This window comes from Limanda limanda, chromosome 3 (assembly GCF_963576545.1).
Source record: "Limanda limanda chromosome 3, fLimLim1.1, whole genome shotgun sequence".
Classification (NCBI taxonomy): domain Eukaryota; kingdom Metazoa; phylum Chordata; class Actinopteri; order Pleuronectiformes; family Pleuronectidae; genus Limanda; species Limanda limanda.
In genome coordinates this window covers 22,787,740-22,931,376 of record NC_083638.1, presented here as the reverse complement: position 1 = coordinate 22,931,376, position 143,637 = coordinate 22,787,740, and the positions used below count along the sequence as shown (strand labels likewise).

General features: G+C 41.2%; 6 protein-coding genes across 12 annotated transcripts in view; 2 read left to right on the top strand and 4 right to left on the bottom strand.

Moving 5' to 3' along the window:
• The window catches only part of mical2a (microtubule associated monooxygenase, calponin and LIM domain containing 2a), a 27,021-nt gene extending 2,141 nt beyond the window's left edge, over nt 1-24,880 (bottom strand). Inside the window, exons 1-22 of one of the 3 annotated variants that reach the window (XM_061067983.1) lie at nt 24,760-24,880; nt 16,959-17,328; nt 12,888-13,095; nt 12,227-12,343; nt 10,651-10,752; nt 9,277-9,432; nt 9,085-9,185; nt 8,592-8,849; nt 8,324-8,439; nt 8,088-8,214; nt 7,884-7,974; nt 6,993-7,140; nt 5,664-5,863; nt 5,268-5,371; nt 5,055-5,123; nt 4,801-4,935; nt 4,565-4,669; nt 3,306-3,572; nt 2,113-2,220; nt 381-561; nt 212-288; nt 1-130 (exon numbers count right to left, since the gene is read on the bottom strand). The exon at nt 1-130 is cut by the window's left edge and continues 2,141 nt beyond it. In XM_061067983.1, coding sequence (XP_060923966.1) covers nt 1-130; nt 212-288; nt 381-561; nt 2,113-2,220; nt 3,306-3,572; nt 4,565-4,669; nt 4,801-4,935; nt 5,055-5,123; nt 5,268-5,371; nt 5,664-5,863; nt 6,993-7,140; nt 7,884-7,974; nt 8,088-8,214; nt 8,324-8,439; nt 8,592-8,849; nt 9,085-9,185; nt 9,277-9,432; nt 10,651-10,752; nt 12,227-12,343; nt 12,888-13,095; nt 16,959-17,219 — 3,061 coding nt within the window. In that variant the 5' untranslated portion in view covers nt 17,220-17,328; nt 24,760-24,880. Of the gene's footprint in view, nt 131-211; nt 289-380; nt 562-2,112; nt 2,221-3,305; nt 3,573-4,564; nt 4,670-4,800; nt 4,936-5,054; nt 5,124-5,267; nt 5,372-5,663; nt 5,864-6,992; nt 7,141-7,883; nt 7,975-8,087; nt 8,215-8,323; nt 8,440-8,591; nt 8,850-9,084; nt 9,186-9,276; nt 9,433-10,650; nt 10,753-11,894; nt 12,344-12,887; nt 13,096-16,958; nt 17,329-24,759 lie in introns of those variants that run through there. The other 2 variants (XM_061067980.1, XM_061067982.1) reach the window with 2 other exon arrangements.
• Nucleotides 24,881-27,055: 2,175 nt separating this feature from the next.
• Nucleotides 27,056-31,837, top strand: dkk3a (dickkopf WNT signaling pathway inhibitor 3a). Its single transcript, XM_061067647.1, has 7 exons — nt 27,056-27,256; nt 27,948-28,064; nt 28,146-28,208; nt 29,259-29,351; nt 30,713-30,857; nt 31,253-31,409; nt 31,551-31,837. Exons 1-7 carry the CDS (start codon nt 27,065-27,067, stop codon nt 31,636-31,638), a joined length of 855 nt encoding a protein of 284 aa, XP_060923630.1. The 5' UTR covers nt 27,056-27,064; the 3' UTR covers nt 31,639-31,837.
• Nucleotides 31,838-33,037: 1,200 nt separating this feature from the next.
• usp47 (ubiquitin specific peptidase 47) lies at nt 33,038-49,358 on the bottom strand. 2 transcript variants are annotated; one of them, XM_061067803.1, is made up of 28 exons: nt 49,091-49,358; nt 45,233-45,427; nt 43,600-43,716; nt 43,307-43,460; nt 43,115-43,211; nt 42,881-43,026; nt 42,706-42,785; nt 41,749-41,898; nt 41,412-41,507; nt 41,161-41,313; nt 40,448-40,606; nt 39,469-39,612; nt 39,291-39,367; nt 38,956-39,011; nt 38,572-38,684; nt 38,337-38,438; nt 37,897-38,104; nt 37,604-37,719; nt 37,344-37,463; nt 36,420-37,215; nt 36,009-36,184; nt 35,842-35,922; nt 35,619-35,734; nt 35,295-35,413; nt 34,992-35,122; nt 34,798-34,845; nt 34,582-34,712; nt 33,038-34,263 (listed from the first exon to the last, which is right to left on the bottom strand). In XM_061067803.1, the coding sequence occupies exons 1-28, from the start codon at nt 49,133-49,135 to the stop codon at nt 34,089-34,091; spliced, it is 4,101 nt and encodes a 1,366-aa protein (XP_060923786.1). In that variant the 5' UTR covers nt 49,136-49,358; the 3' UTR covers nt 33,038-34,088. The 2 variants fall into 2 exon arrangements, with proteins under 2 accessions (XP_060923786.1, XP_060923787.1); XM_061067804.1 differs by having other exon boundaries at nt 39,469-39,600.
• Nucleotides 49,359-50,702: 1,344 nt separating this feature from the next.
• On the bottom strand, nt 50,703-52,118 carry clec3a (C-type lectin domain family 3, member A). The gene is made up of 3 exons (XM_061068863.1): nt 52,007-52,118; nt 51,839-51,925; nt 50,703-51,100 (listed from the first exon to the last, which is right to left on the bottom strand). The coding sequence occupies exons 1-3, from the start codon at nt 52,116-52,118 to the stop codon at nt 50,703-50,705; spliced, it is 597 nt and encodes a 198-aa protein (XP_060924846.1).
• A 4,903-nt stretch (nt 52,119-57,021) lies between these two features.
• znf280d (zinc finger protein 280D) lies at nt 57,022-68,382 on the bottom strand. 4 transcript variants are annotated; one of them, XM_061068794.1, is made up of 19 exons: nt 68,165-68,382; nt 66,938-67,062; nt 66,584-66,789; nt 66,361-66,460; nt 66,227-66,252; nt 66,040-66,136; nt 65,685-65,759; nt 65,479-65,573; nt 65,141-65,328; nt 62,457-62,614; nt 62,267-62,367; nt 62,030-62,176; nt 61,608-61,742; nt 61,247-61,488; nt 60,072-60,212; nt 59,911-59,979; nt 59,700-59,815; nt 59,585-59,609; nt 57,022-58,836 (listed from the first exon to the last, which is right to left on the bottom strand). In XM_061068794.1, exons 2-19 carry the CDS (start codon nt 67,053-67,055, stop codon nt 58,473-58,475), a joined length of 2,403 nt encoding a protein of 800 aa, XP_060924777.1. In that variant the 5' UTR covers nt 67,056-67,062; nt 68,165-68,382; the 3' UTR covers nt 57,022-58,472. The 4 variants fall into 4 exon arrangements, with proteins under 4 accessions (XP_060924777.1, XP_060924775.1, XP_060924776.1 ...); XM_061068792.1 differs by having other exon boundaries at nt 66,040-66,252; XM_061068793.1 differs by having other exon boundaries at nt 59,585-59,606; nt 66,040-66,252.
• A 3,503-nt stretch (nt 68,383-71,885) lies between these two features.
• Nucleotides 71,886-141,300, top strand: tcf12 (transcription factor 12). The gene is made up of 20 exons (XM_061068719.1): nt 71,886-72,002; nt 72,580-72,669; nt 72,893-72,965; nt 81,616-81,689; nt 88,070-88,172; nt 104,509-104,570; nt 107,502-107,634; nt 108,430-108,482; nt 122,895-122,994; nt 123,619-123,758; nt 124,183-124,324; nt 124,490-124,560; nt 127,463-127,607; nt 131,706-131,779; nt 134,286-134,471; nt 137,144-137,258; nt 137,360-137,522; nt 137,904-138,133; nt 138,279-138,432; nt 138,866-141,300. The coding sequence occupies exons 2-19, from the start codon at nt 72,598-72,600 to the stop codon at nt 138,419-138,421; spliced, it is 2,079 nt and encodes a 692-aa protein (XP_060924702.1). The 5' UTR covers nt 71,886-72,002; nt 72,580-72,597; the 3' UTR covers nt 138,422-138,432; nt 138,866-141,300.
• The last annotated feature ends 2,337 nt before the right edge of the window (nt 141,301-143,637 follow it).

Here is a 143,637-nt window from a genome sequence, read left to right as displayed (position 1 = left end):
TCAGCCGTTTCCTAACGAACGAGCTGAAGGTACCTGCTGCAGGTCGGCTCGGCAGGTCTGCTGTGCTGCTGGACGGAGAGCTCGCTCCTTCAGCGGCACGTCGCTCCTGAACTCTAACACCAGTAGGACTCTAAGACAGAGGATGATGGAAAGGAAAGTTAGATGTTTTAGAATAAATGCATTTTAAATCAACAGAATACAAGGTACTCACAGAACGGAGAGAGGAACTCCTGCGTAGATTTGTACCGGTGTTGCGTTGATCGAAATGGAGTTTGCAGTACAATTTCCCTGTAAGATCACAGCACATGTCAGGATCAAAGTCAGAGAAACCACCTTGATGCTGATCTTTATATTTCTAATCTTTATTTGAAGACACGAACCTTGCTCAGAGTCGAAGGCGTGCGCTCCCTGTCGCAGAGCTGAGCTGCAGGTGGAACAGCGAAAACACTCCCTGTGGAAGAACAGCCCCTCGGCACAGACCCGCTCCACCATGTAAACACGCCGCTCGCAGGAGTGACACCTGTCACCCGACTGGGGGAACGAGCGTCGAACGGAGCAGCTCTGCAAACAGATGTAAACAGATACACTTTATATTTAGAATGTAAACATCAGATCACTGAAACAGCTGTCAGATATCAATGGGTTTTAACTGTTGATGACTTAATTTTGCTGCCTGTTTCACTGAAGGCCTTTGTTTATAAGAAACCCTCAGTGAATATTTAATAGGATTGATTAGGACCTTCTCTCTATTTAGCTTTTTCTATCTTTTGATTGTCTCGTTGTTTTACTTGAATTTGCTTTTATTGTCTTATTTTCCCATAGGAAGGCACTTTGAATTTAAAAGTTTATTATCATTTTACTTCTATTATTGCAGCATGGAACCTGAGAATGAAATGGGTCAGGTGACATTACTTTTCCCTAGAATTCTAAACTCTGTTAGTGACTCTTGGAGATGCCGTCATGCTCAGAAACACAGGTGGGTCTTTACATGCAGGGACAGTGGCAGTGTGAGACGAAGCACACACAGACATGTTCATGAGGCTCTTTTCATATTGTGAATCACTGAGGTGAGGGTGAGCTGTATGACATTTTGTATCTGCCGTCATTTTCTGAAACAGTAACCATCTCCCTCACTTTAAAGCCTCAGAGTCGTCACAACATTCATTCGAAAAGCAAGTTACATAATTATAGAAAGAGGATAATCACCAGGCTCCTTGTTCTAAGTAGATTCTCAGTTGCACTTCAGAAATGAAATTTGATCCAAACATGGATCATAATCATGTACCAGGATAATTATGCACTGGGAGTTGTTCCCTTATATGAAACTGGTGTGAGTCCTGCTGTAACATCTGGCTGCTGAGCTGGCGCAGGCTGTTTGGATGGGTGGAACAGTGAAACCCATCAAGTGCCACCACAAGAACACACACTCCAGCTCTGACAACTGCTGCTCATTAAAAACACGAGGGGCAGAAACATCAGTCAAGAGAATAGCTCTCATGTGAAGCACGATTCTTGTGAATGAATTATAATTAAGACGAATTGAGTCAACTGTGTGAACGTTGAGCTAAAACGCCCAAACCCCCAAAGCAAACATCGGGAGAACATGCAAACCACACAGAAAGACCCCGGCCGAACCGGGATTCAAACCAAGAAACCTCTCGTTATTAGGCGACCAATACATCTGGTATAATAAAAATGATCACATTTAGTCCTGGATAGTGACTTAAAATGTGCTAAATCGTGAAAAACCGTCAGGATTGTTCTTTAACCCAACATTTATGTGATTGAAAGAATCCTATATCCAAAGAATAATGTTATAATAATGTCCAACAATTTGACAAAACCCTGGATTTTAATCAATGATGATTTTTGACGTTCATTGCCAACATCTTTTAAATTCTTTACGACAACACCGTGAGTAATTAAAGTTAAATAAAATAACGGAAAAAAGAAAAAAGGCTCCAAATAAAAAATGGTTTTACAACGCACAAAATAATTACCACAAAAAAATGGCTGCATGCAACACACAAACACACAGTGAGGGCTGTGAGTGGCAGGTGTTTGAAAACACACGGCGGGGGTGGGGTCACAGGTCAAGCTCGAGATAGTCACCTTGAGTTCAGCAGAACCGTCTCCTGAGAACATCCCACTAAGATGCATGGCTTTGTCCTTTATACTCTTTGTGTGAAACTCTCTAGTCTGTTGTGTCTGAGCTTTTTTCTGCAGGACGACACGGAGCACAGAGGAACAAAGGAAGAGCCATCAGCCTCGCCTCCTCACCACAGTGAGACACATTCTCCCACCAGCTAATGTGGCGCTCTCTGATATCCACTTAATAAGCTCTCGCCAGTTAAATGATGAAAGGCCTTTCTGTTCTGCTTCCACAATAAGAAGCGGGATTTGACAGGTGAGCGTGTTCTGCCGGGAGCGGAACAATAACGTCATTGTGTGGAGCGAAGGCTGCCTTATTACATTAATATTACACCCCACTTGATGTGGTTACTCATACTACAGGAGAAAAGAAAACTGAGACAGCCACACAGTCGGCGCACCGAGACATCAACAACATCGCGTCGGCCGGAAAATATCTGCGTTATTAAATCACACAGTGAAGTGTTGAGGCCTTGAGGCTAAAGGGAGTCATCTTTAAATTAATCAAGAATTATCATTACATTAAAATGGTGCAAATTGCAGCAACTTTAAGGAAGACTATGGAATATTCATTGAGCAATAGCGCCCTCTGTAAGGAGATCTGATCTGACAACAGTAAAATAACCCATCTTCACTCTTTTTTTTGTCTCTATCCTGTATTTTAAAAAGAAGATAAACTGCATTTGAAACGACACACGACCATTCCTCAACAACAAAGCTGAGTTCTACACTAAATGACCGGATAAGGTGAGCGGTTTTGGCATGCTGATCTGAGCCAGTGCATACAGGCAAGCTCTTGGCAAATCTGAATAATCTAAATATCTTCTATGCAGATGTAATCTTGCTTCTGCAGCCCTGGCCGACCGGCTCCACACGGACTCAGACGGGCCAATAATCCGACTGTGTGTCTGCCTCAGCTTGTGCCAGCTCTGTAGGCCTGCTCTTTCCATTTCTGCCCGGCTGGATAATTAGGGGCTGACTTCACCATCTGACTGCACATTACACAAGCCTAAATGTATAATCAGGCCATAATATATAATCAACATTCACTCAGGGGAATTTTTGGAGATCAGAACGTGCAATCATGACGTTTTACCAAGACGACAGAGAAGAAAACAAGAGAAAGCAGATATGACGGAGGAGATAGTGTTCACCTCAGAGACGTGTTCATCCACCTCCCTGAGGCGCTGGAGGACTCTTGACATGAAATGGATGGCTGAGTGGCAAGAAGAAGAAGAAGAAGAAGCAGGGGGGTCTGCTCTCTCAGGCGGAGGCTGGGCCTTGGTCTCAGCGTGTGTTTGATCAATGTGTCTGAGCTTCACTGTGGAAAATGGATGCTGGGGCTGGAGCTGAGGTTCGGGCAGAGTCTTTGTCGGCAGGCGGACTAACTGCTCGGCAGCTTTTCTGACACTGAATTCAAACTGAAAGGGATCATACACAGCAGTGCACACGTGAGCAGTGGTGTGTTTAGTTGCAGTTTGTAGTTGCTGTAGATCATTTAAAAATAACAATCGGGTGGTTTTGTACGTTTCCGTCCATTAACAATAAATTACATGTACTTTAATATGCTGCCAGCTATTTTCAAACAATAGTGCAAGTTTTTAGATGGATTTCTTAGCCTCCTGGTAGGCGTTAGTCATGCCAGTGCAGCATGAGTATCCACTTGCATAGGTGATCCATTACAGTGGATTCTCACAGTGGCTGCTTTATGATTTACCAAAGTTACGTATCCATCACATGGTAATACAGTTGGGAGCAGGAAGCGTTTTTTGACATTTTCTACTTGGGGCAGTCAAGAACTGAAGGGTCAGTGTGAAATCTGAGACCTGAACAGCCGACAGCCACATTTGTATGTAATTCATATCATCTTTATGCCTCCTGACACTTGTATTTGCCTTTTGTTTGACTTGTGGGTATGACTTCACAAAATGCTCATCTAAGGAATACAATGCTTTGACTTCAGCAATATGAGGAAGGGCTCTTTGTCTGGTTTGGTAAGATTATTGGGGAAAGATTACGTAAGCGTATATTGTATACGTTTCCAATTGCCAGTCCTGGTTCATGCTATATAAAAAAGCATCTGTGGGATGTAAGATGTGAGGCCAGCAATTAAAAAACTCACATTTGTTTCTGGTGATAACTGGAGCAGCACGTAAAGAATGTAAAACCACCAGTTTGGTCTGTTAAATATCCAAACTCCTACTTTAGGTCAATTATATATGAGCTTTACACATGGGAGTTGCATGTATTTGAGGTATTCTCTACATACATATATGCTATGTGATAGAAAATGTGTGTTTATTTTAAGTGAGAGTGTTTTCAAGTACTATGTGTATGGTTGTTGGGACAGAATAAGCCTACAAACACTATATTTTGGACAGTTTGGGTGATTAAGTTGTCGTCTCTTGTCTACCTGTATCTCAGGAGAAGGTTTGGGTGGAACCACAGGCCTGAGTTTTAGGCGCAGACTCTCAGTCAGATCGAGAGTTTGCAGTGAGGAAGACGTCTCACAATCAAACTGAGATGTTGCAGAAAATGTTAGAAGAGAGTTTATAAAAAGGCACAGACATAGAAAAAGCTGAAAAGATTGAAAACAGATGACAGAAGAGTTGTGTAGCATAGGAAAGGTTTCAAGATGTTGGTCTTTACCTGTGTTCTGCGGACTGCGTGGCTGGGTTTGTTTTCAAATTTGGCGAGCAGCAGAGTAGAAATGGAGCGCACTTTATTTTCCTCAGGTTCCTGCCCCTCTCGCACTGAGGAGCCATTACTGGACAGATTGGTGGCCTGAACGGAGACAGAAACAGATCTTAGTAAATATATCAGGTCCTACATATCGGCAACTTTTCAAATTGAAATTTCTTAATAACTTTTCAAAATTTAAAATAATTTTCTTATTAACAAACCTCCTCGAAATAACAGAACTTTCGCCTCCTTTTGTAAGTGGGGTCTGTACCGTCTGACCTCTTTTCATCCTGAAAATAAAACGCGAGGAAAATAATGTAAGATTGAGCATCCAACAGTTCCAAGAGGAGGAGTTTAAAACCAATAAAACACTGAATGTATATAAAATCAATCAAACTTGAACTGGAAACGGAAGGCAGGAAGAGTGGAGTTACCTTTGGAACCCGTTTCCTGGGAACTGCCATATTGAGGACATTATTTTTACTTCTGACTTCTTTAGATGGATATTCTTCATTGTTTTCATCTACTGCTCTGGACCCTGCAGTATAACACATGATTCTGTTTTAGAGTTTCCACATTTCCCACCACACACAGCCATAAATGTCAGATAATATAAATGCATTATGCTCCTATAGACTAGGAGAGACATATGAATGGTGTTGGGGAAAAGAAGGGGGCTGCTACATTTGTGAAGAGGAAGGTTCCAATAAAAATACAGCCCTGAAGACTTTATTGTTCACTTAGCTGGATATCAGAGGAAGGTAAGTTGTTGTCTGAGGTTAAAAATTAGGACAAAAGATAGTTTTAAAGTAAAGAGTCAAATCAAGTACCTGATGCAGGTAGAGGTGTTCCACGGAAGAGCTCGTAGAACTTGGACAGGTATGTGATCATCCGGGTCTTATCCAGCTCCTCACCAGCACTCAGCTCCTTCACAGACGTGAACGAGCGGATCCCGAACTCCCGCTCACTGATGTCGAAAGCCAGCTGGAGGTTTGCAGCATGGTCTTCTTCATTTATTGAATCAAAATCTCTGGTGGAAGAAAAGGGAATGAAAAATGACTGTTAATGGGCCCACCTATATAAGGGTTTCATTGTCTACGATGATTTAGCCTTACATGCAGACTGATACACCAGACGTTAGCACAAAGGGAAGACGTCTCACCGACACTTCTGTCGCTCAATTTTCAACCCTGCACAAGAACTTTTTTCCCCTTAAATTGCAGGAGAAAATGGCTGCAAACTACCTCTAATGGGAGAAAAGAAAAGAGCTCTTACGTATTTGCCTACACTGACAGTGTGCAGTCGCGTTCGGTAATAAGGTGGATGAGAGCGGTAACCTAGCAGCAGCACACACAAACTTTGCTGCTACTCTAGAACTACTCTTTTTTTTCTCTCTCTCTTTCTTTCATTTGTACGAACCTGCTCCCCTCTCCGCAGTCTGACAGGCTTGCATATGGAGGAGGGAAAGCGGAAAATGCCAGTGGTTTTCGGGAACTCAGGACCACATGAAATTGCAGTGGCATGTGGCGAGGTACGAAGGCAATAATTAAAGAGTGAGAGGATATAATTAGATTTGTAAATGCACTAATCGACAGATGCACTGAATAATTCCATGCAGTGCAGGGTAGTCTCAGCCTAAACTGTGGAAACTGAGGTACAGTTTCTGCTCTTTTAGGAGGAATTTGTCCTGAAAGTGCAACATGAGTTGTTTTCATCCACAGATCCAGATCAACACAATTAAGAATTAAACTTTGAAAAAAAAAAAAAAAAATACTTTTTGTACAAGTAGTTGTAAATCTGTTTGTAAAACTCATGGACAAAACTGATATATGTGTAAAATGTAAATGTTTTCACTCTGAAAACATCTATCAACACTCTTGAGAAGGGTCAAGTGCTGTTTAAGTGTGAGGAGGAGGAGGAGGAGGTAGAGAAAGCAGAAAAAAAATTCACATCAAAGACTTACTCTCATGCCAAGCATATTTTTCAAACCCATAAGAAATGAATCTCCTCACAGCTGCTTGTTACAAAGAGGCTACAGTGCTCAACAAAAAACTGGTTTCTCCATGTGAATGTATATATATGTATTGAACTATAAAGAGATAAGACATAGAGACTTTGATCAGAAACTGTTATGATCTAATGGGAGAAAAGTTACGTACATCAGCTGAGGTTTGAACCTGTGGATGAGGGCGCAGAGGGCGAGGCCGCTTTGCCAAGAAGACGTCAGGTCTGTGATCGTCACATTCCTGAAGCCCTCGGTCTGTTTCTGGCACCAGGTAAGAAGCCTTGCTGGTCTGATCTCCGACTCTACAAAAGAAACATTCACAGACATGTTTTTCCATAAAACAATCCCCCAAAAAATATGTTATTGTGTCATGACAAAGAAGGTTTGGGTCCATTGCTGGGATATGTTGTACGTATGTATTGTATGTCTGTGCAAATGAGTCGAGTTACTTCCCTAAAACACACAGCGCAGTTCAACATTCCCACTAAAGATCAAATCAGACTCACTTACTGGGAAGAGCAAGATATTTGTATTTGACATTTTCCTGCCAAAACCCAGTGTTTCCTCCTCCCAGTGAATCCACATGTAAAAACAAACCTCAGGTTGTAACGTATTCCCTCAAAAGAGTTTAATTCTGGTTACCACTTCTGTTTAAAGGAAAGGAAAGGAGTGATGTAAGCCACAGTGTTAATGTGAGGAAGAGAGGAAACCCTATCAACCAGTCAGATCGCTTCTGTGAATAATCTAGAGATGAGTCAGCAGAAGTCTTTACATAGACAGGAAATATGGTCAAAGTCTTTCAATCTGTTCCTGAGTCGAATCATGGCCATAGTGTGTTTGTAGATCATCATAAAATCCCAGAGAAGTTGACCTTTATCCTTTTTGGAAGGAATTTCCCAGGTGTTCCTGAGATAACGTGTTCACGAGAATGAGATGGTAGGAGAAGCCAAAATCAACACGTCTCCGGTCACGTCACCAGTTCAGAGGAATTACAACAGGCACCCACACACAAACACAGGAATCTGTCACTTCCTGTCAAACGTACCTCGCCTGCAGAGATTGACGGGTCGTCGTATGGTGGCAGAACGCTCCAGGGAGCACGTATTCAGCTCTGCACTGATGTACAAGTGACGCACCTGAGGAAGGAATGAACAGATAACAATCAAGAAGTTGTGTACATTTCTTCGGAATGAAGCCATGGCCCCGTCGACAGATTTCTGCTTCTGGCAAAGTGAGCACTCCCCCTCACCTGGTGGGGTCTGACACAGGAGGAGTTGAGGTTGGGGTATCGAGTCGCAGGGTCGATGGTGTACTGGTCAAAGTTTTTGGCAATGTTTCCTTGTGTCGTCTGAGGAAGTAGTCTGTAAATACTCTCTCTACAAAAAAGCATTAAACCAGGCGTTATTTAAAACACAAAGTTTTTAAATGACATATGAACACTGCACATAGACACTGTGAGCATAATACTGAGGTGTGTGTGTGTACCTCTCTGCCAGCACCTCTAGGGCTGTCTGACCCTGAGCCCAGCTCTTTACCATCCACGCCGAGTCAAAGGCAGCCAGGAAGCCTCTGGCACAACCTGTCCCCATCGGCCAGAAGGGCTGCACAAGAACACATAACAAATACATTCATGTAATTGTGAGACTTCAAGGAATTAAAAAAAGCATTGCTGCTTCTGCCAGGTTTTGTAACAGCTCCTTCTCCCCGGCAATCAGGCTCCTTAAAACCCTGCCACCTCCCGAATCACTCTTACCTCTACGAGACTGTCACCAACCAGCGCTTCCAGCAGCTGGTGTCCGAATCGCTCCCTGACCAGAGCAGCGTTCTCTGAGGCGTACATGCTGGTGAAGTCAAACATCGCCACGTCTGGCTGCCCGCAGTGGTTCATGGCAAAATCCAGCGTAGGAAGTTGGTAGTTGGTGCCAAAGTCAGCAGCCTCTCGGGCGTAGCACAGAAGTGCTTCCTGGTTGATATTCTCACTGCTCAGCAGCATTTGGGTGTCTATGTAATCCTGTTGAACACAGACGTGACAGTTATAGAGGAAAAGTTCTCAAAGAGTAAGTCTGAGTTTAGCATTTTTTAACAGGCCTAGATTCCTTTATAGTGAGGATGCACACACGACACACAGAAGCCTTTCTTGATCTTAAAATGTGTCAGATCATACACGTGATTAATACCAACAATGCATACAATAATTCAGATATTTCAAATCTGGATAATTGAATAATATATAATCTTGAGCTCACATTAATGATCACTCCCTTGTCCAGCAGACTCTGTTTCTTGGCAGTCATGACAAAGTAATGCGTGTTGTCCCTGTAGTACACGATGTTCTCCAGATCGATACCTGCAAGAAACCATGTGTTTTCAATATGGCTATAACTGTTAAAACAAGGAGACATCCCGTTTGGTCTCAGTTGCTTCTGACTGTTTCCTACCTGTTTCTTCTTTGAGGTCAAGAAAGAACTTCTGGTTGAAGATGAAAGCCACGCCACTGATCTCCTCGACTTTGGCCTCTGCTGTGGTGTTCCTGTTGATGAAGTTAGCTGTGATGGCGATTGCCAGTTTACCCCTGAACTCCTTCCTTTTGAAACCTGGGACAAAGAAAGACACGTTGAGAGAGAGAATGACACAGACAAACAGTGAAAAAGAAGAGATGTCTCTTTTCCCAAGCAAACCAGTCCTGTTGACTTGTCAAAATCTGGGTTTAAACCAAAATTACAAGGAAGTTATTAGTTAGGTTTAGAGGAGGCTCTCTAAGGTGAGCCGTAATACAGCAAAGAAAACAAAAGAAGGATGCTGACTTCAAAGGTCAAATCAATTTGCTTAATTAACAACCAGAACTGCAAGTGTAGCAGTAAAAGTTTGTAAACGTTAATACCATTAAATCTGAAGCTTAATCCAAACAGATGAAATAGTGAAGTAGCTGAACAGCTCTTTTGATGTTCAGCTATTCTAATTCAAATATTCTCTAAATATTATTTTTATGTCCTAAACAAAACTGAAGCACTAAGATGACACCAAGTAAACTCAAAGTAAAGTTCAACCTTTTACTGGTCCTTTATCATTTCAAAGCACTAAAGAGATTCACTAAAAAGTCAGTCATGGTCATGGAAGACATTTCCCCCTTGTTTTCATTTCAAAGCTCTTTACCAAAGGCAGCAACAGTCAACAAGTGCAAATCTGATTGCATTTAACTCTGTGTTACTGCAGCTATGTCATGAAATTACGCCGACTGCGGGGGGAAAATCATTTCCCCGAGGCGTCTTCATAACTTGAGAATGAGCTCGACGTCTTGTCCAGCCCCAAAAATGCCCTTTTTAGGAATTAGCATCTGAAGTGAATTGGTTGTTAGATGACAACATTTTTAGTGGAGAGCCCGAAACAGTGAGACACAGAGATGGAAAGAGTCCAACACGCATGTTTCAGCTGCTGCGCTGAGCCCCCAGCTCGGCTCTATTTATGTACACTGATTGGTTTCGTGTGTTACCTTTCCCACTGGGAGAGATCAATGGCCTCACGCGTATACATTTACACAAAGTGAGTTTCATTTATGGCTGCACAACAGAGATAAAGCAGCACAAGTTGAGAATCCAGTAAAATGACTGAATGAAGTGATGGATGGAGGGATGGTTACTATAGCTACTGTTCTTTAAAAGCATGTCAAACATACTGACATCATGTTTTAACCCCGTGCGGAGTGAGGGTAACTTTAGCATCAGCCTTGTTCCTTTATTCTTGGACTTTATTATTGGACAGTACATCCTTGAGAGCCCTCTACTGTTCATATCTGTTGTTTGCCGTCGTCTCACCTTCCAGAGTATTCCTGCGTCCGTCAGCCCCCACAATGACATCAAAGTCAAAGCTAGCCACAGGGTGATCAGCAGGTCGTATTGCAGCCCTCCATCCGATCACTGAGAGAGGGGAACAGAGAGAGAGAGAGAGAGTGAGAGGGGCGAAATCCCTCGCCCAACCACCCAACGTGGAATGTGGGGAATGTGGAATGTCAGCAGATAAAGGGTTGGTGTTTAGCTCAAGGACACTTCAATAGTCTCCATCAAAACGTGTCTCCATCCAGGACCACTCAGCCACCTGCCGGGCTCGTGCAGAGCTAAATTTGTCCGTACAGAGATAATAAATGGGAAGAATGAATAAGCACACTTCAGCCCTGTTGCTGTTTTGGGTTGCTACGTTGCTGTTTTCCAGTAGGACTGCTCTTACTGTGACGCCAGTGCAACCGGGACAAATATGGCTATTCATGACATGTTTAAATAAAACCCACCAGAGACTAAGTGTTTGTGATGCATGAAAACAAAATAGAAAAGATTAAGCAACTTTGCTGCTGCTTCATATCTGTAAAAAACCTCTGCGACTGCCTGCAGAGCATCAATGTGTAATTGTTGTCCAAATAAAACTGTATAATTTATTGAACATGAAACAACATCAGCCGTTTTAAGTGTCTGCTGCTGCAGAGGTGTGAGACCAGCACAGTCACCGCCTGGCAGCTTGTTGTGTAATATCACCATGTGGAAAATGCATTCCCTGATGTCAAGGGCTCGGCTAAGCCCGTCACGGCAGAAAGAAGTGTTAAGCCAACGTCTAAATTTAGGCGAAGCACTCGTTGTTATCAGTGTATTGATATAACATAAGGAGAGACGGCGCATGACAACGTTGTCAAATCGTTCTCTTTCTTGAGGGTTTATAGCTCAACGTGGGTCTGGTGGGATCACAGGGTCGTCGGCAGTACAATGTACAAGTAACAAAACATTTTCAAACTAAATGGGATCATTAGAAAGTCATGATATTTTTAAACAAGTTCTCAAATGTCATCAAAGTTGATTTACTGCACACCAGAAAAACGTCATGATTTTAAACAAGGGAAAGAATGTTCAATCACTGGTATTGTTATGATTAATGTAAATATCGACTGACAGGATAAGGTTTATCTTGATATCATTTTTGGCCATACCACCAATCCCCAGGCCTCCATACTGGTTATCTAACCTCCAGGTTGACCTCCTCTAATCTAAGTTTGATAAAAAAACATGCTCAGTGCCAATATTTGTGTTGTGTTTATTGGTTGATGTCAAGGAAATTAAGTACTGCAGGACAAGAAGTCTTTTGCTGCCTGGCGGGCCTGGAGGCACAGCCAGAGCTGCAGGAGCAGGAAGGTAAATATAGATCCTCAGCCACGCACCATCTTTTTTAACAAACTGACAGATGCAGCCTGATGTTTATATCAAGCTTTAAACATTATTACACTTCTCAGCTTTTTCCTACTAAACGTTCCAGTTGTACAGTTTCCGAACTCATAAAACAACTGTCAGTGTAGGTGAATAGTGCTGTTAATCTGTTGTTTGGACATGTAGCTGAAGTGCGGATGGAGACCTTCTTTTTCCTGGTCCTCTGGAGGCTCCAGCAGCTTGACGAACTCCACGTTGACGTGAAACTCCACCGCCACGAGGAGCGCAACTTTCAGGAGCATCAGCTGCAGCTGCTGAATGCCTGGTGGACACACACAGACACTGGTGTTTAGATACATGTGTAAAACGGCTGCCAAACTTTGTGTTTAGTGTTATGTTGTCTTGACACCGTTGAGAACAAACCCCGAGCTCAAAGGCTTTCCCCTGTCTGTGCTCTTTCTCCTGTTATGTCTGACATTTAAAAAAAATCAACGATCAGATCAAATCAGAATGAACATCTGGGTGTAAAACATTTTGCCGAATAATGGAATATATAATAATTATGTACTCATTCTTAATTTAATCTCCACCGAGGAGGTTATGTTTTCACCCCTGTCTGTGTTTTTGTTAGTTAGTTGGTTTGTTTGTAAACAAGATTACACAAAAACAACTAGATGGATTCCACAAAGCTTGTTGGAAGAATGCAGCATAGGTCATTGAAGAACCCATTAAATTCTTGTGTGGATCCAGATTAGGGAGAAAATCAAGGCATTTTTAAACATTTTCTCAGGGAAAAAATAATGTTAGGGGACTTGGTGGAGGTACGCGTCTTTATGTCTTGTGTCTGTAAAGTCATGTTTACTCACTGATGTGGTCAATGGCCCCGGCACAGAATTTGCCATAGAACTTTTTGGCTCCAAGGCCGCGCAGGTCATGGATGGTGTAGGGCCAGAGGTGCAGCACATTGTTCCTGGAGAACGAGTCCCTCTTCTCAATCACCACCACTTTAGCGCCCATCAAAGCGAGCTCGATGGCTGTCCGCAGGCCGCAGGGACCTCCCCCGATGATGAGGCACTGCATAAAAAGGGATGACAGGTTGACCTCAGAGAAATGAGCCGCACTGTGGTGATGAAATAATAACAGAAGGCGGATTTTCTTGCAGAGGAATCTGAGATGATAGATGATTCGCATCCCACTGGTTTATTAACATACAGGGGGGATTTATAACATGAGCATAGATCATGAAAGGGGGGGGGCAGCACTTGACTGCACCACTGGAGCATTTAGAGCCAGAGTGTCTCACTGAAGGACACTTCAGCAGCAGGGACTAACAATCAAGATCTCTTCGGTTTTGAGTTGACTTCTCCAGACCGCCTCGCGTGAGTGAGGATTGTTAGTAAGTCAAACACAAGGAAGAGAGTTTACATGTCCGAACAACTTCCACCAACCTGCACTGTTATTACAGCCATATCAAAGGTGTGATTCATGCAGTGGTCCAAGTGCATCACACAAAAATGCATGAAGTCATTGAGGTTACACTGCCTGTCTGAGAATGTGGGGCTCAAACATGAAGTCATCCTGCTGAGTGATAGATGAAAGAAAAGAACGAATGCCGGTGTGCTGGCAAACTTTTCTCTCTTTTTCTCATCTTAACAGATAGAGCCATTGTGGTGAGTGTGTGTGTGGTCCAGGTATCCTATTCCTAAATTACCCTCTGGATCAATAAAGTATCTATCTATCTATCTATGTATCTATGTATATAACTATCCAGCGTTCCATCTATTTACTCATGTTGACCTAAATCTTTACACTGTCACATTGAGGACCTGTGTTCCTTATGGGGACAAAAATCTAGTCCCCACAACGTAAATCACTACATTTCATGGTTTTAAGGTTCAGGTTAGCTCAAAGCTTAGGTTAAGGTAAAGGTTAAGGGTTAGGCAAGTAATAACTCTGGTCAAGGTTAGTCTCCAAAAACTGAATGGAAGTCATCGTAATGTCCTCTGAAGTCATGGAGACACGGCTGCGTGTGTGTATATGTGTGCGTGCATGTGTGTTGATTCTTTTGAAATCTAATCCTGGACCAAACCACTTCTGAAGGTCGCCCCCGCTGTGCTCAACAAGCTGGACAGTCTCTCGTCTCGATAGCTTCAGCAAATTAGTGCTGAAAAACACTTTTCCTTCCACTTTTCCCGAAAATAACTTGAACGTCTTCCCCTACCATTTATTCAACACGGTGCCCAAATCCCTACAGTAAGCAGACAAGGGTTTTTTCCACATATTTGTACAGGAGGACTCACTTCCTGCCATCCTGCTTATCCACCAATGGTAAAAACACCAAAGCGTGAGGTGGTTTCCCTCATTTTGGTTCTGCGAGACACAGACTGGGTGCTGTTTACAGAGCACCCAGCGTCAGCAAACCAAAATCCCACTTCATTCCCTAAACAAAAAAAAGACGACTGTGCTCTAGTCTTCTGTTCTATATTCTGGCTGTGGTTAAGCTCCCCAGTGGTTACACAGGGCATCAGTGTTTTCATTGTGTGTTGCCTGTTGTTGTCAGGATGAAGGATTCTCAGGTGTGAGGCACACAAGGGTTGTGATGCCAGGAAAAGCCTGCAGGCTTGTTGATTTGTGTCTCTCATCACAGGGTGAGTAAGATTATCAACCAAAGACAGAGATGGCAGGATGTTGAAAACATTGTAATTGAAGTGAATTCAGTTTATACAGATGTATCTTCACTGTGTGCACATGTTTATCTTAAACACCATGTGACTCTTTGCATCCGTCTATCAACCATTAGCACACACGCGTTATTTGTTCAAGCTCTTTGCATTAACTGGTGTATTTTTCCAGATATGAGGCTTTTCCTGAGGTCCCGTTCCACATTTGCTGAATCAGGACACGCGCACTTCCTCTCAGCCTCCCACCTGTGACCTTGTCCTCAGCCAAGCTCCACCCCACCCTGCTCATGTCTGTCCCCTGCTATATTATTGAACCTGTTCAACTCAGTAGAGGAGCTTTTACTGGCCCTGCAATTTGAGGTTCATGCCCAAGGACACATGAAGAATGGAGGAGCCGGGGATCAAACCACAGACCCTCTGGTTAGTGAAAGACCCACTCTATCTCCCGCCCATGTGATGTCCATGTGTTGCAAGTATTGTTCAACCAAGAGTCAAATACTGTATATTTAGTTTTTTATCATATTTTACAGAAAATAGCATCAAACTTTAGATGCACCAAATAACAACATTATATAAATATTAAAAATCTATTCTGAAAACTGATCCAATACAGGTGAAGTTGTCTTCCCTTGAAATGACGTCTAAATCTTAAATAACATTACTGCACTTCTTTTATTGAATTAAAGTGTGTGTTAAAATCTCAGAAGTAAGTGCTCCCTGCCTCACAGAGCTGTGATGACGTGCAGCTGAGAAGGATTCACAACATCATATCAAGAATTGAAATATAAATCCATTTGTAAATTTCAAGCTCGGTAAAAGTTTATGAGAAAAAATAACACCCTGTGGTTCCGTGTCAGTGTCGCTGCAGCCAGATGTTTAAAACCATAAAGCGTGGATGACATCACATCCTTTAAAGACGGCTGCTACATCAGGGATATAAAGCCGAGTGACATCACATCTGTCACTGTTAAAGAGCCGACTCGCCATTAAAATACGAGTCGTCACCCATTGGTTCTCCCAGGGATCGGAGAAATTAGTCATCAAGTAGAAACAGATCGTCTGTGCTGCGAGTGACTAAAACAGTCGTCTGCGTACTGAGCTCATACTGTGCATGTGTGAGCAAGTAACAGAAACAGACAGTGCCATACATCCACTTTAAGTTTATGTTTCAATAATAAATGCAATCCTCTGTTTATGACTTTGGTGCACGGTGCCAGTTTTTATTTTACAAGGCAAACCATGCAGACCGTCAGAATTATGATATTTGACCTAGAATACTTGGCTCGGAAGTTTTGGAGTCACACTTCATTTAGACCATTCACCTTATTTCTCATTTCTTATTTAGGAGTTGGCTTAAATCAGACGGAACCTATAAATTTGAGCTCCAGACTGAAGCATTTAAAACACACTTTAATAACAATCTGGGCCCGTCTCCAAGCCGCTAGGACGAGCCTATAAAAGAGCCGGGCACACCCCCGGTGTAACTGGGGCCAAATAATCAAAGTTGCTGAGTGATGCTGTCTGTTTCTCTGTGCACTGTAACACTCGAACGGGGGGGCGACCAGCTGACGCATTGTGTTTAATTCATTTCATCAATTTTCTGTCCCGTCTGTTCGGAGCTGTTGCAGTGACAGATTGAGTGTTAATGTAGTCGACAGGCGGGACGAGGTTCAAGTGATGACCCTGATAGAGCCGGAACAAAAGCGCTTTGTTTTGTTCAGAGGGAACAAAGTTCAGATGACTTAAAAATGAAATAGGAACCACATGAGGTAAAGTTGGAACAGACACTTCCTAAATAATGACATCAGCTTTTTACGGATGTATGAACAAAGGCTTCCAATATATTGTTACATTTTTTTTATACACGCATATATTAACAGGCTTTACAGACTGTAAAAGTGTTTGAAGTGAACAAACAACTTGGTTCAACATGATTCGAAAATGTTTCTCATGTTTATTATTTAGATTTTACTGTGGTTACAACAAATACTTAGTAAAAGTGTTGCATGTCTAAGATAGAGTATGATGTCAACTCATGAAGTCCGAGATCTTTGAATGAAAGAACAAGCAGATGATTTTAAAACAGCTGCATTACCACACAAAAGTCTTTGAAAAGGTTGTGTAAACTGAGTTGAATTACCTATTTATCATAATTTATTTTAAAAAGTGAATCGTTTCCATGAGCTCTGGCAGGCGTCTGACACCATAACTCTTTGTGGTATAAAGCTGAGCTGCACAAAATAAGATTAAACTCACCTTGGTGCCCACACAGGCTTGGCCTTTCTGGTACTCTTTGTGTGACATCCTCTTGTCCAGCTTAGTCCACAGTGCGTTGGCCTTCCAGGTGGTGACCTTTGCCCTCAGGCTGCTGTAGAAGGTGCTGTTGTCTGCAGGGTCGAGGTCTAGCCGTCTGCAGAGGACGTTGAAGGCTTGCAGGGTTCCTTTACAGGTCGAGGCCTGAACAAAGTTCTCAAACTGCTTCCCCACATTGTCCGTCTCCTCCTTTGTCTCTCCCATCTTGCCGGCTGCAGTGGATGCTTCGGTGTGCTGAGGGCTCCTGCTCGCTTCCGCGCTCGCTGCCAGATGTGGCTACACCCTCAGCTCGGCCCACGCCGTCATGCCCAGTCTGAGGAGGCAAGACACCAGAAATGTGATGTCATCTCATAGCAAAGAATTTTCCACATTCTATAATAAGAAAGATCAAATTGGTTCTGCTTCATTACATCACTCCACCAAAATGGTGCATCGCTTAGAATGTTGAAATAATTTAAATAAAGCTGACAACGCAGCTGTATTTTATCTGCTCTTTGACTCCACTTTACATTACTGAATCCTCCAGAGGGCTTACAGCGCCACTCCTCACCAAGAGTCACTGACTGAAGACTAGCCGCACACACTGGTGAGATAAGATTTCAAGTACAAACAAGGCTGTGAGACAGAAATGTGCGTTTCTGTCGCTGTGAGCATATTTACTGCTTGTGGTGCAAAGAAGAGTTGATTGTGGTTCTTAATAGAACTTTAGAACCGCTTCGGGATTCAGTGACGTCTTTACAAGAGTTTGTTACAAGACTTTCAGTTTTTTATTAAGCTGTCGAATTCTTTGTTTGGAATTCAGTTGTATATTTTTGCACAGTAATGAACTTTAAGCAGTATATTTTTTATAAGGAAGCCGAAGTGTAAACCATAACGACTCCAGGGACTCATATGGACTGGATTTATACTAAACTTTTCTTTGATTTAAAAGCACTTTAGGAAGAGTCAAAGTCACAAACACAATTTTCTATCACACACCATTCATACACTGCCGGCCCTTGGTGGGTTCAGGACACTTCGGCATGCAGACTGGAGGAGCCGAGGATCGAACCAATAACTTTCTGGTTAGTGGACAACCCACTCTTCCTCCTGAGCCACAGCTGCCCACACACGCACCATAGCACACTACATTTGCTGAAGTCTGTCTATGGCAAACATGCATGCATACTTATAAATATAACTAACAATCTCTATATATGTATATATATAGTTACTACTTTGAGTCTTCACTAACTAACAATCCCACATGTTGCAGTTCTATAAAGAGTAAGTAACATTTCTACTATATATACCATCTCCATCATGGGTAAAAGTGGTTTCCCTTTTACAACAAACCAAAAAAACACTGTTTATTTCTCCTTCGCACCTTCCACACATGGAGCGTAACACTCAACACGAATGAGTGGACAGGAAAAGTTTTTGTCTATAGTGGAATATTCACTCCAGCTGAGAACCAGACCCCGTTTTCAGGTCTTTGAAACTGCTCCACTCGCCCAGACAAACACAGATTGATTGGATGTGATTGGGTTTGCATGTGAAATAGTCCAGCATTGTACTTAGGTTAGCACATTCAGTACTTACACATGCGTGCGTGTGAAAGACACTGACATTAAAAACCAACAGAAAACAACGTAGTTCTGTCTTTCAAACATCCAACATTTTGAAAATCCGGAGCCAGAACTCGACATCAAAGCACAACGTGGATCTTTTCTGCATTAAGCGTGTGTGTGATCATCTGGGTGGAGACCGTGGCTTCCGTGAGTTTTGGGAGAAGTCAGCCTTTGATATTTTAATGTCCCATGGAGCGGGATAGGCCTGGTGAGAGCAGGGGTCAGGCGGGACTCAAACAGTCCCCCCCCCACACTAATCCACTATTACTGTCACACCCCTGCAAGAGGGCCTCAGGTGGCAACGTGACTCTGCTATGAAACTGTTTATACAGAGCTTTGGCCAGGGACATATGAATGCAAAAACAACCCACTACATTCAATGGACAATCAGTCGATGGGTCACAACATGTTTGATTGTGATTTGAATGTGGTGAGATTTTGAATGTTGTTCCAACAGCAGCAGGCTAAAATTAGCATTTAAATTTACACAAAATCCTGTTTTGCTGTGCGTGTGCATCCTGTTTTGATGCTGTTGTTTTTCATTTCAGAGACAGATTCAGACATGGAATAAAACACCAGGCCGTCCATGTTAATACAATACACTCAGGTGACCCTCAGTCTGCCTCATACATCTTGTGAGCTCCAAAAAGCTCCTGTGGGTAGATACTAGGGACCCCAAGGCCTTTCACAGCAAACATTCAGGCCCAGACTCGGTGAGTTGACATTCCTGTGCCACGTGGCCCGAGCGGCTCTGAACTGCTCCATCAGCATGAGCCCGACACTGAGTTGGCCCTCTGGCTCCATCAGCCACCTAGTCACAGGACCACCTCCATGATATTGGGAGGAATGTGCTCTCTGCTAAACACACGTAAACGTCCACTTGTTAACTTCAGAGAAGTGGCTCTATTTTCAACAAGGATCACTGAAAATCATTTTATGTCTGTATCATTATATTCTGAGCTATGGCCACTGTTAAACCCTCTAAACTCTAATGCCATCGGTGGAAAGTTCAAGTTAAGACATGTTGACATGCACAATTTTTCACATTTCCGTCCCAATGGCAAAAAAGACACAATCATTGGAACCATCTGTTGTGTGACTCTGCGAGGACGAAGGAAAAGGTACCACGTCCCGTCTCCCTCGCCAAGTCACCGCTCAGCACTCCGTCTCACACTGAGTCCCATGACTTCACCATCTCAGTCTGACAGAGTGGAAAGTCACTTGTGGGCAGACAGATTGAACCCACAGAGCGGCTGTAAAAATACAACTAATGACAGACAAAGCGGAAAGAATACACACTCGCACAGACGCGCACACACACACACACACACATCACATATCACAACCAAACCATATAATACTTGTGAGGATCAGAGTTTAACAGCGTGAAAGTCCCCTGTCCGTTCAGAAAATGATCTGATGGAGGGAAAAACAGCTGCAGCTGATGGAGAAGACCAAAGCAGTGATTTGTTTCTTTATAAACAGAATCATTTATAAAGATATTTATGGTTTATGGGTTTTATTCAACAATATAAGCAGTTCTGTCTACAGACACATTATGTTTAATTTGACTATTATTCATGCAGTCACTTTAATGTACGGAGACACATATGCCCAAAGAGAAAAGTGCATGTACACACAAGCAAGAGATGTAGCAAGATATCCGTTTCCAGTACGAGAGGGGGAATGTAAGGCATGTGAAAAATGTACCTGTAACACCTGGACGGAAGAAAGGAACAAGAACAGAGCCCCCCAACACACACACACACACACACACACACACACACACACACACACACACACACACACACACACACACACACACACACACACACACACACGCACACACACACACACACACACACACACACACACACACACACACACACACACACACACACACACACACACACACACACACACACACACACACACACAGTGTCTATGCTTAATGCCACCTTGCCAACATAGGCAAGATTTATTAGTACAGTCCTTTCATTGTTGGTTTATCTAAAACAACTATACACAATTATAGAATACTGTGATTAGGGATGCAACTAACAATTATCTTTAGTCATCAATTACTCTACTGATTATCTTTGGTATATAAAACGATGAAGACCTACCTGATGTCTTAGATTTGGACTAACAGTCTAAAACCCACATACAGTAAGCCTATGTTTTAAATTGACATGTACAGTTAACAGTCCCATTTCAATAATTCAGCTCAACTCGGACACTGACAAAACTGTAAAGACACTGAACTGAAGTCAAACTGGTGACGTAACGCTCTTCATTTGTTTCTGTAGAGCACATAGCTGCAGGCTATCAGAACACAATGGGAAGCTGACAACACAAGGAAAACATTGGGAGTGCTGGGAAATGCACATACTGCAGCGAAGCCAGCCAGCGACAGTAATTACAGACTGGACCCAAGGAAACCAGGAAGGAACCCTCTGTGGGCCTGATAAGGAGGCAGCATGTCTCAGAAAACAGTGCATTCATGTGGACTTCAGCCTACGGGCTTCTGCCCTCCTCCAGGCCCCAGAACGCTATTATCTCAACTCTCTGACATCTGGCTGTGTGTTCGGGCAGCGGTGCCAAGATAAAAGAAGATCTGCCAGGAGCCAGGCAGAAAAAAATGTCGACGTCCGTCAACTTCAGAGGGGAAAACGGTAAATTTACACAAACAGGAGCTGCCGCCTGCAGGAGCATCTGGCCCATGAAGTGTGTTCACCACACCACATGACTCATTTTAAAAAGGTGTTTAGACACTCGGACACAACACCGAACAATGTCTGAACAGCTACTGACACAAAGTATTCACTTGAACAATTATTCGGAATAGTAAACAATTAACATATTAAATCAATTTACAAGTAAAAATCTATACGTAAACTAGGCGCTGAGAGAGCACAGACCTCCGCCAAGGTCTAGCAGTCCATTTCAATTCAATCAGGCCACACCGAATTGTACACACGCATAGATATCATTCCACTGAGTAGACCTGATTTTTTTCCAAAACATGTTTTGTGAGCCCATCGAGACCTTGTTGTGTTTAAATGTGTTTTGTGAGGTCACAGCAACCTTCACCTTCAGCCACCAAAATGTAATCCCCTCATCCGTGAGTCCAGCTGAACGTTTGAACCGTATCTGAAGAAATTCCCTCAACGTGCTGCAGAGATATCGCGTTCACAAGAAAGGGACGGACAGACAACCTGATAACATAAAGCATCCAGCTACTGTAACAAAGCCAAACTAAGGGTCAAAGATCAGAGGGCATCTTCGGGTTAACCACATCACGGGGGGGGGGGGGGGGGGGCACGGTTAAGGTTTAGAGGACGGTGTTGCTGTGCAGCAGGGAGAGCAGATTCTGTAACAATCAGTAAAGCCAGACTCAGAATAGACAAGGGTCATATTGCAGAAGAACAACAGCACATGACCTGAGAAGATTTCAACACAGCAACAGCCTGTAAACAAACCATGTCAACAAGCCTGCACCGGACGAACACAGACAAAAAGTTCAAAGTTCAACTCAATAACAGACAGACGCTCTAGGTTCACCTGCTTTAAACTTCAACAAACTGCCTGGTAGCAACAAAGACTAACACTTCCCACAAAACTAAATATAAAAAATGACTTGATTTTCTGCGATACCAGGAGGGTTTTCACATCGAAACCGAATGAGGGAGATGCACTGAGAAAGTGAGATGACTTATTTTACATTTCAAAAGTGCGTGAGTCCCATCAGACGCCTCCCGTCCCAACTCTTCCTGTCGAGTGCGTCTGGTTTCCTGTCCAGATCAAAGCTGCCTCTGTAAAAATCCTCCTCTGTGATTTTAAAGCTCAACTCAGTTTTAAACCCATATCAGTGTGGCCTCCTCCTCTGCCAGAGGGAACATGTTAGTGATATCCTGGGGTTCAGTCCCTAAAGCCTCCCAGTGCCTCATCCTCCAGTGGCCCTATCTTTAGCTGCCGTGTGTTTACATGTGATATGATCCAATACTCTGATGTCGCAGGAGCTTTAAAGAAAGCAGAAATGTTTTTGCAGTTCCTAAAAATATCACATCCTATTCTTAGCCGAGCAAAGTTGGCAGAGAATGATTGTCACTAATAACACTGGTAGCTACATTTTTTTTTTTTTACAGCAGTAAACTTTTTGTTTGAACGACATGCCTCACCTATCTCTGAAAGTTCCTATCTCTTTTGTGTAGCAGCTGCCTGGCTACATGCGTCCGTTTTTTTGTATGCTGTGGAACCAGGAAGGAAACATACTGTAAAGAGGAAGGAGAAAGTTCACAACAGCCCCCCCCCCTCTTGGAAATTATGAGCACAAGTAACGATTCAACAGTGTATCGAGTGTGGTGAAACACATTGACATAGTTTCTATCCACTGCACAGAGCTCTCACATATCTTTATCGGCCTGATATCTTAGCTGATCAGTGGATTCATCAATTGATTTATCCATTTGATCTATGTATCTTTTCCTCAGCTATATTTCTGTAACACACAAGTTCTGTATTGTTTCACATTATTTTTGTATGGAACAGTGATGTCCCACATTCCTGTTGGGTTTGATCACATCTGATGCACAGACAGCCGGATGTTTGAGTTCTCTCAGCTCTACAGTGGCTTCACTCGTTGAAAGGAGGCAACCATGAATCAGAGTTAAACCGTAATTATTGAGCAAGTTCAGAACATAAGCCCTGAAGCTATTTGGCAAAAAAACACCAGTGTCTGTCTGAGGAATTGTCTGATGAAAATGACGACTTGTTTTATTAAGCAATGCACTGTTTACCGTGTACTTCCAGACACTTTATATCACGGCACACAAATGACTCAAAAAAAAGCTTATTGGGCAGGAAATGCCAGCCGAGGGAGAGAAGTGTTGCTGCACGTTCAATGTTTACATACAGAGATTTAAGCTCTACTGTTTGGATGTTAGCACGTCCTGCCGGTTGGACAGAGAAGGTAATGCTGCATGTTCCACAGTCGTAAAAACACACAGGAAATGATTACTCACACAGAAATGGGAAAGAGAACTGTTACTGTTTGTGTGACTCCTTTTCGACCCTCCTTTAAAATGTTGCCGCATGTCCATGCATCATCTCCCAAGACTCATACCAGACTGAGTGTTCATGTTGCAACAAGGAAGAGGGAGAAACCGAGAAGCTCCACTGTAAAGCCTCACATATCAGATCATGAAATATTTTCTGTACGACTCCTGTTTTTTAGCCTGACGTTTTCCTGCTTGGCGAGGAATCCAGTGTTGACCCAAGGTTCTGTTGTGTGTTTGATCGGTAGCAGCTCCTCATTCACATGGGTCCCACCAGAAAACATTAACAGGCGGTTTCTGTCAGTCACAGAGATTCAGACACTACAGCTTTTCAGCACCCCACCTTTCTTTATCATGCAGTTTGTGTCTCTAAGACCCAAAACACAGGTCAAGGTATTTGCTCTCAAGATGCTGCCGAGCAGGTGGAGTCAGTCTTGGGGGGAAATACCCAACAGACTAAAAGTAAACTAATGGTGAGATTTGAAGCAAAAAGAAACTAGGTGAGGGGTGACATGGGTTTACCTGTTTCTGCTCTTCTACACCTTTGAATGAAAAGCTGTCAATCAAGTTGTATTTGCTTTAAGGAATGTGTTGACAAGCAACCACACAGGTTTATGATTTATGCTCTTCAAGAAGTGACTGATGGTGCAAACATCAGCTTCTCCAAAAATGCAGGTTACGCAAGTGGAGATAACTCTTTGTGTGATCAGAGAGGAAAGATGAGCCAAGATGTCTGACCCACTCTGACTCCAATCACGGCTTTCTTTCACTGTAAGCTAATGAACACGTGTTGATAAAAACTAGAAATAAAGTCAAATCAGATCAGCTGTTCCTCACTGGCAACTTCCAAACGACCACAGTGAGACTTCGTGTTGAGTTCTCTCAGTCACCTCTGCTGCTTCGTTAGTACCTGTCTTCATTCACTGAGCCTTAACTTTCAATAAAGTCAAATCTGGCTTTCCTTTTACAAGCAGGTCCACACCTCTGTCAGGTGCCTCAGCCTCACACCAGCCGCTGGACCAGGAAACACACACAGAAGCGTGAGACCAACACAAGGTGTGAAACAAACTCTCTGACCTCAAGTCTCCAGCCGAGTCCAGTGTCTCCTTCCGTCCGGTGTGTCCCGTCACTCCTGGTCCTGAGTGGCCGTGTGCAGTGTGTCGGTCCTCGGTCAGTGTGACAGGCAGCAGCCGCTCCTCTGTGCAGCTGGAGGAGGAGGAGGAGGAGGAGGAGGAGGAGGAGGAGGAGGAGGAGGAGGAGGAGGAGGAGGAGGAGGAGGAGGAGGAGGAGGAGGAGGAGGAGGAGGAGGAGGAGGAGGAGGAGGGCGGTGCTCCGGAGCCGGTCACATCCCCCGAGCTTCTGCTGCTGCTGCTGGGACTCAGGAGGGTCCAGGCTCCAGACCAGAGGAGCTCACAACACAAGGGACAAAGTTCACCTCTTCACTACAGAGCACATGTCCAGTTATGTGACTTCAGAATACACTGATGTCTGAGAGCAGGTGTCATGAAGGGAGACCTGTGCTCCTCACTTTGCATCAGACCACCAGGCTGGTTCCGAGTTAGAAAACAGAGTTTTACAGCGTGTCAGCAGAAGCTGCAGTCGACAAAAGCACGTGGACAAAAACCTCTGGACAGACAAATGTGTGCGGTCGGGATGGGTTTACTCCAGAGTGAATGGCGCCGCCTTGGGATCAGACTTGGTAACTACATACACAGATCATCTGGTTTAAAGGATTAGTTCACCTAATATGATACATGCGTATACGTCTCTGGCCCTTTTCTTCCTCCACTAAAAAAGCCCTATTGAGCCCCAGATATGTGTCCAGACAACAATAAGTCATAATCTATATAAACCATCAGTTGCTTAATCAATCAACTGATTGAAAAAAATGAACTTACAAAAAGTTGAGTTGTCAATTGATTTTTAAACAAACAATTCCCAGGTACCAATACACCATTCACCAAATAGGAATATTTGCTAGTTTTCCTGGTTTTCTATAACAGTAAACTCAACAATTTACTAATTTTGACGGTTGGTCAGATACTTTGACTGTTGGTCAGTTCACTGGGGCTTCTGGGAACACTGATGGGCATTTTTCACTATTTTCTGACATGTAATGTGATATGTAAACAAAACTGGCTGAAGTTTTCTGTGTGCTTACTATGAAAAGCACTTTGAAAAAGCACATCTTTTCAATGACCAAACTATAAAATAACAGTTAAAAAGTTTTAAAGATAGATTTTGACACAAGGGTACAAATGTCCAACATGCGTTGTAATTATAAAAAAAAGTATATATACCACAGTGTAAATTCGGACCTTTAGCAAACCCAGGCCGGTTGTAGACTTTGCAGAGAGAGTCTACATGTCTGATCGGTCTGACCTCTGACCCTTTTCACGTGGACAACTCCTCTGCCTTAAGTTTGTTCTGTAAACAGATCAGTTATTAAGTACTGAAATCTTAACGTTTAACTTCTAAACAAACTTCTTAAAATAAATTTGTATGGACTTGCCTTTGTGTGAGTTTTTACATGTTCATTAGTTTTTTTATTTTCATATTACTTTTATGTGATCAAGTTTTCACATGACACAGCTCTACATCTCCTCATTTAATCTGAACATGACCACATCCTGCTGATGACAATTTCTCTCTTATATTTACTGTTCTTGCTTTGCAGTCAAAGCACTTGGTAAACTCTGTTTTTATAAAAGTGCTATATAAATTATAATTATTAATTTTCTATTCATCACGCAAAGCGCAGACCTGAAAAACCATAATTAGCTAATGTTAACATTACAATCTGAACATTTTCCAAACCCAGGCCGGTTGTTGACTCTGCTCTACATGTCTGATCCATGTTTTGTGGACAATTTCTCTGCCTTAAGGTTGTTAACAGTTAAAGTTAAAATAACCTGTTAATTTGTCAACACAGTCACTTTCTCAACTTTCCAAATGAAGTTGGTGAGTCATGTGTTGTGGTCTCATCTTATCACACGTGAAAACAACAGTTAACTTAGTTCCCTCCACTGTCATTCACTAAAAAGTTAGTTTTACTACGATATAGCTCATGGCTAGTTAAGCAATTAGCTAACTACCATGACGCGAGAGGATGCTGCTGTTGCTATGGCTTCCCTCGCGCACTAACTCAGAGTGATGGTTAAACTTGACCGGAACTTCGTTCGATGTATCACAAACACATGTCATTTAAACTTTACAAACACATGGAAATGACCGGATACAACTTTATTTTAAAAATGTGCGTGGATTGACACGTGTGAGGTGACGGAGAACGCGTCCGCTGCTGAGGTGGTGCTGACGCTGCTCCTCCGCATCACGGCCGCACCACACCCTCACAGCGGCCGCAGCAGCACTGACCGGCGGCATGATGCGTATCTCCCTGCTGGTTCTGGCCCTCACTGCGGTCTGCGACGGCATCCTCCCCGAGATAGTGCACCCTGGAGTGGACCACATCCTGGAGGATCACCCAGGACAGGCGGAGCCGGGCCGGGTGGAGGTGGAGGTGGAGCAGCTGCAGGAGGCTCCGCAGCAAAACGCCCAGGATGCGACTCACCCAGTAGGCACACATCCGACTTTTAAGTGCAGCTGTGTTTACATCACATAGCATTTTATCACTGTTTATATAGAGAGCAGAGAGATGATAGACACAGATTACATATCGATTATGATCATGTTTAGTTTAGTTTAGTGGCTGATTGTTGCTGCTGCAGTGAAGATTGTGCTTTAAACTCTTCTCAAAACATTTTACAAATCTGAGGTCACCATGCATAAGATAGATATATTTATAGATTTATAGATAGATATATGGATGGATAGATAGATAGATAGATAGATAGATAGATAGATAGATAGATAGATAGATAGATAGATAGATAGATAGATAGATAGATAGATAGATAGATAGATAGATAGATAGATAGATAGATAGATTATTGCTCTAGCAGGTCAAGGGCATTGCACATAGTGAAGTGAATGTAACAAACATACAATGTACATACTCCTTTAGTACATGATACACAATAAAGTACTAGAATACACAGTAAAGTACTAAATATAGTAGAACAACAACAATAAGCACTATATGGATATATTGGACCTTTGTTGTATTGCTGTTGATTGAAATTATATTGCGATAATCATTGTTCATTTATCGTCCAGTCCCACATGTATATGAAGCTTTGTCGCAGAGTCAACAGTGGAAAGAATAAGAGAGTGACTTTTTAATGCATCTTTCTGTCCTTTTCCAGAAAGACGTCGACAGTGGGAGCATTGATCCCAGTGACCTTCCTCCAGATCATCACAATGAATCCGCTTCTGATAAAGTGATTGAAGATGAATCCGACCACACATCATCAGTGGACCTGGTACGCTCATAACTAAGAAGTGACTATAGTGTTTGTTCCTCTTTGTGAATAAAGCTTAACAAACGTCTCACCTTCGCACAGGAGAACCACAACGTGACCACCACAACCGTCCCAGACAGTGACCTGGGCAACACCATCGATCATGTAAGTTATCATGCAGGTACTGTACCTAGAGCCCAAGAGAAAATCCATCTTTAAACACAGCTTCCCTTATGGTCTACGACAGCTCACTGTAAAATATTTAACATGAAACACCTGGATATTGGTAGCAGATGTTAATGTTTATGTCTGCCAGCAGCATCACATCTGCTGACTTGACATGTGCATAAAATTTAAGTTGAAAAATGCTGACATGAAGGTGCTTTGTGCATTGATTGAAATGAACACTCTGCAAAACTGTTGATATTTTTTGTAAACTGAAATTCCCACTCAGTTCTTATGGGTGTTGTTGATAACATAGAAGCAGTTGTTTTTACTGCAGTCCAGTTTAAAGAGCAGCTTTCTTATTACATCATTAAATTGACTTACAGCGTTAAAGATAAAACATTTATCAATGAGTGTGACACAATCTAAAAAGACAGGAGAGGTTAATAATTGTTTAAATGTTAACTGAGAGAAGAGTCTGTCTTATTGCTACAAAGAAACTTCGTCAACCTAACAGCTTTATCTTTTTACTTCTTTATTTTGCAATCTATACAAAATTCTGCTTATGTGTTGTAAATCCAGAGTGAATCCCATGTCAGGTTACATAGTATGCTGATTGGTTTATTATAAGTAATGTTTGGAATACAGTCAAAGTCAACTTTATTTTCAATTCTGCCATATGTATAGGACATGGAGGGGATTGAAATTCTCTCTGATCCTAGGTGTATACATATAATTAGACAGAACATAAAAGTACACAACATAATAAGTACTCAGAACATAGCACACGGTGGATAGGATGAGATAATTGCAACTAGAATATTGCAAAAATGGATGGAGAGTTCAAAAATACTTCATGGGTGGATAAAAGTATCAGACTGTCAGGAGCCTGTCCTATTTTCAAAACTGTAAATATTGTGATTCTTAATTCACATGATGACCTGACTGCTGGGATTTCTGGTTCCCTGAGAACTATGGGACCAAAACCCCTGGCGTTAGAAAAGGACCATGATGCACCCTGATGTCCTCCCTCCGCTCTCTTGTCTTTAGGGATGCATCAGTGATGAGGACTGTGGGAAGGGAAGGTATTGCCTTAATGTCATGCACGGCTCCAAGTGTTTGCCTTGCAAAGCAATCGATGTGGTGAGTGAACCAGAGTTTTCTTTTTATATGGGCACCTTAGTCTTATTCTGATTAGTTTTCTCTAAAAGCCACTCATCCCCAGGTCACACACACTCACAGAGACACGTCAGTCGGTAGCAGCTGGAGTTTCACTTCAGCTGCATTGCAGTGTGTCTACAAGTGTAATTGGAGTGTGTTGTGGTGAACGCTGTGTCCTATGAGCTTCATTTGAAAGGAGAGCGCATGTCAAGGTCAAATCTCTCGAGCTTCCACTCCCTCTAGTCTCACTCACAGGATGTAAAAAACAAACAGCATTAGTAGTGAGAGTCTTCTCTGTAGAGACTCAGCTACTGGTTTTTAATTTGTTATTGCTGATTCTGTGGTTTTAATTCAACTCGATTGGTCTCAGAGTATCAGAGTATAGAGAGCAATGCAAAGGGTTAAGATGTTGGCAGTCTGACAAACAACTGTAAGGAGGGATAATAAATACACAGAGGACAGGATCTGTGTCTTATCAAAAGTGTTAGACAGGAAAACTCTGCATGGACATTATCAGTTCCCTGGACCTTTCTCTTCCTGCATTCAGAGACCCGCTGACCCCCAATCTCATTCATATTTAACCAAAGAGAAAACAGGAGCCGTAACACTGAAATGTGTTTTTCAGCTGCAACCTCAGTCAGTTTCTTTTCAAATATAATTTTTGGGGCAGATAAAGAGAGGCGGGGGGGTGGCTGTGTATTCCTGGTGGTTATAATTGTAATTTATGCAGTTTAAAATCAGCATTTAATGTGTTAAACTGTGGACTGAATCGTCTCCACTCCCTCCCACTATCCAGAAATGAAGTTAAAACATGCTGGATACGAATGCTGCCATCTTGCCACTTGGAGCCGGAGTGTGTGCAGCAGCCAAGGCAGAGGGGTCCCTGGGATATACTGACATTCATCAGTGTGATAAGAACAACCTCAAATGATAGAGGCCGTCTTTGTAGAAAAAGTTATTTAACGTATAATTTGACTTGACTATACTGCAGCCGGCCACCAGGTGGGGATCGAGACTCTCTGGCTCCTCTGTTGGGGAGCAGTCATGTCCTCCATGTTTATATACAGTGTACGGGTTGGACATGGTGCAAACGCCACTGTTTCAAACTGTCACGTGGGTGCAAGGCCAACGCCGACATATGTTTATTAAAGTTAACACTGTCACATCAGCCCCACCTCCTACGCCCCCCCACCCAGTTCTTAGCATTTTTCAGTTAGGCTCAGAGCTGAGGTGCGAAGTTAATGTGAGATTCAACCTTGTTCAACTGGAGGTTCATATTTTGAAGCTACTAAAAGAGATTGATGTCTGCTGAAATGTGGAGACGGTTTCTTCTGTGCTTTCAGTCATGCACTAAAGACGAGGAGTGCTGTGCTGCTGAGCTGTGTGTGTGGGGTCAGTGCAGCCCGAATGCAACCAAAGGAGACGCTGGCAGCACTTGTCAGTACCAGACGGACTGCAGCCCAGACCTCTGCTGTGCTTTCCATAAAGGTACGATATCATATACATACTGCGGTGATAGCCTGTGGCGTCTTTTGATTTCCCATCCGTCTCTCCCATTGTTGTGAACGCGATATCTCAAGAACACTCATATGGAATTTCTTCAAATTTGGTTCAAATGTTCACTTAGACTTTAGGATGAGCTGATTTGAATTTGGTGCTCAAAGGTCAAGGTCAATGTGACCTCACAAAATGTTTTTCGTCGCTTGAATATGATCGTTTTTTTGTCTGCCTATAGGGAAATTATTCAGATTTGTTGTTACTCAAAGATGAACTGATTCTATTTTCATGGTCAAAGTTCTTGTCTACCTCATATGAGTCTGATGGAAGTGTTTTGTGGAGGCCTACAACTACAGGGCAGTAATTCTAGTTCTTTGTGTGTTCAGCCCTGCTCTTCCCGGTGTGCTTGGCCAAGCCCATCGAGCGTGAGCGCTGCTTCGGTGCCTCCAACCACCTGGCGGAGCTGTTGTCCTGGGACAGTCAGGACAAGGGACCACGGAAACACTGCCCCTGTGCAGGAGATCTCCACTGCCAGCACCTGGGGTATGTACAATCAATTGAATAGAACAGAATGTTATGTTTGTGTTTTTCTTTGTTGATTGTCAAAATAAATCCAGGATATTAAATCTATGCGGTTTATGTTTTTCTCTTTAACCACAATGCTGTGCTCTTGTCTTTTAACAGGAGAGGGTCCATGTGTCTGAAAGGAGAAGATTCTAGTGAAGAGGACATGGCAGACACACTTTACTCAGAGATAGACTACATAATCTAGACACAGCTTCGTTTGATTCATATTGCCTTGGAAACAACTAGACTGAGATCTCCTCCACTCTAGAGCTTTGCACTTTGTTATCAAGCTCAATCCAAAGTCAAAAAGTAAAACAGCACTGAAAGTAGAGAAAAATATATTTATTTTATTTGCTGTAATTAAGACCTGAAGTTAATAATGCTGGTGTTCATGGTGTCTGAAAATGTAGATATAAAAGTCTTTAAGAAAAGACAGGAAACTGTGTCAATACTAAACACCGGTTTCTTCTATTTACTGCAATTCTATATTTTATCATTACTGTAATCCTACTAATAAACATTGCACATTGATAACTGTAAACTCTGAATACATGGAGATCAGTCACCTCATTGTTTCACCTGCATGAAGTGTAATTTCTTATCTGTTGAAAGGAATCTGTCATTAGGCTGCTGCGGCCAGTGACGACAGCAGTTTGTCTATTTGTCATGAAGGAACTTTGTCCTCTTATTTTTCAGTATAAATCTAATTCTGGCTGCTTGGTGATGTGTAGTTTCCTTTTTTTCTTAAACACTTTCTCCTGTTATTTATAAGTAACTATTTTGGCAAACCGTGCTGCTTGACACTCGAAGAGCTGCTGTCAACAGCCAGTGGCCTGAGGCATTTTGTTTTCAGGTTGTCCGTCTTTCTGTCCAATTCTCGTTAATGCCAAATCTCAAGAACTCCTTGAGGAAATAACTTTGGATCTGGCACAAACATTCTCTTGGACTCAAAGATGAACTGATTCGATTTTGGTGGCTGGAGGTCAAAGGTCAGGGTCACTGTGACCACTCAAAACATGTGATTTGAATGTAATATATCAGGAATAACTTAAGGGAATCCTCAAATTTGGCACACATTTGATATATATATCACAGATTAACTGATTTCAGTGGTCAAATGGCCAAACATCTCTCCCTGTAGCTGTTATGTGCTATTTGTCTTTAATGCACAGTACCTGAATATAATTGTGCTGAATTTTAACACCTATTCTTGAAATTAGTATGAGTATTTGTCATAAATTTAACTGAAGTTGGAAACAAAGACGGAACATTTTTATGAAAAAAAAAAAACACTTTAATATTCTAAAATCATTTTAAACTATTTTCACACAATTTAAATCTCAAAAGAAACATAAAAAAAAAGAATTTCTTCAGATATTGGCATTTCTACAGTGAATAGCTGGTGACAGCATCAGCCGCCCCGACGGGTCGAGATGCTGAGCTTCAGTCCCAGGAGCCGTTTCCTGGCTGCACTGAGGGGTCCAGCGGGCTTTCTCCACCCTCTGGTGTCAGTCTATCAAGGAGCAGCAGGTAGAAGCGCCATTTACGACCCCACGCTCTATGCCAAAAACCCAGAGAGCTCCCACCCCTCGGTAAAACACCACACGTAGATGTCACCAGAGACATACACCCAGTTCATATGGTGCAAATAAAACCAAACAATGAAATCCACTTTCTAAATCAAAGGTTAATACAGACAACATATGATCATGAGACCTAATTGAATAATCACGTCTGGAGCAAAAATAATAATTTACAACAAACAAAAACAAAACAAGTATTACCTTAACATGGTTGACATGATTCATTGTACTTTGTGGTTAAGGATCAATAAGCCAATGTCTCACTAAATCTAGTGGAAGTGATGCAACAGTGGCAAAGTTCCTACAATGCACAAAGAGCAGTAAGAACCAAAGGAACGACACATGACCCCTGCATCTTAGGAGAGTCAGAGGGGTAGAAACAACCTCCAGTTTACAAAATTATTAATTGTTGCTTTTTTCTATTCATCAAATCTTGTGGATATATGACACCTCAGCTGGTGGTAGAGTCACTGAGAGGTAGAGGTTTGCCTCGACCAGAGGAAGTAAGACTGGGGGAGGCTTGATAAGGAGTTCATGGATGTAAGTCCTTTTCAGGAAGGTTAAAGGAGGATACAAATTATTTCTCTGCTGGAGCAAAAGGTGTGAGCAGTTTGACTTAGAAGATGGTCACAGACGAATCAGTATCAACATTATGTCTGAAACAGGAAGAGGGACGTGGAGTGACGATTGAGAGTGAAGGAGACTGATGAAGATGAAAACAGGGCACTCAAATAGACAGGATGCGTGACTTCCTGCCCACGGTCACAGTCCTAACATCTCCGCACCCATCCCTGCACCGGCAACTGATTTTTTTGTACATTATTTGATTCTTCTCTGTGTGGAATAGCTTTTGTACTTCCCTTTAAACTTTACAGTACAATACACTATAGTGCACAACAAGGTATCTGAGCCAGTCCGGGGGCTCTGGGTGGAGGCTGAGAGCACGTCTCACAGCGCTGCTTGATGTTCAAGTCACTACCAGGCCAGGCACTAGGACTGACACCCAGAGCCTGCTTGCTATGCCACAGCAGCCAGATGTAAGAGAGTAACCGGAGGAGCGGTTCTCTGCACCTCAGTCCTGCCCCGAGTCTTTGGCAGGGCCTCCATCTAGGTAGATCTTGAGGGCTTTCTCCTTGCGTGGCGAGTAGCTGACACGGTGACCGGTCTTCAGCAGACGGCTGCTCTCCTTCTTCATCAACTCGTTGCGCTCGTCCTCTGAGAGCTCCATCGGCTCCTCCGTGCTATCCCTGCACAGAGAAACATCACAGCGTGGTTGATCTCTAGTCACAAATATTAAATACAATTATACAAACAGGTTTCGAGCTGGAATCCATCACAGTTCACAGTAGTTTTGTTTCTTAATAATGTCTTTATCTAGTAGAGTACCGGATCACAGTTGATCCTTGATCTGTACGGATCGATGTGATGATCGCATGTGAACCACAGGTTAACACATTTGCATGTTAACATATGGAAGGGAAAATATTTTATTTTGTGTTAACTGAAAAGACGGATAGATAAACCTGTCTTTGAAAGTGCAGAGTAATTTATTTATTTATTATTACCTGTAGAAGACCACAGCTCCGTCATCACATATGTACAGAGGCCACACATTAAGAGTCGACACCTTAGGGTTCCAGTCCAAATCCTGATGAATCTCCAACACAGAAATATCACAAGGAAACGTTCCCCTGCCCTGCACACAACGGACAGAAAGATTAACTGAAGTGTAACAAGACATGTAAATCTAGGTGATGTTTGAGATAAATAACTTCACAAACCTTTGCAAAATCCAGGTTTTCAAGAGGAATCGCACACATTTCACTGAGCTGCAAAAAGAATAAAGAGATTAGTCACAGTGAATAGTTTCCTCTACACTAAGGTAAATTATTAATTAAATTAACAAAAAGGCAAGGCATTGAACGCAGGAGGGCAGTGTATGAATATGAAAAAAAAAACAATGGGAGAGACGTGCCTTCTCCTTCAGTTCTTCTACGCTGCTGCTCTCAAGAATCACTTCCTGAAAAGGTCCCAGCTTCATCGTGGCCGGACTCCATCTCCTGGTCAAAACAGCGAGCTGCGACATGGACTTCATCTTCTCTGGTTCTGATATAAAGATAAGGGAGATAACAGATCACAGGCCTGATGCTGGAAGTGGAAGAAGGGCACTGTGGGTCTCTTTTAGACATATTGTATAAATTTAAGTTTTTGGCAATTGGGTTTTTGGCAATTTTATTAAAAAGTTGTTGGAAATAATCTTTGAGAGAGCAAATGTTACCATTAAGGACTTCCATGAAAACTTCCCAGTTAGAGGAGATGCTGATGTCCTCCTCGTAGACGTGGTAATCGAGAAACACTGTTCCTGGATTCTTCCACGTCTTTTTCCTGAGACGAACACTAAACAAACACAAAAATCATGAATGAATATTTCTTATGACCACAAACTGTTATATCCACTTTACTAAGGATTTAGATTGTTCTCCATGTAGTCTATCAGTAATCAATTGATTTATACAGGCTACAACTACATTTTATTTGAAGATGAATGTCACAACCTCAAGGTTCACGATTCATTTCATTTCCTATAATCTCAAACACTTACCTGTCAATGCTGAGGTCAAGCTTGCAGTGCTCTTTCAACTGAGGGAGCAGCTCCTCCTTGGACTGTCTGACGGTCATGCCCTTAGCAAACACCGTGTCCACAAGGAACTTGCAGGGCTGAATTGCAAAGAAAACACAATCATGAATATAATACTTCTGACATTCATGTAACGTAAACCCAAACCCAGTCAATTATCATGACAGAAAAAACATTATATTCTTACCTCTGCTTCATTTACTAGTAGTTGATACACTTTAACTCTGTATTCACCCTTTTTCAATGCTCTACCCAGTCGAATGGTTATCTATGCAAACAAAAAAAAATTGGTATTAGTTCAATTATAAACTTACTTTCAAAATCAAATAGATAAATTCTGAATATTGAATCGACCTTATTATCATCAGAGAACGATGACAGCGTTTCGTTTAGCCGCACACTCTCAAACTCCTGGTTGTTGGCGTACACCCGGAACACCTTGAACTGTGTCGTTGTCACGCCAACGTAGGGCTCCAGATTCTGTTTAAACGCTGCTAATGTTATTCTCTTGTCCACGTGAACTACTAAACCTGAAGAGGACCACAAGAAACAGCAATTACACATTTTGTCACCATTATTCACCACAGAAGAAACAGCTATAAGGAATTTGTTGGACACTCTCCCTCTTTTCCCTGATCATTAGTCAAGTATGGTTTGTTTTAAATGTAGAAGGAGATTCAGCAAGAAAACTGTTAAAAATATCTTAAAACTGATTTTACTAAATTTCATGGTACATGTTTGACCAGGTCAGCTACCGATTCGTACATTTTTGTGCATCCAACGAGGGGTCATCCTGAGAACAAGGTTCTACTCTGAAGTACATGTACTGAGCCCCCGCCTTGCTCTTCCCGTTGTCGTCGTACTCGCTGTCGGTCCCAGAGTCTTCTTCAGCAGTGTCCCACGTCTCTTTTTTGCCCTCGTGAGCTTTGGAGCGTCGACTACTCGTGATGCTGTGCGAGTCCAGGCCATTGGCCAACTGTAAGGGCCCGCTGTCTGCATTACAAAGTGTGTCACTACTGTGGCTGGAGCTGAGGATGTCGCTGTCCACCGAGCTGGTGCTGCGGTCATTGTTCACCTCAGAATCTGAGCGTTCCTCACAGGGGTCAGAGGAGGCACCCCCGCTGCTGCCAGCTGTGGCCCTACTCCGGTTCTCCAGCTCTTTGTTGTCTGCGGCAATGTACAGCGAGGAGTTTGAGTCAGCCTCTTGGGTTGGAGACTCGATATGTTCAAAGTCGCTGGTGTCAGAGCTTTTCTGGCTGTCGCTGTTGCTGGAGCCCTGCTGCTGCTGCTGCCTCTGCAGAGACAGACTCTTTAACTTTTCAGTGCTCTCCTCCAGTATGGACTCGACAGACTTCCTGTTACCATTGGACCCATCCAAGGGCACTTCAGGGTTATCTCCCACTTTTTGGCAAAGAGTTCTGTTGGCCAAGGTACCAGGTGACTGCTCAGGCAGCAAGACCAAGAGTCGGATCGTGTTCCCATGGCGATCCAACAGTTTCCACAAGACTGAGTCAGTGAAAGCAACCTGATGATCTGTCGACTCTGAGCTCTCTACAAAAACCTGGATTAAAAAAATAAATATTATTAGAATAGCTGAAAATCAAACTTAACAAGGTCAAAAATGTAAAGTGTAATAACATTTTTAACATGGATTCACAAAAGCCAAAATTGAAAATAAATTAAGGAGACCTTGTTACTCCTGAAGAATCCCTCAGCTTTCAAGGTCTTGTTTGGAACATAGAGGAGCCGGAGGTCGTTGTAGCAGCGCTCAAGGACCACACGCATGGCTTCTGCTGATAGCCCTGCCGCCTATAAAGAAACCCATAGACAAGGCTGCAAGGCTGTTCTCACACTCTGTTTACTTTAACACAAATGTTGGAGTTGATTTAAAAAAATAGCTGAGATGAAGAACAAGAAAATACAATGTAGAAAAGAAAAGAGTAAGAAACCTGTGCAATAAGCTGTTTGAATTCAGTGATTGACTGGTTCAAGTACGCCCGAACGCTGATTGGCGAGGCAATGGTCTCACTCTTCAGATCCACAACATGGACCTTCACCATCACCTCTGTAGAAAATCAGAAACACACCCACTAAGAGATAAAGCATACGGACTTCACTTTGCTTGATCTTCTGACCAGCTGTACAAAACTATCTGTGTAACACTATGTAAAACATCGATAATCTCCATCACTGTCAGACATTCTCAGTGAAACGTTTGACTCCACAGTAGTAGGCTACTGACCTCCAGGTTTGTAAGGCTGGAACACTTGTTCAGGCCGGCGGGTCTCCAGCAGCAAGTCGAACATGTACGAGGACTTGACACCGCCCAACAGGACACCCATCAGTGTGTCCTCCTCACCCTCATAAGAGCGCTCCAGGTACTCGTGGAACTCGTCATACTTGACCAAGCGACAACAGTCAAGAGCGGCGACCCCGTCCAGCTCCATCATCTGAGGTTCAGAATAAACAAATGTATAAAAAAGCATATATAGCAAGTATCATCTTTCTAAAAATGATAAGGCAGCCACTAGGACTAGTGTAGCCTATATATGCATACTGAAACTGTCTACTTAGCTCACAATTCATTTAAGGAGACTCCAATATTAATTAATCGATATTTTTACTATCGAAACACATTGACCAGATTGGCCATGTTGTTGGAAAACCAGAAAGCTGACAAACCTTGTAGGCCATCTCTGTTGCTTCTCTGAGCGTTTTGTCCTTGTGAACTTCCAGCTTGCTCTCCATCATCAGCTTAACAGGATGCATACAGAACAGCTTGATCTGAAGGTCAAGAGAATGACATTGAGAAAAGTTTTGTTTATTAAAAGAAAGAAAAACAGGCAGTTTCTCAACTGATCCATGTTCAGAAGTAAGGCAGTGGATCTGAACTAGGTCAAATAACCACATACTGTACCTTGCAGGTATTGCGCTCAATCTCCCTTTGCCTCTTTTCCTGCTCTTCAGACTCTTTCTCCTTCTTAACCAAACTCTTGATGTGCTCTGGGAAGTCTTCCACAGTTAAATACTCTGCACACAGAAGAAAGCACACATTAAATCACATTACAGGAAAAGATCTACCATGGAGCACTAAACACATAGTCACAATAATTTATGTTTTTTAGCCTTTTAAAGAAATGAAAACAGGGTGATCGTGTGCAAATAAAACAAAAAGTTAAATGCTAAAACATGGAAAAGACAGCGCTGTCTTTTAACACTGACCAGAGTTGTTGCAGTTGTTTTCATGATTTAAGAAAACCAGCACAATGGACAAAGCATCATGTTTGAAACATTTCCTTACTTGCATTCCTTGAGGGATCTTTCAATCTATAAATCAGCATATATGCATTTGTAGAGCTGTTGAACAAAAACAAATATGTATTGTTAATGAATATAGTGGAATATATATTTGTAGAAATAAATACGTTGAGAGAAAGAGAAGATATTGTTTTGTCAGTCCTAAGAGTTGGAGCCTAACCCTTCAGCAGGAACAAGAAAGTACAATGAACAAAGAATAAACAAGAACCCTCTTGTTTCCCACGTTGAACACATATGTAAATGGTTATAGTTTATTACTGTTCTATTCTCTGAGGGCAATGTACTCTAGGAATGCAATGACTGCTGGAGACCACTGACCTTGCAAAGGCACTAGAATAATAGCCTCTGTTCCCTGAGGAGCCCCCATGTGTCTTTCTGATATCATCCTGGGTGATCTGCCCAACAGAAATGAAAGAAATATACTGACAATGATTCAACAGATACACGTTAACAATGATTGATGTTAAAATTATGGTACTTGAGGGTTTAAGCTGACCTTGCTAACGTGCTGATCGTTGTAACTGTACCACTGGCCATCACTGAAGGATTTGATGCAGGCATAGTAATGGCCACCAGCAGCACTCCCCGAATGGACCATGACGGAGAACAGCTCAAAGGTCGGCATACTCTGAGAAGAAGACTGGGTAATTCCAATTGTTCAGATAAGATAAAACAACCAGGTTGTATTGTGTTATAGCAATGACACAATATAATAAATATTGTGCTCAGCTACTTTGACCCACAAAGCTAGTCATCTAGAAAGTGAAATACACATGAAACAAACAACTTGTGTCACCAGCTTCACTGTCTCTGCCAGCTGCTCAATAACATAAAAGAAAAAACTGCCTTGGGTTTCAAAATGTTGTTCATTTTGTCCCAGGCTGCAAGTTTGTGTTGCTCATATATATTTTCAGACAATTCATTTAGAAAGGATATTAACAACAGAATCTTTAGTGAGTAAGAAGAATATTTTGAGTATTTTTTTTAGGCCTGTAGTATCAAAAACTTGATACAATTTCTCTCACCAACTTTGTTTGCACAGCGCACATGTAGTTTTGTTGTAAGGGAATCAATTATATTAATGAGCGTCCACTCATTGATGTAATGTTCCCTTACCTCAATCATCAAGACATGCCGTACCCCCTGAAAGACGTGTCAGAAAGTGAGGACTAGCCAAAATGTTCCCACTCTATATGGTCAATAACTAGATAAACCAGTACACAAGCAGGTATGTTATGTATACTAGCAGCCTGCAGCCCAAACACAGAGTTAACTTAATAATATGAACATGGATTGAAGGTTAAGGAAATCATTAAGCAGATGATGTTATGGGAGTGTTCATAAATTCTATCTGAAATGGTCAGAGTGTCAGTGTCGTTCACAAATCCAGTTTCAGTTTACTCTGAATGGGGCAAAATTTAATGACTTGAAAACAGAACCCATGATACCCATCAGTGAGTGGTGAAGATAGTTACCTTTGGCTTCAGCACCCTCTCTGTGCTACCAGTGCTGTCCAAGCAGATGCCCTCATCTACACAATCATCAGTGGAAAAATCATTGCTCATCTGGTCGCTGTGGCAACTGCCTTCATTCTCCGCTCCACTGTCAGTGCAGCTCTCCGTCTGAGGCGACTTCTACCGGGGGACAATTTCAAAAACAGACAATGGTTTAAAACATGTCAAGCTTGGCACAGTGGTTTTTGTAAATTATTTGGGAGCAAAATGTGTCACGAAGCTCCACGTGGATTATGACTCACTAAAAAAAAACCACATTGGATGCTTATGGCGTTTGTTCATTAATCTTATTACACAACCCAGAATAACTTCAAGGCATGAAATAGAGAAAGATCGAGGGTTGTTAGGTGTTGTTCACTGACTCCCAGATAATACTGGTGCTGAGAGGGTAGTTATATTTACACAGAGGGAGGGAACAGGAATTTATGTATTTCTAGAGCCCAGTAGTGGATTTGACATTTGATAATGTTAACACCTGATGGTTTATATAATAAAACACATAAAGTGGAGCATGTGACACATTTTTGTTTTTCCAACTATAGCTTATAGTCATGTCAAGTAATTGATATTGAACAGATTAACCAACAAAATGTTAAATACTGTGAAGACCCATTGATTCAATGTCAATCTGGAATAGTGATTGAAGCAAGTACCGCTGCTGCTGCTGCCCTCACCTCGTCTTCCATATCAATGAATGGACTCATGTCAAGCTCCTCTGGGAAAGTCATGCGGTCATTGAGCTTGATGCGATGCATAGTGGTGTAGTCAAAATCAAACCGTTTCAGCTGCAGCGTCAGCAGGTAGGGAAAGTGCAGAAATCGTAGACCCTGTGCATATAAACATTCATTAGATGATCAGACAGGTCATCAGAGGAACACTGTATTTTCTGAACATGACTCCCATGTCGCATTTTTCGTTTGCTCACCTTTCGGGCATCACATTTCTTTTTGCAGCGTTCACAGAAGTACTGGTTGGGCCCATCCAGAGTTTCTGGTTGGACGAATGCTTGCAAAGCCTCCTCCTGTGGTAGGACAATTATAAATTCATTACATTTATAGAAAGTAAGTGTAAAAGCTAACCCTCAGGTTTTAGGTTGGTTGTACAGTGCTGAGGTTTTACAGTGCGTTTTTATTTGGTGCCTCGAGTCTTAATGGGTTAAGAAGCTGTGGAGCCCAAAGAGTGAATGAATGTCAGATGCAGTTGGAGTCTTTGGCGCCAGTGTGCTAAATGTTTAAAGGAATGAAATGGAGACAGAAACTCACCACACTGCCATAGGCCTGGCTGCCTCCGAAGGGTCTGATCACAAGAGGGATGTCCAGGTAAGTATCAATCCTCACGCTCTCATAGCCACACTCCAGACAACGGACATAATCCTTTAGCTTCCCCTGGTAGAGCTGGTTGATCAGGTCAGCCTGAGGACAGGAATGTATAACAGTCAGGCCTCTTCTGCCACGTATCATTTGTAACAAAGCAGCATTTGTTTGGGGTTGCAAACTTTCCAATTTTGAAGAATGGGAAAAAAAAATATGCGAGAGTTGGATTTACTTCTTTTTACTCAAAAAAAAAAAAATTCTATAAAATATGTAATTTAAACTCAGCACAGTATCATGCTGAAAACAACATGGTACACACTAACATTTGAGGGGAGTCTCCTCATAACACCATTTGACTTGTCATAGGAGGCGCTGCTTAAAAGAGTGAAAACAGCTGTATCATGTCGTCAGTGGCTCCACAGAAGAGCTGTTTTCACAGGTTATCAGAAAAACAATGTGGACGACACATTTTCATGCATCCAAGTTATAGATAAAGGTTGGAAGACTACTAAAACTTCATATCATCTAGAGTTGATAAACAGTTCTACTTGATCGGTTTTACTTCAAATTCTCTGTTTTATTGTAAATGGCCAAATATAAAAAAAAACATTGTTCTATTGTAATACTGGTGTTATATTTAATGGATTCAATCTCATGCATTGATTTGGTCCAGACCAGGAGCTCATATGTACAGACAACATGGCTACATATGCGCAGACAGGCCTGAGTGTTTGCAGTTTATAACTCACTCTTGAGATAAGAAACAGCTGACCCTGGGGCTTACTTACTGGCCTGTTTCACTTTTCTCACAGTAGGTCTTTTGTTTTCATTGTGAAGGGTGAGACCTCGGATCAGCTGCTGATTTTTTGATGTCGCAATTCTAAGAAAAGGTTTGCTTTCTCGTACCTGCTCTGTCTGCTTCCACTTTTGTTCCAGGGCATCAAACATGACCCTGCACAGCTCCTGGATGTCATGTTGCTGCCAAGCTAAAAAAACAAACACACAAAAAGTGTCATTACAGAGACAAATACAGAGACAAAACATTGTGAGTCTGGTCACAGGAGTGCAAATAAAAGCTCACCCTCGCTGCTGTCCCAACCAAAGCTCCGGGTCACGTCAGTGGTCTCAATCGCCCGTTTCTTACTCGTCTGCAGCAGGACAAAAAGCCTTTGCAGCTGGAAGGGGATACTGGTGACTGGATCCTCCTCCAACTCCTCAAACTCCCAGCTGAAGTTGCACAAAAGACAATTTTAAAAACACAATACATTGATTTCACAAGTAAAACGTCACAAAGATTATGAGCATGATTCCTCACTTGTAGAGTGCATTTCTGAACTCAGGGGTCATGAAGAGTGTTTGTAGAAGACTGTTCAAATAGCAGGTCATTGCTTGGTTAACCAAGCCCACGTAACCTTCAGCGGAGGAAAGGGACAACAAGAAAGAGTTCAGCTAAGGTTGTATAAAAGAAGTGATGTCACATGTTTAACAGCTCAACACCAAAACTCACCCGTCTCAGATTTGCTGAGGATGGATGAGTAGGAGTAAGACGGACTGCTGCAGTCACCACTGCAGCCTGCAGTGGCATCTCTTGGTAGGGGCCCAATAAACCGCTCCTGTGAGCTATCATCCAGTCCACTGCTGTCTGCTGTTCCTGACTCATCCTGCACACACAGACATTCAGGGGAAATAAAATACCTCTAGTTTCCAAACCCTAAATCTGTAAAGGCACTAACAACATACAAACATTTTCATATTGTCTAAGAAATTAGGAACTAGCTTTTCTCCTCATGTACCACTCACCGATGCAATCTGGGGCTGCTCTCCATCTTTGTCTGTAAGCTGGAGGAAATTCCTCTTACCATCAGGCTCAAACCCAGAATCTGAGAGGGGCATCTCACTGTTGTGGTCTAGAGGTTCCTTGAAGGTAGCAGAGCAAAGAAACTTAGTCACATGAGCTTTACTTTTTACAGTTGACAGATCAGAAACAAGTGATAGAAAATGCACAAAGGCAACAGCAGCAAATATTACAAAAAGAACAAAACAACATGCTAGACAAACTCACAAGGCTCCCACTGAATTTATTTTCAGAAAATCCCCTGTATTGATGTGGTGTATGAGGAAAGTAGCTTGAAGCCAACATGTGAGCAATGCAACAGAGTTGTCTTTCTCCCGAACAAGCTGAGGACAAGCCAGCAAAGTGCTGCAGTGGAAACATGCAGAGGCTTAATCCACTGACCTACTCAGTGAGATAACAACAGACACAGCACCTGGGCTTTGGCCTGGGTCAGCAGTGGGATTAGCCAGGGCTCATTTAAGAAAAGGGAATAGTATCTACATAAACAGACAATTGAGAACACACTCAAGTCATCCCTGACATCGCACATTAAGAATTAATTCCCTCTATGGATTTCTGTGATAAATATCCGCACCGCTATTCTGCCAGGCTTTGGTTTTCTTTGCAGCAGAGAACGATGGCATGGTGAGTTCCATTTATGAAGACTGGTAGCATAAAAAATAACTGCTGGCCATCTGACTCAATATATCTTTAACACAATCAGCTTCACTGAGGTCATGATATGGTGACATTGCCCTTTTAAGTACAAGGTGCAGGTGCTGTTGTATTTGTCCTGACATAAACTTAGAATGAGGAGGATAAGTGAATGGCACTAACAAAAACAGGCTAGGAACCATTATTATGAGTCCCACTAGAGATCACCTGACACACTAACAAAACCAAATTGCCTTTGTTAATGGAAACAGGGGGCAGGGCAAGCCAGACCTCTCAGCTCTAGTGCTAATGCAGCTATGTTGGCTGTTACGACCTCCTCGACTGCTATCACACGTGATTTGACTCTGTGCTATCAGGAGCCAGGCAGGAGAGGTACTCTATAGTCATTAGGATTTTAAACCAGAAATATGACTCCATACATTTAATTCTGACAGCCCTAGTGTTTATCATACCATTTTCCAGCTGCTAATCGTCTGAAAGACACTGAACTGCTCAGTAGTGTTTGATGATTATGCTCTGGAAGTTTATCACTACCAAGAATCACAAAGATTGAATCATGTCTAAGCCAAGAACCTAAACATCTTTAATCCTACACAAACCTAAGCTATCAAAGCGATTAAATAAATACAGGGCTTTTCCTGCCAAGCTAGTTTAATACAATTGTTTTTGTTTGAGCACTTAAGTAGGAGGGGAGGGGGAAAGACTCAAACTGCAAATACATTTTCAAATCATGAATCATCTATGCCTCTTCTACAACCTGTTAGGTGCCACATTTGAATCATGCTGAAACCCTGAAATGCAACACTTCAAGACTAGCCAATATCGAAGTTGAGATGAGATTATACTGAGAACTGTGTATATTTATGTGGAAAACCATTGTTTCATGTAAGCACAAACAAAAGAGACAAAGTTAATGTTTCTAACCATGGCCGATGCATTTCCCCAGACAAGGCCTAATGTGCCACTGACGTATCCGGCTTTTTGGGCAACATCTTTATAAAGTGCGGAGAGGGTGGTGGAAGCCGGCAGGTTTAGGGTCAGCCTCTCATTGACTCTCTTTGCACAGGTGGTGTCCTGGATGATACACAATACTCTGGGCTCCTCAGCTGCATTTTGGATCTGAAAGTCAAGAGTTCCACAAAAAGGCTAGTATTAGTAATATTTGACAATAACATTCTGTAATGCACCTCAAATCGGTCAAATGCCAAGTGTTAGAAATGAAACGGTGAGAATATTTGTACAGCTTTACAGCACATGTCTCTATCAGAAATACACCTGTGCACAAACAAAAAAAACATTTCAATCAATGAATCAGTACTGATATGAGCGACATGCTACAGGGTCAGATCGGTTCTTAAAAAATACAGCTCTGTAGTGTGAATGTGATAGTCTGGTCAGATTTGTTTGATCTATTTGAGGATTTTCTCCAAAAAGGCTCAAGAAACAAAATACCCAAACTATCCAAAATCTTTATTTCTCAAACTATTTAAACACAACAGGCCATGCACTTGCTGACTCGTGCTTCATTTAACTGTAAAATACGTGGAGTTTCAAGATGCAGCAAGTCACTTAACAGTCCTGGACATTTAATTTGTAATTGGTCTGGTACGTTCTAAATCAAGTGAAAGCTAAAATCAAAAGTATTAAATACTTTCGCCCACCAAGCACCGATGTGGCAAACATATCAAGATTGGTTTTGTCTTGAATTTGCAATCTTATTGATATATCTAAAGATTGTTTTTTTTTTAATTTGTGAGAAAATTATGGAATAGCTATTTTTCAGCCAAAATTTGAGGTGGCAAATTTAGTACAGAAACAACACTTTATTCCAACTACGTTATCTCAGATATTTGCGTTTTCAAATTTGAATGATAACCTGTGTTAAATGTGATAAGTAATGCCATTACCTGCAAATACATTTGTCCTCTGATAGTGTTATTTAAATGTCCCTAACGTTGGATTAAAATTGGTGCAAGGGTTGCTTCATGCATCTATTAAACAACACCATGCTTTACAATGAGCTCTTTCTCCCACACCCGACACACATCTACCTGAGAAATCTTCTTCTTCATCTCATCAAAAATACTTTGTCTGCAACTCCGATAATAACCCTAATAACACGTGGAGATAGTTGGGGAGGAACAACTTCAAAACAAACACAATAATGAAAGAAATAATCAAACACTGGTGCGACACAAAGCAAACGTGTAGGCCACACCTACCACTGCCTGGTTGGCCAATCAACCTCTTGGCTTATGACAGGGTGACAAACACAGGAATATATATTCAAGTCATTTCAGTTGCTGCAACCACTTTGTAAGGTTTGTGATCTTGGAAGAAAAGTGACTGACAGGTGGTATAAAGAAGCTCCAGCTGACAACACTGAAGTGTATTATGAGATTTAAGGTTATTTTTTACCATTGATATAATCACAAGGTGCTGACATGAAGACACAGGTTCTTGTTACTACTTGTAAAAAGAATCACAGACATTAAAATGTGAACTACAATGATCCTATTAATACAATGTAATGCAACCTTGACTGCACAAGCATTGCATGTGATGAACACCCAACCTTAAAAGGCATAGAGGTGCTGGTAGTTACCTACACATTAGCCAGCTCAAATCTAATAAAACTAACTGAAGATTGCGCATTTGTCAACTTGACCTTTAACTTTGGCATTAAGACAGTTAAATCAGTTTGGATGTGACAGTTTGAAAGCATTAGAAATAATGAAGATGTGGGTGTCCTCCCCCACGACAGTTTGGGCATCAATAACTTTGCTCTCTCTGGTTGTTTTTTTATGCACCAATTTTTTCCCTTTTCTGCAAAATAGTTATTCCAAACTATATAAGTGAATGTTAAATTAATTCTTATTGATTATACACTCCTGCTAATGCCTCTTTACATTCAAAACATATCATAGATCTATATTTGTGATGATTTTCTTAGGAATCATGTGCATTACAAATGTTTTATACTTTCTGAGAAAGAAGATAATCTTTCTCCTTTTCCCTTCTGGCTCCTCCACCTCCTCCACCTGCCTGCATGTACACAGCACCTGGAGTGAGGAGGAGGAGATGATACACTGCTGCTAACTGAAATCATAACATTGTGTGTGCGTGTGTGTAATATTTTGAAACGAACAATTGCTTGAGAAATATAGACCTGTATTTGCGAGAGGCATTGTCGTGTCCACCAGTATCAGTATGGTGGTTTTTCTAAAATAAAAGTCATCTGCTTCGCTCATGTATTTTATTGGTGGGGCCAAACACACTGGCTATTAATATTATTATTAAACAAGTCCGATTTCAAAACCTTTTGGAGTCATTTGGCTGCAATCAGATCTAAAAACCGAGCAGGAAGCTAACTCTGCTTTAACCTATTCACACCAGAGCGGTGTGACGTTTGAAGAGCTGACAGTAGAGTGATTCATAAAAATACAAATGTATCTCCTCTTCACAAACACGAGTCAGGCATATTAATTAAAATACTCTATTCCCAGGCTGGCTGTTTAATCAGATGCATTCGTGAGTAGTGTATCTGAAGCCTGCATCTCTGAGCCGGTTTTCCCACAGGCCTTTAATATCACCGAATGACGTCCTATGCTTGACGTGTGACTAGGTGACTGACGTAGATGCAGACAAAGTTCAACAAAAAAAACGCAGCCATGCTCAAATATTGGAGTGAACAGATATATATTGTCTTATCAATGTGGAGACACACGAGTAGTAGTGACGTGGGAACACGACTGACTGCCATGACAATAATAATAAAATAAAAAAATGTCAAAGCCTCGGAGACGTTTGTGCTGCAATCGCAGCGTCAAACCGAGCAAACAATGTACCATCTCCTAACCGATACTTCCGGTGACAGTGGATGGAGAAGACTCGTTTTCTGTTTTTGTGAAAACACGACTGCAAGATGTCAACACAGGTTCACAGATTATTATCTTAGGACTGGGAGCTAACTAGCGAGCCCTTCACGCAGCAGGATAAACAAGCTACGGCTCAGTAACTTATCATCGCAGCAACTGAGCTCGTTGAGGATGAACCGAATAACTCACATTAACGCCATCCGTGTCTACAATGAGCAAAGCTAGCTAGCATTAGCGTGGAAAGGGTTGAAATGTGACAAGCTAGCGTTCACTGTTACGCTACAAGTTCCATTCAAAACAATATGCAAAAGGAAGCAAGAGGGGGAAGCAAGGGAAACTGGAGGATAATGTCGCTTACACAATGCCAGTCATGTCCACTGGTTTATTTAAATCTGGTTTGGCAACTTCAAAAACACGTCGATTAGCCGGAGTTGTTGCCATTGGCCAGACTTAAAGGGATAACGACACATGCTAGCCGAGTTAGCTCCTTAATGTTGACAAATGTCGTCTCTGTTCAGGGGGGGGGGGGGACTTTATGTCAGCAGAGAAATTTCCAAAGGCTCAATAGTTTATTTGATAACAAGACAGCTAAATAACATGACTGGCTTACTTGGTGATAGTTATGCTAAAAAGCTTAAGCCATACACGTAAACTCACTTTGTCTGAGATGTAGCGAAACTAGCCGCTAACTGATGTCGGCTAATGCTAAGTTAGCCTTGTCACGATAGGCCGACCAAGTCGTGTTTTTAGCTAACTGTTAGCTGCGGAGAGTTAGCCTCTGCGACGACACGCCAAGATCACAAAGTGGCAAAGTGGTGCTGAAGTTTTGCGGGTTTCCAAGTGCGTGTTCCGCGGGAGTGACAGCCGAGGGAGAGGCGCCCTCCCTCCGCAACAACAAGCTCACCTCTGTGGACACGAACTGGTTCCCCTCGCTGGGCACCATCTCCATTTGGACGACAGTTCAGACGAGCATCTACCCGGACAGGGATGTCAGCGGAGAAACTTTGCGGGGCTACACGCACGCATGGCCCGCGTCCCTTCCGTCGTCGCTTCGGAGGCTCCTGAGACCAAATAAAACTTGCCCAAACTTGGAGGCTCGAACCGAGAAGTGCTCGTCGGGCTCAGTGAGGCACGAAGTGTCCAGCCGCTGCAGACGGAGGAAAGATGGCCGGTGGTTCGACTCCGCGAGACTTCACGCACGGAGCCGTGGCGTCACATTCCACCCGGACGACCGTGCGTGATGTATGCGGGAGGAGCACGTCGCTGGGGCCTGTTGGTTTCTGATTGTTTTCACTGGAGATGATGAAAACATCCGTTCATCCGTGAGAGAGTTTGGATGTTTACAAGCACAACAATGCTCGGATCTCAGTCACGTCACAGATCAACATAGTCTCATTACCAGTAGTAAAAATGTACCTGAACGATTATCTGATTCATAACTTCGATTTAGTTATTTTTAATTTTATTGATTGGAAATACTTCTTATAAATACGAACATTCACTATATCTTTTATCTAACTGTCACATTACCAACATTTTGTTTAAAACATTTTTTTGGCTCCATGAGTTAAGTTTGATCCTGAGAAGAACCAACAGGTATAAAAACATATTACTTCCTCAATGCAGTCATTAAATCTCTCTATACCCACATTGAGTGTGTGTGTGTGTGTGTGTGTGTGTGTGTGTGTGTGTGTGTGTGTGTGTGTGTGTGTGTGTGTGTGTGTGTGTGTGTGTGTGCGTGCGTGCGTGTGCGTGTGCGTGTGCGTGTGCGTGCGTGCGTTTTCAGTTTTAGATAATAATAACAACGTACATTGGTGCTGAAGACATTTGTCAATTTAATGCAGAAAAGTTATACAATTTTGAATCTCTGGAAAAAATGGTGATAAGAAAAAACAGATTACATTTTTGGTTTATTTCCTTCGACAGTCATCACCTGGAGCTTTGGGAATTAGGAAAGTATTCCTGTATTCAAGTTAATTAGCAATCAAATATAAAGTCATTTTTTAATCAAAGAAATTTGGTTAGAAATTAAAAAGGACCAATAATTAGTTATGTTTCCATCATGAATTACCACAAATTTGACACCATGCTCAGTCTTAATCAATGACCCAGGTGAATGATCAACAAGCTGTCAACAACACTCCCTCCCTTAAAGGTTCAGTGAGTAGAATTTAGTGACATCTAGTGGTGAAGTTGCAGGTTGTAGCCGAGTCCCCCTCACCTCACCCTCCCTTTCCAAACATGTACTTGTGGGAATCTTCAGTTGTCATAAAAACTAGAATGGGTTTAGTTTGTCCATTCTAGGATACTATAAAGAACATGGCGGCCTCCGTAGAGAGGACCCTGCTCCAGATGTAAATGTAAAGTATTTAAATATAAAGGGCCAATTCTAGGGTAAAGAAAACAACAATTCATACAATTTAGATGAAACACATTAGTGAAAAAATCACTAGGATTATTTTATGCTCAATTTCTGCCAAAAGATCCCTTTCACGTAAATCGTACACACTGGACCTTTAAGGAATGACATATTCACAGATGTAATTCTTCAGGTTGCGACACACCTCATCGTACCACTTTCCCTGTGCAGCCACTGACAGGGCAACACAGCTCTCCCTCTTCGTTCCTGTGGGCTGCTTCTTGGAGCGGTCCCAGTGTAAAAAGCTGACGGGCAAGCTGTTGACATCAACATACTGGCCTTCTTTCACTATGTCTGCCACGCCGATCCAGAAGTCCTTGGATCCCGGAGCGCTCCTCTTCGCATAGTCCCACAGTTCATTGTTCTCCATCAGGTCCCTCGGCGTTGCAAGGGTTCCCCCCTGGGCGATGCAGTTTTCATTCGCCTCATGGTAATGTTTGGGCTCCTCGATGGTTAGGTAACATTTCCTGTGAGCTTTGATGCCACGGAGACAGACTGAAAACACACAGCACTTACTTCATTAGCTACTACAAGTCACTATTTGGTTATTTAAGTGTCTGAAACTACAGCAATGTTTTTAATTCCCTCAGTAAATAAAAACGTTAAACAATCTTTCAATCCTTTATTTTGTCAATCCCACTTTTTATGTCTGCAGAAAGTCACACATCCACGTTCCTAAAACTCTTATTATTTAGAGTTCACGGTCTTAACAGCGACCAATAAATCAGCCAATAAAGGGAAAGGGGGAATTATTGAAGATAATAAACGTAACGATAAATCGATACATTTGTAACCTTTTTTATATGATAAAATAAGTACTATTAGCCTATTAGAGAAAGAAAAAAACAGGAAAGCTACTCAAAGTTATTAATATAAATGTTGGATAGTCCCTATGAACTGTTTCTCACATTCCTCCTCCTAAAATTCAGCCTTTTACTTATGTGAGTGCTGCTGCCCTCTGCTGGTGACTCTGCACACCAAGAGATCTAGTTATCCCCTAAGCAGTTTCCTGCATTCGAGCTCAGTGGCCTTAATTACTGGCAACACTAAGAAGTCAAGAGTCATATGTATATCCAACACATTTACAATAGAACCACTGAATAACTGATATTTTCCTATAATTTTATTTCAGATTTAACTGTTTTTGGGGAGCTATATGTATGATGTGGGATGCTTCTGAATGTCTAAATCTCCAGTCAGTTCTTCCCTTTCTTTATGCAGTGAAAGCAGTACCTGTCTGCAACGCCTGCATCTCTTTCAGTGAGTTCACCTCCAGCCACAACCTCTCGAGCTGGGACTTCACATCATCTTCCTCGGCAGCTGCATCTCGACAAAGACACCAACACAGGTCAGATAAAAATCTCCATCCAATTGACACTGATGCATGATGTCTATAGTTACCTCCGGACTGACGAGCTGACACAGCCTTCCTGCTGCGAGACGGGCGGCTGGAGCCGAGGTGGAGCAGGGAGAAGCAGAGAAGGAGGAAAACGGGCAGGGCCAGACGTGCCATGTCTGAGTCCAGTGGATCCAAGGGTACAGTGATACAGTGGCTCGCCTTATGCTGCTCGGGAAGGAACCAAAAACACTGCAGGCTGCTCAATATATACTGACCCACTGTACGGCTTCTCCTGCGCCCTCTCCGTGCATTGGCCCCAACTCTGTTTGTTTTTGTCCAAACATCAGGAGGAGGTGAGGGAGGCATAAGGGTGGAGTGGCAAATAATGATTTCCTTGTGTCTGGTGTTTGATAAATATTTACCTGGGACACGGTGCACTAAGCTGTGTTCCCTTTCATTTCACAAACAAACTGGAAATTCATTGACTGCTCCGCCATCACAGAGCGCTCTTCATCTCATCCCCCCTGACTCGTGTCGCTTTTGGACGAGCTCAGACACTTTTGGACAAGTGAAAAAGTAAAATGAGAGAGAGTATATCATGTATGCTGCTTATGAACTGTTGACAACGTTACAGTATCATGCAATCACAGACTCCAACTTGTGTTATATTTAAAAATAAAGCGTCTATCAGACCAGAGGAAGTGCAGCCCCCAACTCTGGTGAAGGGAAGGTTATTTATAGAGTGAGATGTGGTATACAGAAGGATTGGGGGTGAGACATATGAACTCAATATAGAAATACACCTCTCAAAGCCAGCTCATGTAAGTTTTACCACTTTACAGCCTCAAAATGTTTAATTTCAGAGCATTATCTTTCAGTTAAGGCTGTACTTAATAATTCTGTCTACACATTACTTCAATACTTTGTAGAGTAATTCTGTCTAAACTTCTGAGCTAATAATGTTAAACCATGTTAGTTTTCATTATTAGATTATCTCTTTCTAATCAGGTTATAGAAACGGTCTCTTTAAAAATACAATAAAATTGAAATTGTTGAGTCTTAGGTGTAAAAGAAAAACAATACAGAAGGCTTTGGATGCTTTATCTACCATATTCCTGTTAGCCTTGGGTTCATGCAATAATAAATTAAGGGATCATTTTAAATTATCTCTCTGATAGACTCAGTCCCTGAGTGGCCATGGAGGATGAGACAGAGCGTTACTTTACAGAGGATCAGTGGTTCTGTTTTAATTAATAATGAATGAGTCAGGCGCCACATAAATAAAACACAGTTTGCAGCAGTTCTGTCTATAGCATATAAACTGACTCCCGACTATTTGGAAACATCATGGCAAACGTCAACCGTTGCATATATAAGATATTTTTTAACAAAATCAGAAATTAGATGACAAAAATATTTGAACCATTACTGGCAGAATTTGAAATGTTATAATGCATTGTTGAAATCAAGTACCAAACTGATTTACAGATGGCTACTAGTATACAGATGTAGCCTGGGTGCCAGACGAATTTAGCCCCGCCCACAACATTTGTTGTTCGGGAAGTTCGGTCTGGCATCGCTCCGTTGGGGAGAAACTATGCTCGTACAGAAGCTGTACGGACCAATCAGATCGTCAGGGCGGGCTTTATACGATGATTGACAGATTATCTACAGTGACGTAATCAACCACGTCACCAGAGAGCGCTGCCTGCAGAGCTGAGATGTGTCAATGCTGCCATCGAGTCTGTTCAAGCAGACATCGACAGCGCATTCATTTTGAAAGAGGAACAGGGGAACGTGATCAAGGCATTTGTAGATCGAACAGATGTTTTTGCCGTCCTCCTACGGGATTCATAAAAAGTTTAATTTATCAGCTGGCCCCGATGCTGCAGCCACACAAGCCGTCATATAAATAAAAAGAGAGTGGGGGGGCGCTACGCTCCTCAGCACATATGAGACAAAAAAGACACAAGTTGGGACACTGTTGTAGTTAATGTTGGAGCAACAAGGAAGTGTAAAACGATTAGCTGCCGTTTCTCCTCCTCGCTGCTTCCTGCAGAACCATGACAGACGGATCTCTCTCAGAGCCCCGGTCCCGGTCCGGTCCCGGGCAGGTCGCGGTCCCGGTCCCGGGCAGGTCGCGGTCCCGGTCAGGTCGCGGTCCCGGGCCGGTCGCGAGGCTCTGAGAGAGATCCGTAGCGGGCTTCTTCACGCCGCCGCCGGCCGGGGCTCTCACAAGCAGCCCTGGTCACCAGCTGCTTCCTGGGGGCTTTGCCTCTGGTGGATATACGAGCGGCATTAGCAGCATTTCCATTGATTTAGTTAGAGAGTAAATAAATTCGTGAAACAGACAACTGACAACAACTATGCGTCGCTTGACATACGTCACATACTACGTTGCTCTGATTGGTTGTAGGTCTATCCAATTGAGCGAAGAGGCATTTTGTTTCCTGGTTCTGTTGAAACACGCCCCATAATCACAGCCCAATGGAGCGGTCTCAGACTCATATTCTGACTAGAATAATGAGTATGACAACGTCAGGCTAATACAGATGTATAGCATATTTACAATTTTATGTCAAGGGTTAGGGAGGCAATAAGGGTTAGGGTTTAAAGCTAGGGTTAGGGTTATGGATAAAGAAAGGTCGTAGAGACTTGCGAGTAGGCTCTTCCCCCACTAATGCGGGCACTCCCGATCGATAAGTCCCATCCCCGAGCTTCTAGGACCTTGGGAAGGGAAAAACCCAATTTGTGAAGTGTTAGGGTTAGGGTCGCAATTAGGGTTATGGGTTTAAGGCTAGGGTTAGGGATAAAGAAAGGTCGTAGAGACTTGCGATTAGGCTCTACCCCCACTAATGCGGGCACTCCCGATCCATTGGTACCATCCCCGAGCTTCTAGGACCTTTGGAAGGGAAAAACCCAATTTGTGAAGTGTTAAGGCCGGCGCATGCTTCTGCGTTTTCACGGGAACGGAGACGCAAGAGCCCTTCCGGGCCCCTCACGGCCCTTCCTACGTCCTTACGTGCGTCGGCCAATTTTTCTAACTAGACGGCAAAGCCCCGCAAGCGTCACCCGGCCGCGAGGGCTGTGATTGGTCTGCTGACTACATAATTTCTGGAGTCGCATTTCCGGTTCATGCCCGGAAACCACGGACGATTTAGAAGAACGAATATGGACCAGATAGAAGAGCACTTGGCAGAAGAGATCCGACACTATGTCCACTAGTATAACCCGTCACTAACCGGCGGATTTTTCCGCCAGAAAAAGGCTCTGCGGAGCCGCCGTGGCGATGTAAATAAATCGCTCTTCTTCGTGCAACACACGAAGAAGAGCCGACTTCGACAAAAAACATTACTGCGCCTAGTGTTCTGGCGGGGAATTGCATGGCAACCCGCGCAACGGTTGGAGAACCATGAATGAGAACGAGTCCTGCGTTACCGCTGCGTGCCTGCGGGCCCCTGACGACGCAGAAGCATGCGCCGGCCTTAATTGGCCGGCCACACACCGGACGCGTAAGCGTAGCGTCGCGTAGGCGCACCGTCATGCCTTAAATAACAGCTGGCTCCCATCCACTCTCATGTTAATCCCTTGTGCCGGCCACACCGGACGCTGAAGTGCAGCGCTGCACCAAAAGTGCCTCGCGTCGTGCAGCGATCGTTTCGGCGTCGAGTCTATTTTTTGCGCTTGACGCGAGCGTAGCGCTCCGGGAAACACAGTGAAAAATGATTTTAAACGATATTGGGGACATATTTTATATTATATAAATGATAAAATATGCATCCCATAGTTTGTATTCCCCTTCTGTTGTCCTGGAGTTTTAATTTTACCAATTTTACCAATCACATTATTAAATGTCCCCCTCTGCCCCTCCATACAGACACACAAGCAGTCATAAAGATAGAAAGAGAGAGGGTGTGTGTGTGTGTGTGTCTACGTACTCGCCACATAGGCTTGAGTGGAGAATACGTAATTTACCCTCGACACCCGACATTGAACGGAGCAAACAGCGGAGAAGTTCTTGAAGATGGATGACATTAAATTAATAATTGAAGTGGAGAAGTAGTACAGTGAGCTGTACGATCCTCGGCCGTGTTGTTTAAAGACAACATTAAAAAGGACAAATGCTGGGACACCGTTTCAGTTAATGACAAATATCAGCTGTATGTGTGATCACGGAGAGGAATCGCAGGATGACCGCCGCGCAGTTCAGCCTGTCCGGTGTGCAGCCTGGCCCCGGCGTGCTAGGGATCTACGCGACGCTTACGCGACGCTTACGCGACGCTTACGCGACGCTTACGCGACGCTTACGCGACGCTTACGCGACGCTTACGCGACGCTTACGCGACGCTTACGCGACGCTTACGCGACGCTTACGCGACGCTTACGCGACGCTTACGCGACGCTTACGCGACGCTTACGCGACGCTTACGCGACGCTTACGCGACGCTTACGCGACGCTTACGCGACGCTTACGCGACGCTTACGCGACGCTTACGCGACGCCTACGCGACGCCTACGCGACGCCAACGCGACGCCAACGCGACGCCAACGCGACGCCAACGCGACGCCAACGCGACGCCAACGCGACGCCAACGCGACGCCAACACGACGTCCGGTGTGTGGCCGGCGTTAGGGTTAGTGTTGCAATTAGGGTTAGGGGCTAGGGTTTGGGTTATGGTTATAAGAAGGTCGTAGAAACTTGTTAGTATGCTCTACCCCCACTTATGCGGGCAATTAGGTTAAGGGTTAGTGGCCCATAAGTGAAGATATTTTTGAATAACTTTTTTTGTGAAGGTGGTAAAGACTGATGATTGAATTTAATTGGTTCACCGAAAGTTATCAAAACAAAAAAAATATTTATTGATTTAAAGTTATATATACATGTTATCTACTTACATTATTTATGTAATTTACTTGATATCTCTTCATTCGTGTGTTTGTTTTTGTGTGGGGATATTTGATTTCATTTTAATCTCATTTTATTTTATTGATCTTAATTATCTTTATAAACTGTAAATTGTTGTGCTTTGGGAAATAGTCACTCGGGGAGGGGGGGAGAGAGAAAGCACTCCAACCCTTGTATTAAAGATTTATTTACAAAACAAACAGAATCAGACTAATCCAATCCCAGTGGTTTATACATCTCAGAAGAAAATGTGTCCCAAGGGGAAAACAATATACATTTAGAGGAATGTATTCAAAACAGACTCAGGGAGGGGTATTTACATTTACATTCCCCTTAAAGACATAAATGCATTTACAGACTTGCTCTAAAGATACTATATGCACAAGTAAAAACCCGTTTGAAAAACCTATGACATAAAGAATATCTTAACACTTTAAGCCACACAAAGTAAACAAACCACATTGTATGAAATATTCCCAGCACCACAGGGAACTTTTTTTCCCACATAATGCAGAATAAAAAGGAGGCTGGGACACGGAACATATTGATGTACCTGCAGCCAAGACAACGTTTAGACATTTGTTCTACAGGCTGGCACTCTGAACACAGTTTAAAAGTCAAACATAAAATCTACTGTCCGTCCCACGTCCACTATTGTTGCTTCTCTTTATGGAATAAAAGTCTGTGTTTAGATTTTCTACACATGTACTGCTGTATTCCTTAAAGTTGCTTTCTGTGTGTCAACATAGAATACTTCTTTAAGTTCACCCCTTAACTCTTGCCTCCTGATAAAGTGTAGATAAATATTTCTGGCAGAGATCAAGAGAATTTCCTCTGAATATTTAACGATTTTCAGGGACAATGCATGTTTTTGTTGTTGATAATACAACCTCATATTCAATATAAATGTAACAGCTTTCTTAATAGATCTCAAAATAAATCTACACATTACATAACAATAGAAAACCAAAGATTCAAGAAAGATATAAACCTAAAACTTAAATCAAGTTATCAGCTCAAAACTGTCTGTGACAGAAATTGTCTCAAACTACATCAAATGCAATATCATTTTCTGTAGTTTAAAGGAGCGACACAGAGATTTTAACTGAGAGTGTTTTTTAGGGAAATTTGGCGGATTTGTCACATCATTAGTAAATGTGTTTTTTCATCTTCCTCAGTAAAGCACATTGAAATCTGACACTGGGGATCAGGAGCAGAGCCCTATACTACCTACCATCCGTTAGCAGGTGGAGTATAATAAGACTTTTAAAGAAATACAAATGTAATTTAAGTCAAATGAGCAGCCGACACTGAGGTCTATGATAGCCCAAAATGCAGAATGATGTTTTCTAACCGTTTTCAAGGGCTAAAACGATTACAGGGGATGTTTTCATTAATTTATCTACATATATTTCGGCAAAAGGAAGGCCTACAGAGGAGATTAATATTTTATCCAATTGTTGAAACTGACTTTCCTAATGTAGGAATCTGTTGTAGTAAATACCTGCAGCCAGAGCATGAATATTTGTAAAAGGAATGACAAAACTGAGTTGTGCCTGATGAACTGGCTGTTTTGAGGTCATAACTCTAGTTTGTTATGTGCATTGCTTTGTAATCGTGTTTCATTCGGATTTAGTTTGCTGTTCCCCAGGCTCATGTTCAGGGACCCCTTCAGAGACAGGGAGCCGCTCTCTGATACCTGCGCTCTCTGAATCACCCACTGGCTGTTCTCCCACCGGCACAAAGAGTGCCCCAACTAATGTCGGGGGAGACAAGGTCGGTGGTGATGTCAGCTTTACATCTTCATTGACACTTAATCCCGTGGAGCCCTTTTCCTGATCAACTGTTGGTAAAATTGGCTGTGGTTGATCAACAGCAGCTACAGTTAAACTTTTAGAGGAGACCTTTTCCTCTAGTTTCATGTCCGTTTCCTTTGGTGTCGGCATGAGGTACACGATTTTTGGTGGCTGCCCCAAGATGTATTGACTGCATAAAGAGGAGGGCGATGTTAGTAAAGGCACATTTCAGGTTTACACACAATATGTTAACAAATAATAAACAGAAGGGCTACTTTAACCATTTACCCATCACAGGGAGCCATTAGTAAAATGTCCTCAAGTTTGAATTTGAGCAAATGTCATTACTCATCATTCAGGTGTTCAATTTTTTAAATTTTTTCTTCAACAAGGAGGTTATGTTTTTGTTTATATGTGTGTGTTTTTAGAAGGATTATATAAATACTACTCTACTGAATTCCATGAAATAGCGTGGAGGGTTGGGACATGACCCGAGGAAGACCCCATCAAATTTTTAAACGGCTCCAGATCAGTAAACAGATCCAGGAATTTTCTTTTCCTTTTATAAACATAGAGATGTCCCAAATTCATTGATCTGGATAACAAAAAAAACACAGGCATGTTTAGGAGACTGATATTTATGTGTGTTGGAAATTTGGTTAAGATCCAATTAAAAATCTGGATCAAGTGAATTTTAATGTGTTTTCATGAGGGGGCTGTTGGACCTTGGTTGAGGTATCCCATCTAATGAATTCCATTCTAGTATGTTTAATAATATCATAGATATTGTCCAACTTAATGGAAGTGTGACACTCAATCCATCGTGTGCCCCTTCAAGAAAGTATTTCTATTTATGCTCCTCTACATTGTCAAGTGTTCCTCTTAGATTTCAGATCATATGGTGAGCAGATGTAACGTGTGTATCTGTTTCTACTTACGCTCGATCTTTGTTTTTGACGTCTGCTGGGATAAAAAGAAGAAACAGCCTTTGAGACACTTTGATCACCAAATACTGAACATGATTCAGCTGGAACTATAGGAAAAGAAACCTACCTTTGTCCTGAATGACTTTGCATATGTGATTTGGTCGGTCATTTAAATGTTTACTCATCAGGTCACCAGCTAATGCACACATGTGGATGTTGCAGGTGAGACAGACCATAGAAAATCTGCGAAAAAACAAAGGAATATTCTGTCATGTTCAATTTCAAACAGAAAACACTTTTTTTTGTTGTACAAAATGCAAGGTGTTATTTATACGTACTTCAGTTTGGATGCATTTCTCTCTCTTTCCTTCCTCAAAAATCTGCTTTTGGTGATGGTGCTGTGATACCTTCACGAGAGGAAAGGAAAGATGTCAGAAAAAAACACTGAGAACATATAATTATCCCACAGAATAAAGGTTCAATGTGATTTTTTACTCACCTGATCATGTGATTCCCAATGGAAACTTTGCAACTCGTTTTATATTTACACGCACCGCAATTGGAAACCATCGGGAAATGAGAAAATAAGTCGTTGACTTTTGTATTGCACTCGATGCACGTGTGACTCCCCTGATTAATTCTGGAAAGTGGAAAGGAGGAAAAAAGTTAATTGTGTTTATTTCTTAATATTTTAGGGCTTCTCATTTATAAGTCAAGTGAGATTTAAAGCTCCTCATTTTCATTAATATGTACATACAAGCAGTAGTGTTTCCACTGTCCACTGTAGCAAACTGATGACATTGCCTGCTTCTGTTTTCCGAGGCAGAAATATTAAAATAAGATTGTTTCATAACCAGTTACAAATTCCTTGTAGAGGCTTTAAAGTTACTGCTGTGTATAAATGAGTCAAATGTTTACTAGGATGTGTCACAATCAATTATCCTTATTGATCGTCTGCAGAAAGGTTCCTAATGTCATCTTAGTGCTGTGAACCACCTCATTATTCTTTGTCTCATCGGCTTGAAACAGCAAAGTAGTTTTGATTGATTTGTCTGATTAGCCAAACAATATACTTTTTAAATTAAGAAATACCCCTGTTTACAATACATCGACTTATTTTTAGCCTGTTTAATGAAATGTCTGAAATATTAGCAATTGAATGCTTTGTGTGTTTCTAGTGTTTAATAGCATCTTTTCATTTGCAGTCATAAATCCTCAGGAGCGGACCCTCCATACTAGTGGATGAAGGAGCCTCAGTGATTTTAACATGATCCGCTGATAGGATCATGGATAATTTTTTATCCGAGGACCAGTTTATTGAGCTGCTCAAGGAACAGTCCACATTGTTAACAGTCCACAGTGTTAAATGTAGTGCAAACATTTAATCAATTCATATAATACAGACTTTTTAAAAGGGCCTTAATTTTTTGACTGGCATTAAAGGAGTAAGCCACTAAATTGATGTCAGTCTGTGTTTCTTAAAATTCCATGCATTCTTCTCCCTACACATTAACATTATCCTTCACTTGCTTCAAACTAAACGCCTCTAATAGCATAGATTTATCGCTTTGTTGATTTTTAGTTGCTTCATACATTTCCAGTTTGTGCTACCAGAGAAATGTGTAATGGTAAATAAATAGAAGTTAAATGAGATGTTGCTGTAGAGTCTCTTACCTGAGATCCCTGAGGGCCAGGTTGAGCTTGGAAGGTCGAGGCTCTTTCTTCTTGCTCTGAGTCACTTTGCCTTTTGCAGCTCCGGCCACGTTAGACTTTGCCTTGGATACACTGACTGGAGAGCTGGTTGGCAAAGTGACGCACGTTATTCCTGGAGTGACGGTAACGGTAGATTCTTTAATCTTCTCAGGGGAGGTAGGCGCTAGAGGCGTCTTTCCTGAAACGGAGGCTCTAATGGTCACCTGGAAGGAAAACACATGATGTAATGACACTGAATTACAGAAAATTGCTAATAATCAGGTTAAAAGTTTAAAACATGAGGGTCTGAAATAAATGGTGTGCTGATCCTGTTATGTCAAACCTTGGTACCCGGAGGAAGACCCTCCAGGGCTTTAGGTTTCCTAAAGGTCTTGTGGAAGTGAGTCCTGTGCTCTAATTTCTCCTTGTAGGTGAGGAAGTTCAGTCTGCATTTTCCACAGCGGTGGATCCCTTTTTTCTGGAAAACAAAAAAACAAAAACAGGAACTCAAATGTGAGTAATAAGCAAAGTGATTACAGCCAATTGTCCTGCAATTTTTACGAGTCTGAAAACCACTCTAAGTGGTAAGATGCTGGGAGATGGAGCTTAAAGAACAAATAAAAAGCAAATTCAAACTCTTGCAAACAGACCAATTACGGCTCTAAGAATTTAAAGAATCAGTAGAATAAACATATTGACTATAAATCTACCTTTTTTCCAGTTTCACTGGTTTGACCACAGACTGGATGAAAAGCAGCGTCATACCTGATGTTTCATGTAGTGCTGCATGTACATATGACTCGTTTTGAGAACTCGGAGACAGAAGGGACAGAGCAGGTCTTTCGTGTTTTCGTGGACAGTTCGGAAATGCGTCTCCACATCGGAGAAGAAAGACGACCTGTAATTGCACACCTGAGGAAACAACAAATGAGAATGTCAGGATCTGAAAAGGTTTACTTCGAAACGTTAAACCCTACCACCTCTCGGTAACAAGCAGCAGACCTGGCAGACATAAGGCATTTCCCCGGGCTTGTGGTTATCCTTCATGTGTTCCAGGAGCACCTGCTCAGACTCAAACGCCAGCTCACATATTTTGCAAATGGCTGAAAAAGGAAAGAAGAAAATCACACATGAACACTGAGTGTCTGACCAAACTGTCACGTGGAGCTGCGATGATCATGATATGTTTTACTTGAGGATTCCATGGAGCTGTGAGCGCTCTCGATGTGGCACTGCAGCTGGAACGGAGTCATATACTGCCGGTAGCAGTGCTGACAGGTCGTGTAGCTTTCCCAGCTCTCACTGTTCTGCTTCTCCAGCTCCAGGTGATGTTTCATATGGTTCATGAACCTGCACAACAGCGTGGACACACACAGCAAGGAAACGTCACACAACCCTTTATTACAAAGGTTCTGATAAGTAATTGGACAGCCTCGTCTCTTTCGGGAAAACTTCATAACTGTCATTTACTGTTTTAGATCATAGTAAATTGAATATCTGAAATCTTTGGACAGTTTGTTTTAGTCGGATAAAATAGACGAAGGAAGATATCACCTGAAAAGCTGATCAAATCTGATGAGCAAGATATATTAATCTCTAGAGGATATGTCTTTAAACATGATGATCTACAAAACAATAACAAGAAAATATTTTTTTCAGGATTTGATGATTTTCTAGGTCTTAGACAATCTAATAACTTCCATATTTTTGGGTTATGGACGACTGGTGAGACAAAACAATCAATTTGAAGATGCCAAACCCGCGATGGGCTTTTTGTCACTCAAAATATTAAATCATTAAACAAAATCTGTCTATTTTTAACTCCATCATCCATCAAAAACTAGAGGTTGTCATTCCTCAAATCGCCCACCTTACAAAACTTTAATGAAAGATATTCAAAATAGGTTAGATTATCTTGGTTAAATAATGAAAAGGTCACTTATATTTATGCATTGTGTGCACATGCAAATTTTGTCAACACTCACTGGGCTCAAGGTTGATTCAATTTACCCCCCCCCCCAAAAAAGGATTCTGTGGCCTCTTAATCTACATATTCAGGAAATTTGACACATTAAAACGAAACTGATGTCAAGCAGTGGGGGGGGGGGGGGTTTATATTAATGGACTGTGTATTTTGTAGCAGTTACGGTCCTGGTCCCAAGGGTTTAAAGATAAATGAAGTAATCTCCTTGCACCTCACTTTCTAAGCATGTATAATGGCCGTTATAATATCACCAATTACACACAGATCCTTGTTTTGCCTAATGATGTAGTGCTCCGCGACAGCAGCTCCGCAGCTTCCTGCAACGGCTGCCCCGACGAGGCACAGCCCATTTTTCAGCCTGTACGTTCTGCTACCTCAGCTCCACTAATAGAAATTTTTATGTGGATCAACTATGACCTCGACTGTCAGAGTGCAGTTGCAGTACAAATGTGTTTCCCCATTAAAAGCAGCTTACAGATGCTTTTTTCCCCGCTGTGTTCTGAAGCAAAGTTATTTAATCAAGGGAGCAGTTCTTCCACCAACTAAACCAGCACTCATTTTTCATCTTTAAACCCAAGAGGGAAAATGCTCCGATACTGTCATCCATCTGAGAAAAAAACTGCAGTGAGAGACAAAGAAGATGTCCACTGCTTCTGCACTGGCACCGGACAGATATCTTTCCTGCCGGTACTTAAAGTCCCAATCTGCTACTTGAGAAAATATTAATGATAAGATGTGGACAGTTTTTCATATGAGACTCAGGGAACTTTCACACCTACAATTTCAACCTCTGACTTTTCAGTTTATTTTGGACCAAAGTAACAGGCGCGAGGAAGATGCCTCAATCAAGACCAACAAAAATAAATTTAGATTGACCAAAGGGGATGGTCTTGGTCCATATCAAACTAACCGTGGTTCTGATCGTTAACAGCATGAAAACATGATTTGGGGGATAGTTCAAATGTTTGGACCTATTGCAGGAATCTGAGACAGCATTAAGCAAAAGAAGAAGAAAAAGAAGCGACGAAGATATTCATTTTTCGGTAGTAATACCGTAGTGATATTACAGTGGCAACGAAATTCAGGAAGTGAACTGGTTCATTCACTTCCTCCAGTCCAACGGAAACACTACTTTATTCAAGAAAAGTTAGCAAATACAAAAAACTAACACCGATGTCGCCCATCAACAAACCAGTCAATATCAGGTCAGACATGAGCCTTGGCTCAGATTTTCTGATTTCGTGTTTCCTCAAATTAACTTGCAACAACTGATTTAAAAACAGCACATGCAGGTTTTAATCCATATTAAAGTTTCTACTGCTATTCAAATATTGTCTGAAAAGCTTCGACAAATGAACATGTGAAATTTGATCGGGTTTGTTGCTCATTAAGCGTAATGTGTAACTAAATCTGTTGTTTATCTTGGCTTTACAGGGCTTTCTTGCAAGTTTTCACCCTAAATGTTCAGCTGCCCAGTGGCAACTCCTCGTTTAGGTTCACTCTCACTGCTCGAATTGCAAACATTTACAGCAGGAAGCTGTTTAAAGAGAAAAGGCTTGAAGGTTTAAAACAAACAACCTGTTGCAGACACCGTTAGAGACAAGCTGATGAACATAGGAAAGCATTTAGCAGCTAAAGAAACAGATATTTCCCTTAAAGTGAGAGAGCGCTGGAAGGTGAGTGAACATTAAACGCATTTTGTCAGGGAGCCAGACACACAACTCCAAATGAATGAAAATATTTCTTCAAAATGAAACATTCAGAGCTGTACTGTATCCTTCTTGTGTGTCAGCAGGTTGATTTAACAAAGAAAACCTTAACAAATGGATAAAATTAATAATTAAAAACTTATTTTACTGAGGGTGAGAATTTTTTTTTATACAAAATCTTACCTGATATTGTTCTTGAGCATTTTCAAACAGCTCTGGCACTTGAAAGTGTTGCTGGTCCTCTGCACCTCCATATTGTTCCCGTCGCCCTCAAACTGGCCGTAATAGAACTCAGAGACCAGCATGATGCGCTTGTTTGCACTCGTGTTCGTGGCTGATGGAGCTGTACTTTCAACCTTTGGACAGCAACTCTGAAATTAAGAGGCATTTAGTGGTTTAGAGCTTTTTCCTCCAAATGTGTTGATGACTAGGTGCACATTTTTATTTTCTATTTGAAAATCTCTTTCATGCTACTTAGCCGTTTCTAATAAGGGACTTATGTCAACGAAAGTTTGACTCACCATGATATGAAAGTTCAAAGCTTCTGGCATTGTGAATTCTTCATGACACTTTGGGCATTTTGTGTTGGTGCCGTTTTCCAGTGGGCCTGATGCATCTGTTAGATGTGACAAATAATGAGATACAAATATGAGAGGATTGCAGATTATGTTTAGGTTTTGTTTACAGTGATGAGATGACAAAACAGTATCTGCTAACTGTCACTTACCCAAACTGAGCTTTGCTTTTTTTCCTACACTGTTAGTTTGCTGCAGTATCAATCCGCGTTTAACTGGTGTTTGATCTGTATGAAATCCAAGAGCATTTACATTTTAATCACTTCCAGCGCATTGAGATGAAAATATGTTTCAGTTAATCTAAAGCCCCTTGTCCACTCATCAAAATAAACACTAACATGTGGCTTTAGTCTGCAATGGGAGTATGTTCAATCTGCATCCTCTCCCAGGTGTAATGACTCAACAGTAGACACAGGTGTTTGGTTGGCTCCGATCGGCAGTGATGGAGACAGGACCCCCGGCCGTACACCCACTAATATTGATGTAAAAGAGGAATGAAAAATGTACCTGTGTTATTGGCCTTTGTAGGCACAGAGAAGGTCTGAAGAGAGATCTCCTGCTTGGGCTTCAGTTGATTTAGTTGTCTTGAGTACACAGTGGGACTCTGGACATTAGACAGTGTGACAATGTTGTTGCTGATTTGTTGCACCTGAGGCCTGTGGACAGCACTGGGTATGATTGTGCCCTGACTGACCTGCTGAAAGATCTGCTGCTGACCAGCTGGAAACAGAGAATACAAATTCTCAAGACCAATTTGACATGACAACATTAAAAGTATTAACTTCATAATTAACTTTACTTATATTATACTATTACACTCAGGCTTACCTGCTACGATTGCAAATGAAGTCCCAGGGGGGTACTGCCGACTAAGAGAGGCAATAAATCCAGGGTTGTTTACTAATTGCGGAGAAGTGACAATAAAGCCCTGGAAAAAGTTTAAATCATCAAGCACATTAATTAACATGAAAAGATATTCACTCCATAGAAAAATTACAGTAAACTGAGAGTTGCTCTTTGCTAAATATTTGGAATATCAATAGAATGATACCTGGTTATTTACAATGACAGGCTGCGGCGCGACAGTTGTCAGAGTGGGTGTTGCAGTAGTCACTGTATTTCCAGTGATATTCAGTGGCACCATTATTTGTGAGGAGCTAATGGAAGGCTGAGGAACAGGACGCTTTATTTCTTGAATTACTGCACTGTTCGCCTGATGAGGTTGGGGCAGCGGCTCACTGCTCTTTTGGTTGTTAGCTGTAAGAACAAGGAAATGGACCAAAATAAGCACTTAATCCAATTATAATATAGTAGAAATCATATGTGCCTTTGGGGCTTCAACATCAACAAAAGTAGGTGTTCCAATTCATCACATTAATGTATAAAAAAATGTGCTAGAACATACAGAGCACTCCGACGAAGATGGGTTCATCATCATCATCCTCAATCATGTGAACTTCATGAGCTTGTTTCTGCCACGGCTCCAGTTCCTCCTCAACACACTCCATAAAAAGTTCAGACATTGTGGAGCTGCAACAGAAAAACACTATTTGTCAACTTGATACAAGGAACTGCAGTATTGAAATAACATTACACTTTAAAACGACTACTATCGCAAAGCAGTGAAGAGAAATATGCTAAAACTAAAATCTCAAAGACCGGCTGGTTTAAAGATCAGTAGCTTATAAATGTGCTTACAAGCGCAAACGCAAACACTGCTTAAAAAAAAATCTATGATGGCTGAATTAAATTCTATTAGTTTGGACAAGGACGTTGTGTTTTCGACTGTGCTTGTTCTTGTATTAGCAGGATCACGTAAAATTCCCAATCACTCCATTTCTAAGGCATATTGTGGAGGACTTGGGGTGTGACCCTAGGAAGAACCATACAATGTGCATGGGGATCCACATCAGGGGGCCTAAGTCCAATGCTCTGTGGGGGTGAAAGGGCTGCAAAGAGAGGTGATAATAACAATCTATGCTTTAAATGAAAACCTCCACGGTCCTTTCGCCAGCAACCAACCACTGCATGTGCAACCATTACAACCGTGCATACAGCTGTGGAGGTGTGACTTGGGCCCCAGTTCTTCCGATGGCTATCTATAACTTGAATATGAATGATATCAATCCCATTTTAAGTTGGCGACAGTATTGGTTGCCATAGGAGACTGCTGATGCTGATGTGTAGGACAGAATGAACAGGGGCCCGAGGTGTTACATGAAGAACACTTTGCTAAAAGGACGTGAGGTTGTAAACATGATGTCTTGGTTAAGATCCAATTCTGGAGTGTGTACAACTAAATCCTACAACTACTCACAATTTTAATCAGTGAGACGAAGAGAAATCTGCTAGCAACGCTGTCCTGATCCCCACTGGCTAACGTTAGCATGGGTTAGCTCCGCGCTATTTTGTTATTAGCTGGTCGGAGCCCCTGGACAGCAGCGGTAGCTAATGCTAACCAGCTAGTGTCCGTGGTGGCGCTGCTGTAAGTCTGAGGTGGGTTTACAAATCATTTGATGCTTCAAGACTTCGATGTATTTGTGTCCATCCCCGGTTCAAAGTGTCACGGTACCGGGGGTCTCGGTTATCGATCACCGCGCCATGACATTAGCGAGGCTAATGCTGGTATTACCTGAGCGGTGGATGCTGGGACAAAGACTGCGGGAGCTCCGGCTGCCTCCCCGCTCACACACAGCTCCGCAGCCGGCTCCAGACACCCGAACCTCGGCTAAGTCCTTTTCCACGGGACGACAGGGTTCAGACAGTGCGGGACTATTTCACACAGGGCGAGAGGGAGAAGTCTTTCTGACGGCCCGAGGCGGCGGAAACACTCCGCTCGCACCAATCACACAGGACCTTGCTGCGTTTTGTTCTTCTTCTTCTCCATGTGCTTCTTCTTCCTTTTTATTTAATGCTGGGTGACAGCTGTTTATGGCGCATTACCGCCACCTGGCTACTGGAGAGTGCGCCACACTTCTCTCCAGCCACATCTCTGTTCACAGTCTCTGTTCCATTTACTTTCTTCTTTCATTTATTTTCCTATCCTCTCCTCTCTTGTTGTTTCCTTTTCTTTCCTCTCCCTATTTTCTGTCTTTTCCTCTCCTCTTATCCCCCTTTTTCCCCTTTCCTTTTCCCCCTTTCCTTTCCTTTATTGCCCTCTCCTGTCCTCTTTCCCCCCTTTCCTACCCCTCCTTTCCTTTCTTTTCTTGTCGTCTCCTCTCCTCTCCCCCTTTTTCTTTTCCTTTCAGTTTTTCTCCCCTCCCCTCCCCCCCCTTCCTTTCCTTTCTTATTAAACTGTCATTCTAAAGACTTAAATTTAAACCTGCAGATGCTTCATGCTGTAAAGGGCTGTCTGTTTAGTTTCAATAAATTAAACGTAAAATCTCACGTATGATTTGATTCATCTTATTTCCAAAAAGTACAATCCCCTGAAACGTTCCCCTGAAACAACTTTTGAATCAGAATTAGTACAAACTTTAATCATGCCCACAGGGAGAATATGTCACAATTGCACAACACACAGGAAAGTAAAAACTAGCGTTACACAGTAAACCAAGTGAACAGAAAAAAAATCATCTGCAAAAGTTCATGTGTGAGGTGGAATCTGCCTCTTTATGGCACACAGCAGGTCCCGGGTCCTTTCCTCCCTGGTGGTGCAGTCCTGAACTGAATAAACATGGGGAGTATTTTCGAGCTGAGGTCCCTGGAGATCAAGAAGAGTCTGGAGTCTGGAGTCTGGCTGTAAATCAAAGAATACCACTCGCAAAGCAAAAAGAGGGGAAATAGTTGCTGAGTGAAGGTGCACTGGCAGAGGTGGGATAAAACCACTGTCTCAGGGCCTTTACGCATGTAGTATTTCCATGTGATACCATTTTATACATTCTTGTCTACATGACTGTTTAATATGGCTGCTTGATTTAAGTGAAAATATTTTGCATGGGACTGGAGGCTTCTGAAGAGGCGACATAAGAGTTTAGGAATCACAGATTTAGACCAACGTTTATAAAACAGCCATGGTGAGTAAAGTAAACACTGAAGTGCTCCTTCACAGCAATACGTTTATCTTTGTATCAGATTCATCACCTCTCAATCCCTGTTAACATTAGGGCATCATAGAGAAACTATGAAGTAATAACATGCATTTAAATATGAATAGGTTTTGACATTTTTTATTTTTTGTACAAAATATTACAATGAAACCTGTGACTGACAGGTTGTGTTACCTATGTTTCAACATTTGTATACTATATATCTTCCAAACGTATACGTAATCCCCACGTGTAAGATAAGTAAATAAGGCATTAAGGAAAAGTGGTTCAGCAGTAACTAATGAATCAGCTGTTTTCACTCTTAAAACTTTTTCTTTTAGACAGTTTTATTTTGGTCTTGTTGCATGTTTTCGGACCAACTTTCAGGTTGTTTCTGTGATGTTATTGACATGATTGTCCAAGTCAGATCTACACAGCACATCTCCACAGCACTGAAATGACATTAAAGTGGGGACATCTGTCCTTCTGTCTTTCATCTTTCACATGTGTCCTGTCTCTCCTGGCTTTAGATTAAGTAAAGGCAAATGTATGTTTTATGATTTATTAAGTCATGGTCAGGGAGCCCTAGGTGAAACATACTAGAGGGAATGTGTGAGTGAAGTTTTATAATTAGATATTTATAAAAATATATATGCACGGCCAAAACAATGTCAATGGCCATACTTAGTCAGTACAAGTGATGTGTTAAAAACAAGGCAAAGATACAACTTTTTACCTTTCAGGGGCGGATACATTTCCAAGACATGATAATGTTTTTTCATAACTGTAAAATAATTGATATAATCATTTGTAACAACAGATGTAGATAATTTGGGAAGATCTGTGTTTGTCCAACAGGTGGCAGTCTGGAATTAATAATAGAGGGTACAGGTGCCTCCCATGCAGTATATTAGAAAAACTGATTTAAATGAAACATCTTCCATTAATTTCCTACTGTTGGGATTTTTGGTTCTGATTTTAAAATTTACAAATTTCTATTGACTAATAAAAATGTCTGTCACTCTGGTACACATCTGAACATTTAATCATAATAATTAATAACTCCAACCTTGTGGAGAGCAGGGTCACCAAAATCAAAACAGACATTTATGGTATCGTACCTGTAAGACTAAAACCCTCACTCCCCATGAGTTATTAATTGTTATCAATAATTAAAAAACATTAAAAACTATGCTAAGGTACATTTTTCCATAATGAGGGTTCAAGGGAAATTCACATCTGTGAATATCTTTCCTACTTCAACACAGTACATTTAGAATAATTTATTTTAAAAGAGTCAAAATGCATTTGTTTAAGAATGTACCCCTTGCTTTTGTTTTAAAGTTAATCTATCTAAAGAGGCAGCACTAATACAATGAGACCATTTCATAACCAGTTAAAAACTCCTTATAGTATGTTGCTGTGTTTTCTCCTAATTCTGATCTTACTGGATATTTTAAAGATGTTGTGTTTTACTTCTTCTTTTGTCTATTTTCTCAGGTGTAACTTATTTTAAATGTCTGTGCTGTATTGCTGTGCGGTCTCCTTAAATTGGTTCTTGCTTTTGAACTGTTTCACCTTGTTATTGTGTTGCAAAGTGCTGCATAAAAAAAGATTATTATTATCGTATTATTATTATATGTGGATTGCATTTAATGCGAGACACAATGTTGTTTTAAACGAGTTATATCAAATGTAGACTTATTAATAAAACAAATTTTCAGGCAAATTAATTGGCTTTTTGAAGGCTTTAACATGCCCAAATTCGCACCTCCTGCGCAGAAGTGAACTGCGCACCTCCTGCGCAGAAGTGGGCCGCGCGCCTTCTTTAATTTAATTTAATTTGATTTGATTTGATTTTTTTTAAATTTGTATATTTTTTCTTTTTTACAATTTGTTCTCTTTGCCCACACAAACATGTAATCATATGATATAACGGTACAGTTGAAACTCAAGTGGTAACAAATACCTGGTTATTATAATTATTGTAGAATCAATACACTGTGTTGCCTTCTTTCAGGCATAGGTGTCTCTAAGTAAACTGAATGCTGGTGGTGATGAAAGTGTGTTTGTGTTACTCTTCTGAAAGTGTGTTTATAATGTTGACGGTTGAGTTATTTACGTCTTAATGTTTACCCGCTCATTATTTACACATTGAAATTAACTTTCCAGGTGACGACAGTAATGCTAATGTGATGGTCGGCGTGTCAGTGAACGTCCCGCAGCATGTCCCGCTGTGCAGGACCAGCATGTCACTGCGCTCGGCGGAGGGATACAATAACCAGTTCCATCGTGGTGCTGAGGCTTTCGCAAAAAGCAAACATGTCTGCCTAAGGGAAACTCGTAAGTGACACATAGTGAGGATATCTTCACAGGTTCCGCTGTCTCCAGGCAAAGCGAGCCGCCACCAGAGCACCTAGTGGGGATTTCAATCGGGAAAAGGTAAAACATTTAGCAGGAGTTAGTGGGAAGCTGTCGGACCTGTGAAAGAAGTTGGGAGTTGAGAAAGAGCCTAATTGGGAGTCTGTGTGGTGGAGCTGGGAGCTGGGGTTGGCATGTGCACTGGTTGTCTGTGTGTGTGTGTGTGTGTGTGTTACTTATCGGGCTGTGATCTGTGTTGCGGTCCATCCAGACGGACCCGTGCGTGTGGCTAGCGTGCACCAGCCGTCGGTCCGTCCACACAACCAGCCTCATAAATCACTGACGTTCACATCGTCCGTGTGAAGTGAACCAGTCACACGCTGTCAGTGCGAGGCTGCAGGTTAACAAGCTGCAGATCAGAAGCAGCGGGGACTTCTTCCTTTTAATCAAAGGAAAGAACTGAATGAGTGCAAATGAATCCCTGCGCCGTGTGATCGCTCGCTGCGTGGCCGCCCTGTCACTGTCTGCACGCCAGGCTCCGCCACAGCCAACTTTACGCCACAGTGATGCTCTCTATTCCGCAGCCACAACAAATCGCTCTCCGAGGCACTAAGTAGTCCCCGAAGATGTGACCTGCTGCACTGTGTGTCTCCTCCAGGTTTTGTAGATCGCCAGGATGAATCCTCAGCAGCGGATTGCCGCTCTCGGATCAGACAAGGAATTAAGTGACCTGCTGGATTTCAGTGCGGTATGATGGCTTTTCACTCTTTCTTTCTTTTGCTCTGAGATCTTATAGGTGTGAGGACTTTCATAGACTGATTGATCAACATTGGCTGATAGGATTCTATAAGCTGTCCTTGATGTTATTGAAGCTGTGAGCTGCTTTCAGGATGATTACAAGTGATGGTTTTCCTTGACACATTTGAGTCTTTGCTCTAATTGTAGACACATGTCCCTGTTATTCCCTTCAGATGTTCTCTCCACCTGTAAGCAGAGGGAAAAACAGGCCCACCACACTTGGAAGCAGTCAGTTCAGTGCATCAGGTAGGAGCCGTTCACTCAGCAAACCCTCCGCTCTTTATTCCCGCTTGCATGCATTGATCCATTTGCACACAAAAAAATAATTTTTACTGACTAATTCATTTTTGGAAAATGTTGTTTGGTTTTATATCTGAATGGAAGGCAGAAGGAAAATGGTTTTAGTTTCTTGTATGTGATGCTGTACCCTCCTCTGAGTGAGGCTTGTGTTTGCTGTGCACATCTGGTGCTTGAAACATGAGCTTCCCACCTGGAATTGTAGAGGAGCACTGTAGTAAAGATGTGGAACAAAGCGCCATGTAGGCCATAGGCATGTGTAGATATTGGATTTAGCTAATTAACATGCAGGTGTAACACAGTGTTAGTCCTGTACCTTCAGATGCATAAATAAGACGTTATCGGCTGCTTTGATCGAGGTTTGTTGTTGTCAGTGCAGCAAGTGTTCACAGAAACCTTGCCTGTGCTCTTATCACGGTTTGTGGGGCGTGGGAGGAGTGGTGCAGGCACATATTTAATCAGATGAATGAATGTCTGCAGTTTAATGGGAATGTGAGGCATCTTCTCATTGAGTCATGTTTGTTTTTCATTGACACATTTGTCTGATAATTGTTCAGTCTCAACCCTCATATACTCACACACACTGGCTGTTCCTTTTCACCCCTCGCTGTTTTTTTGGGGGGAGATTATTTTCGATCATCTTTGTTGTTGAACAAGTTGCTGGATGGTTTTGGTTGTGTTAACCAGAGTTCGGATTCCCTTCTTTTGGATCACTTCCTGGCTACAAACGCGACAGGACATTAATACGAAGCGCATCTATTGTCTGATGTGCCACTAAAGAAAGTCAACAATCGGGCATTATCTCTTCTCAAAGCATGTTTTGTGAGCATCGACAAAGCTTCGTTGTTGTCAGTTATCTGTGAAACGAAAGACACATGTAGTGGAAACTGAACAAAAACACAAAGGAACAAGAACAGAGCTGTTACACATGAACTGTGGAGTTGTGAGCATTGCTTTTAGAAAACCTAATCATTCAAGTGGGCAGTGGGTGTGCTCTCTTCAGAAAAACAAATGACAAAGAAAATCCCAAACAGAACTCGTTTTATGTACACATGACACAAATGGTTCAGGTGATCATTGTTCTAGTTGTTTTTTTAGCGTATCTCAGGTGTTTTTATTAACTTGTGGACTAAATATAAATCGACAGTGTAATGTGCAGTCCAGCAGAACAACAGCTCTGTGTTTATTTTCCAATTGTGGGTCATGAAATGTTGTTACAAGTCAACTTGTTGTGTCATATATAAAACACCCTAATGATGCATAATGAAACCTTTGATTCCTGCTTTGCGAACGAGTACACAGGATTTTTCAAAGCCAGATTGCATCAACCATAAACAAGCAGAATAACGGGACTGCCACGAGTGCCATCTCCAAAATTGGCTCCAGCCATGTGTTGTATTGAGATGGCATTGATGTGTGTTTTATGATTTGATAGAGTCTGATGTTTTCATCATGTTGACAGCTACCTTTAGGCTGGTCCTTGCACTCTGTGGCTTTTAAAATAGAAGAGCATCAGCATGGTGCTTGTTGTGAAACAGAAAAGAATTGGAGACTGTCAGGAGAAATGTGTGTCACAGCCAAAGCCTGTTGTCGGAGCTGCTTGTTCTATGGTCACCAGTCTCATCCTTTAGAAAAGTATGCGGTCTGCGGTTTCCTACCCCTTCCAGCAAAAATTATCCAAAAAATGTGTACATGACTACTTACAAGATACTTTGGTTTATATTGCTATATTTAGTACAGTTGTACAGTTTTTTTTTCATTAGGCAAGCACATGCACAACTTTGACTGTGTCTCCTGAGGTGGATTCTATTAACACGAAGCAACCTTTACTCTACAGCTGCATGCATACATTATGTGAGCTTCTACGGAAAATGGATGATATTGACATATCAGGTAGTTGTCGTTTATTTCTTGGCAAATATTGCAAAACTCATCATATTTAAGATAAAGTTGTCAAAATAATCTCCAGTACCTTGAGGTGTATCAGGTCTATCACGGGTAAATCCATCCTCTTCAGCCGGTAGTGTGGACTCTCGGGTCTCTGATCCCCACAGCAGAGGAAGGAGCACGTTCATAAGCGATTGTGAACATAAGGCAAGTGAGTGTGCAGACACAAGTGTGGAAATTGCAGGGAATGAGAGTTTGGATTATTGTATCTCAGCTGGGTATAGCCAGATAATTGAGACAGAGTGGGACCAGCGAGACCCTTCAGAAGTGCGCCAGAGAAAGATGGATTGGAAAAAATAGCCACTGTGGCTCGAACAGAGACTCATCACTTCTCCCTTCCAGCTGTGTTGATGATGCAGATTTGATGAGGCTATTTAGTGTAGTGGGGCAGAAGATGGCGATTGTTAGATGGATAATTTTCATTTAGGTTACAGCCACGATTCTCATTTTTTGTTTTGAACGGCATCTCTTTCACTACGTTAACGCCTGGTCCTCATATTACTCAGGAGTTTTCGAGCCCCTTAAAAAAAAAAAATCCATGCTCGCTTCCTGATGAACATTCACAACCTATCCTTCCCTGATTCGTCACGCTCCTGTCACATGACTTTTTTCCTGAACAAACGGCATTAGCTTTGAATTATTACTTATGTCCTGCTGCAGAGTAGAGATTCAGTTTCCTGTTTATACTGGCACAGGCATGCCCAGTGTATGCGAGTGGTCGTTCGTTTTCAGGTGTGTTATAAAATATATTAGTGTGGATATATTCTTAGTGAAGTGGTGCATTGGTTAGCAGTGACCAGCAGCTGGAGCTGGTTGGTTTGTCATCAGTGGAGTCCTAAAACAAAACAAAGAAAAATGCCCTGATAACAGTTTTTGTTGTTGTCGCTGGAAGCAGCTACAGAGAGCCCCCCCGCAGCCTCACTGTGTGATCAGTTTTTAATGGTAAAATCAACTGCCAATCACAGCAGAGAGCATGCGATGCAGTCCTATGTCATTTGAGTAAATTCTACTCTGAAATTATTAACTATTTAGATAATAGTTTTGATTAAGCAAAAATAAAATCCTTAGTTGCAGTGAGATAAAAATTTGTCCCATAAATGAAAATTATTTTTTTACATTAATGCATGAGTAATAATACTCTACCTTCCTCCATTTGTGAAAATGTGATATTTTCTAAGATGGTTACACTGAGTTAATCTCATATCTTTTTAGCCCTAATGGACAATCATTTTCTGTCTGCGTTTGTGTGATTGTGTGTTTTTGTGTTATTATTTAATCTTGTTAATAGTATAACAGTCACAGGGGACGTTGACATTTTAAGCTAGAATGGCACTCAATAGAGCACATACCTCCGCAAAGGCCCAACAGTTCCCTTACCAAACCAAATTTCATCCACAACCAATCTCAGGAACCAGCAAGTATAAAAATAGTCAGGGGTGAAATCACAACCTCCTTGGCAGAGGTAATACAATTATTTAAAAAAAAAGTCCTGTATGTAACCTCCAACAAGGAGGTCACGATTTCACCTCTGTCAATGGTTTTGTTTGTTTGTTTGTCAACAGGATTACACAAAAACTACTGGATGAATTTCCACAAAACTGGATGAAAGGATGGGACATGGGCCAATAAAATAAAAAGACCAAACTCTTGTGCAGATCCGTACACAAAGGCTGATAAAGGAATTTTCTTTTGGGAATAATTTGATGGATCTTGATGAAAAAAACAAAACAAATCTGTGTTATTTAGGGCACTAGCTGATTTAATTTACAGTTTGACAATATTCAACGATATCAACTTTCTCTCTCGCTCTCTCTCTCTCTCTCTCTCTCTCTCTCTCTCTCTCTCTCTCTCTCTCTCGCCCTCTCTCTCCCTCTCTCTCACTCTCTCACTCTGAAGACAGGTTAATATAATTTTTACAGTGAAACGGAATCTGGGCTAAAACCCCATTTTACCCTCTCTGACCCCTGTTGAAAATCTTTTTCTCCACAGTGTTTATTTGTAAACATGCAGTTGATGCTTTCTCGGTTTCACCATTTGTGCTGCTCTCAGTTAATTTATACAACAAACCTTTTTTCCCCCACATAGAGCCAGAAGCTCTCTGTGAGTCACCAAAACGTGTGGTTTGGATTTGTGTACATTAACATGATAAAAATCATACATTAAAACTGGTGAGATACTGAGGCATGAACCCAATACATTTATAGATTCATGTACATTTAATACATGATTTACTTCAGGCAGCTGGTCTTGAATAATTACAAATTTCCAGGATTTCCAGGTTCCAGGTATTTTCAGGAATAAATCAGAATACAGCAAGGATGTTTGAACATAGGGAGAATACATTTATCCTGGGTCATAGGAAATAATAAGTGAATCTGTGCTGGGAATCAGGTTAACTGGTTTTTAAATGACTGATATTTCTCATTTCATTCAAGATGCTGCCTGGACCAGACGTTTTTCTCTTTTTTTCTTTTCAGCCAGAAGATACCAGAAGGATTTGGATTTTTTAGTTTTGTCAGGTGTTCATAAATGAATCTGATCTTTTTGTCCTAAGGTATTAAATAATATTTGAGAGTTTATGTTGGAAGGTTATCAAATTTGTATTTGTTAGTTGTTGTTTTACTTTGCTGTATATCCAGGGTGAAAGAGTTTAAATTACATATTGTAAATATATTATGCTTTGTATTGCTTGAATCACATGTTTTCTTTCAGAATGAATCCAGCATTTTGAGAACTTTAATATCCTTAAAGCTTCATTTCAAGATACATTTCTGTTAATCCAGGGCTCATTTGGTTTTGTCTGTAATTTTTCTGTCTGTACAATTCAACTTTCAAATGAATAAAACATCCTCAGAGGATTTTTGTGGCAAATCATAATCAGATGCAGATTTTATGAATTAATTGACAAAGAAAAACAAAAATGATGTGGGTACAAAGACATCATGAAGAAGTAACTGATGAGCATTAATAGTATTCTTAGACTGTATGTTGACTGCGTGTGATGAACAAGTTATTGTCTTGTATAGCATTAAAACAATAGTAGGATTACTACATGAATATTTAACTCACAAGCCCAAATGTATCTTAATCTTAATAAGTGAGCTGTACCACACTAAATGTGAAAACTCACCAGAGTTTGCTTTGACCAAACCATTCAGCTTCCATGTGAAAACATTTTAAATGGAGAAAATAGATGTTCTCCTCAGTGTGGGACTGAGTGTCCTGGCTTATTCAGTGGATACAGGGGTGAGGCAGCACTACTTTTAAATTATTACCCTCTGTTTGCTAAGCTGACACTTTACAATGCTTCAGCCTTTTTACAGGAACAACAGAAAATAGAAATTTCTCTACTGAAAAAACAACAACCCCGTCTTCCTGTTGGATGTGTTTTGGAATGAACTGGGGGCTTGGGAAGGGTGTAGCTGTTTTATGAATGACTCAATAGAGAGTTGTGATCGCCAACATCTGTGCTTACTCTGTCAGCCCTTCACATTCTCACCATAGGTTTACAGAAGAGTTAACTCTGTACATACTGATCAGTTGATAACACTATTCATCTTATTTTTAAGTCATTCACATTATTTACCTGACATATTGTATTATTTGCCATAGCAATAGACTTTATTTGGAGAATACTGCACAGCAGAGATCACGGTTATGATTTATGCCTGTGCTAATTGTGTTGTTTAAGGAGATGTGTTCCACTCAGCAATCGGTTTTATCGTGTGTCAAAGAGAAGCATAATTAGTGTCAGGGCTTGATGATAATACAGTTGCTCAATGTAGCTACCTACTCCTGCTAGTGTATCTTTCAATGAAGGCTTTTACATTGAGAATTTAACAGTGACAATCTTTGCTTATACAAATCTAATTGAATAAAACCCATCAGATGTTTCAATAATATTACATTTCTATATTTCCAATGAATATCCTACTAAAGGTTCCGGAATAACCACAACTGAATTGCGTTTCTAATACTCACTGGTTTAAATGTTGAGGTCAACTGTAGAAACACCTCTCTAACAGTTCAACAGCACCACAAGCTACATCCTCAAATATTACCATACAAATTTCGAGCATTGTCTACATGCATTGGGCTGAGTTAGCAGAGCTGAAACCAGCTGCCTGCTGCTGCTGGTCATATGTGACTAAAATGTGCAGCTGAAAGATGCCAAAAACCTCAGTTGATTCAGTTTATGATTCATGTGTGTGTGTCACTGCCAGCCCCTTGAAACATATTGGAATCACTGTAAAAATACAATGATGTTGATTATTGGAGCTTTGAACAAACTGTGTGAAAAGGGGGCGTGATAGTGTACTTCAGACAGACTATTGAACAGTAAAGCTTCGGGTCTCCTGATTCATTATCTTTATGCTACAGCCAGTGAATTCGTGTTTTTTTTTTTACTTTAGCTTCTTGTGTCAGTGAGTAATCTTATTGTGCTGGCTGTCTGTGCAGGGAGAAGAGAGGGGACCCTTGAGCGCTGGTAAGAGATGGTAATCAGACGAGATGACAGCCAGTGGCCCGGAGAGCAAACACGGACCATTGTTACATCCACTGCGTGAAAGGCCTCAGTTGGGCTACAATATGTCACACTGGTGTTGTCACACAAAGTAAACCCATGTGCCTTTAGGAACCCAGGCAGTAGTTACTGCAGAGGTAGTTCAATTATTGTTGCCTCCACTAGGGAGGTTCTTTATTTTCCCCTGTCCATTCATTGTTTGTTTGTAAGCAAGATTACACAAAAATTACCAAACAGAATACCACAAAACTCTGTTGGAGGATGTGTTCTGGGTCAGGGAAGAATCTATAACATTTGGTGCAGATACAGATCAGGGGGCGGGTACTGTTTCCCCCCCACTTTATCAACATTAGGGATTTTTACCATAATTTTCGTTTATATCTGGAATTTGAATGTGGTTTCTTAAGGTCACTGTTGGGCCTTTGTGAAGGTATATGCACTTTCTGAGTGCCCTGAACACAAGTATCACTGTTATGAATGAGTAGGAATGATACACCATGGTAAACCACCTCAATGACGAGTTTGAGGCAAATTAACAATATATTTTTTCCAGAAAAGGCTTTTAAGAAAGATAAATAATCGTGCTGTGTTTTAACAGCAAAACAATATGTTGATAAAATCATCTATATCTCTGTTTACTGGAGCATGAAGTCTGGTTAGAGACTCCCTGGTGAAGTATATAACTAGATTTTTGACAGAATTTTCTGAGAAAGAATGTATTGGCAGCAAGACAGTAGAAAATAAATATTTTATAAAAACACAGAATTTAAATATATATGATGTGTACAAACTGTGACAGTGATCATATACATTATCATACCACCCTTCCATCATGTCTCTGTAGCACTGCTGAAAAAATAAAACCACAAGTAGAGATTAATTAAACCCAGATAAGTCAAAAAGTTTTTGATAAATTGCTATTGTCTTTATCTAGAGCAACGTGATGAGCCATATTTGAACTTTTTGAATCAGAGTCCAGTGGTTTTGATTAATGACTACAGACTTGTGCTTTTATTAGAGTTGTTTATTCCGCCCTCGCTGCGCGGAGGCAGCTCACTGAAAATTATTTGTTAAATTACAAGGTTAAAAATATTATTTTGTTTGTGTCTTGCCATATTATTATATTCCTGAGAATACACAATATCCTTCAACCTCATATATTTTTTATTTGAAGTTGAAAGTGAACAAATGGTATTGCATTTTACTGCGACAGATGAAATTACGACAGGGACAATCAATAACTTGGACAATGTTGATGCTTCACCCGCTCTACAATTATGTCTTGTTTGTGGGGACTTTGGCTGTTTCTGCTGCACAATATTGTCTCAAACAGCAGGAACAATTGAGGCATCACATTTTTCTCCACTGACTATATCACTTAAATTAGATTGCAAAGATCAGATATTATATTTTTCAACATATGCCAGATGGTCCAGCTTTGCAGTTTGGTTGGATTTACTGATTTTATTTGTCTGTCTCATTGACTTTTTAAGCAAAAAGATTTTCTTTAACTTAAAAACAAGTTTTATTAAGTTTCAGTGTACATCAATGCCGAATCATAGTCATAAGTTCATGTTTTGTTTACAATGAGGTATACAAAAAAATGTTTATATTGGCTCATGATTCATGTTAAGCTAAATAAATGACACCATTAAAAGAGTAAAAACATGGGGGAGTTAAAAAATCACATCCCGGTTATTATGCATCTGTTTAAAACACTTGTCTCAACACCGATTTTTACACTCTGGCTTTTAAATCAGTTTAAAACCAGTAGTTGAGATTTATTTATGCAGTTTTGTCTTATTATCTTACAACTCATACTGTTTTGTTTTTCATTTGTTAATTTAATGTCCTTTCCCCCCCTCTTGGCTGTTGGTTTTATCCACTGTCCTATTTTAGCTGTACATCTATTTTTGCACAATATATTTCTGCATTGCATATAAATTGCTTTGACCTGACTTAAACGGACGACCTCTCAGAGATGATGTTTATTTTTGTGCTTCAGTTGTGTGAGTGAGTGAGTGAGTGAGTGAGAGAGGGATACAGAGAATGAAGATATGCTCCCTGGACGTTCAACTCTAAGAGTAATCTCGTCTTGCTGACTGAGTTGTGCATCTCTCGCTCTGACAGGTGTGGATGAGCGGACCAGCCAAGCATCCTGGGCCCCAGGTGGCGAGTCAAGTCCTTCCTGTGAGACCTCCCGGGTAAGATGACCCTCACCTCCCCGCCTCCGAATGGCCTTTATGCTCCACAGCACATCATTTAACACTCATTACATCAAATTGGTACAATCACAATGCCATGTTGTATGACCTGTTATAGACATATTTCTCTGTGACTATACTGATGGCATGTGGAATTGATTTTGTGGCAGAATAAAACTACTAACCTTGAACTGATATTATTGATAGATTCAGTTTCTTTATAGATATTTGTTAAAATATCTCAACTTAAGTTTAGGCTAATGGTGCTAACCATGTACCTCAAGGGACATCACTGAAAAGAGTGAATATGTTTATTGTCCCAGGGTATTTTTCTTCAGCAGTTTTTATGTGATCACCTGTTTTGCTACTGAGGAAATCATGATAAATCATCTTTTGATTGGTGCCATAACAAGCACAAATAATAGAAAACACCCCAAATTTCATCCCTGCACACTTTTGATATTTTGAAACTACATCAACTGCGTTTATTTTAATTTCTATAAATCTTAAAAAATGTGATAAGAAAGCCCACGCAACATCTTTGTATGTCTTGTTTTATACAATTTACAATCCAAACCCCCAATATATTTGGTATTTTTGTCCCTTATTAGTTCCGGAAATAGTTGCGAGTTATTTTTCTTAAAGTTTATTCAACTTATTGTTTGAGCTCTAATTAGAAGGGTTGCTGATGAGCAGGCAGCATGAGTAGTTTTAGGGTTGACAGTGATGAGACATGCCCTTAGTGACAGTGCAGCCAATTCATGATTCTTAAGACGTTTGATGGGATTTACTGACTTGTGTTTTCCCAAACCTCCAAGACTTTGGTTTGCTCCTCTGCCCGCCTCATCTTCTGTAAAATATGTTCAACCTGTTTGAAACCGCAGTGAAATATATGATGACTGAAAGCTCTGTGTTCAAATAGCTCTCCTGATCTCCCCAAGGGTTAATTGTATTTATATGCAAGTGTCAACTATCTATTTATGATGCATGTGAGGAAATGTGACCCTCTGCCCTGAAGCAGCAACTCTTAATTTGAACCAAACTCAACCAAATTATACACAGCCATATTGAAAAAATAATCATACTTCCTGTGCTAGAATTGTACAATTCTTCTTTGTTTTGTTGTACGTCCAAATTGATATTTGAAGCAAAAAAATTGTTGTCTTGCACTTAATTGTGCACTCTGCAGGGAAGGTCAGCAACTGAGCAATTAGTTCAATACATCAGGCTGTAAAATGGCATTTTGTTAAAGATCACAGAAAATAAGAATTTCATTAGAAACTTGTCTTTGGTCGCCTTGAAACTGACAAACATATACATTTGAGTTAGACATGAATTGTAATTTCAATATTCAGATTTTAGGGGTAGTTATCCTGGTCATAGTTATTTTCTAGTGTGATCTATTTGTATAATGATAATTTAAAAAGGCTGCTCCTCTGTGTTTGAGTTTAAGTGAGAAGATCTCACTGTTTGTTTGAGCAAGTGTGAACAGCTCTCCCCCCTGTTTGTTTGTCCCTCACACATTGGTTGTTCTTGATGCCCTGTATGAATTTCATATAATGTCAATCTCCTGTCACTTTCTATTAGACCACAGCTAAATGTCAAAGCCACTCGGGCGCAGTTACCTTGTTTATTCCTCTGTGCCCTTCCCGAATGAACATCTACAGGCTATGGTAACATAGGCAGCTTGATTTGAATTATAAGACTGAGACGCTTGAGATATCTTGGCTCCAGGTGCATATAAATGAGTGTTTCTGACATTGCAAGGCACAGCACCAGCCAGCAGACAGCTGTTTGCGTCTCCATAAAGCGTGCACACAAACACTCCCATGCCACTCTCTCCACACTAACACACAGCTGTGGACGTGCCACGTATGGATACAGACTTGATTTATATAACCTTTAATATATTATATATTTATTCTGCTCTGAGAAGTGAGTGACATCTCTCTTGAACCTCAGTAGCCTACAATCGGTAAAAGGATTTCAAAATGTATTTACATTTTTTGATATACTTAACCATGTGAATGTTGGCACAATGATATTCGGAGAAATTAGCATGTTCCAGTTATAGATGACAATCAATCATTGATGATCATTAAGTATTCCAGTCATTCATCAGTGAGTGAGTAAAAAGTAATTAGGGTCATTAGGGATGAAGACAAATCTGTGGCAAATTAAAAAGAGTGAAAAATAAAATAATTATCTAATAGCAGAATTACGTGATGAAAAATGGCTCAATGTATCCTTTTATTAAACCCAAATGTTTAACTTAGAATATGTGTTCTTTGGTAAAGAAGCGTCGAGCCCTGGAGCAAGTTTATCTGATTACTGACGTAGAATTCCTTCTCTCTCTCTTCGCAACTAGACACATAGTTAGTTAGTTCCACTTTGTCCTCTTATTGAAGTCGTTACATTGACATGGGCCTAAGAGAATTACCTTGAAACTTGTGTGTAGTGCTGCCTGACTGTCTCAAAAACACACAAGTTCCTTTGAGCTGACCATTGGGAACCAGTTGTCAAATGGAACTAGTTCTGGATTCCTATCCCTCTCTAAATCTAAGTCCAGTTGGTCTGGCAACAGCTCTTCTTGGATATGTGCGTTCCTAGGATTTTAAGACGCCTACTGTGTTGACAAGACCGAAAATAACTTTTTTTAACCTCCCAGAATTTCTCGCAACAATCTTGCACTGTTGAATAGATTCCAGTGTGTTAAAGCTTCATAACTTTGCCCATGGCAAAAAAAATGTTTTTAAAAGTGACTAGTTTAATTTCTTTCTTTTTTTGTTGAACAAGAATGTTCTGATTGAAAAAAGAGAGCTACTTTCTGAAATGTCTGGGTTTGTGCCGTATTCCCTGTATTTGTCCAAGGTCCTTGGAAGAAAGTGCTTCATCTCTCAGTCTGTTACAGGGGGAATTCAGTCTTGTCCCTGAGCTTGTTTGAACTGCTCCACTACGAGTGTGTGAGCAGTCGACTGTGAACAGTCCTGAGCTCTGCCGTGCTGACCTTGGCTCCCAGCCAGCCGCTGTATCCTGGGCAGCTGTGGCTGTAGGCTGGCGGTCTGACAGTCAGGGCTGTGCCCACCGTCACCACACTGCAACCCCCACTTCCCCAGTGCCCTGCCCCGGCTTGATACTCGACCTCACACACATCCATCATGAGCATATCATAGCTTTCCAAGCTGCCACATGCAGCCACAGGTTCACCTGGGATGCAGCATGGAGTGTGGAAGAGATGACTTTTAAACACTGTGGCGAGGGATTGGGGGACAGGGCGTGAGCTCCGGCCTGCATGCTGCCAGGGGTGATTTGACAGTTTTCTAGCCAGTAGTACTAATGTCGCCCCGTGGCAGCAATGACAGCGTGTGTTAGTGTCTCACAGAGATGTAGGCCACCAGGGTTTGGGAATGATGAGGGATCTGTGATTGATGATCTTATGTTCCAGGAGGAGCAAACACAGTGTGGTTACATTGACACACAAACATGAACTGTGAACCTGGATTGACCATTACCCCCTTGCACTTTTTCTTACTCTGCTAACCTGCCCTGTTAGCCGTAATTATAACAATTGAAGAAAGCTCGAAGTGTTGTTTACCCAGGTGCTTTCTAAGATTTATTGCAATAACAATTCCTTGATAATTTTGGGAAATACTTTTATTGTTTTTTATGGCACAGACTTAGATGATGATATCAACACCACTCTCATTTCTTTCCTCTAAATATTAGGACACATTAAGTTAGCTCAAACAGCTACTTCTGAAGCAGCGTTGGGGATCCTTTTTCCTCTCAAAGGCCATTTCAATTTTTATAACATCCTCTGTGGGCCATACTAAATTATTGAACACATATCACACTAACCTCTCTAATGTGATGGCTGGGATGATTTTGCTGATATCGGGCGGTAGGGACGATGATGCTTCTCACAGCTGGTTTTACAAAGACTGGATTTCCTCCCTACTATAAAAGTAATTGACAACAGTGCCCTTTCTTTCAGTGTCCCTCCGTGTGTTTTTTTTATATCTCAAGAAAATTTATCTTGAAAAGCGCAACATTCAGCATCTCCTTTTGTTTTCTTGATAGTCTCTATAGATGCTTGTCAGTCACGACACTTAACAACTACATATGTTTTTCGTTTCACCCTGACTGTGACTTGATGGTAACTTAAACTGAGCTTATCTGTGTTTTTTATCTTTGGGCAGAATAAGGACAATTGTCTCCTTCTGCTTTGATGCTTTATGCTTAGCTAATCTAACATATTCATCATATTTAATGGACCATATAAGAGGGTATCAACCCTTTTTATATAACCATTGCCAAAATATATGTGTTTACCAGAACTTTTAACTATTCTTTGATGGTTTCAGTGTGACGCACTTTCCTCGTTTCAATGTAGAACAGAGGAAATGTCTTTTGCTTGCGTAGGTTAGGTGTGTATGTATAAGTCTGTGTGTGTGTGAGTATGTGGTAGTGCTTCTCACGGGGCCGTTGTTGTTATTGAGTCTGTTCATGGTGTGATTAACAGTGTGTGCGGCCTGGCAGGAGCACAATAGGGAATCTCTGAGGATTCCCTCGACACAGCACAGCACTCCACTGCCTTTGAAATTACTCCATCACCATCCACTCACGAAAAAAAAGAGGGATAATAAGATTTACTTTTTTTTTTACTGTATGTTGAATGCAAAGGGTATGAGTTGGAGAAAATAGCTTTATAGAAATGCAAGCCCACTGCTGCTTGGTCTCTCTGGTGGGAGTTAATGTAGTTTGGGGAGATGTATTTGACTGGAGCACAGTAGGATTTTCACAGGGCTTGGGATTAGCACTGTAACGGAATATCTTTTATTACATGGGACCCAGAGTTTTCAAAAACCATACTGTGACCGATATTTAGACCTAAGCCCTGGAAGCTGATAACTGTCATGAAAAGGCACTGTTAAGCTGCAGGAGAAAAAGGCAATTTTTTTAAGCTGCAGGTACCTGGGAATGATGCAGGATTGCATCTCTCTGTTTCTTCCTCCTCTACAAAACGATGTTGTCTTATGAACCATGTGCAAGAGATGGCATAGAAACCTGTTATCATTAGATAAAATGGTAGAACCCAAAAGAAATCTTGACAGTAATAATACTGGTTTGGATGCTTGTTTTAAAGATGTTTTTTAACAAAGACAAAAAGGATTCAGGTTCAGCTCTTTTTTGGATCAAGACATATTTGAAAATGTTAACAGCACTTATTTGTGGACGACTAGTTGTGAAAATAGAGTTCACATAAATAGACATTGTTTGAGCTGAATTTACAAATTTACTTATTGGCTATGGAATATTTTTTACAGAGAAAATAGCCATGAAGTGAGCTTTGCATCAACCGACATCTTGTTGGAAAACACTTAATCATCTATACAGCAGCTACATTTGGCATGGTACATTGGCACGTAAGCCGATAATGTTGTGTGAAACTGTGATTGGTTGTTGTCCTTATGTAGATCGTGCCAGCCCCAGGCATCAGGTATTCCCACCATCAACCAGTAAAGCAACGCATACATGTGAGTGCTCAGTCAGAGAGTGTGTGGGAGATGTCATTCCTCTTACCCAGAGGCCTCCTAATCAGCTGGAAACGATCAAATTAACAAATAGATAAACATGTTGTCTCGTGACATAGATGCCCTGTGGATAAAAAACAGGGATGAATACAAGGTGTTCCAGGCACTTGATGAGGAGGGTTGTCTGTGAGACAGATGGACTTCCTGTGATAGAGACTTTGGCCTTTCAGTCGAAGCCTCCCAGATCTCGTGAATATCAAACATGTTTGATATTTACGATAATCGTCTCTGCCAAAAACCCACAATAGCCAATGATAAAAAGCTGACCGGATGTTGAGTACTTGTACAGTTGCAAAATAAAAGCAACAATAAATTATCTAACTCACCTGCAGCTCGTGCTACAAAAGCTTATTACGCTCTCTCAGCCATGATTTCATCTGTAGTGTTTTTTTCATTCTTTTATTTTTGACTGCAAAACAGAGCACAGGACGTCGGCCCTCCTCCACAGAGACGACTTTATTTTTTTTAAAGAAAATATAGAAGCATGAATGTAGCCTAAGCAAACTTTTAACATGCACAGAAACCTACATGCCATTCAAGGAAAGGGAAAAACCTGACAATCATATAGGTCCTTTAAAATTAAACAATCTAAATACCAGTTACAAACACAAAGATCTTGATTTTTTTTTCTTTTAATTTCTTTGAGCAATTATGCACAAGAGATTGGACAGTTTATTGGCATAGGCGACCATTTGTGCTCTCCTCTTCCTAATTAGTGGTGTGTCAGAGCACTCAATTAGTGAAGTTGCCCAATAAAGTGGCTAATATTCTGATCTCTTCCCCCAGGGTTTCGCAGACAGCCCTCATTACGGCGATCATTTGAGTGACAGTCGATTAGTGTCCCATGAAGGATTGTCTCCAACACCTTTTATGAACTCGAACGTAATGGGTAAGTAAATGATTCTCCTCAGTTCTCCTGTCACATGCCCTTTGGTAGTGGATATATATATAAAAAAATGTTTGTCTGATTGAGGTTAAGGCACTTCATACATCTAGAAGTAGTACCACTGAAATACTTACCAGGCTACAAAGCAGTTTTGATCAGCTCCTGCTGTCTTTATTCTCTCCCTCAATCCTCCTCCTCTTTCTATATCTCCCTCTTCCTCCTCCTGCGATGACCCTCCCCCAGGCTAGAAGTCACGCCATCAGTGTAGCTTTCCGTCATAAGAAGCTGTCTCCGAGACATCAAAACTGCCCTCAGCATCTTCAATTGGCAGCAGGGCTTTGTGTTTTTTTAGTTGCAAAGATAAACAGACAGTTGTATCAAACATTATCTCACTGAAACATCAAACATTTGGAATTTCATTTAGATAATTTCATTTTTTTTTGTAGTCTTTTCCTTTGGATTTGTAAAATCAGGCTTTAGTCCACGTCCCTTGATTTTTGTGTTTTGAACATCATTTTTAGAACAATTTATTATATTGTTTGACAGATCGGTGATTTTTAACCTTTGTCATCTGATATGCACACAAAGCCCTATCATAGTAGTTAAATTCCCCTGTTATCAACACAACTCGCCAGGTTCCAAGGGTGTTATACTTCAAACTGGACGTTATGTAACACTATTAATTGTATCAAAGTAAATTTAGCTAATTTAAAGGGTTCCTCTATCCAGTACAGTAGGTGTGGTGAAGTAGCAGAAGCTGGATGTTTCAGCTGTCTATCAATCACAATCAGTTTTGTATTTTATTGTTTTTTGCGACAAAGATCAGCCTCACACAACTACATACTCTTATTACCGACTGGCAAATTGTTATTCCATCGTAACATTAGAACTGGCCTCATTGCGATGTGTAACCAGTCAACAGTTTTATGGCTAAGATCATTAAGTTAAGCTCATTACATAAGGACCCTGGAGACTGGTTTCCAAGCAAAGTGATTAGTTCATGAATGGGCGCTCCTGAATTCTTGTAGTTGATCACGTGACTGTTTTACATAAAGTGTGTATCTCTCCCCGCGTTAACTGCGTCTGTAATTGGGCGAATGAGCTGCAGAATATGGATGCGATCTGATGCAGTGATATGTCAGATGTTGACAGCATGATTGTAAACTGGAATTGCTTGTGCTTATCTCAACCGTGGAATTCAAGATGAGTCTGGCCTCATTCACTATTTTTTTCAACAGTAATATCTGGGCGTTATATGGGTTTATGAAGTTTTCAGCACCTTCATTGAATCATGTCTGGAGGGTTATTCCTCATCAATGAACAATCCCACAACCATGATGTTTAGAGGTAGAGCCTCAATTTGTCTGGTTGTAGGGATGGTAACAGTCCCCCATGACCCTCAAAGAATAAGCAGTATATCTCATAAATGGATAGAGGGTGGATAGAAGTAGTAATGGTTGAATCAGTCTGTCTCTACAAGTTCTGAACTGCTGTCTGTGGGATTTCAAGTCAGGCTTCGTTTCAACATACCGATTTGTTTCGGTAATTCTGAGTTGGCCAACAGTCCTCATGTCAGGTGTGCGAAACTCTTGAGCAAATGGCTAGCCTGAGAAACGTACCCAGATCGTTAACTCACTCTAACGGACAATCAAATATTGCTAAGTGGATGGCTTGTGGCCAAGGCACAGACTACAACTTAAGAGAGATTGCATTAAAGTGGTGTAATCACTGGTTTACTTGGCTGAAAGGTGAGTCAGAGAGCTTTGTCTCAGTGATGTCCTCCACTGTTAATTCATCGTGCTGAGTCGGCCCAAACTGCTGCTGTGAGGTCTGACCAGAGACTGTAAGTGAATCATGTCAGAGGAACAGTATCCCAGAAATTATGGACAATGAAAGGCTGCAGACGTTCAGAGAAGACGCAGAGGAGGCAGCAGTTTGCTTATTCGTCCAAGCTGGGTATTGTTCTTCACCGCTGTCTGGGTCTGAGCAAAATAACTAAACAACACATTGAATGATTTCACCGATCTTATTACTTAGGAGGGTTTCTCTAGCGTAGATGATGATCAACTGTCAAGGTCAAGATCAACAGAAATATTGTGTAAGATAAACTGAAGCTGATATCATAAGATCACCCGCATATTATAATACATTGTTAGTAACGTCATTTATCTCTGCATCATATGGGACTACATACACAACCCAGGACTTTTTTGGATAGAAAATAATTTGAAGTCAGACAATTACATTATATCATGTAGTAATGCATTAAGTTTGCTACCAATACAATTTGAGACACAAGCTAAATCTTATTTAGCTGGTATGAATGTCATGATGATGCTATTATGAAATTACATTATTACAACATTAAAACTTATGGAAATGTTAAGTCCAGTTTATCAGCAGAGGGGATCTAAACAGCTTTGTTATAGAAAATGCAGCACAGACAAGGATTTTCGTAGAGGAAAGATATCTGACAAAAAAAATTGTTTCGCTATTACAAAGAATATCAGTCTTCATTGTTGTCAAGTAATTTCTCTCCTGTTGCCCATTCACTGAGCTGAACAGTCTCGGCTTCACCAAATAGCTGCAAATTTAATTTAATGGTATTTTAAGATCTCTAGAGTTTGAAGACAATGAGGACCATCAATCTGGAGGAAAAGAGCGCTCATCTGATTAAGAAAAAACAGGCCACTCCACTGCACTATCCGCGGTGAACGTCTGATCTCTGCAACCGCTGCAGAATACGCTGCTGCTGTTTCATGTGTCCACCAAATGTCAAAATAACAGTAATATTGCACATCAAAGAAACCAGAGACAAACAAAAGCCGACCATGTTTTATGTCATGTTCTAACCTTGTGTAATCATGAGTTGCATGTGGTTGAAATTGGTTCTGCATGTTGAAGAGAAAGTACTGACGTATATTTCATGGATTTTATTATATGGCCCGGAATTTTTGATTCTAACCAAATTTGTCAATCATGAAGAAATCTTACCCCTCCATACTTTATAACCTTCGAGATGTAAACTTCCTCAATAGTGTAAATCTGACTTTAATAATAAGTGCTCTCTAGACACATTGGAACAATAGGCCTCTGTACAAGAGATACTGCAACTATATCTGATTACAAAACACACTGTTTAGTTTTGTGCAAATGTACAGCAAACACACTGTGTTGTACCACATGCAGCATGAGGTGCAGTGTAAATACGTCATCTACCGTCTGTATTTCTAAATGTTCACAGAATCAAATGAATCACATTGTGCAGGAAGTCCTTTTTACGCAGTGAGAGAATGAAAAACATTTATCATATCAGTTTGCTTGCACTTCAATAAACATTGCCCTTGGAGATACATGTTGATTAGAAAATGTCAGGAATAGGTTCTGTGACTTTGAGTCTGAGGTGAATTTAAACAGTCACAGTGCGTATTGGATAGCAGCCTTCTTTTTACATAAACTTGCATCAACTGAAAAATCACCCCATTTACATGTCTGATTATATGTTTTTCACCATGAACATTAGCTATGCCTCGAACAAGTCATTATAAAACAGATTAGACCTGTGAAATGGCACCGTCTTATCCCGGTCTCACAGGAGAAGTGCATGGGGATTTGAGGCTGAAGAATGGGGGGTTTTGGTTGAATGCCGGGGAGCAACTGACTGCTTAACGATGACTATGTCCCCCTGGGGGCCGGCTCCCATGTTAGAGCATTGCATGGATCAGCTGGTCTGGGTCTCACGTGCGTCCAAGCCCCACCCCCTCTGGCTACAATCCTCTTACTAACTCTCACGCCATCCACTAGCATACTGCCCGACAGGTGGTAGGTGGCCGCCGCATTGTTTATACTGGTCCAACTTATTCAGTCTCAGCCAGGTGAGTCCTTTTGACTCAACTGCTCGTCACATGTGAGGAAAGTGGCTACAGTCTGCTGACCTGTCATTGGTAGAGATTTGTGGCTATATGATGTGTGATTCCCATAGACTAGCAAAGACTATTGATAGTATTGATTGTCACACAGATTTGATGACCATTTGCTTGATAATGAATTACAGTAGTTCATTTGAAGGATTGTTTGTTTACCTTAATAGACACAATTATGTCTGTTTCAAATTATTTCTAGAACATTTCGGTACTAGTAGGGCTTTTCTTTTCAATGTGAGAGTTAGGCTGAATATTTCACTTTTAGGAAGTGCCCGGTCCTTTGAGTTCTGTGTTTTAATTTCCGTCATGTTCTTGTGGCTCTTGCGTTTCATTATCTGTCATTTTTAAAAATATTATAAATGGTGTTTTTCTGTACAGTCCTGTACTCCTATAAAGAAGCTGCCTCACATTAAACTAATATATGTGACTCCTGACAACTCAGTCAGTCTCATTAGACTCCATTACTTGGAGAGATTGGCCTGTAGTGTCTGGTGGTTTAGGTAATTTTGAGATGAGACACACCACATAAAAGTTTCTAGCCATCAATTATGTATTTTTTTTTTGCTGTTAATAAATCCAATGATTTGATTGATAGGTGGTAACCACAGTTACTCATTTATATACACTGTCCTACCTAGTCTTTCATTTGAGCAGTTACAACACCATTGCCTGTCTTTTATTTAGGATAAATGAGCATACAGCTTTGAGGTAAAGTTAGCTTTGTGGTAGTTTGGACAGTTCTGATGATGTTACTTTAACTAAATCTGTAATTTTTACGACATTCTTGAATGTATTTGGCAATTTCAATTATCATCGAATTAGTCTTAAGGATGTGACGATCATTTATGACTTGAAACTACGAGGTAGTTGGGATCTTACACAAAAATTATTTTATCCTGCAACAATTATCTTTTTAAACATACTCAGTTGTTGTACCTGATTTTCTCATGTACCTGTGCAGCTGATAAGTTCAATGAGTGTAATTCACTCAACCTCGCTTCCTTCTCCATGTGACTCAAGGCTTCTGTAGGTCTTGCGGTGGAGGGTTGTTAGCCAACAGCCCATAGCCCTGACAAGGGATGGTTAGATTTAATTACCTGCTGAGATTTTTTCTTGTGGTGTCAGCTCGATGAGGAGAAATCAGTGGGGGATGTTGATTTCAAGCAATCTGGGCAATTACCAGGTGATGAGCTACATTTGAGAGAGCTGCACCCTGCTCCTTTATTTCTAGCTGTATTGTGATTGTAGATTTGTTTGTGTGTGTGTATCCGCTTCTTAATGTTTGCTTTTTGTCATTATTGACTTAATGGACTGGTACTGATTTCCACCAAGTGTTGAAAGCATTTTGGTTCTCAGACCTTACTTCATATAAAGCTTTGAAGTCACTGGGATGATTAGTAAGACAGGTATGATGTTGCTGTTCACTATGTTATGATACATTTCTCTCTCCTTGATACCGATTCTGATGCCTGGACTTTGCACATCAACCGATACCAAGTACCGATCTGTAAAGAAATAACAACTTAGAAAATGGATTTTAACAGCAGTATCCTACCAACCCTGTATGGAAGTGATGATTGCTATCACATACATGTATACATATATAGAATGAATGCTTTTTATTATTATCTGAGGGTTAGTGTTATAGGGTTTGACAGTAATGACTGAAAAATAATACAGATAAATATATCTAGGAATACACAGCAATTACGTGCTTTCAAAAATTGCTGATGTTTATCTAACTCTGGCTACACTACCAGAAATCACTTCTTCTCCACAGCCCAAAAGACAGTCCCTTCGATAAAGCAGTGTACTGACCATGTTAATAACTTTTTGCTTAAGATGTATTCAAAAACTAAGATGGGTTTGATGTTGCCTCTAGCTTGGTAGCTATGGTGACGACTGCTTTGCATCAGCTCTTTCCAGTCATTTGCCTAAGGACGTGATATCCCAACTGCTGAGTTGGGATATTGGGCTCACGTTCCTCTGGTGTGCTCCATGCATATCACTCATCCAGCTTTAGCCCTGCATAAAAATTAATCAGCTTAATGATGTCATCAACCCACGCATACAGCCGCATGCACCCTGCCCCCACCAGCCCATCATCCCTGTGACTACCTGAGTGGGATCGAGATGTTAGTTCAATTGCTGCCCTGTCACAGGCTTGTCTAAACAAAACATTTGAAATAAGGACGAGCTATTGATGTTTAACATCTAAACATTTTTTTTTGTTTTCCAAAGACAAAATTCCCCTCAGAGCTGGAGGATTTTAATGTTTTGTTGTTCTGTTACAAATTAACAACTTGAGAACATAACAACAAACATATAAGTAAAATCAAAGAACAGCCAAACAATCTACTGAGGCTTCTGAAATGTTAGTGGCCTCGACAAGAAGTGAATTTTCCCTCTTTGAACTCTGTTCTCCTAAGAGATACAGTTCCACTGATAATCGCTGATTAATATGCAGTCTCCACATTCCGGTCGTTGACTGTGCGTCGCGCAAAGTGTATCCAGCATTTTTGCATTATAGTCTTTTTGTATGATCTGACATTTTTGTAGCTTTAGTGACATATATGATAATGATAATGAAGTTTCTTTCCTCCAGTTAAGTTGTGCCAGTACATATTTGAAAATACTTGAAAATACATTATGCAACCACTCTGCGTTGCATATGGCGTTGGGTGAACCAATCTCTTCCAGGCTTTCACTTTTCCATATCTAATCGTTCCTCAAGGCTTTCTGTCAAGTGTCAAATCCCACATCACACTGGCATCCCCATTGTGTTTTTACTGGGGCAGGTGTCATGTGCTAATGCTCGGTCCCATGGGAGATCCTCCTCAGACCCCGGCTGCGATTGTAGCCAGGTGCTGTTCAGGTGTGTTTCCACTGCTGTGTGGGTCACAGGTGCTGCCAATGGTGCTCCCTCTTCCCACTCTCCCTGTGATTTACACACACGCTTACACAAACCCACACTATACTGTTAGCTTTCCCTGTTAGAGCTGAATACGCTGAACACAAAATTAACTCCAACAATTGTTTTGCAGGGATCATCTTATCAACAGTGATCCCTGCAAACTGTACATATATATATATATAAATATATATATATATATCCACTGCACATATGACAAGAGCAGAGGGAAGAGATGGGAAGAAGAAGCTTGGTGCAGTACAGTTTAGTGGATGTAGCTGGTCATTATGCAGAGCTGCAGGGTGCGCTTATCTATTACTGCGGTCAGTGGAGCATGAAGAGCTGAAGACGAGCTGAAAGGGGCGCAAATCCTTTTTCTCTTTTCCCATGCCGCCCACATCTCCCCACTCATCCGAGCCCTCCTTGCCCTCATCTCTCTCTCAGCCCGTCGTGGCCCTGGCTGGCCCCTGCCTTGTCATCCTGAGGCCCTGGCCCCCAGCATGCGACTGGTGAGGCTGCCCAGCTGCAGAGGATCAGCTGTAGCCTCAGTAGGCCTGGAGGGCTGTCTCTCTTAAGAGGAATAAGAAAGGCTTGTGCACGGCCAAGGTACGAGGACACAAGTCTCGAGGAACTAGCTGCAAGGGGTCAGAGCCCCGAGACTGTATTCATAATAAGTGTAAAGATGTCTTCATGTAGCATGTTTCTGTCACTTCACTGCAGTTCGTGCGAGAGAATGATTGTTATGCATGTTGAGGTGGCAAGACTGAGGACAGGCAGCTTTGATGGTCAAAAGGCCTCAAGTGACTTGTGCATTTCTACAGTTGGTGTCTGCAAATGTTTGCACCACATGAAGAGTTCATTTAAGGTTTAAAAATAAACATATCCAAAGTCTGTGGTTAAGACCCATTTTGCCTTTTTGTTTTTTTTAAATCTCACTATCTTCTACTATCTCTTCTCTCGTTTCCTTCTCACCTCCTGGTTCCTTTAGCTGATGACAAGAATAACATGATTCGTGATTTACAAGTGCAAAGCTAAAAGGAGATGATCCATTCAGAGGAATCCCTTTTAGCGGAACAGTTAACCTCGGCTGACTTAAGCCCTTGATGTTGCTTTGCTAATAATGCTGAGTAAACAAAGCTAAACTTGGTGTGTAATTTAGATGGTATCACACACTATTAATTTGGATGGCTGGACACGAGCTAACTGGATTTGAACATTAAGTCATGGTTATTTTGCAAGATATTATAATTACATAGAGCATTTTACCTGCAGCGGTCATCATGTCGAATCGCTACGTCTGTTTGTAAAGCATTCAACAGTTTATGTCTACCCCATTTGTTTTAAGTGGGGTCCTGAATATACTACGGTTGAAGGGGTGTTTGGAGGGCTAGATGCCCACTACCCCTACTTCATATAGAGAAATGGGACAACACTACCCCTTCGTGGCCACGTGCAAAACGAAGGGGTAGGGCTAAGGGGTGAATTGGGACAGGATATAAGAATGCAGCGGCCTGCTTGTGTAACTTACAAAGGAGAACAACCTCCCGGCAGATTTCAGTAAAATCCCCCCAGGAGAATCCTTGTATGAAGCCAGCCATTCTAGTCCTCCTTCCCTCCTTCCTTCCTTGCTTCCTTTCCTTTTTTAAACCAAGTGCTACAGGAGAATGCATATTATTAACCCCTGATTGACAGGACGTTTGAAACATTGTCAAATTAGGTTGTAGGTGAACATTGAAAGTTTCAAATCAGATTTTGAGGGCCTCTGGAGATGAGCCACAGAAATCCTGGCTCTCAGTTGCTGGTTAATTCTCATGCCCACCACTCCCTACTCCCTCCTCCAATTTCCCCCCCACAGTCACAACTGCACATATAATATTGCTCTCTTCTCTTGCTGGACTCCAGAGGATTGTGATTGGGGCGGTTGTGGCTGAGGAGGAACAGCGGTTGTGCCATGCCCAAGTGTCCTTGGGAAAGATACTGAACCCCAAATTGTCCCTAAAAAAAAATAAGTGCTAGATGCACTTTATGAATGTGTGTGAATGGCAAAAAACTGTACTTTAAAGTGCTTTGAGTGGCCATCAAGACTAGAAAAGAGATATATAAGTACACACCATTTAGAATGCAAACATTTGTTTCGCCTTTACTCCCACTTGACGATGCCTGACATTTTCTCCTGCGCTGGCACAGCCCTGAGAGTGGGAAGTGTGGGAAGTGCAGAGACAAACACGGCTCTGTGAGACTTGTTTCTCCACTGCCAGGAATATGGGGGTGGGAAGGTACTTTTTTGTCAACTTGAAATAAAATAATCTCTTAAATGGCTGCCACAGTTTTTGCCCACATACAAGACCATGCCCCCGGAGCTCCCTCATCGCATGATCTATCCTCTTCACGCAGCTTTGGTGTTTTATTTAGTGCAGGCTTGTGTTCTTTAACTGAAGAAGGAAATATGCCCCCAGTGCTTGGAGCTGGATCTGCATTCCTGGCCCATATGTGTATCCTTCCTTGTCCTTCACCTCGGCTCTTTGTTGTTTCACCGCTCAACAGTTGTTTGGCATCTAATACCAAACATCTACTCGTACTTTGATGTTACACACTGACTTCATTCTAAAACCCAACCGGGGGGGGGCAATTGTTCTTCTTGTTAAATGCACTCTTGTTCTCCCGGACAGTTGCTCTTGCAACCTGACAGGGATGATGGCAGGAAGCTCACATGTGAATGTGTGTGATGAGTGGGGGGGGGTAGGTTCCTACCTAAGCAGCATCCATTACAGTGTTGGTGTTCACATGGTGGGAGAGGTTATTAGGCAGCTCATCGCATTTCTCCTCTGAGAGAATGGATGTGTGATTATGAAGTCATCAGCCATGAACCAGTGAGGCTGCGAAGAAGCACCCCTCCTCATGGGTCCTCAGGGTGCCATTGATTGGTGACCATGTGTTTGTGCCTGATAGACTGTGAAATGGTGTGTTGCTGCACGGCTGTGTCACACCTGCGTCCCACCGAGGTGATTGATTGGTTTGGTCATGTGGAATGTTCCCATCTGGTCCGCAGTAATGCATTTTTTTCCTCATTTGTGAATAACAAGCACTGGCAGGAGAATAGTTGGGCGAGGAAAAAAGGCAAAGGCCAAGCGAAAACATTTTCCCCTTTCCCTTTTTAGCGAGTTAGAAAAAAATCAAATAGACCGAGCCATGGCACCTGATTATCCCGGGAGGGGATACATGTGATCCACATCTCCTCTCGCACACAGAGGTGGATTTTAGGACAAACTGTTGGGCAGCAGCTCCTGATTTTCACTCATATCTTGAGGGCTTAAAAAACGTGTTGTACAATGAGTGATTTAAACACCATTTCTTAATTTCTTGTCTTAAAGCAAGAGAGGTAACCTTTCTAGCCCCAGTGTTTCTCATCCCTGTTTTCCTCCTTTGATTTCTCTTTCTTTCTTGATCCCGATCCCTCGCCTTCTAATTGATCTGTTCATTCCACCTAACGGCTAATTACACATCAGGCTGCATGAGCAGATGCATTTATCATCATAGTACGTAATAATCAGTGACATTTCAACAAAGAAAAAAAAAATATGCAAATAAGAACTCATTAACATTTGCTCTTGCTGTTTTGAATAATGTCAGTGCTGACAAGGCTGCACGCAGAAATTGATGTTGAGCTCAGGGCAAAGGGAGGAACGATTCCTCAGTGTTTTGTGGCTCCATCATGTTTCTCTGTCCTGCTGTCGTCCCTCAAGCTGGACTGTAGATATTCTTCCCCTCGGTCGCGGAAGACACTGATTTTGTGCACCTCCTCCCTGCCATGTCCCCTCATCCACACCTGGTTGAAGCATCAGACAGCTTTCACAGGATGAATGTACACAAACTATCTTGAGAAGGACACAACAGGGGGGGGGGGTAGTGCACCTCTGATTTGTCCTTGTCTCTTGTTGTAAGAGGCGTGTCATTAGAAGCCACAGATCCTGTCTAATTTTAATTTCAAGGCGTCCAGAGAGGCGTCAAAAGTTGATATCAAATGACATAAGGTAGAGCATCAAGTTGGCAGTTTATTTATTAATCTGTCACAGCTCCTGATCATTTAATGCCCGTACTTTTCATTGAATTCAACAATAGAGATTGGACAATGTTGTGTTTCTTTTTGCCCTGAGTTGGTCCAGCAAACATTCTGACACGAAGAAATGGTGATTAACTTGATAGGAATGAAGTTTTGTGGTTAGGTGGCATGGAAGTCATCACATGGTAACACGAGCAAGGACACAGGGACACCATCGGCACACACGTGTGCGGTCAGAGAAACAAAAACAAACCGAGTGAGCTGGTGTGTGATAAGTTAATTTGGTTTCTACAATAACAACATTTCCCCCGTCACGTATTGTGTGTTTGTTTTCATGGTCTTTTCTTCGGGGCACGGAAAATTGACTCGTTCTTGGAATGCGTCGGAGAGACAGTGAAGCACGCTCACTAATTGGCTGCTTTTGTGGCAAGGGTTTTGAATTGATCCCTGGAGACGCTTAGGTCACTACCTTTCAGATTATTATAATAAGGGGCTGCACACATTGCGTGGTGCTGTGCTGCAGCCCTGTGATCAATAAGGAGGCTCATCGTGAATGAGTGGCCAGTTTGCCTTTTTCTCCAGCACATGATTATTTACTTAATCAGCTCAGCATGGAGGTGTCTGACTTTGAACTGGATAAAAAAATTGATGCTAATTTCAATCTATTAAATATCTGCCAGTTTTTTCTTATTATACAAAGTCTAATGTTGAGTATACAAACACTGGCCAATAAAATCAAGGTGTTTTTTTGTCTTGGCATGAAAACGGGAAATGCCCTGACCTCATGAAGCTATCATTTCATTTCACATTTTAACTGATGAAGAGCCAGACACTCATTTTGTAACCACTAATTAATTATTCAATTATGTTTTGTTTTACTATAGTATGCCCTAAGTCCACATTGACACTTGAGTGCTGTCGTTGAAGAGGGATGATTAGAAGATGACCACTGCACATGTCGTCAATCTCAATGTCATTGATCATGTGGTCGACACCACTCATTCTGTGGTTATTTCAGAATTGTGTGTAAATCAGTACAGTTTGAGATCCAACTCACATGTGTAAGGTTGCTGGTTTAAACTTGTATACCAGTTGAGAACATCTGGCTTAAGGAAAGAGAAGCAGTCCTTATTTAAATTAGGTTAAATTCTCTTTGAGCAAAGCACTTAACCACCATCTAGGGTTAGGCAGCAATGTAAAAGCCAGCAGGATAACGCCTGTGTGGGACAGTGGAGACAATGTATGTAAGTGTAATGCAAGAGCACAGCAGGTTTCATCATTAGCAAATAAGAAAATGGAATTAGAGACGCAGAGCTTTTCATTCCAACCAACCTGAGCAACCAGGCAAGGAGACTGAGAACATTGGTTGTTAAATAACTCTCCACTTCCCTAACTCCAATAAGAGACCCTGCTTGAATAATGAGATATCAGTGTAAACTTAAAAACTGGGCTGTAGGACAAATTGACCAACCACTTTTAATAAGTCACATGACAACAGCCTGGAGGATGAAAAGAAACAGTCAAAGACTAATATCATGAGGCAAAAAGACTCTCTGGCTAAACCACAGTTGAAATGAGTTGTAACACAAAGTGCTATATTTAGCAGAGACTGGGCACAGATGACAAAGCATGATGGAAGTACAGCCAGGTTGCGTGGAGCCAACTCAATTGGTAGATAAGGGCAAACTATTAAGATTATCCTACCTCACTGTGTTTATCTATGTTTATGTTGTATGTTGATCATTTGTGTGTGTTCTAACAAAACGCTGAGCTCCGACATGATAAACTTTCAGCTGAAGCAACACTGGAGTGACTTGTATAAAATCTAGACAATGGTTTCCTGAGAGTTGTCCATAGATGCTTCGATGACTTCATTCATTGATGTCTATCAGGACGTGAAGAGGATTTCAACAAATAAGATTAAAAGTGTTTGAGAAACCAATGACCCTTGAGGCAGATAATGAATTTCGCTTCTTGTCAATCATTGTACTGTACATCTTGTTAGTAGGTCTTAGTGACACACACAACACACAGCCCTTCCCAAAGTAGTTCCCACTCAGAACAAATGGGCATACTGAAGAAATAATAGTAATAACAGCGTTAGTAGCTGTTGTTTTGGGGCTGTGATCACACAGAGCTGCTCAGAGGAGGGAAAACAAAGCATCTCAAAAACAAACAGGCCTGGTACTCATGTGAATTTGATGAGTAGTGCTTTGAAGTAAAGGTGTTTTGATTTATAAACTAGTGTTTCGAACTTAGCTGAACTTATTTCAGGGAACTTAAAAAAAGGAACTGCCTGTGTTGAGTTGAGTTTTTTTCCTGCAACTAAAATATTACAGTGACCTGTTTTCTTTAAAATCCGTTACAGTATTTGTGCGTGTGACATGAGATTGTGTCAGGGCCTGTTCAGGATATATTTTATCCAGCTAATTTGGGCTCCTGGTTGTAGAACTGGCCAACCCAGCAATATGTTCCACATGATACATCACTTTGTTCTACTTTACCTCATCATCATGAATATGTGTTCTCCTGAAATCTCAATAGTAAGCCATCCACGTGGTTCCAAACTGTAAATTTTACATCTGTAAATCTTTCGTATCCAGGAGCTACTCTCTGCTTGTTGCGAGGCTTAAGAGGCTATGATGGGATTTAAACTGTGTCTCTGTGCACAATGGCTCAAAGGATTGACTTCCAAAGTGATGATCAGCATTTGTCAATATATAGTGTGAATAACCAATGGACATTTGAACCTTTTGACCCGGTGGTGGGGACTTCTGTGTTTATTTAATATCTATTTTTTATACTGAGGAAGATAGAGGAGAGCAGAAAGCCATACATAGTTCCTAATCAAGGAGTCCAGCTAATGTATCACCACTGAAGCACCTTTGAGGGCAGAGAGGATGAGATGAAGTGGTTGGAGCTGCTGCATCTTTAGCAGCGCAGTCTGAATGAACTCAGAGACCTGTTCATCCATGACCTCTGTACATGTTAATCCCCAACGCTGCCACGTGGCCTGTCCCCTGAGCTCTGTACTGCATCTATCTCCTGCTGGCTGATTCAGGTCATGGGAGGTGGAGTAAGGTCTGAATGGGGGAGGGAGGGAGGGAGGGACGGCCTGCCATGCCCAGTGCTCCCACCGATGTAACTGGCTACTTCCTGGATGCAAATGTTGTCTAGGACTGTGGTCCCCTTTTCAGACATCCCCTCACCACGCCTCAGAGTACTTGCTGTGTCTCTTCAAGACATTTCATCTCTCATCCAAGAAGAATACTCAGTTCTACGTGATGTCCCTCCGATAACCAATGAAATTACAAGTGTAACAGTTTTTAAACTCCATTCACTGTGCCTCATCTGAAACTGAGTCCCCCCCCCCCCTCTCGAGGAGGCCCACCTCCTGGTTTAAGATGAAGCCAAAGAATCTGCTAATTTCAAACCAGATTTTTCCCACAGTAACAAGTACTGCCCGCATAAACACTCAGAGGAGCTGTGAGGCTGCATCTGTGTGTCATGGTGTGGACTGAGATGTTGTTCTCACAAACATATCTGTGTGTCCCGCTGGGGCCTGAAACTCAAGCAATGAGCATTAATTATTCACATCAGACGCAGTGTGTTTGACAAAACACATGCTGCCACTAAATATTTAACTTTAGCACTTGACCGCACCTTTCACTCAGAGGACTTTTCTCGGGGGAGTGAAAATGAATTTCACTAAACCACCTTTAGATGTTAGACGGAAAATATAGAAATTAAAATTCCCTGTCTTCAGGATCATCCCGCCGTGATGCTGAACGTCGGTGGTAGTCGACAACTTAATCCTATTTCCCTTTGTAAGAGCGTCGGCTCAGAACGGTATCACATTATTGTTAGATGAGAAGCAGCTTTGCCAGTTAAACCATCTTGCGTGATGTTCTCAGCTCCTTTTAGTCCCTGGAGAGAGTCGGCACAGATGCAGAACAACTGTCTCCTGCAGGAACGCTCAGATAAGCACAAGTGGATTCTCTTAGATGTGCCTCTGTTCACCTGCGCTCGTGAAAGCTACGCACAGATCAGTCATCATTGTGTTCCAAAAGATCCCGGCTATGCAAGTTTTAAACTCACAAAAAAATATTTACCTTTTCCCCAGAGTAAACAGAATTTAGTTCTAACGCTTGTGTCTGTGCTTGTAATATTTGGAGGTCTGACAAAAATAATGTACGATGCCGTTGAAGTTATTCATCATTCTCCCCGTGGAGCTCTCATTTGTTTGTTTGTTTGTTTTTCCAGGGGAGTAAAAGAGCTGAGTCTGGATATTGTGATGTGTATGATTCATGCGTGCTAGAGGTTTTATTTTTCCCCTGAAGGGTGCTCGGTGGCTTTTTCTTTGAGAGTTGCACACTGGATGTGACAAAGACAAAAAGACTCTGACCATTATCACTCTGTCAGTAATTAATTCACTGAAAACAAACTTTGCATAGTAAAACATCTGTGGCACACGCACCATTCAAGTCAACAAACTATAGGAACCATTCTGCAACAACTTACAACTGAAGGTCTGTCTGGTCTTAACTACTGCGTGTCTGTCAAATAGTTCATATAGTTTATATTTTATAGGCTATATATTGTTCATTATAACAGAACCTGAGGGTGTCACATTTAAATTAAATGTATTGATGGAAGTCTGAGTTCATTTGATATGTTATAGGTAAAATAACTTGGTGAGTGAGGGTCCAAAAACAGAACATTTATATCCAATAATGTCAATGAAGTCAGTTTATTCCTCCGTCCACTGATCTTTCCCTTTTATCCCTCTTTGCTTTCAGTCTGCACCAGATTATATCAAAAGTATAATCAAACAAACATGACTGTGCTGTTTACATTTTGCCAATTGTAAGATTTGCTATTGTTATATTTTATTACTGTACTGCAAAAAAACACTCCCGTCATTGTCCCTGAGTAGATATCATTATTTTTTCCAATACATTCTCTACGCACGCACGCACTCACACACACACACGCACGCAGGCAGGCACGCACGCACACACACACACACACACAAACGTAATATTTGCAATATGTGAAGATATTTGTGCGTTGTGTATGTATGTTATTACATATTATGTCATCATACTACAGTATTTAGGATTTTTTACTTGATGACATAAATATGAGTCACATCATATCCTTTTATAGTACTATACTCCTTTAACTTTCATCGACTGCTTGGAGTTACAGAGATTCACAGCTTTAGTGGCCCCAATGTGGCTGTTCAACACTCTGCAATGTGGCTGCCTGTTCTTGAAAGCCTCCATGTGAAGTTAACCTCTCTGCATAATGTTAAAAATAACCGAATCCTTACTTGTGTGAACTAAATCAACACAGTCAGGATACCAAATGTATTCTTTTGTCTGGTAATAATCAATTTGTGTGCCCATTTGTAATGGAAAATGTCCTGTATGTGTTTTACAGGTAAATCAGAGAGGGCTTCATTTCTTGGCTTTGGGAGGGAACCTGGAGCATCTGGCTCCCAGGTGAGTTTCTTAGGTTTTATTGTTAGTCCTGTTTGCTCCAATGGTTTTATCAAATGATGGCTATATACAGGATATGATATCATATAACAAGCTCCACTGAATAAACATTGTTCTCTTAAAAACAAGTCAAACATCTTCAAAACAATAGAGTAGATATAACATCTGTACATTTAGGGATAGTGAGATGGGGATATTAGGGAGCTAGTTTTTATTTCTAATACTTGTAAACCCCCCTCCACATTAATCTTTTGTTCCTGACAGCTAGAAGGAAAAACGTTAATTTATCTTTGATATTTGATTCTTGGATATGAAAGATTTATTTCAGCTTTAACCAACTTAAAAATATGGCAAAAATTACACCCTGTCCTCTTCCATTGGTAAAGGGAACCTTATTATTATTTAATCTAGACTGGATTAATGTAAATCCCTTTTTTCCTGCCTAAATAAAAGCTCCCGTCACTATAATTACCGCAAACACAGCAGTCAGGCTTAACCAGGATCGAGAGATGAGACTCTTTAACAACATTTTTCTTGGACTCAGATCCTCAAATGAAAGGTGGCTTCAGAAAAATTAAAAAAACTCAAAACATAAATGTTTGCAATTCGGTGTGAGACAAACTTGGTCTTCACTAACATGACTCTGCATAATCATGCTAGAGAGACAGAACATTTGACTAACACATTTTGTGAAGAGTCTGTACAGATCACACCTGCAGCTGCTGAAATCTGAGAATAAAGATATTCTCTGGTCAAAGAACAGAAACAGGAAGACTTTCTCAAAAACTGCAAAGAATTCAAGAACATCAATAAAACATTATAAAAATAAATAACAATAACCGTTACGTTACGCAACATTGTGAATCCCACTATTGATTCATATCCTGCTTTTCTGTCCGATATACAATGGTGCAGTCAGTGTGTGTCAATTGGTTAAGCCTCATAGTTTAATAAGGCAATTAATCTTATGATCTACTTGCTATCTGGCAAGTTGCCATGTGTAGCCAACCACTGCACATCATGACAAATAATTTAATGTGTCATGTAATGTCCGAGTCCACAAGAAGAGCATCGCAAGGTTATAAGTCAGATGTTCTCATTCCCTTAGTTCTGCCTGTCAGTGCTCAGACGCCTTCAGATGAGCTGCAAATTATTTTGTTTCAGATGAGAATTTCTGGATCCTTGTGTCACAAACTCTCTGACTAAACTCTACATATTACGTGAACAATTTTACAATCTTGAAATGTTAAGATGACTAGTTTTATTAATAAAAAATTATTCAATCTACAGGAATTCAATTTTCTCATTCTTTCATGACAGACTTCAGAATCAAGTGCATCCACCTTCATCAATTCATTATTGGCTAATAAAACTAATTCACATGTGTCCTCAGTCTACGTCAGAGACAGTCAGTCAGGTTTTCATGACACCTTGTTGGTTCCTGTCTGAACAGCTTATACAAAAAAGAGGATGCTGTGCTCCTGCAGGGCTTCATTTTTGATTACAAAGATTACATTTGTAAAACGTTGACTCTGACCCAGAGAAATAATTTTTAAAAAATTGTATATTTAGATTTTATGTGCACACTCACTGAGTACTTTACTAGAGATTTTTCACAAAACAGCCTCAATTCTTCGTGGTGTGGATTCCACAAGGTTCTGTTCCATGTTGAAATGATTGCATCACACATCACTGCAGTTTCGTGCTGCCAGTCTCTCATTACTACATTGCAGAGGTGCTGTATTGGATTCAGATCTCGTGATTGGGGAGAAGGCTAATGTTCACTGAACTTGTCATGTTCTAGAAACCAGTTTGAGAGGCACATTTTGCTTTGTGACACAGAGCATTATCTTGTTGAAAGTATAGAAGAAAGCAACGTGTGGCCAAAAGAGAATGCATTTGGTCAGCAAGTCTGCCCCACACCGTTACGCCTCCACCAGCCTAGACTGTTGACACAAGGCAGGTTGAATCCATGGATTCACCATCTGCAGCCTCAGCAGAAATCAAGGTTCACCAGACAAGGCTGCATTTTTCCAGTCTTTAACTGTCGGGGGTCCTGAGCCTGTGTCCACTGCAGCCAGAGACTTCTATTCTTGGCTGACAGATGTAGAATCTGACATGTTCCTCTTCCGTTGTAGCTCATCTGCCTCGAGGTTCAATGTGTTGTGCTTTCTGAGATGCTTTTCTGCTCATCATAAAAATAGTGGTTAGAAGTCACTTCAGTTTCTCTGTTTGGTCATTCTCCTCTGAGCTCTCTCATCAAAAAGTTTCCATCTGCCCACTGACAGCTCACTGGTCGCTTTTTGTTTTCAACAAAAGAATACTCAACGATGTCATGTCAAAGTCATTCTGAAGTTTGACGTGAATATCTACTGAAGATCAGATATCTACTGTAAAGGTCTCAGTGGTCACTGTGTCAATCCGGAGGTTTTAAAAGGGCACATTAGGGGAGTTTCTGAGCCAACTACTACACATCACTCACATGATCCCTCCTCTGTGGGTCTGCAGCCGATTACTCTAATTAGACCAAGCTCTTAATTGGCCTCTTAACCCAGTTGGTTGGGGTAGTAGAGGTCAAATAGATATTGGTGATATAAGGACATTGTCAACTTCCAAAGGTTGACGCAGAATTTACATGCATGTAACATATCACATTTGTAGATAAATAACAATAATTTTGTGTTTCATTTTCACATTTTCATATATTGTTTTATAAGGACATTAGGATATTTGTTTTTTACAGAAAGTACACTGTTTGTATGATTTTCAGGATTTCGCAATAATCAGGAAACAAATGTTCTGACGTACCAGCTCAATATTGCCAGCTGGCAATAAAAGTGTTTTTTTCTTACAACAGTCAAGTGAAGAAAAAACAAGAATATTTATTTCCTTTTAGTTTAAAGCAGCTGTGTGTGTGTGTGTTTTATCCTGCAGTCTTCTCTAAGGTCGGACGTTGGGTTGGCGAGTCCTAGTTCAGTTGCTCCATCGGGGAAGTCAGCTGCTCCGTTCTACTCCTTCACTGGGACCAATCCCAGAAGACGATCTCTACAAGTGCCACCACCCATTGGTCAGTTCCTTTCCAATGAAAGTGTTGACAACACGTTTCACAAAAAATTGTCTAGTTTTATATTTTTCTCTGCAGTGTCTCTAGGACTGAGTGTTAACTTTGAAATGTTTAGAAAATGTTATCTTATGTAATATAGCATCATGTTTCTTAACCCAGTGTCTCAGATGGGAATGCAAAATTCGGTTTTCGTTTTTTTTTTTCATTTTTAAACATGATTCAAAAGTCAATTTAAATTTTTAAAAGAAAAAAGTAGAAGGAGAAGAAAAAGTAAGAAGAAGAAAAAATAAAAGGATGTCTCTCTGGAAGACACTGTATTTAGATTACATGAGTAAATCTGCTAAAATAGTAGGTAATTGCAGATGTAATTTTGACTTGTGTGCTTTCTAGACAGGATTAAAATCACTGACCAGAGCCAAGACCACCCCACCTGCCCTAGAGAAATAAATCCACTCTGAATGGAACCTAAGGCTAAACAAATAATGAAAATTTGAATCATCAAAAAAATCCTCCATCCAGCTCCTATCATCCTTTTACATTGTCTTCAGTGCTGAGCTCTTTTCGTTTAAAATGAATTAAAAATGGACTAAAAAAGCTGAAATGAAACATTATTGTTAAAGCAAACACTTCTGAAGAGATGCAGTTGTTTACGTGGGGAAGTCATAATGTATTCACCAAGTTTCTTCTTTTATTTTTGCTGTGTTGTGGGGGAAACAGAATCAGGGCTTGTTTAGGGCACATTGACAGTCGCTTCCTTTTCGCCTGTGAATGAGTGGCTGTGCTTTCATCTCTCCACAGATCCTCTACAAACAAAAAAGGTTCGCAAGGTCCCTCCTGGCCTGCCTTCATCTGTGAGTGGAAGATCATCTACCTCTCATATAAATAGATTTCACAGTGAGCTTACTTAAGCAGACACACACACACATCTTTGCTCCTCACACTCACCCCCCCCCCCCCCTCGCACAAAGATCGCTCTTGACATCACTAAGCACTCCTCTTGGATGGGAATTCGGTTGTGTTGTTTTTTCTTGGGTCTTTGAAAAAGTGACACCAGTGATGCTTGTTGGTTTAAAATTTGTTCATGCTTGTTGTAAACATGCTTGTAGTTATATTGTTGTATGTAACAGTGTCTGTGAGGTACATCGTAGGCTACAGTTCTCTAGTTGTGTGTGTACACGTGCACGAATGAGCGCGTGCGTGCGTACACATGTGTACCTCGAGGTGATTGATTTTCAGTGCTGCGCTGTCACAGTCTAGCCTCCTCTCAGCCTCTCCTGGGAGAAAGAGAGGCTGTCAGAGCGGATCCCCAGCTCTGCTCTTTTGATGTTTAATTAGTCATTACGTAGCCGAACAGGAGGACAGACAGAGATTAATAGCACAGAATATCTGAAATTTCAATTGGTAATGATCCCGGTGGAGCAGAAACCATTAGGATGCAGGAAAGTGTGGAGCTCAGCTTGCATTTGCTTAGACAGGGGGTGTTGGAGTTCATTAATATGCATAAATCACTAAGTCAGATGTTCATTGTTAAAACCGTGGCGGATTGGCAAAGGTTTTATGAAGCCCTGGCTTAAATTCCTCAAACTAGTACCAGACAATGATATATATTTTTTCCTTTTTAATGGAAAGCAACTGGTTTACCAAAATCCTACCCTTTTGTTTCCTTAAACAATGAAAAGGTTTTTCTGTCTCTTTGCCTTTGGATTTGCCTTCTAGAGCTTTGATAATCGTCACCTCTGCTGCTGTTTCTCTGAAATCAAATATGGAACAGGCCGGGGAACATAAAAGGCTGGCATGTGTTTTGTTTCTGGATTTGTATTTGAAAAGAAGTTTGTCAGAGCATGAGGGAGACAAGCAGGCCCTGGCAGCAGCAGCAGGAGCGTGCGCTGCCTTCCTCTTAAGTAAGTGATATATTTGAGGTCTTGTCAGGCGGAGAGGGGGGGGGGGGCAAGGAATGGCTGCTTCGCGGGTTACATCTCTTTGTTGTGTAAATGGACGCTGGGCTTTTATTTGTCAGTACTTAACACATGGGCGCAGGTGCGGTTCTGTGACTCATAAGAGTACAATCAAGCGGTACAATGCTAGATGGGGAAACACGGTGACAGAGCATGGGATAAAATACAGCTTCTTCTTGTCACTCAGTACTTCTCAGAAGATAAAGCCTCCGGTTTGGGGGAATTATCCCAGTTAGTCTTTGATCCCATTTGAAAGAATGAAGATGGCAGTGTTGAATAAAGGGCTGTATGTCTCGTATAACCTGCTGACAGAGGAAGGAAAACATGAACCCAGTTTTTTTGATAGGTGCTATATGTGGAATATGTTGAGTGGGAGTTTGTCTGGCAGCTTTTAGGAGGTTCAAGGATAGTGGTATTAGGCTAATGGGAGTCATAGGTGAGGTATCAGTGCCTGAACTATTAAATGGTGTCAAGGGCTACTGGAAATGTGTGTTGTGACAGTTGTAGAGGGTGATCACTGTATGTCCGAGGATGGTTATCTGCCCAGACCCATGTTTGTGTTGCTCTCAGCGAGGGCGGTGTTGAGATGTGTCGGGGCGAAGGCGCACCTGGAGCCCGAGCCACTTTCCCGGAGGCAGCTGTGTGAGGAGCCTGCAGCGTACCTGTAAAGCGTGAATGCAGCTGCAGATGCCACTGAAAGCTTTTGCCTGTGTAAGCAAGCGCGAGAGCCTCACCAGAGACCTGAATAGCTGCTTGATTTGGAGCAAAAAAAAAAACTCAACACAGTGCTTCCTATCATTATGTCTACTGCTGGGAATTTTCTTATTTATTTATTTCATTTTCAAATCCCTTTTTTCCTGCAGCTTGTATTCTCCACGCGCAGTCTAAAAATAAATGTAAGAGTTTTAAATCAGATGGGCGCTGCAAGTTGCAAGTCCAATGATGTGATGCAATGTGTGTGTGTATGTGTGTGTGTGTGTGTGTACACGACATGATGGAGCTGAATCAAAATATTTACGGGAGCACATCCTCTGTGCATTTAGGTCTTGACACTGCAGTGCACCAGGATGTGAAGGCTATCTAGACGGGCCAGCTGGTGATTGCAAACATTTAAATGTTTATAAGGCTTTTTCATCTCATATACAGACGCCCTCCTCCCTCAGCCACGCACGTACTCTCCTCTGTGCTCTGCTGGATGTGTGCTCGCAGACATAGGATCCTGCAGATGTGGTTGTAATTGTGTGATGCATATAGCTAATAAATCATCCCTGTATGTAACATTATTGTAAGTTGTGTTCCAGGTTTGCCAAATGCAGGGGTTAGAACGTTGAAACTCTTTAAAGCATTCATCCATCAAAGCTTTTCCATTTATTTACCTTACAATACAAACCTTGGCTACACTTGTGCGCCTGCATTACTTGACTGTATGAACTCTGTACTGGGAGTGAAGGACAGAGCATGTTGCCATTGGTCAGACAGGAGGAGATGCTGAGGGAAGCTGATGGGCAGCTGTGTGGGCACCTGTTCGGCAGGAGGACTGAAGATAGAGGGAGGCGGAGGTGGGAGGTTGTTGCTCGTGGTGGAAAGTTGAATCTTGTCGGATATTTATGGCAAGCTGCAAGGGCATTGTTTGTGTGTTTGTGTGTGTGTGTGTGTGTCAGTTTGTGTATATAAAGTGTTTTTTTTGCCCCCCGTCCACGAACCCCTTGTCAGAGGCACAGCGGCTTGATGTGACACTTCCTCCCTGACTCTGGAGACGGTGACTTCAGGAGGAGAGAGGGAAAGTGGTGGGCTGAGACTCTGCTCCCCTCAGGGACTTGTGCAAGCGAGAACCCTGAGTGTGGATGACAAAAAAGATTGACATTTGATTTTGACAGATCACTCACACACCCTTGTTTCTGAGAGATTTTTACCGTGTGAGCTGTAAGAAGGGAAGTGGGCTCGAGGCTTTGAATCTGAAGACCCAGAGATGTTCCTTGCGGCGCTGTCTGGTGCATGACATTCAGAAGATATATCTTCTCTCTCTATCTCTGTGTGTGTTTCTCTCTCCATCTGTCTTTAACAGCTCAAAGACAAGAGATCATAATATTGTACTACAGCAGCAACTTAATGTTCCTGGTGCTAAGAGAGCAGCTCCTTTCTGTTTCTTCCTTTTGAGCAATGGCAGTGAGAACTCACAGTAAAAAGGACCTGATGAACAGACTGCGACTGAAATTCCATCAATGCAGCCTAATGTAAACAGCCAGGATCGCCAATGGCCTTCATTAGTCCCTGGGCAAAATTTGATTTTAGGACTACCCAGCTGAATTTAAAATAAAATGCGATTTCAATAGTTTGTTAAAATGCAATTAGCTTTTACACTGATTGGGTGTAATGAAATTAATATAAATACAAATATTTTCCATTACATCCTGGACTGTTCACTTATTTTTTTAATTTTTAACGAGTCCCGAGACAGAGCAATGTTCCTCTAGTCCACTGTTATTATTTCTTGGTGCAGCCAATCCAAACACAAGCATAATGAACTAAAACAGGCCAGGGCAGGTGAATAACAAGGCCAAACAGTGATCTGCATGTCATTACTCAAGCCAGCAGAGATATTGTTCACAGTTTTCTACTTTTGAAAACTGCAATTAATCATGAGATAAGATTATTTTAAGTGTTTGATATAAATATAAAGGACACATGTATCAGTGCATATCATATTCTTACTGAAGTGGAATCTCTGTATGTCCAAAAATGACCACAACAGTTACAGCATAATAGGGCAAACGTTTGACTATAGAGCAAATGGCAATAACCAGCCAATAGTACAAATATCAGATTCAAATTTAGTTTACTAACTGTAATTTTAATGTTTTAAGATCAATAACTTGATTACAATTATTTATTTTTTTGTCGGCCAATGTTAATGGCTGAGGAACTTGATATTAACATTGGAACAAATACTGTACATGATATGCAAGGGTTGTTCACACTGACAAACCAACTGAAGATGAAAACCGTTTCTGCAGCTCTTAGCTGCTGCCTTTAGATGTTTGTTTCATTCCTGTGTTGTTTTTAAAATATATATCTCATCCATATAAAAGCAGCTAAATCAAGCAAACAAGCTCAGACAAACCCAGTATATTCTGCCCAGCTCAAATTGGTACCGACAGTCAAGTGAATGTTTCAGTGAATGTTTTATCTGCTGTCATCGAGTGGAGACTTCAGTGGGATGCCCATGTGCAGCCGAAAAGGTTTTGATGTTGTTTTAGGTGGAAGATAAGAGGTGAGGTGAGTGATCTATATCAATATAAATAGGCATGTATCCAAAATATACTGTTTTGTATGGGTTAGTTTTTCCGTAGACGCATGACAGAATGCGACTAATGTGTATTAGTATTCCCAGATGTCAGGGTTGTTGGTTCTGGCCGTGTGTTATTTGCAGGTGATAACATTGTTTAGCTCTTTGAGCTGCCAGGGAAGAACAGTTTAGACTGTGCCCTGACCCCAGCTCCCCAGAGAAGGCCTCATCAGATGGCTGATTAGATAGACACCCGTGGTTTAACATGGATGATGCTGAACAGTCGCTGCCATCCCTGGGTTCCTGGGCTTGGTGTTTATCTTTGTTTAGTTTGCTTAAATTTACCACTGACGTTAGAGGCTGCAGATAATGGAGCAGGCAGACGAACGGAGGTCTGATCTCTTTCATGTGGAAGGAGAGCGAGGAGTTAAAACGAGTATAAAAATAATGCACAGATTAAAGTCATTACTCACATTCTGGCCTGTTGTAAATTATTCACGTTGGGCTTTGCGTGAGTGTACAGCATTAATGTAAAACCTGATTTCAGATCGTTGGCAGGCTCAGGAACACACGGCCTGTCAGCAATCACTAAGGTAGAGTGTTTGTTATTTAGAGACCATGTAAGCCCGACTGCTCTGACCAGGAAAACATATCACTGAACCACATGAAGCTCATGTCCTGGCTGAGGATCTTAAATGCAGGACTCAGCTGTAGGTCAGAGGTGTTGTTTAATATGCTGCGTGTGTGTGTTATTTTTCGATCAAAATACATTAATTCTCTGAGAAATTGGTGAAAGTTTCAACAACAACAAAAAAACTCTATTTCACATTCTCAAAGAAATAAAAAAAAATTCCTGGATCTGCCCCCTGATCTGGACCCACAGTGTTACAGTTGTTTTTTTTGCCTTTGTCCCATCCTTCCACCAAGTGGAGAAAATCTTTTCTGTAGTTTTTGCGTAATCCCTCTAACAAACAAAACACAAATAATCCAGCAAACAAACAGACAGGGACAGAAACACAACCTCCTTGGTTGAGGTTATCATATTATTTTCAAAACGGTGATATTGTGCCGTCATGTGTTCTTTTCTTAAATCAACCCGGTCGTCACTTTCCTTTATCTCTCCCCTTTATTTCATCACATCTCTTTCAACTTCTTATTTTCATTGTTACGTTTATTGTAAGTGCGAAACAATACAAATCTGTTTGTGTGAAACTGAGAATGTAAACAAAGCGAGCTGTGTGTCGGGAAGAACAATATTTTTAGATTTCAGGACTTTTAGTTTTCCTTGTGAACAGTTTAGAACAGATGTCCAACAAGTGTAGCGTGTTACATTTTTTTGTTTTATTTCTGTGAGCTTGGCGGATGGATGTAGTTAGTAGAGTACATCCATTTACAGCTGTCAGGCACACTTTTGTAATAGCTGTTGTTTGAAGACTGCTGTGCATTCATCATGTCATGGTGTGTATAGCCTTTTGCAGGCTTGAAGGCATGAGTGTAAATGATTGCATGCAACATACACATGAGTAAAATGATAATGAGCAGGAATGGTAACGTTTTGCTGCCAAATGCCATACTTTTATAACTAGGAAAAGTTTAGATTAGATATTGTCCAAAGCATGAATAGTAATGCCTGTTCTTTATATATTCAAACAACAATGTTTAAAACAAGCTACGGCAATTTTTGTGACAAATATAATTTTAGGGAAATCACAGCAACACCACATTTCAGTGCTTATCAATCAGTTGCAACATAACATAACTAAAGGTAACTCCTGGAGTTAGAGATTAAACAGATATCAGCAGCTAAAGGTATAAATCAACCGGTTTTATGGGTCAATTTTATGAATACATTTTCTACAACTCAAAAACGGTATCTACTTTAATTTTGAGACTTTGATGTGCACAATTTTTTATAGCCAGTATAATGACAGTGGACAGGATAATCTGCAAGTGATGGCATTATTTACTTCATTTAATTTATATATGAAAAAATGCAAATCAGTTAAATAAGATTCCTACAGTGAGAATGAGAATTTTTTTATTACTGACAGTGAGAAGATTTTTACTGCTATCACTGTTACTGCTTAAAACAAGCTAAATTCACTAAATAAAAAAAGCGTTTCCACAGCTTTAACCATCGTTTATCCTTATAAATGAAACACATTCACATGGCAAACTGCAGTGACTCTTGTTATATGACATTTAAAGATAAAAATGCCAAATAAACAAATGAATGGTCACAGCAGAACCAGATACAATGGATGAAGCTCATGTAAATTGTTTACAGTCATTTGTTAAAATAAATAAGTTTGAAACATTTTTCCCCCTTTTTAAAAATAATTGTAAGCCTAATATTAAGCTTATCATGTAAGTTCAATAATTGCCACAACATCCAAGTATCTTCTGTTTTCTGCTTAATGTCTTTATTCTGTGGGTGGCCGAGCTAATTGGCTGGGCCTGCCCGATGAAAGCTGAGGAATTCTCACAGAGAGCAAAGACACTGTTTGGTTTGACGGTCACGGTCGACAGTTTCTCAATCTGAAGTAGGAGGCAGTCAATCAAGTTCATGATGTTTCTTCACTTACTCTTTCTGAGTGGATCGGAACAAGCCCACAGTCTCTTTGTGTGCACTATATGAGGAAGTCTTTATAAAACTTTGTGACAGCTGTGGGTAAATACGTTCTCATCAGTATGAACAGAAAAAAAGAAAGAAAAGCACTATGTCCGTTTGGATCATTGTACTCATGTGGATCACCTTAGATACAGAAAGATAGAGAAAGAACTTTAACACGGATTAGCACAAATTAATTCTCTGTAAGACTCTTATAAAACTGCTCTTAACTGATGACACCAAATGACTTATTGCAAATCCCCTTGTCTCTTATATCATATTCGCTTAGAGACACAAATGTAGAATTTGTGTAGTTGTAAAACAAGGATTGAAGATTTATTTGTGGATTATGACTAGCTGATTATTGTGTTACACAAACGGACATTAACAAGTAAACAGGAGGAGAACCAGGAAAAGCAATAATAGGATTTCATAGCATTGAATTAAAACAAGAACCCTGAAAGCCTGAAATCCAAAACATGAACAATACAGAGTATACTTTTACTCTGGATACAGAGCATAACCTGTATTGAGCTGTATACATACTGATATAAATATAAACTGATATATACTAATTGATATTTATTATTAAACTGTAAATGCTTTTCCAGCATTATTTTATACCCGGTCAATATGAGCATTTAACTGAGAGTAGATTGCATTAAATGTTGTGTTAATAAGGTCCTAAACTTAACACTGAACCCTGCAGTGTGTTGCAATCAATACATTGATGAAACAGTCTAGCGTTTCACACACCCCCCGCCCCCCCCTTGCTTTCAGCGCTTCCCCTAATTAGAAGCAGAGCAGGAAACAATCTTCCTGTCTGATGACATCATCTCTAAATCCCTGAGTGAGACAGGGGTGACCTCAGCCCCGTGGATTTGCTCTGCATTTCTCGACACCCAAACAAAATCCAACAAAAGCACCTTGTGACGACTCGATTATCTTTAGAGACGGTGGTGTGAACAGGTGGGCGGCGGCCAACTTTGATGTACCAACGCTGACTGTTTTTTCCACAAAATCAAGGCTTTGACCTGTGTGCTCGGGACGCCTTTCACAGGGATTCATTACGTAAAACCCCTGCATGTCTATTAAAAGTATTCAGAGAAATAGGCCATGATGTGTGCGAGCATGAGTTCCCAAATTAATACCAATTTCTGCCTGCTCTCATGTGTTTTCCCCTCGCAACACTGTTGCTGCGTGTCTGGACTTGTTTTAAAGCCCCTTCAAACGCTTCTATCATGACCATTTCCCTCAGAGCATCATCTGGAAACGGTGCCAGATATAAAGCGGTAACAGCACGTTGAGCCAGTGTTTTGGATGAGTTTTAAAGAGTCCCGGAGAAGAAAGGGGGGGATAAATAATAACAGCACTGAAAGGAACAGCGTAATAAAGGCCTAGTTTTCTTAGGGAAGCGGGAGCTTTCATCTTTCTATAACAATGATGTGCTCAATGAGTCCACAGGCCTGTGTTGAGTCCAGGAAGCTATGAGTGGTCGACATGAAAGGCTCCAGTCGGACTGTACAGGCCGGCCTCTCGCTGGAATATGCTATCTGGCCTCTCCTTTCTTCTCCTCTCCTTTGCTCTCCCCTCCTCCTCCTCCTCCCACATGATAAAGGTAATGGGGAGCTGTGTGGCGTGCAGTGACAGTAAACTATAGTAAAATGGTTGTCTATGATTTTGCGCCCCCTCCCTCTCCAGTGCTTTCCCCTGTCTGAGGCCCCAAGGGTTTTGGAAATGGAGCATATTTTTTTTCCGGCCAGCTCTGATGTCACAAGCCGGCCTGTTTGCAGCTGTTGCATGCTTTACAACTCTGTGTTTACAGGCACTTCTCAGCTTAAGGTCTGCCAACACCATAACTCTCATATTCCACATTTCATAAATACTTAGTCCATCTCTCATTTCCGTCCTCTCTCTCTCTCTCTCTCTCTCTCTCTCTCTCTCTCTCTCTCTCTCTCTCTCTCTCTCTCTCTCTCCTCCCTCTCTTTTTCTCTCTCATTACCTGGATTTGGATTCAGTCCTTCCTGAGCCGCTCTCTTTCTCTCACTAATGACTCCTAATTGGTGTGTGAGCTGTATATGGGAACAGGTTAAATGTGTTGCCAGATGGTTGTGCTGTTTTTGTTTTTGTTGTTTCTTTTTTTTTCTTTACCAAAAGCCATATTTCCCCACGCCGCCTGCCTGTCGACGTGTTCAATCATCACAAAAACAAAAAGATTAGACGCTCTGGATTAAAAGGTTGAAGGGAACAGGCTCGCTGTGCTCACTTGTGCATTCATTTGGCCGTCTTTGAATCACACATATTAATGAAATCCTGCTTAGAATGAAATTATTTTAGTTCCAGTTTGTTGGGGTTCCCATGCAGAAAATCGGCATGGTTTTTTTTGCCCGGAATTAAACATTTTTTTTCTCTCTCTCTCTCTGTCTAAATCCGCTCACACATTTGTTTTCCGTCCACCCACTTGCCTTTATCTTTTTCATACCCCCCCCCCCCTCCCTTCCCCCTCGTCCTTTTCCTCTGTGCCTCAGCACTTAGAGGCTTAAGAGAGGGATGTACCACGCGAGCCACTCCCTTCTGACAGCCTCCCCTTCCCACAGTGTGGAATGGTAGACTCCTGCTTTGCATAAGTTTCCTCTGAGTGGGCTGTGTGTGTGGAGGCCAGTACTGAAAGAATTATTACTCCCTATTGAACGATTTGGATGTATGTCTAGAGAGGAAGCCAGTGTGCTGCTGTAGTGTTACCTCTATTGCTTCTAAATAAGCTATAATGTATTGCGCCTACCCTGTCCCTGGAATGGGCAGTAACTCTTTAATGTATTACTACAACGGGAAATCGGTGAGTAGTCTCTTTGGGAATGTGTGTGTGTGTTTTGGACTGAGTGCATGAGTGTGTGTGTGTGCATGTGTGTGTGTTTGTGTGTGTGTGAGAGGGAGAGATAGAGAGACTGTTGGTGTCAGTCTGCTTGTCCATCTGACTGTCCTTATTCTATCTATTTAAAATGAAAGCACTGTGTTCCCCATGTCTGTGCATGTGTGTGTGTTTGTGTGTGTGTGTGTGTGTCAGAGTCAGAGTGTGGATGCATGTACTCAGGGCTCCTCTTACGGCTTTTCCATTGCATCAGTTAAAGCTGCAGTTCCAGTCTCTTTACTGTGTTATAAACTTATTGAAGCATGCTTCTATATTCTTTTTTGTACCCCGGCTAAACAAGTAAACACTCTGGGCTACACTTAAAAAGAAGTTATGCCATTTAGAAAAAAAAGAAGTTCTCTCACACTCAGAATCAAGCGGTGCAGAATAAAAAAGTTGTTTGCAGCCTTGAATTTATTTTCACTGGCTGGGTGCTTCAGCTCCGAGACTGGGTTGAAATAATAACAAGTGGGAGTCTGGGAATGATTAAGGCAAAGAGGCAGCCTGTTGAGGTTAGACTTTCCTGTTTGCAGATTGAGCTCCAAGCACCAATGTTGCTCTTATTCCATCTGTTTTAAATCATTTTGGCCTTCTTGACGCCACAGGGAGCCTAATGTGATTTCTGTACTTCTCTGTAATGACCTCTTTGATTTTTGTCACTCTGAAAACGTTTTCTGTGTGTGCACGTTTATTTTCTGGGTAAATACATACATGCTTTCCTGTAAATCTGTGCATGCGTGTCTTTCCTGCACTTGGACTTGAAGGCGCTGAGTTGACACTGTGGTTTTGAGTAGAGTTAGTGGTCGTGCTTGTGCTGCAGAAAGTTTTTGAAGGCGATCAGTCTGCTTTTTTTTTTGAGTTTTTGTAAAAAACAATTCTGTGGGATGATGAATCCGCTCAAGGGCATGGTCTCACAATAGTGAGATAAGCTCTCTCGTGCATGTCAGTAATCCTGAAGTAATGATCCTGTCATAAGCAAATGACACTGGCAGATTTCCACCTGTCATTGCATGTGCTGTTTCTGCTATTACAAAAAGGGCATAGTCAACTAATGGAACAAACAGAACTATAAAGAGGTTAGGTTTTTAATGATGTTCTATTGAAAAGGTCATCTTACTCAAGCTTGTGTTTCAACTTTCCTTATGAGCCATTACAGCATTTCCTCTTTGTTCGCTCTGCACAAAAGACAACTTTGATCTTTTTCATAAGTATTAACAGGCTTGTGTTACAGTTGGTGATGGGGAGAAAATTGATAGCATGTGGAATGAATAGGCAAAATGTATGATCAAAAGCACTTGTTATATAACCGACATCACATTTTTTTTGTTTCCCTGCAAGGGGAAAAGAAATATGGCACTCATTCTTTGCATTCACTTGATCCACATTAATTTGTTGTAAGGCAGAGTTGCACAGCAAACTCACCATCTGGAGCACTGGGAGAATTCACAGTGGGCTGTTGGCTTGTGAGATGGTGGCACAGAACCAACACGGATGGAGAAATTCAGTGATCTTTCTTCCGTTGCCTATAAGGGGAAAATAATGAAAATGAAGCGAGAGACCTGCAGCGCCGCCGCCGCCACAACAAGTGGAGTGTCATCAGATTTTTATCTCAAATAATAAAAAAACAAGCGACACAACATGTGTTCATTTAGATGTGACATTCCTGCTTTTGTTGTTATTGTTTTCGCAGGGCAACAGGTTATATCATGCTTACATTAACAGAAGCTAATCCCTACATCTCCCTAATGTTCACATATGTTGCACATTCGTTCAAGCATGAGCATGTGGAACACAGTCAGGTGTGGGGTGAGGGGGTGTGTGCGTGTGTCTTTGTGTTGAACTATCACAGTGTCTATACAGTATGTATAAGACACATATGTTGTGAGGAGTTCATGAGGTTGCATTGATGCCAAAACCACATTTTTGTTGCTTTAGCGACTGGAAGGTATTCTGCTGTGTTGTTACTCTATTTTTAGAGAGGCAGACTCCCAGAAGGCTGCTCTTCTGTCACTATGTGCACTTGGATCAAAGATTTTCCTACAAGGAGAAAAGCAAATATATTAAATTACTTGTTTTTCTTACATAACAACGAAAGTCATGCATTCATTTACATATTGATGTAGATACAACATGATATGCTTTGACCTATATGTTGTGGGGTGTGTCACTGGTGTTTATGGAAGATTGTAGATAATTAGATTTGTTATCTATATTCTTCTGTTACATTTAGAAGTGAATTTACCTGTGATTATTTGTTGTGTTGCTACTTATGTAACACATTCATTTGTTTCTTTGTGAGAGGATTTACTTGTTCCTTGAGAGTAAATTAGAGTTTAAAATTATGATGTTTTTACTTTTATATAACTTATTTATTATTATTTATTTATTATTATTATTATTAATATTAATTGTATAAGGTTTCATGTGTCTTTTTTGCAAACTAACATAGAGAAGTGTGTTAGACTTAGACTTGAAACAAAATGCCCCAGAGATATGGTTCGATTCCAAGTAATGACATACAGCTCAGAAACAGGACAGCCCATTAAGGGTGCGTTTGAACTTCTCTCTTTGAGCTTCTTGGCTAATAGCCTGATTTTTTTTTTTTTTTTTTACCCAAGTTTGTATTTTTTTTATATTTCCTTTCCCTTCCTGTTATTGCCCTCAGTACTGGCTGACAGATTGTTGTTTTGACATGTGATATTTTGATTGGCGTGGCACAAACTTCAAAGGTGGGGGTACCGCAAGGCTCTTAGACACGGTGTGACAAGGTGTGCAGGATATAGTCTCAGTGAAGTCAGGTGAAGTCAGGATACAGGATTTAGCCATTGAAGTGTTGTATCTCAGAGCCAATTCAAGTTGAAAAAGTAGTACCATAAATATAGTATTGTGGGTAGAAAAATGTTACGGTGGCAGTAATTACTTTTAAAAAGCTATATGTCTATTGCTGAAGAGGAATGTAATCTGCTTATATATTATTTTTCTTCACAGATGTAGCTTAATATTACATTGGTGCAGATTTCTAGTTGTGTATTTGTTTTTCCTTTATAAACCATGCCCGCTGCAGCTCAAAACAGCTCATATAGGTCTGTGTTGCTGTACTGAACCGTGTGAGTGACGGCTTTTAATTAATGGTCTTGTAAAAGGAAACCCTGGCGGGCCCTCTCCTCCATAGGCTGGCGCAATGAGGCACCCAGTGTTTGAGATGGTTTATTAATGTCTTGACTGGTTAGCCCAGGGTAAAAAGGACAATTAGCATTATCCGCTGCCATATGCTGCCCATTGAGCGTCTGACAGAGGCGGAGGACAAAAGCCTGGGCTCCCGTGTGTGAGGCTAACCTGAGATCTCCCTGGATCTCCTATCAACCCTGGTCACATGTGTAAGCCAGAGGACCCAGGAGAGCTCCACCTCTCCCAGAGCACTTTAATTACACACCCAGACAACGACACACTGGAGTCCTGCTCACTCAGCAGAGCCAACAGCCCCGAGTCCCCCTTAAGCTGCGGTCCACACAGATATAACGAGCGAGTGATTGGACTGAATTTATAAACCTCGGTTGTGATGCCTTTTTTCCACCAGCGCTGTGTCATAAAACAACTTCAACAAGTAAACAACCTTTGTAGCCGTCATCGCACCTGCAGGCATTAGTAAACAATCTTAGAGGGGTGAGCTGTGCCGACGGCCGGGTGTGATGTTAGGACACGGAAGGAGGGATGGGCTCGGACTGGAAACGTGCAGGTGGAACCTCGCTGGCACGTCTGCCTCTGATTAGTGTTACACTACGGCAGGGTCATCGAGTCTTGCCTCTCCACTCCGACTCACTCCCTCACCCTCTCTCTCCCTCCATCTGGAGTGGATGAAGTCAGTCACCACATCACTGGTGTTTGGCTTCCACTGTCTTTGATCCTCCCACCTAGCTTGGCACACACACACACAGACACACACACACACACACACAGACACACACACACACACACTGTACAACAGCGTGCCTATTATGCCTCCCCTTTCCCTCTACCACCAGCTTGCAGGGCCAAAATATAAAGAAAGTAAAGCAGGCTGATTTTGAAACACTTATTCGATTTACGCCTCTTTGGAAATGCTGTAATTTGCCAGGCATTTAGTCTACGCAAGTAAGCGGGTATCATTATACTTCCATTAGAGGCTGAGTTGATCTGAAATGCAAATACCCCTGATAATCCACTCCTCCCTTCATGAGCTTGACTGCTTGCTAGTCATTAAAGAGTGTGTCTTTGTGTGTTTGTGGGTGTTTGTGTGTTCAGAGCCACATCTTCAGTACATGTGTTCAGTACATATGTTGTTACTTACTCTGTGGGATAACGTTCTTTTATGTGACAAAATTCTTAATTGGGATTTGACTTTGCATTTATCATAAGAAATCTTTGTTTCATTTCAACAACCTTAAATAAAAAAGCCTCTGTACTCTACACAGATATATCCCACAATGCTTTACAGCTTGTTTATACTTATTTTTCTCCCGGCAGGTGTACGCACCATCTCCAAATTCAGAAGACTACAACAGAGATTCACCGTCTTATTCTTCTCCTAAACCCTCCGGCAGTATGTTTGCAAGCACTTTCTTTGGTAAGTTTAAAAGACAAAGACCTATCTGATGCTGCACTTGAACAGAATTTAACATGATGTCTTTATTTTGAATGTCATCTTATACCAAGCACCTTTCAAAATGTGTTACCTATGTTTATTTTTGTGAACAATTGTTGCTGTGTGTTAATGTTTTATTTCCAATGGACTTGTTTTGCTTACAAGAATATAGTTTGTTAACTCATCACCAGTTTTCACTGAAGAGGCAAAAATATTGGACCGAAATACTTTCAATTCCAGTATTTGGATGTTGCCAGACTCCGTTGTTTTGACAGCGTTCAGTAATATTTAGTCTGTAGTCAGTCTTTATTTCAGGATGACTGACTCACACATCTAGACAGAGGAGCAGAGTTCTTTGTTGGTTTCGGCTTTGTGTTATGTCAGCTGTGTTCAAGACGAGGGTCATGTTTCATTCCCATGAGTAAAAAAAAATTGAAATTAAGTACCCCCCCCCCCCCCCCCCCCCCCCGGAAAGTTATAAGGGTATGGTTGAAGGTTAGCCTCTGTCCGGCTCTGGGTCACAACTAAACTATGAATTGTGGCCGTCAATTCAATGAATTTTTTACTAAAATGATGTATCATTATATATTTATTATTATTTTTTAGATGGTACCCACAGTTCATCTGACCCGTGGAATTCGTCCAATGGGATCAGCCAGTCTGGTTATGGGGGAATGCTGGCAGGATCTTCATCTCACATGCCACAGTCAGGAAACTTCACCAGCCTGCACTCACACGACCGTTTGGTAAGCAGCACCGCTCGGCACGGGATAAATAAGCATATATGTGATCAATGATTGCTACAAGCCTGTTTTGCAGTCACACTTACAAAAAGAATCAGATGAGTTCTGTTCAGCACATGCCGCTTGTAAATTATTTTTCAGTCTTGCAGTCCCACAGCAGAGCTTCATTAGTGGGTGTGTGTGTCTTAAGTTGTTTTCTTGTTATTATCAGTCAGGGCACCGCCGACCCACTTTGTGTCGGCGTTTGATCGGATCTTGTCTGCCTGCTTCAGCTGGCTGGGCATCACAGGGAGCCTGCAGATGCCGCCTGCCCTCTCTTTAGCTCAAATTGAGAGTCTTAAAAAAACCTTTTTATTCCCTTCACACATACAAAAGCAAATTTTTGACCCAAATCTGTGCTTTTCTGTTCTTTTTTTATATCTTCCAGAATTACCCCACACACTCAGTCTCTCCAGAAATCAACTCCAGTCTTCCTCCCATGTCCAGCTTCCATCGGAGCAACACCAGCAATTCGCCATTCGTCAACCCATCGCACACCGCATCCGTCAACACAGCCGATGGGGTCATGGGTACGTTCTCCCGTTAACAGTTCTGCAACCTGCTCTAATCCACTCGCTGAACGTGCATTCTGTAAAGGTAGCAAGTCAAGTGGTCGGACAGCTGCTTTGTGTACCGTGGCTACTCTTCATTTGTCTGAGTTTGCTGTTACAGTGTCTCTGTCTGTGTTTTCTTAGCTGCTGCAAATCGAGGTAACGCCACTGGAAGCTCGCAGACTGGAGACGCACTGGGCAAGGCTTTAGCCTCGGTGAGTTAAAACTCCCTGATCTAACAGCATTTGGATTTTAAACAACTATGGTTCATTCTATTAATCTGAAAATGAATATTTTTTGTGTTGCATCAACGTGGCTTCGCTTTCAACCACCACAGAAGTCTCTTTTCATCCCCTCAAGTTTGACATCCAACCTCAACACACCCATATACTCAAATCAAAAACAGGATAATTGTGCGTCTCTGCCTCTAAAGAAGGTGACCTTAATAATCACGCCAAGATTTAACTGCTCTGCTGAATGCTGATTAAAAAAGCCCAATGGAGTTGTTTGGAGTTGTTTTTTGGCTTAAGCCTGGATAATTGTGGGCTTAAACTAAGAGCATTCAAGAAAGAGAATTTTACATGAAAAATACCTCTGAACCAATGGATTACTTTGCAAAACCATCCACGGGTATCTGTTGCATCCTGTAAGGTATCATAACAGGTGTTTGTCCCCCTGTAGGTTTGTTAGAGAAGGAAACTGAACACATAGCACATCAACTGATTATAAATTATTATAAATTATGGTTGGATTCTGTCTTCTGTCTCGAGCTCTATCGTAGTAGATACAGTGGAGAACATGGGGGAGAAGCGGGATTTTTCATTTAAATGAAACTAGAGATTTGAGAGTAACCATTCACTCCTTTAACATTTAACCTTGAACATAAACCTTAATGATATTTATACTGTTCCATGATATAATTATGACACAAGCAGATAAAGAGTAATGAGAACAAAAGTTGAAACAAAAGTCGAATTTAACGCTACTGGACCAAATTGAATTGTAACAGTATAAAATGCACTTAAACATAATGGGTTATTTCTTATCCTCTTTAAGTCGTATCCTTCACTGCTCCTCATACTGTCCAACTGGAAACAAGTGTGTCAGGAGCTGCTTTTACTTTTTGCTTTTGTCATATATTTTGCCAAACCTTATCAATATAGTCTTTTACACGTCACACAGACACAATGTGTGGATTAATATACTGACATTAGACGTATGAAGCAACAGTTTAATTTCACACATCCTGGCCACAGCTGGACGTTTTAGGGGGGGAATATTCCTCACTGGTGCGAATCCAAAGTATGAGATTTTGAGTTTGGTAATAACAAATTAAGTCCTTTATATTTGCAGACTCAGCTCTATTAGCATGACAAAGCTCAAGTGAAATGGACACGGTTGGACTGTGGATGGGGGAGGTTGTTTGGAGCAGGGGGCACAGGGGAGTTTATAACTGCTGTGGCTCGTCTCCACGGGCCGCACATTGTGGCGCTTTTGTTCTCCGCCCTTTTAAATTGGCCATGCTTATTGGCCCGGTGCCGCCTGTGGGAGCGTAACTGATGACGAGGCGGAGCTTCATTTATTCCAGTAAAATGAGCCATGTTTCACTTTGAATGCAAACCTCAGCGGCCAGTGGGGGAGAAGAATAGAAAGTCATATATTGTCGGGTCAGAAGTCACAGTTATAAGGGGGCTTTCCTTTGAGAAAGTTCGAAATATTTGTTTTGAGGCTCATTGGTCTCCGGCCCAGTGGTGACCACAATAATAATCCTTCTTAGTTTATGATTGAATTGCGTGTGTGAGAGTGACGATGCTCAGCAGAGAGAAACACTAAGATTGTGGAAAAGCATTAATAGTCACATCCTTCCTTTAGGCATGGGCCGCACTCTCCTCCTCCTCCACACGTCCATGAAACCTTTATCCTGATTCTCCAAGTTGATTGAAAAACTAAAGCCCAGAGATCAAGATTGAATGAGGAGATTATTAATAATGAGTGGGTTCTCTCATCCCCACACAAGTCAAATGGTTTCCTGCAAGCTCAATTTGATTTTAACTTGGAGGAGAAATCTCTATGGATCTGCCGGGGTTTTTTCTTCGCTAATTAGTCAGGATCCACGCATAATACCCGGAGTTCTCTGATACATGTTCCATTATGGCGCTATATCCTCTTATTAAAGAGAGGGGGGGGGATCAGGGATGTGTTTGTGCTTTAATCCATCATTTGTTTAAACAAATGAAATCCCAGTAGAAGTTCTGAAGATGTAATCTCCTCGTTCCCTTGTGATTGACATGTCATCCTTAAACTCACTGACCTCAGTGTAACCTAGAGAGGATGCACCTACACAATAACATTGCTGTGATTATCACAGCAGTACAACTGCAGTAAATTTGACTCTGTTTGTTGGGTCTTGCAGAAAATAGGGACTGAATAGATAAGGAATACATGAGTAAACAGTGTTGAAATACTGCTAGATTTTTATCTATGGCTCACCATAGAATCTAGTGCAGGCTGACACGCAGACCATGAGATATTCTGTTGTTGGCCTAACAGGGTTTCCAGGTTGGGCGTCTGCGCTTCTTGAAACCACAGTGGAATAATAACTGGAGTCACTCGTAGAGGGACTGAGTCCGTGTGCAAGTGAAAAACAAACTGCCTCTATAAACCTGCAAGGTTAAATGAATTAAATATTTAAAATGACTGCAAAAGATTAAAATCGGTTACATATGGATTTTTATTTAGATATTAACCAAATTGCACAGACTTATACATATGTATCAATCCCCTAAATATCACTCATCAAGGTCCATAAATTAAACCCTGAGAAAGCAGTGGAAATAAAAAAAACTGCAGTGTAATCTTGCAATGTAAAAAAAAAAACATCCATTGCAAAATGGAATGGTTTGGCCCATGTCCCATCCTCCCACCAAGTTCCATGTAAATCCATTCTGTAGTTTTTGTGTAATCCTGCAGACAAATCACCTGACCAACAAATAAACCAACCAACCTACGGACAAGGGTGGAAACATAACCTCTTTGGTGGAAGTAAAAAGCAAACAGCGACCTGTGATGTTTTATTACTTACTTACTCTCTATCTCTGTTTCTGTCTGTTTCCACAGATTTACTCACCTGACCACACTAGCAGTAGTTTCCCCTCCAACCCGTCAACACCAGTGGGTTCTCCTTCGCCTCTGACAGCCCCAGCAGGAGCTGCCTCAGCTGGCAGTGTGGTGACTGCAGCCGGCCCCCCCTCTGGACGGCCAGGTACACCACCACTCCTCCGATTTTAATATCATACACACCTCATGTACACTTAAATGCCAGCTGTAGGATGAAAAAATATGCATCTTTGAAACCGCTTTGTAAAGCCAGTGACAGACACACATCACATTTCTACAATTAAGCCTTGTCCTGGAAGAGTCAAGCTAATTAGGAGGCCTTCATGAAAATGACTTAAATTAATTTAATTACTTTATCTACATGCTGCATTAGTCGGAATAAAGCCCAAGCAGAATGAAGTGGGAAAACTTTCTCTAAAACTTAATTTAATACCCCTTTTAGCTTTAGAGTAGGTCTAATCATGTGGTACTCATCCTCATGCTTTATCTATTGCTGGGCAGTTAATGCCATTTTTACATTAATCCATTCTAAAAGACAGCTTAGTTCATTCTGGGATGAGGCTGCACATTTGTGGAAATAACAGTTACGAGTTAGTATTTCAGATCATACCAAGACAACTTTTATTAAACGTGTTTCTCATGAGTTACATCAAACATTAATCTCAAGGCCAACAAAGAGAAGTGGTTCTTTGTACCATATTTAGCTACCAGCTGCTTCCTATCTGCAATGTCTGACCACACAAAGATATGTGACTTTCCCTAAAGGAAAATCCTTGATAATTAATCAGTTTTGCAAACTTGTTCTGATTTTCACAAACCACTTTCACCTTAAAGCAACATGACTTACTGATCCAGTGTCCACAACATTAGCTTTGATGTACCTCATGTTGACTCTTGGTGAAATCACTTACTAGTTTTGTTTCTCAGCTTTTTTTAGAGGGGGCTTTGTTCATGTTTGTAAAATCACATCTAGTGTGAAGACAAGTTTTGCCTTTGATTTTATTTTAAAATGGTTAAAATATACCATCCCCTGAAATGACAGTGTAAATTTACAAAAAGACCGGGGCTGTGTTTGTTTTTTTTTGTTTTTTTAAAAAATATATTTTTATTAGGAGGTAAGGCACAGTAGAACAGAAATCAATGTCAAATTTACATTGAGTATCACATAATCTCTGTAAGACAATTAACAATATATAGAGATATTGACACCATAAATATACTGTGCATCACGATGGGTTAAGAGTAACATATACAGTCTACCTCCTAGGATGTTTTTCTTAATTTATGGACCACATGAACGTGGTTGGGGCTGTGGTTTTGAGGGTGCGCAGGGATTTAAAAATCTTGTAATGAAAGCGTTTAAGGGTTTTCATATTTTCCTCTTTAGCAAAACTGTTATCCATATTTTTAGGATTCATAACAGTGGCTCATGGAACTCATCCTACTTTGGAATAATACACATTACATTTTTTTACATAATCCTATTTTTCCACACATGTGCTTCGCAGTTCTAACCTACACAGCTATACAACTAAAAGAGGTTCCTGTTTTTAATATACTGTGTTATTTAGTACATAAAAAAAAAAAAGAGACATGTGTCTTTGAGGAATTTGCGTTTTCTGATGTGGTGACAGAGACGTGGAGAGAGTAATGGAAAGTAAATGAGTCGAGACAGTAAGGGAAAGCCCGGTGTGTTGCTTTAGTGGACAGTTGTGTCATGTGTGGTAATGGAGTGGCGGCAGCTGTCTCTATGTGTGCCCCCTTCATCCTCAGCTGTTGCCCTGCCCCATGGACGGCTGTTCCCTCCAACACACACTGAGACACACACACACGCACAAACACACACACACAAACCAGGCTGCAAAAGGCCTTGTTTATGAGTCCGTGGGTGAAGGAGGGTGGCTGTGACTCAGCTGATGAGGAGGTCTATGAGGACCCGCACAGGGAGATCTTCCTCTTGACACCTCACAGCATAACAATGGCATGTATGGCCTTTTTACAATGTAATGTTAAAATACCTGGAAATACATGCTATAACTATTGCAAATTTTTATGATAAGAAAATGTAATGCAGTGTCAGTTTTTATTAATGGCCGTCATTTTATATAAAATAAATCAACAACAGCACCCGAAAATAAATACATGTGGAATTGGGGGGGAAATGGATATTGTGTCACTAGCTGTGCTTCTGGGTTTACAACTTTAAAACTGGCACAAAATTTGGCTCGCTGTTGACGTGAGCCACCAAATCCATTCATCATTAGGATTACACCAATGTACAGCACATTACTCACGAGTGGTTTGTTCAATTAGCCCTCTCCGGTGCACGTGGGGACTGAACCCCCAGGCTAATTTTTCAGAGCCGCCAGCCAGTAGAGACTCATGTGGAGTATCTGTCTCATTCACCTGGGAGAAGGCTGAGGCAGAGAGACTTTTTCATTTCCTCTCCCAAAGTCACTTGTAATAGTCTTTTAATTAAAGTCTGCTTTCTCCAAGGCCGAGTGTGTGAGGAAACATGAAAACTCAAGTACAGAAGACCACAGAGGTTTAGTGAGAAATTGCACTTGAATGAATAAATGGAAATAGTTTTTTAACAGTTTGATCTCAGCGGAGGTGTTTTCTTTCTGTTGTTAATTGGTTGTGTTGTACTCGGTTGCTTTCTCTCTATCGTGGTAGTCTGGTTTTTAAAGACATGTTGCGCACAATGGTTTTGTGTGTTTGATATAAACACAGAGAACTTTGACAAACGCTGAGCAGTTAGTGTTCAAATATTGCATCTCCTCACAGAAGAGACTCAGAATGCCACTCTGCACTTTTTTAAACTTTTAGATAACTTTAAATTAAGAGTGACTCAAATTTGATCCAGGTCAGCATTCCCCAGCCCTCTCTGCTATAAATGACTCAGCCTGTTCTGCATTTTTCACTGGCTTGCTTTTAGAAGAAGTTGAGAACAGTACAGAGTGGCATTTTAGAGTTACACTAAATGATAGATACCCAAAACAAAGTCTCCATCTGTAGTTTGTGCTACAGCGGACTCCATTCACCAGGATGTAGGCTGGGTTTGGCATCTTTTCACCAATAATGGACACCAGAAAAGCTCTGAGTGCTGCGAGCTGGAAAGGCCCACAGACATCCTATCCTGTAAATAACCTGGAAAGGTTAATTTTTTGTCAAATTCCATTAAGGTTATTTGATTTTGTAATGCTTTGCCTCCTCTTGCACGCGGCAGGCAGGTTGGTTGGAAGATTGCGCTTCAGAAAGAGGAAAGAAAGAAATGTTGCACTGCAGCTGGAAATGTGATCAGCAGATGTGGATTCCTTTTCCATTGCTCTAATTGACACCAGATCAAATTAGCTTGATTCGCTTCCCTGCACTGGCCTGCAGATTCACTTTTTCTGGCTCACATCAATGTATTATATCCAGTGTGAACTTCTTCCAGATAAAGGTAAATTGTAATCCCTCGGATCTTAAATTTCTCTATTTAGATTATGTGACTAAAATGCATGATCTTTCGTGTGGAATGAAAATAGGGAATCTGCCAGAGTAGATTTGGCTTCATGAGTGAAATTAGTACAAATGAAGCAGTGATACTCCCAATGTAAATCCTGTCAAATACACACTGAGACACAGAGTGTGTGGCCACTATATCACCATTCAAATAAATGTCGGACAAAAACCTAATGAGGAACATAACTCAACAATACCAGCTGACTGAATCCAGATGTTTCGCATATTTCCTTCATCAAAAAATCCCTGATGAAGGCCATGTGTCGAAACGCTGTTCAAACACTGCATTTCTTATCACACTGAGTTTACATCAACTTTAAGTTTCCACAAAGGAGTGTGAAGGAAAACTAGTGTCAGATTAGTCAGTGGTAACATTGTTCTCCAGGCTCTCATAGCAATGCTTATTAATGTGCAGATGCAGCGTACATCTGCCCAGTGTGGAAGTGGGCGGGAAATGAACAAACTCTCCGCTGGCTCGTGTTTTCAGGATGCAGTCCAGCCGTCAGGAAGTGATGCAGCTGAGTCCAGAAAGATAAAAATATCTCAAGTAGAACAACAAGAAACCAGAAAATCAGGATGTCAGTGTGTGATGGCTGCATGTTATTGTGTGTGTCAGTTAGCAGTGTATCGGTGCACCCAGTGAGGAAGGATACAGCTATCAGCCATGATGATGTATAACGGAATAAGGGGATTTCTAAATCTTGACCTCTGCTACATCTCTTTTGTTTCACCCTAGGTAACCACCAGTGGCCCCGTGCTAGCGGACAGACCCCCTCCTCTCCGAATTATGAGAACTCCCTTCACTCATTGGTAAGATCGCTGTCCTCTGTATCAGTGAGCCCACGTTATGATGGATGCTCACTTAGGATCCGTTACTCATGAAGGGCCCAGCCAGCATTTCAGGGAGATTCCTGTCCGACAAATGTTTTGCTGGGGGAAGGGGGTGTAGAGGAATAACCAAACTGAACAATACCTGTCCCTTGGGGCTTGCCATCTGTCCTCTGCTCCGAGCGCCAGGGCGGGGATGACAGTTGGGGGGTTGGGTTTAGTTGAGGGGGCTGGTGTGGGGGTGACAGCTGTTTGCTGATCCACATCTCTAGGATTCCTCTGCTGCCACGCTGCCAGAGCCACAGATCACCTTTCATGTAACCTGCTACCTGATGCGTGTCATGTATTTACATCCCCTGCTCTTTAATGTAAGAATATTTAATTATGGAGCTCACATAACAGAAGTAAAAACAGATTTTGTAATAAATAAACTATAAAAAAAAAAGACAGACAATGGTCTTAACCAGTGTTAAATGTGGTGTTAAAAGTATTTTATCCTTTACATATTGTCCAGTTTTGTTTTGAACCCACAGATATGTCGGCCATTTTCAAAAGCTGCTTGGTGTTAGTTACTCTGCTGCTCTGCTGCACGTCCTCGGAGCTGTAAGCTTTGGTGATTCCTACAGATCAATAAAGGGAGGATGCAGAGAGATACTGCTGCAAAATCCACATATTACTCACATTTATTGTTAAATCCCAAAGCTGTTAATAATATTGGACAAGACTTTATAAGGCCACAGTCCAGCTGCAGTCTTATCACATAGTTCCCTTCATTCAGCCGACAGCTTGTGAAGAGGACACTGAACATGAACCACGTAGATGTTTCCTCATACTCTGACACAAGCTTTTTTTTGTTTCTTCCTGGCCACCATAGATAAGTCAGGGTAACGATTAAAGTGAATAGCATTAGATAACCTGAAAATGATCTGCTGATGAAAGCGCCGTGAAAGCAACTGCTGTCATGTGCTTTATGACATCACGTATGAGGTTAATTCAGCAGCACAATCAGCCATGTTATGTCCCTATGTGTCACTTTTGAAAACTGCTGATTTTTGTGTTGTGGAGGAAACAGCAGACCTGCAGTAAATTGCAGTAGCTTCTCACAATGTCAGATTCATTCCACTTTTCAGTGGGGAAAGGACAAAATGTAAAGGAGTGGCCACCTGACGTAATCTCTCAGGCTGTTGACAACCTGTGGGCCATAATGGAAAAAATGTGCAACCCCTAATTTGAATCGTAACTGCATGACTCATGGAATGAAATAGTATTCCAACAAATGACCTATATTACTGTTTTAGTGTTTAATATTTTTTGGGGAGCGTGTACTGTAATAAAAACAAGAATCACAGTTAGGTAGATGAGTCAGAACTATTTGGGACATTAGAAAGTCTTGGTAGTTCTAGGAAAGTGATGCACAACTGTCAAGCCAGTCAGCAATTTGATTACAGACAAAAGAACTGATCCTGTTAGTGGATTTCGGCCAATGACATTAGTTTATATTAGATTAGACTTCTGTATTATGAAAAGTAGCCACAAATCTTTCTTGTGAAATGATCAACTGCTTCATATTATTTAGATTTATTGGAAAGCATGGCTTGATTTTAGAAATATAACCACGAGAGTTGCAGTATATTTATGTCGTAAGGTGACTCTGACAATGGAGAACACAGGAATTACATTTATTCCAAAAGAAAACACAACACTTTGAAGCCAGTTGTGCAAATAAACGTTTGTGCACGAGAGTAAATGTAAAGTTGAAGATGTGACCTGTAATGTTTAATGTTTTAAAATGTCCATAGAGTGAATGGTCTGATTCTGCATGCTTGCTTCTTGTCTGCGTCTTTAAAAAAACAATCTTTCCACAGTGTGTTTCTCGTATTTATAGATACTGATCTTTTCTCATAATCCTCTCTCATTCTTATTTGACTTTGCCAGAAAAACCGAGTTCATCAGCAGTTGCATGAGCATCTCCATGATGCCATGTCTTTCTTAAAGGATGTCTGCGAGGTACTCTTCAGATAGAGCCTTTAATCACTACATGTTTCATACATCTCTGCGTTCCTCATTTAGCTTGACCTGCAGTCCATAACCCTCACAGTGAAATGCAGTTTCATTTTATTTTTTTATTTGTTGCCATATTGTCATGTTATGTTGTATTTTAAGCTTCTCCAGCTTGAAGTAATCATCATTGTACAGTTAAATTCTAAATAATTGTTGAAGCACCTCAATTGGCTGTATCTGTCTGTTATTCAGTTAAAATGCATGATGACTTCTACACGTCAAGCTGGAATGGCTCTGTTGATCTTGCATTTAAATTGCCTTCTTTATCTTATGTTTCAGTTTTTTGTTGTTGTTTCCAAGTCCACACCACACAATCAGTGTTTTCAATTTTAGTCCTAATGTGCTTATACTAAGCTGCTCTGTCCTTCTTTTCCTCTCTTCTCCCTCTCCCTAACCCTGCGCTCCTCAATCCCTCCGGTCCCTCCAGTCTCGAATGGAGGACCGCCTGGACAGATTGGATGATGCAATCCTTGTTCTGAGGAACCATGCAGTGGGCTCCACTACCAGTCTGCCCAGCGACATACACAGTCTGCTGGGACAGGCGCAAAATGGGCCAATAGCAACCATTGGAGCTAACTTCCCCGTCGCGGCATTGGTTCGGACAGCAGCGATGGTATGAGAATCAAAGTTTTCTGTGTGTTTAGAGTGTTGCATGAGGCAAGAGAGAAAACACATTTTTTTATTGGTATTTGTCTGACTCATCAACAAATGAAGCCTCACCAGATAAAAACAGATTTCCCAGCATGAGTAAAAACTACACATTTTCCCACACATGAACAGACGAATATATCCTGACATATTTTCCATAAGTGTAATAGCTGGCCGAAGGCTCACACTCCTCTCAAGAGCGGCTGTATACACAAGGGTGGAAAAGAAATGAGAAAAACAGGCGTAATGGAGTGAAGTTGAGCTTTGGTGTAGGAAGTGTTTGTGTGTTGCACTCTTTTTAGAGTCAAAGTCAAAGCCTTTGGAGACTCAGGGGAGAGCAGGACTCAGTTTAAATCATGAAATGTTCACTCATCATCCTCCATTTGAGGTATTTCACTTTAAAAAGCCAAGAGATTTGAAGACATCTGCAGTGGAAATTAAAACGTAACGGCTCGTCCCACGCTAATCTGGGGGGGTTTGAAAATAATATGGGTCACAAACAGTAATACAAAAATAAACAATGCTGATCTACTTTTAATGGGTAGATGATCAGATTACTTCTACTGGAAAGTTACTGGTATCAAATGATGGAAGGAAAAGTCACAGAAGGAAAGATGAACAGATTTAGTAATTTGTTATTTTAAGTCGTATTTATCTTAAGAAAAATATGTTCTCCCATGATAAACATTAAATTAGATATAGCCATCAGATACAGAACAAATTTGAATGTGGTTTTGTAGAAGTTAAGCTTCACAGTTTTATTCTTTTTTATCAGATGAAAACACCGACATATTCATTTTAAATATTTCTTTACTAAAACGATTCCATTCAAGTATTATTTTATTTTTTAAAAGATCCAACTATACTATTAATGTCATTATCAATGAATTGCTTCGTTTGCAAAATTTCGAAATTTAAAATTCTCATTCAAAATATTTTCCGAGTATGATATTGTCAAATTGCTTGTTCGTTATCAGATTAGAGAAAGAAGAGCAGCAACTCTTCACAATCAAGAAGCTGGAGCTAAAGAATGTTTGTTTTTTTGTTTGTAAGGAGAATTTAATAATCACTCAACACTCACACAAGATATTCCCTTCTGATGCTCAGCTGTAAGTTGTTTATAAATAAAACAAATATTTATTTAATTTCAACTGTCATTTGGGCTTTTCGTGATCAATAAAGGTGAACTGTATTTTGTTCCTTCTTCTAATCAGGATTTTCACTTCCTGTCTCTGGTCCAGTGTTGCCAGTATGAATGTATTAGAAAAGCCTCTGAAGTTTCGGTTTGTCGGAGTTCAGTTAGTTTTCTGTCTCTGCTTGGACATTGATGCTGAAGCTGCTGGATCTTTCAGAGAAGCTTGGTTTGTCCCTGAACAAGAATTTGTCTGTGGTTGTCAGAAGAGCTCAGTTTGATGTATTTGTTAAAGAGAGCTGGGCTGTGGCAGTGATGTTGACCGACTGCGACTGTGAGATAGAACATACTGTGTCTGCACTAACACAGGACTTCCTGTGTGGAGAGAGGTCCCGTCAGACGGGACTGACCAGCACAGCCCAAGGCTTTTTACTCCGACTGACACTCCACCCTCTACCCCTTCCTCCCTTTCTCATTGCTTCTTATTAACAACTGAGGAGATCTGAATCGTTAAAAACGTGTGTCTGAACCCGCGGCCTCCACCCAAATAGAGCTCCTCAGCTGTATGCTAATCAGGCCCAGCCATGAAAATGGCAGCGTTCTTTTCTTGCCAGAGCCCCAGTTTTCCCTCCTCCTTCACCAGACAAAGAGTTGTTTGGACACCTGTTGAGAGCACAGCAAAGATTAGGGTAGCGCTGAGGAAGGGGAGGGTCTGGGGGCTGGTGGGGTTAACAGAGGCCAACAGTGACTGGGGATCACATTCCACAAAAAGCGGGGAAGATTCCCTCCACCCTCTGTGAGGATTCCCCGCCTCTCCCTGGTTTCCCAGAGAGGGAATCAAATAGCTGGAGAACATGTGGTAAACCTCAGGAAGTAGGAGGGTATAACATGGTGGGAGCTGACCATATTTATGTTGTGACTGTGGATGAAATAAAAAAGGAAATGGTCTGACTGAGGGGGATGAGCTTGAGGATTTGTCTGTTGTGGTCCCAGAGACTGAGAACATCACAACAGTGAAGTATAATGTAACATAAAAGGGAACATTTTCCATAATGTGTAATAAAGTAAATTTTCTTTGAAACTATTGTTACATGGGTCTTTTATTTGCTTTTATATTTATGTTTTCCACTCATGGTTATTCATGGGACAGCTTTCTCCTCTGAAACAAATCACTAAAGCACCCCCAAGTGTCGAGAAGGATAGATTGGTATGACTCAGCAGACCCTGAACTTGTCATATGAAGAGATACAGACTGCAAAAAGCATCCAATCTGAATTTTATCAACATTTCAAAAGCCATTAGTTGTTATGTAATATTAAAAGTTAAATCCTTGACCCGTGTGGATGGACCATGTCACTGACGATGGCATCGTCATGATTATTTTTTTCTGTTTCGAACAAGTTTATCTTTTACTTTTGGCTGTTCTCTCCGCTCTTGACTATTTTGTGCCCCATCTCCTGAGCCTGTCTTCTTCCTGTCACATGTCCTTCCTGTCTGTGTTGCAGCAGGGTGGTGCCCACACTGACGATGCTGCCAGCCTGAACAACAGCCATGGAGGCCTGCCCAGTGCCGGCTCCACGTCCAGCGCAGAACTCAACCACCAGTTGGAAACATTCAGAGGTCTGGTGCAACCCTGCAGACTTACTGTGTCTCAGACATAACATTATATAGACACTGATGAGTTTATTTCTTTATGTCTATGTTTACATTGTCTTCAGCAGGTCTTGCTTCAGCCCTGGCTGGCCAGCTGCCCCCCGGCCTGGAGCTGAAGATGGAGAAACAGGACAAGGATGACATGAACGACGGCGTCTCGGCAGACGACAAGTCGGACGACGAGAGCGATAGAAGAGATATGATGACCCCCCGATCAGGCACACGCTCGAGGTACGAACATGTCCAGAATCAAAAACAAAATATTTTCCAAAGGCAAACAATTAGAAATTATCTAATGTTTGGTTAGGTGTCAGAAAATTATTATTTGAACTGAAACCTTGAGCATTGATCCTGCAATTTTATTTTCAGTCAACAAGTCACTTTGATGTTTTCTAAAGCAGTAACACTGCAGAAAGTTATGATAAAGCTAGGGCAGGAGAGGTTCAAGTTAATTTTTCTTTGCTGATAGCAATATTCCACACTCAGTCAGAGGGAGCGAGGTGAAGACTTCTATGTTCCTTACTCTCAATCTACAGTATATGTATCGTTTGTTTTGTGCATTTAATTATAAACTAGATGTGCCATTCAGCTGGATTTCTCCTCTTCCCACAGTATCAATGAAGATGAGGGGCTGAATCCGGAGCAGAAGGCTGAACGTGAGCGTGAGAGAAGGATGTCTAACAACGCCCGTGAACGGCTGAGGGTGCGAGACATCAACGGGGCCTTCAAGGAGCTGGGGCGCATGTGCCAACTGCACCTGAAGAGCGAGAAGCCCCAAACTAAACTGCTCATCCTCCATCAGGCTGTGGCTGTCATACTCAGCTTGGAGCAGCAAGTCAGGGGTCAGTGTCCAGCTAGCGCACGCTTTGTCACAACTTCAAATGCTGATCCTTCAACATCGCTTAATGTTTCCTCATAACGTTCTTGCAAGTGGTAATTTGTGTGTCACATCCTAAAAGTTTGAATCCTGTCCCCATGAACTCACAGAGCGGAATCTGAACCCCAAAGCAGCCTGCCTTAAGAGAAGGGAGGCGGAGAAGGTTAGTGGGGGCTCCAGTGATGCCCATCAAGGCCACATAGGAGGTCATCCAGGCCTGAGTGACGCATCCAACCCAATGGGCCACCTCTGAGCAGCAGACAGGTAACTCTCACTTCCTGCAACTCACCATTACTTCACCTGGCGACTGTTCATTCATTTATTGATTAATCTAAGAATCTTAGGCAAAGTTAGTATCTTCTATTGTGTTTTTCTGAAAACTCATTTTATTTTTTATATTTGTATATTTTTTTAATGTTGGTTTTAATTCATTTGAAGACCTCATTGAAATGTAAAGTAATTTTATTCTTTTATTTGTTTTGTTTGTTTGTTTATTTTTCTTGATTCCACAGTAGCCACAACTAAACAGAGTTTGGCTGATTGTTGAGCAATTAATGATTTCATCATTTAGTTGCTGATTATGTCGGACAGTATTAATAGCACTTTGACATAAAATATTGATGATATTTATGAATGAAGTTAGTGTGATTATTGATGATCACCTCTAATTAGTGTATTTCTCGTCTCCTTTCTCCAGATCAAAGTGATCCAAATCATTTCTGTCCCGTTGGGAGTCGGTGACCTTGCTTCCCAGCGACAGACGGGACTCACGGAGTTTGAGACACCAATTGGAGGAGGCAGACCAGTTGAAGCAAAACCACAAGACTTAACAGAATCCAGTCCTATAAGACAGAGAAAGAACCAAGCATCCAGCTCCCTGTGACCAGTTTCCATTCGCAAAAAATTCTCCCCAAAAAGAAAAATCATCAGCACATATCACTGTCTGCAAGAAGTGTGTTGCTTCTGAACAATCAGAGATTCGCAATCTCCTCAAACCGTGTGTGGAAGTTGCCTCGTGCCTAAACTGAATTGACGAATGCATTGTAACAGCAATTGTTTTTTGTTTGTCTGTTTCTTTTTTTTCTATTTATTATGTTATTGAGCTATAAAGTGTATTTCTAAAGGGAAAGTTAAATACATAAAAGAAGTATGCAGCTTTTCAGTCTATAGTTTGCCAGTGACACCATTAAAACACAGCACTCCACCTGCTAGATCTTTGGCGAGTCCGGGTTGAATGAGGGGAAAATATTTGGGCACTTACAAGATTGACATTAATTTATTGGCCGGTTTAGAGTGATGACTAAAAATTATTATTAGCTTTTAGAACTGAAAGACTAAAGCAACCCCATTCAAAAAAAATGAAAAGAGACTATATTATTTATATTTTATTCGTTCTGCCACCAAAACTACCCTGTTTATTTCTGCATAGGTTAGATGGGTTTCTGTGTTTCGACCAGTGGAGTAATTGGCCCGACTGCATTAGCATCAACAATATTGTAGGGCACAGACAAGTGGCAAACTCTAGTTTGACTGAAAGCTCAGATTTAGTCCATCTCTTTTCCTTTGTAGTGAGCAGTGAAAAAACAGAACCTTAGCATTCCCTGCATATTGTTAGTGTCTTAACTAAAGGACAAGTGGACTTCACCGCCCTTCAGCTTCCGTCGCCATATAGTGTTAAATGTAAACGGTGACACATATCCTCTGATTCACGTATTTGTTCAGCCTCCTGACAGTTGCACGCTCCTGACGTCAGCACACAAGAGGCTTTTTTCTTTTTTTCTTTTTTACATTTTTTTTTCCACTAGCTATAGAAAGATTGCTTAATGAAGAAGTGAAGAAGAATTTAAACAAATAAAAAACGACGACCACACTTTATCCTGGCCTGATGAAGATAGATCCACTTTTTCTGTTTTCTTTTCTGTTAATATCGCAAGACATACAATTTTAAAAGCAGTTAAAGTTAGTTATTCTTGTTTGTGTTTTAACCGGTCCTTTCTTTAGGCTTCCAGCTTTATAATACAGAGAGAACATCTAAGTTATTTTTCAGTGTTTTGATCCAAGCCGTTATATACTCGATACGGTAAACCAGACTCGACACATCATTTGTTTTTGTTAAATATCATAGTGTAGCATAATATTGAACAAAAACAGTTATCAGGATTTTTTTATGTTACAAGACATTGCTCGTGGCTCTCTTTTGTTTTTTCCTATGTGTGTGCATGCTTTTTGTTTCTCCTTTTATTAGGTCTTTGGTCTTAAGACTTGCTTTATATTCCATTTATTTCTTTGTATATTGTCTCCCATCATTATCATTATATACACCTTAAACAAGGCTGCCACATTCAGAATAAGTATTCTGCACAAATAAGGGACTTAAATTACAAAAGATGCCACAACAAGAGTTTACATGACATGTACCGTTTAACAAATGTTTTGTTTTTGTAAAACAAACCTAAGCCGTTTTTTTTGTATATCATCAGACTGAATATGGCCTTGTTCTTCATTTCAGTATTCAAAAGCTTGTATTCACCTTGGCAGACTTTGATTGAGGGTATAATGTTCGTCACTTCCTGCTCTCTTTCCTTCTTTTTTTTTATTTCCTGTCCTTCATTTCTTTGCTTCTGTCTGCCAAGTTAAACTTTGCTGTATTCCCAGATGCTTTCCCTTGTATAATATATAAAAAATGAAATCAAAAAATGAAAAAAAAACATTGGCTTATTTTTCACTGTAGTTAGTCTTTTATACAATAATACTGTAAGAATATTTCTTGAATTCTAAATATTACTCTTTCTAGATTTTTGAAAGCAAAAGTTTTGAGTAAAAAGTTTCTTACTTTATTTTACTATATTAGATAGTAAAATGTACAGTTATTTACCATAACCTGTCCATTATTATGAGAAAAATACAAATGGCATCTCAAGAGCATGAAATTAGTTGTTGCTCGTTGAACTTAAAAAGGCTTCGTACAAGATCCAGATTCCTAAAAGTGCGACTTGCATCTAATTCTTCAGTCTCGTTAAAGATTCGAATGATAAAAGAATTGTTCTTGTGTCAAATGAAAAGGTATTGTCGGTGCACATTCAAAACAAAACTGAAAATTTGAATTTTGTGTCTCTTTCAACAGAAAAACAATGTATATAACATTTATGTTGCAATAAATGTGCCATCTTTTTTTAAACTCAGTTGTATGTGCATTTATTTCTCTTACTGAGGGAACATGTTTGTTTCTGTCATCTATTGTGTAATGTGTAAATGATCTCCTCGCAATAAAGTTTTATTTTATGAAATAAACAGGAAGGATGAAGCAGGGTGACCTCAGAAACACGGGGTTGGATTTACCACTTTTTATTTTTTTTTGTTTTATTCTTTAAAGACATTTCTGCCGTGGATTTAGGCCAAACGAGTGTTTTATAGTATGTGACTCATTTTTGAAAAAAATGCCAGTGGACCATTGTAGTCTGTATGAAAAGTACTATGAATATATGTTTATATTTTTAATAAAGTGTGTTAGCAGTGTACTGTACATGTGCAATGCTCCTTTGTTGTTCATAATCACATCCATGTCTGGATGAAGACAAATATCTGTATGAAAGCCTTTCCAGCAAAAGGCAAAGAATATGAATATTTATTAACAGTAGAAATAAAATAGATATTTAGGGACCAGTTGATTTTTTATGTTTCAGTGGGACTTAACTCACATTAAGTAAAAAAACATAAGTAAATGAACTGAAAAGCAGAAATTAAACGAATGAAGCCATTATGAAATATACAGACTATATTTACTAATAAATTATTTTTATACTCGCAGCCATAAACTGCCTCACTGAATCTGCTAATCAATCCCAACAGTGTTGTGAGAATGCTGCTCTGAACCTGTAGGACTGTGGTACTGTAAATCTCAGCCTCTTGTACATCTGCACAGAATTACGCTGCTGCAGATGAGAGCGTGAGATCGCTCATCACATCCTGAGGGGTCTGATCCCAGTTCAGTTTTCTGTCGGAGGGGACACTCGGAGGAAAACTGCTGACTGCTGTTCTGTCTGTGGTGAGCACAGTGAAGCAGCGTAAATCAAGACTGTCATCTCTCAAATCTCCCTTCAGAGAAATAAACAGAGGAGATGTGAGTGTGTTGGGCCAATGGTGACGGTGGTGGGTGTGCATGTGTTCTGTAGGAGTGGGACCACCAAGTCTGAAGGCTGACTTCCTGTCATGGCTGCTGGGCCAACTGACAGAAAGTCTTTGGCTCGCGTCCTTGAAGCGCGACCAAAAAGCTTCCTGCTCCTTCTGCTCCAAACAGTTAGATCATCCACACCACCACCACACATGCTTCATGTTTTCTGTCCTCTCTGTTGTTTCAATTTCTAATCACAGCTTAAAGATTCAACACTAAAACTATAGTGTAGTAAAACAATAAAATCACTATCAACCATAAAGCATATATGTATAAGAGAGTGTATTAAAGTGATAAATAATTACAATAGGCCTACTCCCATGGTGGATGCTCTCAGCGCCACAGAGTTACAATCATTGTTGACAAACTATAAAAAGTACAAGACCAACACAGAACATTGATCATTTAGGAATTAAAGGACAGGTTCACATTGTTCAGGATGGTTTGAAAACAAAGCTTACATGTGCCATAATGTGCATTGAAGTCATCATTGATCTCTTGAAAGTGATCAAGTGAAATTTCATAATAGAAAGACTGAGCTGAAATAGAATCTTCACATGACGGCAGTGCTGGATCTTGGATTTGGAGTCTGGGGCCACAAATGAGCCACAATTTACACAGAGGGGCCGATGATATGACCGACGTCCATGCACGAGTCCTGATTCAGTAAGATGCACGTTTAAGTCACTCCTTGTTCACTGTTTGCTCTACAGCTTTGAGCAAAGCCACAAATCATTGAATATATATCAAAATGTCCTTGCTCAAGAACAGTGGGTTCTTAAAATAGCTTAGGAAATAAAAATTATTAATACATTTTCATATTTATTGTCAGTCATGTTTGCAGGTGACTAGTTTTTAAAGAACATCAGGACAGGGGCACTTTAGGGGCCAATCCGATTTCAGATGGGGTCAAAGCCCCCTGGCCCTGCCCCTGGATCCGCCCCTGCATGATGGAGAACAAGTGTCTTAAAGAAAGTTATCTGCTGAGTTAGCCTCCCTTGGAAGAAGAGGAAACTTTTACACACAAAATTTGTTATTCTCCACCTGTTGAATTACTTTTGCCATGTATGAGCAGAGCTAGATGACTAACTTACTAACTAACTAACTGCTTGACTGACTGACTGACTCACTGACTGACTGACTGACTAAATGAAAAAACTTGGAAGACCATGAAGGAATGGGCCATGTGTTCACCACATTGTTTTCACTGGTGACTTTTGCCTCCCACTCAGGTTCAGCGACTGATTTTTTCCATTACGTTGTTTGTAAAAAAAATCACAACAATGGTTAAATAATAA

Bases quoted from the DNA above. Each gene is read 5' to 3' on its own strand.
- dkk3a (XM_061067647.1), top strand. From the start codon at position 27,065: ATGATGCGTATCTCCCTGCTGGTTCTGGCCCTCACTGCGGTCTGCGAC. The intron at 27,257-27,947 runs GTAGGCACACAT...GTCCTTTTCCAG, and splicing joins CCCAGGATGCGACTCACCCA to AAAGACGTCGACAGTGGGAG. The intron at 30,858-31,252 runs GTACGATATCAT...TTGTGTGTTCAG, and splicing joins CTGCTGTGCTTTCCATAAAG to CCCTGCTCTTCCCGGTGTGC.
- usp47 (XM_061067803.1), bottom strand. From the start codon at position 49,135: ATGGAGATGGTGCCCAGCGAGGGGAACCAGTTCGTGTCCACAGAG. The intron at 39,613-40,447 runs GTAACTATCTTC...GGAATTACCCAG, and splicing joins AGAGGGTGCTGAAGCCAAAG to TCTTCTTCTCAGAGTATGCC. The intron at 34,713-34,797 runs GTTTGTGAAGTT...CGTTGTGTGCAG, and splicing joins AAAACCTGGATTTTGCAAAG to GGCAGGGGAACGTTTCCTTG.
- clec3a (XM_061068863.1), bottom strand. From the start codon at position 52,118: ATGGCACGTCTGGCCCTGCCCGTTTTCCTCCTTCTCTGCTTCTCCCTG. The intron at 51,926-52,006 runs GTAACTATAGAC...GTCGAGATGCAG, and splicing joins GTCAGCTCGTCAGTCCGGAG to CTGCCGAGGAAGATGATGTG. The intron at 51,101-51,838 runs GTACTGCTTTCA...GTGTGTTTTCAG, and splicing joins GATGCAGGCGTTGCAGACAG to TCTGTCTCCGTGGCATCAAA.
- znf280d (XM_061068792.1), bottom strand. From the start codon at position 67,055: ATGTCTGAACTTTTTATGGAGTGTGTTGAGGAGGAACTGGAGCCGTGG. The intron at 60,213-61,246 runs GTAAGAGACTCT...TCCACTTTCCAG, and splicing joins CTGGCCCTCAGGGATCTCAG to AATTAATCAGGGGAGTCACA. The intron at 59,980-60,071 runs GTGAGTAAAAAA...CCTCTCGTGAAG, and splicing joins ATTGGGAATCACATGATCAG to GTATCACAGCACCATCACCA.
- tcf12 (XM_061068719.1), top strand. From the start codon at position 72,598: ATGAATCCTCAGCAGCGGATTGCCGCTCTCGGATCAGACAAGGAATTA. The intron at 72,966-81,615 runs GTAGGAGCCGTT...TCGCTCTGACAG, and splicing joins CAGTCAGTTCAGTGCATCAG to GTGTGGATGAGCGGACCAGC. The intron at 123,759-124,182 runs GTAAGCAGCACC...TATATCTTCCAG, and splicing joins TGCACTCACACGACCGTTTG to AATTACCCCACACACTCAGT.